Raw genomic sequence first — 144,179 nt, forward strand, 5'->3', positions numbered from 1 at the left:
CCTCATGATACAAATTAGTTGTGATCCTAATCTTGCTAAACCACAATCATATTCAAACCTGAGTTTTTGGCTCACATAGATGTCTTTAAATCTCATTTTCAATTGTTTTTTCCGTAAATTGCAAAGGTTTGCCTAGCATATCAATATTATAATTGAACTTATGAGAGGGGGGAGGTGGGGGGACTACTTAATTTCCTTCAGTTTACTTAGATGGTGTGAGATGACTTTGCCCCATCTGAATTAGAAAAAAACAAGACACCTTCTATCTTTAAAAACAAGAAACTGTCACTAAAAAAAAGGAGGAGGAGGAGGAGGAGGACAAAAGCTCCTTCCCACGTTTAAAGCATATCATTATTTTTGAGCTTTGATCCATCTTTACACCCTTCTCACTGGTCACGACACCTTTCTTGCTTATTCTCCCAATTTATTTTCCTTCTCACGGCACTAAAATTAATGGCTCCTTCCCATAAAAAAAAAAATAATAAATAATAATAATAATAATAATAATGGCTCCTATAATTTACACAAAATGGAAAAAACTACTTGTAAAAAACTATTTATTATCCTATTGCAGCACAAAATACCTTAAAGCCATTACTATCTTTTTCGCTGCAAACAACTTAATATTCTTGTGCGCTAATAATGAAATAATTTGGGTTTTTGCTATAAATTCTAATTTTAAATACTTCTAAAAATAGATAAAGATATATTTTTTTAATAGAAATGTGTGTATACAATTTTGTAGTTATATTGTCATACTCTTAACACTTTTAAATTAATTTATTTGAAGGAATCAATTAAAAGTGTTAAACCTTATGTATTTAGATTAATGTCTTACTCTTTTTTTATGGGGATTATAATGTTTCAATTACTTGGCCTATAAGCGTGAAACAATATATAAAAACTTGGTGTTTGTTTATTTAGACTCTAAACACGCAAATTGTTTAACCTAATTCATTAATCAAGTTGTTATTTAGATTTATTTTGAAATATAGGTTAAACACAAACAATCATATTAATGAGTATGAGTTAAAGAGATTTAAAGCATGTGCTGTGTAACCAAGAGTTAGGCTGTTTTGGATATCCACCATTGTCAGTTTCTTTAAGACCTTTTCCCTTTTCCCCGTGTGTGTGTATTAAAAATACTTAGTATTCTCAAAAGAAAAAACAATGGGTTAATCTCACATTGAAAAATGAATGTGAGTTAAAGAGGTTTAAAGTCTGTACTGTGTATCTAAGAGTTAGGCCCTTTTGAATATCCACCACTATTAGTTTCTTTAAGACCTTCTCTCATCTCCTCATGTGTGTGTTAAAAATATTTAGTACTTTTAAAAGAAAAACAATGGGTTAATCCCACATTAGAAAATAAGCCTGAATTAAAGAGGTTTAAATCTTGTATTGTGTATTCACGAGTTATGCCATTTTAGATATCCAAAAATATGATAACCTAGGCAAACTAATAAAACCGTCCAGTTTCAAGGTAAAAAAATATAAGGAGATTTGACTTAAACAATCCACAAGGCAATAAATTTACTATATAGAATGAAAGTTTTACAATAGATTTTTCCCTAAATCTAAAGCTACTTCTTATAGTACTTACTCACGTGACAATCATAGCTAGAGATAGAGCTAGAACTTTGGGTTAGGGGGGGCAATTTTACTGTTGACTGTGTGCAGTGATTTCAACCTCTAATTCTGTTACTTAGCTGCTGAGATTTTTTTTTTTTTTTTTGTAGGTAAGAACAAAATTTTTTTTGTTTAGAATATTTTTTAAAGGGCAAGATTATTTATTTTGGATAAAATTAATTAATTGAGCTTAATTTTGTTTTTAGTTTTACTTGTAATTTTTGTTGTTGAGCTTTTTTTTTTTTTTTTTTTTGGGCTTGTATATTTTGTTTTAGATTTTAGATCTATAAATTTTTTTATGGTCACTAAAAATGAGGAAAATTCTAGAAGATTTTCTTATAAATTACTTACATAATAAGTGGTTATTGGTAAGTAAAAAAATGATGTGAGTAGTGTGCCCATATGCGAACCAATAAGAATTTTTTGCCAAAAAGGTTTGTAAAAATGTTATAAAAAAGTTTGTGAGTATAACATTAGTCTTAAAAGAATAAATGATATTGTTAAAGGGAAATAAAATGTAATTTTATAGAACAAAATTGCTAAAATTAATACACATATATATAATAATATATTTTTTAAATTAAGGGGGGGGGGGGGGGCATTGCCCCCACTGGTCCAAGGGTAGTTCTGCCCTTGATAGCAACTCCAAATCTATGAACTTTTCTATTTGAATTTGTTGCACGCAAACACCCCTGTTTGTGACTTTGAGATCTCACTCAAACCTTTAAATCATCAGCAGTAATTGATCTTGTATGCAGCAACTTGTCTCCACCAGTTCTTGTAATTGCATCTTCTTTTTGGTAGATGCTTGTTGAGTTAGAAGGTTACAAAACCTTACAAATCTCACAAGTAACTCACAAAACTTCACAAGACTCTTGAAATGTGAAGTAGGATTTTCCTTTAATACCTAACAGTGTTGGACTCAAACCCTAAATGTTTCATGGGCTTTTGTCTGTCTGCCCCCACTTGCTAGTTGCTAGCTCATTGACAGTCTCACTGACCTCGAATGGAGATGGTATTCCAACGATATCATTGTCCCAAAGGATACTTTTTCCATCAAGTGGTGCTACAACAAGGACTACTATGTTTGGACGTTCTTTATTTTGACGAAATTTACTTATTTATATTTTAAAAAAATACATGGACATATAATTAGTCAATGAATATGAATTTTGTTTGATTTATAGATGGTGGAAAACCAACTACATTATTTGGATTTTTTAAACAAAAAATAATAGGTAAAAATATATTTTTAATTCCTATATTTGGGTTAGTTTTCATTTTGGTCTTCACATTTTTTTTTGTTCCTATTTTAGTCTCTCAAATTTTGAAATCATTTTCAATATCGTACTTACCATCATCTTACGAATAAAAATAGCTTATGTGACACACGGAGTGCGCAATTGGGAGAAGAAGTGACCATGTCATTGAAATAATAATAAAAATGCCATGTCAGTTGTAAGTGGGCAACTTGTACCCGGTCTAATCACTAGATGGACTCAGGCCCAAAGAGTCTTATACAATAAAATTTGTAGAGCGTGGGCTTGAAACCTAGGTTTTAGGAGTATTGGACAACAGATAAGCGGGCTAGATTGTCACTATCTACACAATCAATAGATAAGAATAACAGATATTCTCCTCGAACATAAGCCGAGGATAGCTTGTATTACATTTCTTTCTTTGAACAATAATTTTCAATTAAAGAAGATCCTTCCTTTTTCCTTCTCTTTTTTCTTTTATATTACTCTCCCTCTTCCCTTCACCTTCCACGTGTAACACAAATCAATGATCCAGATCTTTTTCTCTCTCCACCGCCCTCTGGAAGCCCTCAAATAATAGTTGAAGGCTGAATATTACTGTTCAGATGTCATTTCCCCATTAATGCGGCCAGAGAGGTAGGTACAGGGTTTTTAATGCGGTGGTAGCAACCTTTTCCCTTGATATTTCTCATACGCTCTTCCTCTCCACAATTATGTGAAACACATCTTTACCCACCAAGTCTTCTAGAATGCTCTCTCGAAACATCACGACATGTCATATGATCTTCACTTGATTTAGCCGAGGAGACGCCTCTCCTCGGACAATCCCACCAATCTTTCTAGCAAGAGTTGGCTGGTGGGTCTCACAGGCTCTGCTCGGATAGGCTCACACCACCAAATCAGGCCCAAGGCCTAAATGCGTGTTCTGACCATTTTTACCCACACAATAGCCCCTCAAAACTTCGTTTTTCTCCCCATTTGGGAAGGAAAGTGAAGTTTTGACAATCACCACAACCTTCATACGCTTTTCAAATCAGCACATGTGAAAACATCATCTCGCCTCTTTTAAACCGCCATTGATGCTTCGAAATCCGCCAGACGCGCATTAATTGCTGTAGGTAACGCACTATCCCCCACATCCAATGGTGCGATGCACATCCAACGGTTCGGGTCTTCCACTCAGATTTGGGCGAGATAACTCCCATTCAATGCCGCTTCCTATACGCCAAAACATCTAGGAAACCGAAATTCAACCTCTCACTTCAGAAATCAATCAAATCTCAAAAGCTCCTATTCTCTCTCCTCTCAAGAAGCTCGCGAAGAATCGTCTACCTATTTCCCGTAAGTTCTCAATCCTTTAAGTTCATTTCTCGTCGGCTGTTGTTCTCGGCCAATAGTTATACCCTTCCACTCTCTAAAATTTCACCCTTACCCCAATCGAATGGGTAGATTCAAGTGTCTAGTGGATACCGATGCCGGTATGAAGGGTTTTTGGGCTAAATATCGTATTCCTCAAAACGTAGGTTTAAGATATTGCCCCCTTGAATCCATAGCTGACAATAGGGAGGAAGGAGAAGTTGTCATTCCTATCATCGCATTTTTAGAGGGTGGGATGACACTTCCTATGAAAAACGTAACCAGTGAATACCTCCGCAACCATAGGCTATGCCCAGACCAATGCACACCTAACGTGTTTAGAGTTTTAGGCTATGTCGATGCTCTAAATGAGCAAATGGGTCTGAACCTTACATGGCACGACATTTTTTATATGTACGAGTGCCATAAACTTAAAGACGTAGGATACTACCTCAAATCTAGATCTAGTATTGTTAGGCTCATATCCTGTCTTCCCAAATCCAAAAAAGGTATGAAGCACGATTACCTGATTACTTCTAGAATGTGGTACGACAGTCCTCATTGCCAGTCGAATGGGGAACTCCAGGTGTGACTCTATAGGAATTAGATTCCCTAACCTGTAACACACTTGTTCTAACTTTACCGTCCCTGATTACATTGTATGTTATTACTTCTTTATTTAGTATTCATTGCTGATCTAACCATGCTTACATCCTCGAATGTTTTGGCAGACAAACAACACGTACGGCCTCGTCTGAGCCTTTGTAGTGTCACGGACCTCAATCGCGTTTTACGATCCGAGGTGTTCGTAAGTGAAGACTTGCAAGTGAGAGCAGCCCATCTCATATTGGGATATATCCCTCTGTCAAAGGATTTCCAATATATCGACAATGCAATCACTGCGGGTGACCAGAGACGCAGAAGGATAGACGTTTCGAGACCTGGCTTTCTCTCTGCCTACGAGCTACTAGACGACCCCTCGGTCATCCTCTATGTACGCCCAATCACAGCTATCCCTCTTTCAGCACACTCTTAGGCAACAACCATCCGAGAAGAGTTAACATCTTCGCAACAGTCACTCGAAGAAGAAATAGATCAATTTTGACTAGAGGAAGCAGAGAGGCCCATAGGAAGCCACATCGTCACCATCTTGGACGAAGAAAACGAACCTTCCGAGAGTTCTGGTGTGCAAGGCTTAGTAATTGCGCAAGTTGATACCAGTGCCGAGGGAGAAGAGATGTCCAACTTAAGAGCACTGATGACCAGGAGGGCACACAAGCTCCCAAAAGGGATATAGTTGAATCTTAACAACCCCTCTCAAGTTGCCACCACCTCCTCCTCCTTTCGACCCCAAGCTTTATGCCCCTGACCCCAAAAAGAAAAGGAAAAACGAGGCCGAGGAGGTAGAAATGGTGAAACAGAAGAAACTCAAGCAACAACAACAACAAAAAGTTGCCAAGGGTGGAACATGTGCCCACTCTGTAGAGAGAGGGGAAAGCCATGATCTGGTCGAAGTGCACCGCACGCAGGCCAATTGGTCCCCTACACTGGAACTAGATGGGGCTCCAATTCCCAACCATTCCAGCATCAGGGCGTTCCAGCAAGGACATGCTCACCACCTCGCCGATGTTCTAGAACAGCCCCTTCTTTTACCAAAGGATATGGAGGCTTTGGAGAAGATAACCTAACCCCACCTTTTCCTCTCCTTAAAAAGAGACTTGGGTCTGGTATGTATCCTCCAATTACTTTTATCTCACGGTTTCATCATTTTTCTATATAAAGTCTTTCATATGTGTTTCTATGTTGTTTCTGTCATAACGTACTTGTTCAATATTTTAACGCAAGCCATCCAAGAAGTTTTTGTTGCTGAGAAATGGGTAGGGGACTCTCGGAAACAGGCTGCGGCTGAACTCCAAATTAGGGTCGAGACCGAAAAGGCCTTAGGCCGTGCCGTGGCAAACAACGAGGTTCTGGCCAAAAAATTGGCAGACGAGAAGAGAGAGAGAAACATTGCCGAGGCCGGCCTCAAAACTACCAAAGCTTAGGTGGAGGGGCAAGGCAAACTCCTGCGCCAAAAAGATGACGACCTATCCAAAGCTCAGCAAGAAAACTCAGACCTAAAAAAGGAGCTTGCTCAAGCCAAGGAAGAGGCTCGTACTCTCAAGGAAACCATGGAGGCTACCAAGAAGGCTTCTTACAATGAAAGGGTTGAGGCAACAAAAACCCGTTTGACTGAGGAGCTAGCAGAATTGTGTAGGGAGTATTGTCAACAAGTTTGGGCAGAAGCCCTAAACATGGTAGGAGTCCCAACCACCTCTGAGTTGAAGAAGTCCGAGAACATTTGGATTCCACAGGATATCCGAGTGATTGGAGACCTTCCTCTTACTTCAACTACCTCCGAGGCAGTGCCTTCGACACAGCCATCTCCAATTCAAGATCTTATTCCACCTCCTACAAAATTGGCTGGTTCTGATAAAGAGAAGGAAGAAGGTGATGAGGCTAAGAAGTACCTAGGCAAGCATGCTGAGCCAAATGATCCTCCACCAGAGATGAAGGACAAAGGAAAACAAGTCCAAGCCTTGTCCAATGGTAAGTCTAAGCAGACAAGGGAAGAGGACCAAACAAAAGAAGCTATCAAGAAGTCCAAACAAGACCCTCCATCGAAACCCAAGGCATAGGCCTTTTAGGACTTTTTTCTTTATGTAGCCCCTTTTTTTTTTTCTTTTTTTTTTTTTTTGTCTCGAGACTCTTATTTTAATCCTTTCATTTTAGAATTTCATGTTCAATGTACCCACTGATAGTATCAATGACAAAATTCAAAGGATTGTTCTTTAATCCATTGCTAATTTCCTTCACTGAAATATTTATCTCTTTTACCTTAATGTAAATTACATGTATAGCATCATCGACTTAACATCGTAATGTATAGAGAAGTCTTTATAATACTCCAGCCAACACTGGTAATCCGACATGAAACAACACTCAATTTAACAACTCAAATTATCAAAAGATAGCCTATGCATTGAAACCATAATATCTGAAATAAAACAGCATATAATTAAATATGTATGAATATATCCGAACTTAAAACAAGAGAATTACAGTTTAACATTTGACTTAATGTTTAATTTGGGCACAAAGCATACCTTAAAACTTACCATGGTAGGTGGCCCAAGGATCCAATCATATCCAAATTTCCCAAAGTAGATGGCCCAAGGACAAGGCATAATTAAGGTTCTATCTAACACTTAGTGAAATATCAATTTCCACGAGGTATAGGGTTCGAGGATCCATGCATGACCAAGTTTCTGTTTGATATTTACAAAAATGAACTGTAATGTTAATTTTCCCAAAGTAGATGGCCCGAGGACCAGACGTAACTAAGGTTCTGTTTAACACTTAATAACATATCAATTTCCACAAGGTATGTGGTCTGAGGAGCCATGCATGACCAAGTTTCTGTTTGATATTTATAAAAATGAATTATAATGTTAATTTCTCCAAAGTAGATGGCCCAAGGACTAGACGTAACTAAGGTTCTGTTTAACACTTAATAACATATCAATTTCCACGAAGTATGTGGTCCGAGGAACCATGCATGACCAAGTTTCTGTTTGATATTTATAAAAATGAACTGTAATGTTAATTTCCCCAAAGTAGATGGCCCGAGGACCAGACGTAACTAAGGTTTTATTTAACACTTAATAACATATCAATTTCCATGAGGTATGTGGTCCGAGGAGCCATGAATGACCAAGTTTTTGTTTGGTATTTATAAAAATGAACCGTAATGTTAATTTCCCCAAAGTAGATGGCCCGAGGACCAGACGTAACTAAGGTTCTGTTTAACACTTAATAACATATCAATTTCTGCGAGGTATGTGGTCCGAGGAGTCATGCATGACCAAGTTTCCGTTTGATATTTATAAAAATGAACCGTAATGTTAATTTCCCTAAAGTAGATGGCCCGAGGACCAGACGTAACTAAGGTTTCGTTTAACACTTAATAATATATCAATTTCCACAAGGTATGTGGTTCGAGGAGCCATGCATGACCAAGTTTCGGTTTGATATTTATAAAAATGAACCGTAATCACAACATAATAATAATAGAACAAAGGATGACAAAAGAGTCTTTCATTAATAATAGTACCTTCGCAGGTTATTTACATTCCACGGACGTTGTACAACTTTTTCATCTAAGTCTGCTAGACGATATGCCCATATGCCTGCGACAGAAATGATTTGATATGGTCCCTCCCAGGTAGGTCCTAGATTTCCCCATGCTGGGTTCTTGGCATTACCTAAGACCTTCCTCAATACTAAGTCTCCAGGTACAAGCGGCCTTAACTTCACATGAGCATCATACCCCTGTTTGAGCTTATGCTGATAATAAGCTAGCTGAACCATTGCATTCTCCTTTCGTTCCTCAACTAGGTCCAAGCTTTTCTCCAGCAAGCTATTGTTATTATCTGGGCTGAAAGAGCTTGTCCTTAACGTTGGAAACCCGGCTTCCAAAGGGATCACGGCCTCGGCCCCATAAGTCATGGAGAAGGGTGTTTCTCCTGTGGATCTTCGTGGGCTAGTCCGATATGTCCAATAACATGTGGCAATTCTTCCACCCATCTTTCCTTTGCATCATCTAGCCTCTTCTTGAGTCCACTTACTATAACTTTATTAACAGCCTCGGCCTGCCCATTTTCCTGAGGATAAGCTGGAGTGGGGTATCTATTCGTGATACCCAGGTCACCACAGTATTTTCTAAAGGCTTTTCTATCAAACTGTAAGCCATTATCTATAAGTGTGTGAGGTATCCCAAATCTAGTGATAATGTTCTTCCAAACAAACTTTTTTGCATCCACGTCCCTAATATTTGACAAAGGCTCAGCTTCAACCCACTTGGTAAAATAATCAGTTCCTATGAGCAACCACCTTTTATTTCCCACAGCCTTTGGGAAAGGCCCTACAATATCCAATCCCCATTGAGCAAATGGCCAAGGACTAGATAAAGGATTGAGTACACCACCGGGCTGATGAATGTTAGGAGCAAATCTCTGGCATTGGTCACACTTTTTTGCATAATCCTGAACCTCTCTCTGCATGTTTGGCCACCAATACCCTTGGGCCAGAGCTCTATGAGTTAAAGACCTTCCTCCTGTATGACTCCCATAAATCCCTTCATGCAATTCCTCCAACAGTGACTCCGTTGCTTCAGGGTGTACGCACAGCAAGTATGGCCCGGAAAATGAGCATTTATATAACTTCTGATCCTCGGAAAACTAGAATCGGGGCACCTTTCTACGAACTTTATCTGCCTCAGATCTCTTTGCGGGCAAGACATCGCTCCTAAGAAAGGATATTATAGGGTCCATCCAACTAGGTCCAAACCTAACTTGATAAATATGGATGGCATCAACAGACGTCCGAGCAGGTTTCAATAAGTCTTCCACGAGGATGACCCTAGGCAGACCTTGAGCCGAGGATGTTGCAAGCGTGGCTAATGAATCTGCATGCGTGTTTCCACTCCTAGAAACATGCGTCAAGGAAAAAGAATCAAATTTGGATCGTAAGTATCTAACCTTGGTCAGATATTCTTGCATTCTTGGATCTCTAGCCTCTAATGTCCCTATCACTTGGCCCACGACTAACTGAGAGTCCGAGAACATTTGGACTGATTTTCCCCCCATTTTCTGAACCATATCCATCGCAACCAATACAACTTCATACTCAGCCTCATTATTAGTGGCCGAGAACCCCAATCTCAATGATTTCTCAAAAATAATTCCTTTAGGGGATACCAAAACTAGCTCCACACCAAATCCTCTCTGATTTGCTGCTCCGTCAACATATGCCTTCCATCTCAGAAGTTCCTTGCACGAGATCATGCCAACTGATTTTCCATCCATGTGCAACCCCTTTGTACTTTTTTCTAATGAGGGTTCAGCGAACTCTGCCACTAAGTCAGCAAGGACTTGGCCCTTGACAGAGGTGCGAGGCATATATCTGATGTCAAAAGTCCCCAAGATGGTCCCCTATTTTGCTATCCTCCCTGAGTAATTAGCACTTCGCAATACCGACTTGAGTGGAAACTAAGTTAAAACAACAACTGTGTGGGATTGGAAATAGTGAGGAAGCTTTCGCATAACATGTACTACGGCCAAAATCGCTTTCTCCAACGGCAAATAACGCATCTCGGCTTCGTGGAGGGATTTACTCACATAATAAACTGGTCTCTGAATACCACCATCGTCCTGTATTAGAACCAAACTGACGGCGTGAATGACCACAGCTATATACGCAAATAGGATTTCATCTACCTCTGGCCGAGACATGATTGGTGGCCGAGAAAGGTACTCTTTAAGTTGTTGAAAAGCCAAAGCACACTCTTCGGTCCATTTGAATCCCTTCCACTTATTAAGCAACTAGAAGAAAGGTCTACACCTATCAGCGGAGCGAGAGATAAACCTGTTGAGAGCAGCAGTCATCCCAATCAACCTTTGAACTTCCTTTGGATTCCGAGGTGGTTGCAAGTTTTTGATTGCCTTAACTTGTTCCGAATTTACTTCTATTCCTCTATGAGTCACCATGTAGCCTAGGAATTTACCAGAGCTTACACCAAAATAGCATTTAAAGGCGTTAAGGCGCAATTTGTACTTCCTAAGCGTTTGGAAGGTGTCATCCAAATCTTTCACATGCATGGACATGACCTTGCTTTTCACCACCATGTCATCCACATACACTTTAATAGTCTTTCCCAGCTGCGAGTCAAACATCCTGGTCATCATCCTTTGATAGGTAGCCCCTGCATTTTTCAAACCAAAAGGCATCACCTTATAATGGTAATTCTCTGTAGGAGTAATGAAGGCTGTTTTCTCTTGATCATCTAGTGCGGTGATAGCCTTGGAAAGTATCCAGAAAACTCATCCGAGGATGTCCAACCGTAGCATCCACCAACTGATCTGTGCGAGGCATGGGAAAGGAATCCTTAGGACAAGCCTTGTTTAGGTCTGTGAAATCTACGCATACTCTCCACTTTCTGTTCTTCTTCTTCACCACCACAGTGTGAGCCAACCATTCCGGATAAAAAACTTCTTTAATTGCCCCAGCCCTTTTAAGCTTGAGCACCTCTTCCTTGACAGCCTCGGCATGTTCTTTAGAAGAACGCCGAGGTGATTGCCTCCTCAGGACGATGGCAGGATTGACGTTCAAATGATGGCAAATGAACTTTGGGTCAACCCTAGGTGCCTCATAGGGATCCCAAGCAAATACGTCGATATTTTTTTTTTCAAAAACATGACCAATTCCATCTTCTCCTAATGTGGTAGCCGAACACCAACCTGAAAGAACCTTTCAGGATCGTCACCTATAAGAAATCTTTATAACTCTTCACATGTTGCCTCCTCTGCTGTCACCGCATTGGGCGCATCTAGAGACATTAGTTGTTATAAATCCTTTGTAGCCGAGATTGAGGACTCTGGTTCATCCTGATGTAGTATTGCGGCCGATATGCATTGTCTTGCTACTGATTGGCTCCCAAGAATTCCTTCAATCAATTCCCCCATGGGAACTTCACTTTGACATGTAGAGTTGAAGAAACAGCCCCCAGAGCATGCAGTCAAGGCCTTGCGACGATGGCTATGTACGGGGAATAAGCATCAACCATAATGAAATCCACATTAACCGTTTCCGGAGCTGACTGCACAAGTAAGCAAATTTGTCCCTTTGGTATGACAGCTTTTTCTTCAAAACTTATTAGTGGTGAATCATAAGCGGTAAGATCTTTGAGCTTTAAATTAAGCCCCTAGAACAAATCAGGGTACATAATGTCCGCACCACTACCTTGATCAACAATCGCTCTTCTTACATCATAGCCCCATATCCTCAGCGTAACCACCAGAGCATCGTCATGGGGTTGAATGGTCCCCACCTTGTCTTCATCCGAAAAGCCCAAAATAGGCGAAACACTTCCTTTAATTCTCTTCGGCTTCGAGCTAGACTCCTCGGCAAGAACATGGGACACAGACATCGCCCTAGTAGGACAGGAGCCAGTCCTTCCAGGGGCAACGAAAATGACATTAATCGTCCCCAGGGGTGGCCGGGATGAGTTATTCCTTTGATTGATCGAACCTGAATGGCTTCCTTGTCCATTGGGCTGATACAAATATTGCTTCAATTTTCCTTCACTAACCAACTGCTCCAAATGGTTCCAAAGTGTTCTGCAATTCTTGGTGGTGTGACCTACGTCCTGATGATAGTGGCAAATGAGATTCTGGTTCCGCTTCGTAGGATCTCTAGCCATCTTATTGGGCCATTTGAAGTATGGTTCCTTCCAGATTTTCTCCAGTAACTGATGTACCGGTTCTCAGAACACGTTGCTGACTACCTGAGGAGTGGTTGAACCAGATTGCCCAACAAAATCTCTCCTCGGCCTATTGTTATTATACTAATCCGACCTGAAATCCCTTCTCTCCTGAGGGATAACCTTCACCTTCCCCTTCCCTTGCTGTTGATCTTCCTCGACTCTTTTGTACTCGTCAATACGATCCATGAGCCGACGTACACTCCGTACAGGCTTTTTGGTCAGAGATTTCCTCAAGTCATGATCAGTTGGAAGGCCCACCTTAAAAGTGTTAATCGCCACCTCATCAAAATCGCTATCGATTTCATTAAACATCTCCCAGTATCTATCAGAATACGTCTTTAAGGTCTCACCCTCCCTCATAGCCATGGACAACAATGAGTCCAAGGGCCGAGGAACCCTACTGTAGGTAATAAATCGAGAGCCAAATGCCCTAGTGAACTCCATGAAAGAATCGATAGAACCCGCCTTCAGGCCATTAAACCATCTCATCGCCATAAGTCCTAAGCTTGAAGGGAAGACTTTGCACATTAAAGTTTCATTCTTAGAGTGCACCGCCATCCTCTAATTGAAGAAACTGACGTGCTCCACTGAGTCTGTTCTGCCATTATAGATGGTGAACGTGGGCTGAGCGAACCGTCGAGGAAGCTCTCCCCTTTCGATCCTACACGTGAAAGGTGACTTGGAAATCTGGTGCAGCGCCCTACTCATAGCATCGTTTTCCAAGCCCCTGGAGAAAGACTTCTTATCCTTACGACCATGAAAATCGTCCTTCTCATACGAGAAGGTTTCACTAGGAGGAGTTCTGGACCTAGGCTTGTAACTACTGCCTTGGGAGCCCTCAGAAGAAGGATCAGAAAGAGATGGTGTCCTCCTCCATCTCGCACGGCGTAACTTCTTCTTAAGGTGATCAATCTCTTTCTGCATGGCCTTCGCATCATCCTCATGGGGGACTCTGCTTCCACCGCGCGAATGACTTTCGCCGGTGCGCACCATATGTACACTATCCTCTCGATCCCTTTCACGTTCAAGATGTTGGAAATGATCCTCATGCTGGGACCCCAGAAACTCTGCTTGACGCGGATCTGAGCTTGCCATAGTGTTTAAATTTCTTAAACACAAGATTTTCCACAGATTGCGCCAATTGTAAGTGGGCAATTTGTACTCGGTTTAATCACTAGATGGACTCAGGCCCAAAGAGCTTTATACAATAAAATTTGTAGAGCGTGGGCTTGAAACCTAGGTTTTAGGGGTATTGGACAACAGATAAGCGGGCTAGATTGTCACTATCTACACAATTAATAGATAAGAATAACAGATATTCTCCTCGGACATAAGCCGAGGATAGCTTGTATTGCCTTTCTTTCTTTGAACAATAATTTTCAATTAAAGAAGATCCCTCCTTTTTCCTTCTCTTTTTTCTTTTATATCACTCTTCCTCTTGCCTTCACCTTCCACGTGTAACACAAATCAATGATCCAGATCTTTTTCTCTCTCCACCGCCCTTTGGAAGCCCTCAAATAACAGCTGGAAGGCTGAATATTACTGTTCAGATGTCATTTCTCCATTAATACGATCAGAGAGGTAGGTGCAGGGTCTTTAATACAGTGGTAGCAGCCTTTTCCCTTGATATTTCTCATACGCTCTTCCTCTCCACAATTATGTGGAACACATCTTTCCCACCAGGCCTTTCAAAATTCTCTCCCGAAACATCACGAGATGTCATATGATCTTCACTTGATTTAGCCGAGGAGACGCCTCTCCTCGGACAATCCCACCAATCATTCTAGCAAGAGTTGGCTGGTGGGTCTCATAGGCTCTGCTCAAACAGGTTCACACCACCAAATCAGGCCCAAGGCCCAAATGCGTGTCTGACCATTTTTACCCACACATCAACATTCACATTATTTGATTTTAAAAAAAAATTAATGTATTGATTTTTAAAAAATAAAAATAGAATTAAAAACCAAAAACACATGAATTTAGATCTAGGTTTATCTTGAACAAGAACACAGACCCAGAAAATTCAAAAGAAAAAAACCCAAAAAATCAAAAACAAGAAAACAAACCCAAATTTTATATATATATATATATGGTATTTTCCTTTATTTGGCATTTCCATTTTTTTCTTCAAAAATTAATAAACACACGCTAACCTAGAAAATCAAACCCACACACAACACCAAAACAACACTCTCTTTTTGTCTTTCATCTCAAACTCTCTCTCTCATGAGTCTCATCCACCATGATCAGACAAGTCAAGAATTAAAGATAACACCACCTCTCTCTCTCTTTGTCTCACAATGTTGAATCTATTGGAGTTTTGGGATCTATGATAGCTGATTTGAGTTTAGATCTGTTATGGATTGATTGGGCTTGCGGTTGTTGTGAGTCGAATTGGCTGGGTTTTTCTGGGTTTGTCTATTTGTTTGAAATAAACTAGGTTTTGTTTAAGTGTTTGAGATTTCTAGGTTTTCTTTGATTTTATGATTTTGGCTATGAATCTTTGGGGAAGAAGGAGAAAAACTTATGGGTTTTCAGCATGGGTCTTTGGGGAAGAAGGATTTTTGGCCATGGGCATTTGTTCCAACATTCATCTAATCACTGTTCAGTCATTACATCCAATCATTTCCACTATGATTCTCTCTAATTTTCTTCAAATTTCAATGGGTAATCTCTCAAAGATTTTGAAGCTGGTTTGAGTTTCAATAGGTTTTTTTGTAATAAAATCTCAACTAATTTCAGTTTCAATGGGTTTGAAGGAAGTTGATTTGAGTGTGAATCTAAAACTTCAAGTCCTTTAGTTGATTCAATGGGTATATGTTGATTTTTTCCCTTTTGGAATGTGATTTTTTTTTTTGTGTTTTGGATTTTTTTTTCTTTTATTGGCAACAGGTTTGAATTTAGTTTGAATGAATTTTGATTTGCTCTTTGTTCTCTTCTCAAATTTTATTGCATTATTGATTTGATTTTAAGTGTGAAAGGAAGTTGATTCAATGTGTTTAATTTTGAATTCGTTTTCTTGTGTTTGATTTTCTAGGTTTGTGGTCTTGTGTTTGAATTTTCCGAATTTGTGTTCATATATGCTCTTTTTTTATTTTTTATACAAGTGTTCATATGTGTTCTTGTTGAAGATGAACTAAGTATGAATTCATGTGTTTTTGGTTTTCAATTCTTTATTTTTTTTATTTTAGTAAAATAGATAGATTAATTTTTTAAAAAAAAAATGCTGATGTGAATGCCAATTTGACATTTCTTATTATTATTTTAATGGCTGTGTAGGCTATTTCCACTAATGAGAGGATGGTAGGGATGACATTGAAAACATATTTCAAAAATTTAGGTACCAAAATAGGAGTATGAAAATAAAATATGGGAGCAAAATGGAAAATGAGCCCAAAATGTAAAGACGAAATATATATATATATATTTTGCCAAATTAAAAATTATTCAAAAGTCAATATTGGTGATGTAGTATTGTTTATCTTTAATATCGATGTCCCAATATTTGAAAATCCTTATACAAAAGTTTGACAAATTAAAATCAATAAAATTGACATTAATTTGCTAGAGTGTGATCCTAGAGTAAATAAGAAAATATGAGATTATCATGTTAATCAACATGATAAAATATATATATATATATAAATTATGTTGTCTTTTTATTATTTTATATTTTTTAAATACTAAATAAATGTTAGATTTAATGTTATTTATTAATTTAATTTTGAATCTTAATATACATTAATCATGAATGTCGAAATTTTCCCTATTACTAGCAATACGAATGTCTTGATGCACTAGTTAGAAAAAAAAAATCATATGTAAATAAAAGAAATAATTTTAATAATAAAAATTGAAGTTAAACAATAAAAAAAAATGTAAAAAATAAGAGAATAAAAACTACTTTAAATTATGTGGTGAAAGCATATTGTGTAAGACTGGGTTTTTATCAAATCTAATTATAATAGAATATTTTTTGAAACATTGGGTAATTAAGTTTTAATGTTGGTAAAAGCTAGTCAACAGTGATCAAGGTTAGTCAAAATACTAAAGTAAATTTTTTATCAATGAACCTATAAAATTAATCAATTTTATGTTTAATTGGGGTTGATTAATCCTCGATGAAATCCTACCAAACTTGGCCAATGAACTCAAAAAGTATATTGTTCAAAGAAAAGAAAAGAAAAGAAATATATAAAAAAGCTCTCGCCCTTTTATTACCCATAAGCATTTCACATAGAGTAAAAGGAATAAAAATAATTTGTCTCACTTTATACTTCACCAACTATAGTATATCATGTATTTATCTGACAAATTCTTTTTCATATTTTAAACTTTAATTTCTTACAAATAAAAAAAGAGATATGTGGCTAGTTGTAATTAGTGGAATATAACATGATACATTCAAGGTGAGAAAAAGGATTTTTTTTTTTTTTTTTAATGTGGACAAATAATTTTTATTCCACTAAAATGTGTTGATGTTAAAAAAAATTAGGCAAGATTAAAACTTGATATCACTACATTTTTGTTACTAAATTGTAAGTTTACAACCTTGGTATGAAAAAAAAATTATAAGTTTACGACGTTGTTGTGTGTGTGTGTGTGTGTGTGTGTGTGTGAGTGAGAGAGAGAGAGAGAGAGAGAGAGAGAGAGAGAAAACCTACTTAGTTCTACAGTTCCTTAATTCTTGTATATTACAATTAAATTCAAATACAATTACATTGACTAATGACTTACAAAATTCGTCATATTTGCTAAAAGTAATACTAAGGATATTATGAATTTGTCGCATAACATTTATAAATTGATATGTTATCAATAAAATAAAATAAAATAAAAATTCTAAAATTCATTTAATATGTTTTTGAAATCCACAAATCATATTCGTGATAATGTGAGTTTGTAAATATTATAATTTGTAGAAACTTCTACATTTTCCATTTTCTAAAAACAATTAAAATCAATTCGGTAATGTCGTTGAATTTATTTGGACACTCTATATAGTGCACCTAATGAATATCCTTTCACATGGATGTGGATCTAAGAATTCTGTCACACACTCTAACATGATTTGCATATTTGTCAATGTATTTTATTACTTATATATAAGAACATCACTAATACTTGTAAAAATATCTTTACTGATTATGTCAAAGGGTGACTTCTTTTTAAAGTTAATTAATAATAAAATTAAAAAGAGAGAACAAGAAAGTCCTTAGTTTCCTCAAAATAATCATATTACAGTTTGCCTTATTAGGTCAACCTACCTGGCTAAATAACCATCACAACCTGAAAATAATTGCAGCCTCCCAAATTAGGAGTTTGACTAGTTAAAAAATAGTAAATAACAAACTTCCATCTCTTTCGGAGTTTTGACACTCTCATTTTCCCTAACACGCAAACTACAACCTTTCTGCATCTGACCTTTTTCTTCGCTGCCTTTTCTTTCACATTCAGGCGCTGTCCCTCTCTCGTCAGCCTCCTCTTTTGGTCGGCGACGAGAGGGATCAAGTTTCACACAAACCCCATTTAACCAACTCTACCCCCATAACCCGTTCTTCTTTCTTTCTTTCTTTCTTTTATCATATAATCATTACCATATCTAAATAGCTATTTCTACTTCGTTCATATTATTTTACTTTTGTGTAATGTCAAACATTTTAGCCCCGTTCCAGCTCTTGGAACTGAATATAATATCAGCACAAGATCTCGCAAATGTGTCTCGTTCCATGCGGACCTATGCGGTTGCATGGGTTCACCCAGATCGTAAACTTTCAACACGAGTGGACACTCATGGTGACAACAATCCAACATGGAATGACAAGTTTGTGTTCCGTGTGGACGAGGAATTTCTACACTCAGACACGTCAGCCGTGATGATTGAGATCTATGGACTCCATTGGTTCCGAGACGTCCACGTGGGCACAGTTCGTGTTCTTGTTGGCAATCTGATCCCGACCCCGCCTAGGCCCCACCAACCTAACCACCATCCCAAGATTGGAATGAGGTTCGTGGCACTTCAGGTACGTAGGCCGTCAGGTCGGCCACAAGGAATCCTTAACATTGGGGTTGCGGTCCTTGATAGTTCCATGAGGAGCATGCCATTGTATACCCAACTCAATCTCTCTGGAGCCGTTGGATATCGGCATTTGATGGGTGAAGATGAGTCTTTTTTGCAAGGGAGTCATACCACGCTAACAAGCAAGCCTGAATTTCGTCGTACGAAGAGTGATACAAGTTCCATGATTGGTTCAGAGCTTCGAACTTCTCAATTCCGTGGGACAACAACACGTAAAGGAAAAGCCAGTTCCATGGTGAACGAGTCTTCCTCCGAAATTGATCACAAGAAGAAAGGTCAATCCAAAGCCAGCTCTTTGCTCAGTGGCTCCATTGTGTTGAGAAGAGTGAAAAGCAAAAAGGCCAAAAAGTCTCGCTCAGTTGTTAGTGCATCGGATGCTGGAGACCGAGACCGTGACCGTGACAGGGACTCACATAATAAGAAGGGTAAAAATGGAAAAGCCAGTTCGTTGGTGAGCGGGTCGGAAATATCCGTGGATCCTCCAGGGAAGAGTAAAGCTGGAAGAGCAAGTTCAGTGTTGAGCACATCTGAGGTTAGTACGGACGTGGAGGCTCAGCCACCCATTAAGGTTATTAATGGAAAAAAGAATGGTAAGCCAAGTTCGTTGGTTAACGGTAACGGCTCAGATGTTGGGGACCCTCCACCAAAAAAGGTTGTGTTAAATGAGAATCCTGTCATTGAAGAATCCGATGTTAATTGGTCAGAATCTGAGGTTGAAAGGATACCAACTCCACCACCACCAAAATCAAAGGGAACGAAATTAGAAAAAACCACAAGTTTCCAACTTGATCCTGTGATTCAAAACCCACCTCCCAGAAAATCTACAGGAACGACCCCGTTGCACCCACGTGCCACCAATGTCAATTCCAGTTCCACACCCAAGCATGCACGTGCCAATGCCACACCCATCCATCCTCGTACTAGTGCAACCCCCATGCATTCTAAATCTTTTGGTAAATTCACCGGCTTGACTGAGTACGGAACCCCAAGAAAGTTCTCCGAGTATGGCACTCCCAAAAAGTTCATACCCCCGGCTATACTGACGGAGTCCGAGCTGGGTCCATCAGCGTCGGAGGTGGCAGCGGAGGTGGCGAGAGCGCCAAGAGTGGAAGAGGAAGGAAGCTCTATTGTGGGTGGGTGGAGCTTGGCTGAAGAGAGCGTGGAAGGCCTACAATCAAAGCTCGAACGTTGGAGGACGGAGCTTCCACCCGTCTATGACCGTGGCGAGTTTTCGAGCATAAGGGGATCGACCGAGCCTCGGGGCCATGCGCGGCGCCACACTGATGGTGGCAATGGGTTGTTTTCTTGCTTCAGCAATATTTGTGGGTGTCAATGCCATATTGTTTGCGGTGGTAACTCTGCCCGTGTGGACAAGAAAGGCGGTACAAGTGCTCGGATCCCCCGGAGCTCTTCCACTGATAATGTGGGCTATACTTGAATTGCCTGACTGACTTAGTTGTCATCATTCGTGGTCGTTTTTTTGACAATATGAAGCAGTCCGGTGTGGAATGAGGGAGCTAACTCATCACTTTGGATTTTATTGCTTTATAGTTTTTTTTTTTTTTCTTTTCTTTTTAATATATATATATTTCATTTTTGAAGGACTGAAAATTGTGTGGTATTGGAAGTTTAGGCCATGCATCATGCCAAGGATGAATGTTAGGGAATCCATATGTCGATGGGTTAGAACACCCTAACTTCTTCATCTTCCTTTATAATATATATTTTTTTTCTTTCTCACAAAATTCTGTCTCTTTCATTCTTTGGGAGCCATAGAAAACAAATGTACAAGAAAGGGGAAAAAGGAAATTTATTATATTTCTGCCTGTAGATTATTAATCTTCATGAACAATACATTTTCGTTATTCAAATGTTCAATAATATATATGTGGTGCCGTAGTGTTTATTTCAAATGTTCAATAATGATATCTGCTCTTTGATGGCCATGAACAGTATATAAGTTAATGCAATGCTTTTAAATTTGAGCCCCAAAATAATCTGGAATGTTTTTAATTCTATTCTCATAGCTTGAAGTTCTGGGTATTTGTCACTGATCCTGTTATGGTACCCAAACGTTGCTCCCACTGATCCTTTTCCATTTTCCTTTACAAACTAAATGAAATTTAGTATTTGCAGTTCTATTCCAGTGATGCCAATTACTGATATGCTAGCTCTCGTCAATAGTCCTCCAAAATATCTAACAATTTACAGATTGTATTCCTTTTTGTTAAAATTTTCTGGATATGCCTTTTTAGGTTTATTCGAGAATGTAACATGTAGGCATCTTTGTTCTATTTAAAAAATCAAATACATGAGATATATATCATGATTGTTGAAATATAAAATGAGACAAAAAATAAAAGTGAGACAAATGATTATCTGACTTCAAGTAATTAATTCCCTTCCCTAAATACGAATTCCTCTAAATGTGTGTCTCTCTTCTATTTGGTTGGAACATTTCCTCTCAATTTTATCTTTGCATAGTTAATATTTAATTTTTGAATATTTTTTTTGAGAGAGAGTTTAATCTATGGTGTTTGTCCTTGATGAAAGTTCTTTATTATCAAACGAAGATACCAATTGGTTTTTGGTGTAGACAAGAATCGAATCTCAAATATTTTATTCGACAATAAGAGACTTTACCATATATTTTTTATATATAATATAAAGAATTTTTTAAAGATTGGCCATTTGAACATACCTTTAGCCAATAAAATATATGAATAACTTACCCCACCCACCATAACTAGTTGTCGAATAGATCTGATCGTACCCTAACAAGTTAAGCATATGTGATTTCCATACATTCATATATATATATATAGTATGACTTGGGGTTGGTCTATTATAAGAGGACTCAAAAAATGAAGAGAGAGAGAGAGATGCTTAGCTAGGTCTAACTCATGGCATACCAAACAAGGTTTCTTGCTTTCAAGATTACCTGATATAAGTGGATTTTAGTGAATTTTTCTCTGATCTTGATCTTGTGTAGGGATTTGTGAACAATTTTACTTGGTCGATCATGGCAAAGCATAGACAATGGGAAAGGGAGAGTTAAAAAATATTCAGAGTAGGCTGAGGTTGTGACTGAGAAAATTGTAGTGGGTTCTCCAAAGAAATCCTGGGAGCATGAAGTTGAAGAGTGCTTTAATGGAGCATTGTATTAAAGAACCAGAGGAACCAAACATTGAAATAAACGAGAGGCTTGCATGGGTCTTGATATGTATAATTGATTTGGATAATGCTATTGTTGTGGATCATCAGCCTAATGCCAAAGGACCTTCGGTGAGACCCAATAGTGTGCCTCACTCGAACACAAAGGACATTCTCAAGACAAAGTCTAAGAATGTTGGGCGTGAGTTTAGGGAATCACTAGTTAGGCTGGATTTATCCCTTCTTTTCATGATCTTTGTTCAAGAGTTGGCTTGTAAGGAACATAGGCGCTTGAATTGCCCCTTAAAGTAGAAGGACGTGACAAGGATGGTGAAAATGTTTGGACTTAGCATTGTGTATATGGTAGAAAAAATTGGCTTTCATTAATTATTATATTTAATTACTCTTTTGTCTCTGTAAATTAAGAGAATACCCAAGAATTGTTATCACTTTTCAGAATTGTCAAAATACCCCAATTTATCTTTGTATATTAGTAGGATACCCAGAGTTAGTAATCATTTTCCCGAATTATCAAAATACCCCAATTTAATTAGATAATCTTACTCTTAAAAAATAAAAAATGAGGATAAAACTATATTTCAACAAAATTTAAAAACAAAAACTTACGTGATTAGAAAAACTCTCATTCACCACCGCTACCCCTTGGTGCGGTGGTCACTCTACAAGTATATACTTGTCGAGTGTAGGGCAAGAGCCGGGGTTCAAGTCTCCAGAAGAGAGCTTCACATACATATACACTTAGATTAGATTATAGTAAAAATTTTATCTTGTAAAAAAAAAAAAAAAAAAAAACTCTCATTCCACGTACACAGCCAAAAGCACCCTGCTCACACAATCAATTTCAATTTCAATTTCCTCGCAATAACTTCCCACTAAATGAATACTTTACTAATAGGCATAGCCCTGTGACAGTGGTTACCAACCACAACAAACTTCTCCTAATCTCAAGCACCGTTTTTGCTCTAAAAAATTTAATATATATATATATATATATATATATATATATATATATATATATTCATGCACTATTTTTTTTTTCGTTTGAAAATCGACTTCTCACCAACTTTTACCCACTTTTAAAACATTTTAGTTCTAGTCAGAGTTCTTTTTATTAATAAAAAATAATAATAATAAAGAAAAAGTTCAAAAATTATCCTTATCCCATTGCAATTATCTCTCTCCTCATTATTTTTTTTCTCTATGTCTACGATTCTACATCTCTATACTACTATTTATCAGGTTGTTTCACATAGTTTCGAACTGCTTTTTGTTCCTCTCTGTCACATTAATCTCTCTCTCTCTCTCTCTCTCTCTCTCTCTCAAAGATAGCCCCTTATCCATATCCCCTAAAATTAGGCAATTCTACTTCTCCTTATTCCTTTTGGATGGCAAGTCATTTGCCAAAATCAAAAATAAATAATTGTCTCTGAAAAGGTTAAAATTAAAGTGGACAGCCAAAATTTACGAGACCTACCATGAGTAGCTTCACTAGGTTGACGGACAAGGAGATGAGGCGGCAATGACGTATTGAAGGTGGAAGGATGACCTATGGGGAATGGATCACCTGTAGTGGACGGATAACGGTTCGGACGAATACTGAGGTTGATAGCCACGTGGCAATGACATGGCTTATTTGGCCTCCAAGGAACTTCAAACGACAATAACTTGTGATCCATGATTAACCCCAGTCAGTAGAGCCTCTATATGGAAAGGGTTCCTTAAAATGCGCACATTTATAAAGATCTTCTCTACAAGGAAATATTCCTCTTCACCAAGGAACCAAGGTCGGTTCCCCACTACTATAAATAGCCAAAACCTTCAGAAAACAAGGTACGCATAATTGACCCCAGCTCTAGCATTCTAGAGTTGTGACAATTCTTCTAACTTGACCTTCAGAGGGTATTTAGCAGATACCACACCGGTACTCTCTTGAGGTTTTCTTTCTTGTTGTGCAGGTGTTGTTTGGAACGTGAGGACCGTGCAGCTTACTGACAATTTTCAACATCATCAGTTGGTGGTGGGAAAGTAAACGTAGGTGAGCCATGTTGTTGTTTCCCAGACAAAGAGTTGCATGGTGCTTACTCGCTCAATGGCAACCACCACCAACAACCAAGGAGACAAACCATGTGCCGCGGCCCTTGAGAGACAGATTTAGACACTCACTGTGGCGGTTGAACGCCTTATCAAGTAAAACCATGACTTGGAAGAACAGCTGTGCCAAATGAACGCCGAGCCCCGAGACCAAGAGGGCGAGCAGGAAGGCAACAACCTTTAGCATAATGACAACAGGCAAAATTGTGAAGGGCCGAAAGGCAGTAATGTTATGAGTAGGCCAACGGCCACGGATATCGCCCTACTAAACCTAGTTGGAGATATGCATATGATGAGGGAACTGATGGATCTGATGATGGACGCCCTTAAAGGACGGGTATCAAGTGATCTCGATGAACTGGTGCACCGGATGGATTCACCCTTCATTGCACCCGTAACTTCGTTCCCTCTCCCGTCGAAGTTCCACCTGCCGCAAATAGAGGCCTACGATGGGTCAAAGGACCTATTAGACCACTTGGAGACGTTCAAGATCCTCAGGCACTTGCAAGGTGTAGCGGACAAAATCATGTGTCGGGCCTTTCCCACAACATTGAGAGGTCCCGCAAGAGTATGGTTTAGTAGGCTAACGCCATACTCCATCAGTACCTTCAAGGAGTTGAGCACCCAATTTGCCTCACACTTCATTGGGGGGCACATGTACAAGAAGTTGACGGCGTGCCTAATGAATATCAAGCAACGGGAGGATGAGACGCTAAGGTTTTATATCACCCGCTTTAACAAGGAGGCCCTCTCGATCGATAAAGCAGATGACAAGATACTCGTAGCAATGTTCACCAATGGACTACGGAGGTAAGTTTTTGTTTTCCCAATACAAGAACAACCAGAAGACTATGTCAGAGTGCTCTACAGGGCTACCAAATACATGAACGCATAAGACGCGCTACTCGCACGAGAGGAAAAGCCTAGGAAGAGAGAAAGACAGGAAGAAGTAAGATAGGAAAAAGGATGGAATGCCATAAGGATGGGAGAAGGACGAGAGGATAGATGCTCTAAGGCCCCCACGCCAAGGTTTGCAAACTTCACCCCACTAAATGTTCCCATCGATCAGGTACTTATGTATATCAAGGACAAAGGATCATTGACGTTTCCTGGCAAGCTGAAAGATGACTCCAACAAGAGGTTCAGGGACAAGTACTATGCTTCCACCGAGACCATGGCCACGATACATCCCAATGCTATAATTTGAAGCAGCAAACAAAAGCCTTAATCAGGCAAGGAAAATTGCAAAGGTTCGTTAGCAGAAAGAAGACAGACCAGCCACAAGAGCAGGGCTCCCGGAGGGAAAGTGAGTGCCCTAAACCTCCCATAGGGGACATAAGGATGATTGTAGGGGGCACGACAACTTCCTGTTCAACTAAGAAGGCTCACAAGACCTACCTTCAGGTGGTTCAGAACGTCCAGCCAACAGGTATGGTCCCAAAGATGGCGCACATCGACAACCCGATGATCGGGTTCTCGGAGGAAGACGCTCAATGTCTCCATCATCTACATGACGACGCGCTTGTTGTGAGCATACAGATTAGGGACTACAACACTCACAAGGTCTTGGTGGATAATGACAACTCCGTCGATATACTCTACTACCCAGCACTCCAGCAGATGAGGATTGGGAGAGAACGGTTGATTCCAACTGGCGCACCACTCGTTGGGTTCAGAGGAACGAGAGCGTACCCAATAGGCGCAATCACCTTGCTCGTCACAGTTGGCGATTACACCCAGCAGATCACCAAGGATGTTACGTTCCTGGTAGTAGACTATTCATCTGCTTACAATGCCATTTTGGGCCACCCTACCCTCAATTCATGGAAGGCTGTAACTTCCACTTACCACTTGATGATCAAGTTCCCCACTAAGTACGGGGTAGGAGAAGTACGAGGAGATCAAGTAGCGGCGTGCGAATGTTAAACGGGTGTTTTCACTCAAGAACTAGACTAGGCCATAGTGGAGGAGGTCCGCAAGCTGAAGGAGGCAAACTTTATACGAGAAGTGTACTACTGCGACTGGCTGGCCAACGCGGTAATGGTCAAGAAAGCCAACGAAAGGTGGAGGATATGTGTGGATTTCACAGACCTAAACAGGGCGTGCCCCAAGGATAGCTACCCACTCCCAAGGATTGATATCTTGGTGGATTCAACAGCAAGACACCAACTGTTGAGTTTCATGGAAGCATTTTCTGGGTACGACCAAATCAAGCTGAATGAAGCTGACCAAGAGAAGACTTCTTTCGTTACAAGCCAAGGTCTCTTCTGCAATAAGGTGATGTCATTCGGCCTCAAGAACGCAGGCGCGACGTATCAAAGGCTTATAAGAAAGATGTTTACACACCAAATTGGGAGGAACGTCGAAGTGTACGTAGACGGCATGCTGATAAAAAGCGTATGGGAGGACAAGCACCTAAACGATCTAAATGAGACTTTTGAGACCCTTAGGCACTACAACATGAAGTTGAATCCAAACAAATGTACGTTCGGAGTGACGACAAGGAAGTTCCTGGTATTCATGGTATCCCAAAGGGTATTAAAGTCAACCTGGACAAGGTATAGGCTATCATGGAGTTAGCTCCACCAAAAACTACTAAGGAGGTGCAGAGTTTGAACAATAAGATTACTGCATTGAACAGATTCGTTTCAAGAGCGACGGATAAGTGCTTTCCCTTCTTTCACACGTTAAAAAGGGCCTTTGAATGGACGACTGAGTGTCAGCAAGCGTTCGAGGATCTAAAGGCATACCTTTCTTCCCCACCTTTGCTAAACCCACCCAGACCAGGAGAGGAGCTCTTCCTCTACTTAGTCGTCTCCTCAACTGCTATCAATACAGCTCTAGTCAGGGAAGATGACAAGGCCCAAAAACTCGTATACTTCACAAGCCAAGCACTTCGAGGGGCAGAAGGGAGGTACCCACCTATGGAGAAGCTCGCCTTCGCATTGGTAACTGCAACGCGTAAGCTCAAACCATCCTTCCAAGCCCACATTGTAGTTGTCTTGACAGAAAAACCCTTGTGGAGAGCAATAAACAGTCTAGAGGCAACTGGACGGATGACGCTATGGGCGATCGAGCTAAGTGAGTTTGACATACAGTATCGTCCACGTACGACCATAAAAAGGTAGGTTATGGCCAACTTCGTTGCTAAATTCACCCACATGGATGAACAGGGTGCAGAAGGGAACCCTTAGTGGATGATCCACACGAACGGGTCGGCAAATAAACACGCAAAAGGAGCCGGTATAGTACTTCGCATCCCAGAAGGGGACGAAGTCGAATGCATGGTCCGACTTGAATTCCTCATAACAAACAATGAGGCCGAGTACGAAGCTTTAATAGCAGGACTAGATCTCGCGCATGTAGCAGGTACCACAAGTGCGATAGTGCATTGCGACTCCCAAGTGGTTACCAGTCAGATTAATGGCGGTTACGAGTGTAGAGGAAAACGGATGAAGGAGTACCTCGAACAGGTGAAGAATCGGATGCACAACCTCAAGACCGAATTCGTTCAAATCCTAAGGGAGGAGAATGAGCGAGCCGACCGTCTTGCCAAGGCTGCATCAGCGGATGATATGTCTTTAACCAGTCAGGTACTCTTTTTTGTTCAAAATTCACCAATGATAAACACAGCCAGTGTGCAGGAGATAGGTATCGAAAGCAACTGGACGACACCAATTATCTCCTACCTAAAGGACGGCTTGTTGCCTGATGATAAGGGAGCCGTGAGGAAGTTGAGAGTCTACGCTGCACGATTCGTACTGATCAAAGATATTTTATACAAGAGAGGTTTCTCTCGCCCCTACCTGAGGTGCCTTATCCCCGAGAAAACAGACTATGTAATGAGAGAAGTCCACAAAGGAGTATGCGGGAACCACTTGGGATCGCGATCCTTATTTCATAAGGTGATTAGGGCTAGATACTATTGGCCCACTATGCAGAAGAATGCCCAAGCGTACATCAAAAAATGTGACAAATGTTAGAGGTTTGGCAACCTCATAAGGCAACCGACGGAGGAACTCACCCCAATGACAGCCCCATGGCCCTTTGCTCAATGGGGGCTTGATACCATGGGATCGTTTCCTACAGCAGTTAGGCAGCTGAAATTCCTACTAGTCGACATAGACTACTTCATCAAATGGCTACCATCACGGAAAAGAATGTACGCAGTTTTGTATGAAGGAACATCATTCGCAGGTACAATATACCTAGGGTCATGGTCTCAGAAAATGGGAAACAGTTCGATAACAACGCATTCAGGGACTTCTGCTCACAGCTTGGGATCAAAACCACTATTTGTCGCCCGCACACCCTCAGGCCAATGGACCAGTTAAAGACACGAACTGATCCTTGTTGAAAATCATCAAGACTCAACTCGAGGGGGCAAAGGGTACCTGGCTGAAAGAGTTACCAAGCGTACTATGGGCGTACAGGACAGTGGCAAGGACACCTACATGAGAGACACCATTTCGACTTGCATATGGCAGTGAGGCGGTCATCCAAACTAAGGTAGGTCTCACAAGCTACAGAGTAGCAAACCACGACGAGGAGAAGAATGATGAGGCGATGCGTCTACAGCTCGATATGATAGATGAGGTTAGAGCGACGGACGAACAAAGGCCAGCACAATACCAAAATCTCATAGCCAGGCACTATAACTCCCGGGTGAAACACAAGGACTTCCAGAATGGAGACCTCGTCTTGAGGAAAGTAACGGGTGCCACCAAAGACCCCTCTCATGGGAAATTAAGACCCAATTGGGAAGGACCGTACAGGATCGCATCATCTCATAGGAAGGGCACATACTATCTCGAGACATGAAAAGGAAAAAAGCTGCAGCATCCCTGGAACGTGGAACACCTGAAGAGATACTACCAGTAGATAAGGGCGCAAGCGATGACACTCCTCATTCCCAGTTTATTTTTCCAATTTATAACTTTAGTTTTAGAGCCCAAAGGGCAATTTTCTTATTTTTCATGAATAAAATTCTACATGCATATCTATCATAATAAGAGGAGTTTACTTATAACACGTTAAATGTTTTTCCACAGAATTTTATTCACCAAGTCCATAAACTGGACGAATCATCCTAAGAAGGGTGAAATCTATTCAGTAAGTCCATAAACCGGACGTATCATCCTAAGAAAGGTGAAATCTATTCAGTAAGTCCACAAACCGGACGGATCATCCTAAGAAGGATGAAATTTATCCAGCAAGTCCATAAACTGGACGGATCATCCTAAGAATGGTGAAATTTATTCACTAAGCCCATAAACTGGACGAATCATCCTAAGAAGGATAAAATATATTCCGTAAGTCCATAAACTGGATGGATCATCTTAAGAATGATGAAATTTATTCAATAAGTCCATAAACTGGACGTAACATCCTAAGAGGGGTGAAATTTATTCAATAAGTCCACAAACCGGACGAATCATCCTAAGAATGATTAAATCTATTCAGCAAGTCCACAAACCAAATAGATTATCCTAAGAAGGATGAAATTTATTCAGCAAGTCCGTAACCTGAATGGATCATCTTGAGAATGATGAAATTTATTTAGAAAGACCACAGACTGGATGGATCATCCTAAGAATGATGAAATGTATTCAGCAAGTCCATAAACTGGATGGATCATCCTAAGAAGGATGAAATTAATTCAAAAAGACCACAAACTGGATGGGTCATCCCAAGAAGGTGAAAGTTATTCAACAAATCCGTTGACTGGATGGATCGCCCCAAAAGGACAATTCATTCACAAAATCCATAAGGTGGACGAACCCATTACATAAATAGATTGGCTTAGTTCACATAAGGACGAGCGCAAACTTGACGGGTGTATATTATAAAACAGATAACCAAAATATTATAAAATAATGTCTACATAAAAGCCTACAAAACGATAGGCAACGGATAAAATTTACAAAGATATTGTTCTCCCAAGCATTTTCAAGTCTGAACATAAATAAAAATAAAAATAACTACTGTGGAGCGACAGAGATTTCCTCCTCCTTCTCATCAAGCACCTGAACCACGGTTTGATGGGTGCAATCCTCGACAGACTTTTTTGTACCAGCTTTTGAGCATCGCCGTCACTAGGGTCGTCACCAAAGAGATCGTTCGTCCCTTCAGAGTCAACGAGGTGAGCAGGAGTCTGGCTTTTAGGATCTATGGTAATGTGCAAAAGGTTCAAGTTTGGGAAGGAAGCCTTGACTTGACGGAGGCAATCGTCGAAACCGTCAACAAAGGATGTGCCCAGTTCACTTAAAAAGGCATCGGAATCTCGATAATCTTGTATAGCGTCAAACTTTGCCTGACGGAGACTATCCTTCTTGTCTTCCAGGACTTTTCCCAACTCCTCTATTTATCTAACTCACCCCGGAGTTGCTCCAACGCCTTGAGCTTTTCCTCCTGACAGACCTTCCAGGCCTTCAGCTCCGTCCTCCATTGCTTTTGTCATTGCACGGACACTCTCCGACCCCTTTGTCATTAGGACTCCCTGCACCAACCATAAAAATGAGATAGGGAAAGTAATAAACAAACACGATGGAAAGGTATTGGGATAGAGACAAACTTGTGCAAGGTTGAACAGATTCGTCTCCCCCATAGCTTCAATGACGTGGTTGCCCAAGTCCTCGTAGTCTTCGTCCTTGATAATGGATGTGATTTGCTTAAGGGCATACTGAGAATCCTCGTAAAGAAGGACGGGTGGTTTCTCCTTGACGGGGCCCAAGCTAACCATCAAGCCCTTACCCTTCCCCAGGCCGAGCTTGGGGGACAACTTGAGTGAGCCAAAAGTTTTCCCAGCACCTAGCCTTGTCACCACTTTAGGCTTTTTTGCATGACGATCCAATTTTTTAAACGGTTGCTTTTTGGTGGACAAGTGAGCTGAGCCCGTCTTATAAGGAAGGCCCCCCTCCTATTTTTTCTTAGCAATAGCCTACTACTTAATGTAAGCTCTTCTCCTGCTATCTTCCATTTCTGCATAAAAGTGGACGGATAAGAATCAAGGGAGCTACTAAAGAACACACACACACACACACACACACATATATATATATATATTAGGCAATGGACTTACGTTTGCAAATTTGTGCATCGTATCGACGGGTAGCATAGTGGATTCAGGGCCATTGCAGTACCAATGTAGAGTATCCAAAGTAACCAGCTTAACCCACGTTCTATCCAACAGCTTGGTGGTCCTAAAGGTTCTTTCTAAGAAACCAAACTGCTCAGTGGTAACCTGTGGACAGTCCTGAGCTGCAAAAATAGACGGTTAGAACGATTAAACAAATTGAAAAATTAAACCTAAGGAGGACGGACACCTACCAGACAAGGGTATTATACTCCGGGTTGTCGGGGTGACACATCCAGTCGTCCCCTTTGAGGAAAAAATATCGACTCTTCCAGTTCCTGTTGGAGTCTAGGGTCTCACATATTAACCTAAGCAACGAACTCCTCAGCAGGAAACTGTACATACCCTTGGATTGGGCAATCTCGGACGAACGGTAACAATGGAAGAACTCCTCCACTGTCAACCGGCACACCCCGTTAGACATCACCCTGTACAAAATTTCCACACCCAGGAAGACCCTCGAGGCATTTGGAGAGATCTGGGTGATAGCCAGTCCTAGGTATTGGAGAAGACAACGGTGAAGAGTGCTCAATGGGAAACGAAGTCCTGCTTTCAGCATCTGCTTATACACTCTGACATCTTAAAGACCCCTATAGTAACATTTTTCAGTCTTAAAGAGCATATGGATGGGTATGTGGTCGGGTATCTGGTATTTCTCCCTAAGTGTATTGAAGTGTGTTTGTTTGATGGTGGAAACAAAGTCATTAATCGTCCACAAGGGAAGTAGGATAAATTCCCTAAATCCATCAGGACCTATGGCGGATTGAATTGAGGGGTCTACACCATCTAGATCGTCATTTGAATCATACTCTGACCCATCCTCACCTCGTACCTCATCCTCCATTGTGGAAGGTGAGTTGGCTGACGAAACCCTTTCCTCGCTGAAGGTGTCGGTGTCTGCCTAACCTGACGGAAACACCTCATCGTAACCTGCTCCTTTGCGGACAAACGATTGACCACTTGACGTCTCACTCGGCATCTGACACCTACAAGTGATGAGTAAAAACCCTAAGACTCTAGGTCTACACAGATGACGAGCGAGCGAATAGAATGATAAAAAGAAAAAACTTGAGATAAAAGAAAGAACACTTACAACTTGACAGCGTAAGAAGGGTAACGGGAAGACTATAGAGAACGATGACACCAAGTCGACGGAGCAACGGCTTAAAAAGAGTGGATGGTAGCACTTTGCTTAGCGAAAAAAAGTTTGAAATGAAAAAATGAAAGGGAAAAGTAACCTATATATAGAGGGAATGACGCGAAAGACGAAGGGACGCTTCAATTCAACCAATCGACCACTAAAAGCTTGCCACATGTCCCTACCATATTAATGACCCTAGGCTAGCCTGTCAATCAACACACGCTTCTCAAGGATAGGGCAAACTGTCACTCCACGGATCCGTTCAAAAATAGGCGACGGGTCCATGGAGTGAGGGGGCAACTGAAGAGGGTAAAATTAAAGTGGAAGGCCAAAATTTACGAGAGCTACCATGAGTAGCTTCACTAGGTCGATGGACAAGGAGATGAGGTGGCAACGACGCATCGAAGGTGGACGGATGACCTATGGGGAACGGATCACCTGCAGTGGACGAATATCAATTCGGACGGATAACGATTCGGACGGATACTAAGGTTGAAAACCACGTGACAATGACATGGCTTATTTGGCCCCCAAGGAACTTCAAATGACAATAACTTGTGCTCCATGATTAACCCTAGTCAGTAAAGCCTTTATATGGAAATGGTCCCTTAAATTGCAAACATTTATGAAGATTTTCTCTACAAGGAAATATTTCTCTTCGCCAAGGAACCAGGGTCGGTTCCTCACTACTATAAAAAGCCAAAACCTTCAGAAAACGAGGTACGAATTATTGACCCCAACTCTGACACTCTAGAGTTGTGACAGTTCTTCTAACTTGACATTTGAAGGGTATTTGACCAATACTCTCTTGAGGTTTTTTTTCTTGTTGTGCATGTGTTATTTGGAATGTAAGGACTGTGTAGCTTACTGACGATTTTTGACATCATCAACATTTCTCCTGTATAATCTTTTCTATATGGGTCATGCTAATGAATGCCCCTAGGGCAATAATTAACAATCTATTTTATGAAAGTTTTGACACTACTTTTATGGGAAATGAAAATAGATGTCAAAACATTAATTGTTTTTTATTCTTTTCCAATAAAAACTTTCTTTAAATGGATTGTTAGTCAATATCCTAAGGGCATCTGTTAGCATTTCCCTTTATATATATACTACACTCATCACACGCATTTTGCGAGTATAATAATGCTTTTTTTTGTTTAGTTTTATAATGTTTAAAAGTGATATATTGTATTTTTTTTTTTAAAGGTAACGTAACATAAAATAATGTCTAAAAATGAGATAAAGACAATATTCTAAGTTTTAGGCAAAATGAAGAAGTTAAAGGAAAAAGCCAAAAACATAATTGAAGTATTTGAACTCAAATAGATAACAAATACAAATAGGAATCAAACATTAAATACGGGATAATAATAGATAGTTTTTACGTGAGGTAGTGGGTTTGTTTTGGAAGAAGTAATTTTTTTTATAAACGTATTTGAATTCAAATAGATAACAAACTACAGATAGGTATCAAACATTTGAATACAAATGATAACAGTTTTTCCCCCCTTTTGTACATGAGATAGTATTACTCTTTTAACCTTTTTTGTTTTTTGTAGGAAAAAAAAATTAAACTAAAGAGTATGTTATTTTAGAAATTGTATGAGGATATTTTGGTACGTTAAAAATTGAAAACGAAATTGGGGAATGTTCTTTTTAGTAGTCTAGATAATTTTCTCTCTCAGAGGAAGGAGTATTCATTTCCTATAAGGTAATTCTCTTAGTGCTGTTTCTTTTTTTATTGTTTAATTTGCCCATATGATTTTGATTGTAGTATATTATTATGATTTTTTTTCTCTATATCTACACTTATATCTATAGATTCTATACTACTCCATCCATCCCAAATTGTTTTGCCTAGTTAGGAAAACCCAATTATTTAGGGAAACATCATTAACTGCCTTATCTCTTTTAAAAAAAAGTTAGCAATTTTCTAAATTATCCTTAAACAAATTTATCAAAAAATTATTTTAGAAAAAAAAAAACATTTCTAGTATTGGTGCCAGCTACCAAGCAATTTTCAAAGTTATTGCAAACCTATATTCAAATCCAAATTCCATAGCCACCAAGCCTAATCCAAATTCAATCTTTATCTTTAAATCAAATTTTAATATGGTAGATTAGAAACTCTACTGGTGACAAAACATTGGTTTTAGTGGATTTCAAAATTTAGGTTTTTAATTTTTTTTTAATTAAAAAATGTTCCAACAAATAAATTAAGGGAATAAAGGGAATGTTTATAAATTAATGGTGTTTGACTTTTCAAACATGACATAATTTTGGGACATCTCAAAATGGAATACAAGCCAAACAATTTGGGATGGAGGGAGTACTTTTTCTTTTTGATGAGGGAGGGAGTACTATTTATCAAGTTGTTTTACATAGTTTCAAACTGTTTTTTCCTCTCTCTCTCTCTCTCTCTCTCTCTCTCTCTCTCTCTCTCTCTCTCTCTCTCTCTCTCTCTCTCTCTCTCTCTCTCTCTCTCTCTCTCTCAGATAACCCCTTATCCATATCCCTTAAAATTAGTCTCATCTAATTCCTTTTGAACGACAAGTCATTTGCCAAAATCAAACATAAATTAATGTCTCTTCTTCCTGTTTAACCTTTACTTTTTTTTTTAAAGAAAAATCTCTCTTTTCCTCTCTCAGAGGAAGGAGTAGCCATTTCCTACAAGGTAATTCTCTTAGTGCTGTTTCTTTTTATTGTGTTATTTGCCCATATGATTTTGATTGTTGTGTAACATTATGATTTATTTGGAAATTGTAAGAAAAAAAATTGAAATAATAAACAGTATATAATAACTATTTCTAGGGTTATTGGAGCAATTGTAGTTAAAGAAGTCAATACCGTACCGGTATCGGTCATACTTGGGAAATATATTGTACTGGTCTTAAACTGGTACCAATACTCTTCCTAAACATACTAGAACAAATATCACCGGCCTATTTCAGTTATACTAGCCTATATCAGCCCATACAAGCTGGTATTGGCGCTTCAGCTGGTACAGTAAAAGAAAATTGAAAAACATTATTAAAAAACATTTTATTTTAAATAATATATTGGTTAACGTACTTAAGCTAATATATAAACTTATAAAATATTTTTAAATTTCATTTTGATAAACGTAAAAATTAATAAAGTCATACTTACATAAATAATACAAATATATATATTTATGTATAGAAATATATAAATAGTGGTAATCTTAAAACGGTACACCAGTATTAACCGATACCGAAATATTTTGTTCCCCTAGCCAAACTGAAACAGCCTCCGGTACAAAATTGGCTCACTTGATTACAGTTATTGTATATATGTTTTTATAGGAACAAAACTGAGGAATTAAGAACTAAATGAAATCGAAGTCAAACAATGAAAAAAGTTCAAGAGATAGCCCCGCTTTCTTACCCTATTTGTTTTATTTTATTTTTCCCATTTTTTCCCTTTCAATTCTTCTTAGAAGTTATTGTTTGTTGTATATGAGTGAGTTACATGTGTGAATAAATTCTTTTTTCATATTTTTTTGCATTGTTTTTGTAATTTATAATTGTGAACTATAGAATTTCAAGTAATGAAGTGGAATTATTTACTTTATTTTATTGCAATCGGTTTGTCCATGATGATGAACCCTATAATGGAAGGACATGGAAATAGGAGAGATAAAGTAGGATAAAATTCATGTGAAAATTGGATTGGGTTGGATTGATTTTTTTTTTTTTGGTGGGGGGGGGGGAGGAGGGTTGGTGAGTTGAATCCTCACCTCTACTTTTAAGCGTCTGTTGATGCCCACTTTGGTAAAAAGGCCCAATAACAAGAAGAACCCCAACAATATAAAAAGGGCAAGGGAAGAAGAGTTAGCAAGGTAAGAAAAACCATTAAGCCCGAATGGTAGGAATAATGGTCTACAGGCCTAGAAAATAGTAAAAAGATCACAAAGCAAGCAAACGGGCCCAAGGAAGCCCAGAGGAAGCAGTAGGAAGCCCATGAGTATCATAAGAAATAGAAAGCAAGCAAAAATGGGCTGAATGAGCCCAAAGGAAGGAATTAGTAAATGGTATTGTAATTGGGTCAGGGAAGCCCGAAATATTTAGCAAAAGTCCATGGGAATGTAGTAATGGAATGGGCCATGAATGCTCAAAAAAAGCAGGCCGAGAATGCCCCAAAGGGATAAAATGGGCCAAGGAAGCCCAAGATAGTATAAGAATAAGCCTAGCAGAAATATTGGGCAACGTGAACTGAGTCAAGGAAAAGTATACGACAGGCCCAAAGGAGGCCCAGTAAGCACAAGTTAAATGATAACATAGTAGAAGCAATGAAGTGGCATGACAGAAGTGTCAGCCAACCCACAAAGAAGGCAGGGACCGAATTAAAGACGAAAGGACTCATACTCGAGCAAAGCCCAACCCAGGGAAGAAACAAGATGCAGAGAATGAAGACTTAGTGACTCCTTCACACCATAAAAGGTTAAAAATAAGCAACAAGACACATAGAAGGATCAAATCAATTCACAGGCCACGGCAAATGCATGAATGACAGACAAGCCCTAGACTCACATAGGAGTGGAGCACGCACAAGGCTCAGGCACCACCCACTTGTACCCAGACATTTTAGGCGCGGTGGGTCATGGGTCAGAGGTAAGAAAGGGTATGGTTTGGCAGTGGGGAGAATGGGAAAGTCTATTTTGGGATTCTTGGTCAAAATTCTTTTGGGAAAATGTCCTGCTGGGATGACATGTCACCCAATAGGGGGAAAGATGAGTTGGAAGCCTGGAATCACTAGGTGCATGCCATAGGAATTAGTAAGAGAGAATGCCCAATTCTTATTCGGAGGGGAACACCACGGATGGCAAGAAAGTAAAACAAAAACTCATTTTGTCTAGAATTAAGACACGGTGCAACCAATCCAGTGTAGTGGTGTTGGTTGAGCAGCCGGCAAACCAATAGATCGTCCGAGAAGGACGCCCACACCAGGCCAAAAGTAATTAAGGGATAAAACAGTAAAATCCATTACAGCAAGCAATATAAAAAGGCCTTAGCTGTGCACAGCAAAAACAAGGAGGAAAAACAAGAACGAAAAAGTAGGGAGTAAAGAAAACGAGGGAGAAAATAGCAAGAAGAAAAACAACAGAAAAATAGAGAAGGTAAAGAAAAAGAAAGAAAAGGGAGAATACAATAAAGTGTGAGAATGCATTCACCAATAAGCTATTCCCTTCTCTCCCTCTCAATAGCCTACTCTCTAGCAAGTTAGAAGACTCGGGATCAAGCCATTTAAGTCCATTTCTTCAAAGTAAGCAATTTCTAAGGCAGGATTTTCATGCGAGATTGCTTACATTGAAGGCTGGTTCCCTTCTTGAATTCAATCTGTTTATAAACTAAATACAACAGACTAACTCCCCTTTGCCTCCCTTTGTTGTAAATAATTAAGCAGTAACCGTACTTTCGTCATATTCACATAATCGTGTTTTCTCGTTAGGAAAATGGTTTAAATTTTATCTTTTACCGTCAGTAGACATATCCTTATTATATTATATGCCTCCTGCCAAAACATTTTTGTAATAGTATCCTCTGCTGTAAGTGAGTGATCAAGATCTTGGTGAAGGGATCCTAGCTTGCGCACAAGCTAGCTTGAGGTGGGTTTCAATCAAGCCAATCCTGACTCTCTTACCCCAGAATCATTGGGCCATGGTGCGGTAGGAAACAGTCCAGCCCAAAAAAGAAAAACACAAAAAGGCCCACCACAGTGTCAAACAATGCTAAGAAAAGTGGCATTATATCAATTGATTAAGGATGAGCATGGACCTAGTCAACCCGACCAGACAATAAGGGTCTCAGGTAGGTTGGTGGATGCTCGGGTGGGACTCAAGCCAAATAATTTAGTCAAATTCGGGTCTCGAGTTGGTATCAAGTCCAATCTGACTTGCCTGATTATTTATTTTTTAATGAAAAAAACAAAACAAAAAACACAACCATAGTATAATCAAAGAAACAAGAAACTCTAAGTGAAACTAAATCTTTGCCTTCTTGTTTCAATGGAAAATGTCGTGTGAATGTAGTTTTCTGTGTTTTCTAGTGTTTGATAATATCATAAAAAATGAGTCAAATAAAAACTATTTTTGGTCAACAGAAAAAGTATAGCTTATTTTTAGAAATTATTTTCCACTAAAAGTTTTTGGAAAACAACTCTATCTCACAGCAAGCTAAATAAAGGAAGTTAAGAGATTTTTTTTCAACTAATTTAATGTTGCTACAAAATATAGGAAAATGAGATAGTTTTTTGGAAAAATGACAAAATTTAGCTACAAAATTGGTTGTTGTCTAAAGTTACACAACCTTGCTCAATAAAACAAATATTACTATATATTTTAACAATCTAACCATTGAATTGCATGTTCTTTACGCTCTTAATACACATGTCAAATTTTGTATTAATCGGATATTATTTACTATATGATCTATTAGCTTATATTTTATGCATAATTTTAAACTACAAAAACTTGCAATTTAAACAGTTTATTAATGACATACCTATCGATCTTTAATTTTCTAAAATTTTTGCAAGCATGAAGGATATAAGAATAAGATATAATCCAATCAAAATTTACCTCTAATAAAAAAATATTGAGTAAGGTTGCAGCCTAAGGCTACAACTAATTTTGTAGCTAAACTTTATTCTTTGAAAAATACGTTTTAGAAAATGACTCATTTATTTTCTTGAAAACATTATCATTGAAACAAATAAAGTGTAAATATAAAATGTATACTTGAGGTATTTATGAGATGAGAAAACGTTTTGTCCGGAGCTGGCAGAAAAGTGAGGTTTTACGCCACCAATGAGGAGCTGCCACATCAGATATTCAATGAGGCCTCAGTATACTCTATCACATAGGATTGTAGCTCAAATAAAACCAAAATCACCAAACAGAACGTGTTCAAAAGCCATTACTTGGAGAAAACAGCACCAGCACCAACGCCTCTTCTCCTCTAACCAACAGAGCTCCTCCCCATCGCTGGAACCACTGCGGCATCGTTCTGAGCTAACACCCACCCACCCAAATACTGCGGTTTGTTCCGATTAACCATTTATTGTTTGATTAGTTATCTCCCCAATATTTAGGTTTCAAAATTTTGATGGGTTTGGTTTTTTGGACATTAATCACTTGCTTTGGTATGGGTTTTGCTGTATTTTGGTACCTTGGTGCGTTTTGATTGGATTCCAAAGTGGTTAAGTTCAACCCTAAACAAATCTGATTTGTCTATTATGAGAATCTTGTTTTCTTGTTCCAGCTAATTTTGTTTGGGTTTCAAATCATGATTTTTTTTAGGATGAAACTTTTTGGGGTTTTTCTTTGTATTTTATCCCCGGTCTTGCGCTGCTATGTTTGTTCTTTTGATAGGGTTTATTTAGTTAGTATTTCAAGTTCTTACATGAATAAATTATATATTATGTGTACATTAAGATCTTTGGTGATATTAACCATCAGAGTGACATACTTATTTTCTACATGTCCCTTAAAGCTTTTGGATTGTCAAACTTCTATAGCTTCAGAATGTGTAACCAAAAAAATAGAATGTGTAAGCGTAATACTCTCTCCCAAAATCAGCAATATCTATAATTGTTTCTCATTTTGCAGCCCATAGAAAGAAGGATCAGGAACAACTTTGTTCTCTACCAAGGTTGCCAAAACACTGTCAATCAAATCACCACTAGCCCTTACTGACTGAAAAATACAACTTTCATTTTTCTTTTTCAGCCCCAAAATTCCCACTAGCCATCACATAGAAGAATAGCAATGACATTTTCTTCTGAAGCTATAGAAACTTGACAATCCAAAAGCTTTAAGGGACATGTAGAAAATAAGTATGCCACTCTGATGGTTAATATCACCAAAGATCTTAATACACACATAATATATAATTTATTCATGTAAGAACTTGAAATACTATCTAAATAAATCCTATCAAAAGAACAAACACAACAGCGCAAGACCAGGGATAAAATACAAAGAAAAACCCCAAAAAGTTTCATCCTAAAAAAACCATGATTTGAAACCCAAACAATACTGGCTGGAACAAGAAAATAAGATTCTCATAATAGACAAATCAGATTTGTATAGGGTTGAACTTAACCACTTTGGAATCCAATCAAAATGCACCAAGGTACCATAATATAGCAAAACCCATACCAAAGCAAGTGATTAACATCCAAAAAACCGAACCCGTCAAAATTTTGAAACCTAAATATTGGGGAGATAAGTAATCAAACAATAAATGGTTAATCAGAACAAACTGCAGTATTTGGGTGCGTGGGCACCGACGCCGCGGCGGGGAGGATAAGTAATCAAACAATCCGTAATAGACACGTTCGACACACCAATTTATTTTTGTTAACCCGAAATGACCTACTTAACACAACCCGTTTAACTCGAATAACAAATAAATATTTGTTTTATTTTAGATTTTTCAAATACCTTTTATATTCAACATATATTTTAAATTTAAAAAAAAAGTAAGTAATTACAAAAACTTACAAAGGATATAATTGGAAATTGAAACTTTACAAACCCTAGATCTCTAAACCCTACAAACCCTAAATCTCTAAACCTTCTTATAAATATCTTCTTCTTTTTTTAAATTTCAGCCGTACTACTCACTCTACTATCTTATAGCTTCATGCCCAATTCTCAAACTCAAAGTCTCAAGCCAGTTATTACTCTCTCTCTCTCTCTCTCTCTCATGTGTTTATTTTTTTTGCATAATGCTTTTGTTTTATAAACTTTGAACCCACGTGTTGTTATTAATATATGAGATATATTAATTGTTGATTAAGGCCACGGTTGTTGCTTTTGTCTTGTGCCGTGTGTTTTTTTTTGTGTTTGTATTAGTGTTGGACACCGTCTGCATATCTTGCAAATGGGTTTATTGAGATAGTTTATAAACTAGATCTGATGGGTAATGCTTTTAAAGATTACAACAATGTGAGTTGAAGACTTGAAGTGTATGCATTGCTTTTGGGATATAAAAAAATTTATTTCTAAATGGATGTTATATCTAATATTATGCAGGTTGAAATGGGTTGTGTTACATTCGTGTTAACCCAACACGACTCATTTATTAAGCATGTCAAATGGGATGGGTTAGGTCAGGTCAACCCGCGTTATTAACAGGTCGGGTTAGGGTTGAACGATCATGACACGATTATTAAATGGGTCGGGTTAGAGTTGAGCCATTTAGTCGAATACCCCTACCTCGACACGACACGACACGAACCCGGCACGCTAACCCAAATTGACACCCCTACTATTTGGTGATTTTGGTTTTATTTGAGCTACAATCTTGTCTGATAGAGTGTACTGAGGCCTCATTGAATATCTAACGTGGCAGCTCCTCATTGGTGGCGTAAAACCTCACTTTTCTGCCAGCTTCGGACAGAACGTTTTCTCATATGAGATAATTCCTTATTAGTCTACCATTATTCTTGCAATTAAAATAAAATGAATTTGTTAAAATGGAAAGAAATTAAAGCATTTAAGGATATAAGATATTTGTTTTAATGTTAAAGCATTGTAATCGGTCAAAGAATGGTAAAAGTGGGAGGAGCAAGTTAAGGAGTACATTCTCAACAAAAAAAAAAAAGGTTAAAGAGTAATATTGCTCATTTATGAACATATGGACATATCATTAGTAAATAATATATAACGAATATAGTGTTCTAAACAAAAAATAGTCTTAATATAGAATTCATTTTCATCATCATTTGCCAGATATAACCATTTCTTGGAATTTCCTAAAGCAAAATTTTTGAAAATTAAAATTTCTTTTTAAGTCATGCATGTATCCCTCCATTAAACCTTGATTCCAAATTAGAATTTTATTTTAAATTTGGTCATCCATGACAGATTAGAAAAGTTGGCTAAACTAGTTAATTCCCAAAATTATAAAATAAAAAAAAATAAAAAAAAAAGGATAAATAAATGAAAAAAAAAACCGTTTAAACTTATGAGTGAATGCCATCGTAATTTGGTTTTAACCAAAAATAAATAAAACTAATAACATTCAGGGAAATTATTGTGTACTTCCGGAGTACCATAAATGCATATTCCCTTCTCTCACATGAATAGTGAGTCCCACTAATTAAACTCATGGTGGAACCTGCCATTTATGTGAGAGATGAGAGTGCGCATTTATGGTACTCCTAATAATTTTCCTAAGATTCATCAGTATAGAAATTTTACTGTTTATGGCTGAGACTTTTAACCTTCAAGAGGAATGTTATTTTCCAATATTGAACATTGACTAGGTTCTAGGAAGCTTGGGCGTAAAAGACAATTTCGTTAACTAGGGTGTTAGTAAATGACTTAATTAGTGGTACAATATATAGCTTGACTTCTATATAAGTAACGTAACTATATTTATTTAGTACTATTATTTATTTATTACTATTATTTATTTATTCTTTTTGTGCATGTTTTTTACTCCATATATATAGTCAAACAACATAACCTTAGGACATTAACTCTAAAACTTACACCACCGCACACCCTTAGTGAAGTGGTCACTCCTCAACTATAAGTGCTTAAGGTGTAGGGAGCAAGGCCTAGGTTCAAATATAAGTGTTTATGAGTGACTTTCGGTGCAAGTTAGCGCAATTTAGAAGAAAATTAAACACCAAAAATAGACTTTTATCTTGAAACTTAATTTCTATATTTAATTTTTATAAAAAAAAAAGATAATTTTATAGTTGCTCAATTGGTCAAACATTCCCAAGAAATAATTATTAAAAGAAGTCAAATATGTATGCTTGCAATTCTAGGAGATTCTGGCCTTTTGCCCCTATTGAGCAACATATTTGGCAATATGCTCCTGTTTTGAAACTATTTAGGTTCGTGCCCCTGTTTTGAAACTCGATTTTAATAAAATCGAGTTTCAATCAAAAAACTCGATTGCATGGAATTCGAGTTATGCCAAATGAAACTTTTTTTTAAAAAAATTTCATGGAACTCAAGTTCCATAAAAAAACGCTACTATAGACTCCCTAAACGCAGCTATATGTATGGGGATCAAACTTTAAAAATAAAAATAAAATAAAATAAAAAACTTGCATGGAACTCGAGTTCCATAAAAAACGCCGCTATAAACTCCCTGAACGCAGCTATATGTATGAGGCGATCAAACTTTAAATAAAAAAAAAATGCATGGAACTCGAGTTCAAGGAGCGCGAGTTCCATAAAAAAACACCGTTATAGCACTAAAAAACGCCACTATAGGTATGGAACTCGAGCTCTATGAACTCAAGTTCCATGCAAGTTTTTTTTTTTTTTTTTTTAAGTTTCATTTGGCATAACTCGATTTTAAGCCAATCGAGTTTCAAAACAGGGGTACGAACCTAAATAGTTTCAAAACAGGGGCATATTGCTATTTTTTTTTAAATGAGGGTAAAATGCTAGAATCCCCCATAATTCTATATTTAGTGTGTGAATAAAATTTATTTCATTAAAGGAAGAATAAAAAATCCAAAACCCAAACATTATTCCTTTTGCTGAATGTGGTATAAAGTTTTTAGACTTTTTTTTAGTAATGGATTCCCATATAAGTTGGAAGGATTTTTTTTATTATTTAGAGAAGTCAATATATACATCTTATTTCTCCTTTTCCTGAATGTGATTATAAAGTATTTAGATTTTACTTGTTTATGTTCTCAAAAAAAAAAAAAAAATTTTACTTGTTTAATATTATTGCAGGTTGTATATTATTGGTAGTACATTACATAAATTGAGTTGTCAACATTTGGCATTGGCGTGACATGATCAATATTAGATTTAGCTATAATTTTTTTTTTTTTTTTTGAGAAAGAGATTTAGCTATAATTAGTGGACTTTATAAATATTTTTGTAGTTTGTATATTAGTAGTACGTTACATAGATAGAAATATCACATTTGGAGATTGAGTTTTCTATCGTATGAATACAATAGTGGAATATTAGTTGTCAAGCAACAATCATGATCAACCTTCTTTATTATTTGTGGTTTGTTCATCTAAGAAAATTAATGGCTTGTTTGGATGTTTAAAAAAAGAGGGGGAGTAGAGTAGAGGGAAGGGGAGTAATTCAATTACCTTGTTTGGGAGTTTTTTAAGGAAGGAGGGGGAGGGGTTTGGAGGGGTTTGAAGGGGTTTCAACTACTTCCAACCCCCTCATTTTTAATTCCCCCAAATTGGAGAGATTTGGAGGGAGAGTAAAGCACATAAAATTATTGATAAAGTAAATTACCTAATTTACCCTTATTATATTTATAAAATTACAATGTTAAAAACAAGGGGAAGGGCTAATTACTCCCTTCCCCCTTACTAATTATAAAACATCCAAACAAGGTGGAGGGTAATCATTCTCCTCTACTCCCCTCCCCTCTACTCCCCTCCCCTCTACTCTCCTCCTTCTCTAAACTCCCAAACAGGCCATAAAGTAGAATGATTTGGATTTCAATCTTAATATAATTGACTTGAATAAAGATTAAATCAGATAAATTTTTTTGAGTAATACTAAAGTAAAAACTATTTTACAACATTTTTACAAACCTTTGATGTAGTCAGATTATTGTTAATTTTCATTTAGACTCACCATTAACATTACTTATTTATTTACCAATAAATACTTATCACATTAACAGTTTGTAAATTTTTTTATAAAAAAGTTTATATCCCTAGCATTATTCAATTTTTTTATTGATCAAAATATCAAAAATGGAAGATGTATAAATTTATTCGAAAAAAAAATAGTTTTTCAAAACCACTCATTAAAACCCTAAAAATATCCAGTCTTAAATTGGTTTTTAAGATTCAAATTTTCAAAATAGATGTCTAAGGAAAGAAACATGCTATGTGAACTATGAGAAATTATAAGGTATTCCCGGAGCACGGAGAATTGTGCTCCCTCCTCTCACATTCATGGTGGAGTCCGTTCATTAAATTTATGGTGGGGTCTACCATGAATGTGAGAGGAGGGAGCACCATTTCACTATACTCCGGGACTACCTAAGAATTTTTCGTGAACTATATTCAAGAAAGAAATAAAATATAAGGATTCATTTGACTTCATAGGACCGGATTTTCATTAAATTTTATATATATGTGTGTATACACACAACGTATATGTATGTGTATATATATATATATATATATAAAAAGACCCGACCCGAGACCTTATTTACTAGCCCAAAACCCTACCCGAGATGTGCCGGGCCAATTCTATCTGGTTGGGTTGCGGGTCAAGTCTGAACCTGACCCGTGCTCAGTCTTATAAGATTTAGATTATACACCACTTGCTGAACAAAATTTTGGAAATTCTAGATTTATCTTTATATATCTCTTATTCCTCAAAGTAGTACCATTAATAGTTCTTATTATTTTTTATTTATTCCTCATCGCATGCCACAATGAATTTTCCATATCAGGACACACAGGACAATTGAAAATTTATTTTTCCTATAATTATTAAGTACATAGAGGAGAATAATTTAAAGTTGAGATTATCTGATATGCAACAGCACTTGTGACCGAAAGGGAATCTTATCTTCGTATTCTTTAAGGGAAAATATCTAGCTTCCAATATTTTCTTTTTCCTGGCCCAATAACCTGTAATGCTTGAGTGAGGCTTTCTTTTTATCACATCTCTTTTTTCTTTTCTTTTTTTTTCTTTTTTTGATAAACACACGTAGGGAAAGATAGAAAAGACAAAGGAATACACTAATATATTAACACCAAAACTGTATACGGCAGTTAGTGTCGTGGAATAAGTGATAAACTTTTTCTCAATATCGCACCTTATCAATGTGAAATGACTCAACAACACGAAGAGGATGAGATAAGGAAATACACTCATACGGCAACACCAAAACTATATGCGGCAATCAGTGTCGCGGAGCAAATGATAAACTCATTTTCAATATCACACCTTACCAATGTAGGATGACTTGACAAATTATACAATTTTTTTTAGAAGAGAGTTCAAATTATACATGTATTAGCTTACACTTTTTTTAAACCATACATTTTTTAAATATGTAATAATTTAGTCGAATTTAGAGTCTTCAATTTTTGTACCCAATAATTCACCTGTCACATAAATTAAAAAATTAGATAAACACGTGGTGCAAAATTGAACTCCGATTGAAATATAATTTAGAGTTTAATTGGATTTAGACTTTTAGATTTTTACACTCGATTATTTACTTGGCATAAAAATTTAGATAGAACACGACACAAAATTGAGAATTTAATTGAAATCTAAATGGATTTTCTTTGAGTTTTAGTTTTTAAAATATATATATATATATATATATATAAATGAGAAATGTTATATTTACAAAATTTTCACAATAAATCTTAGCCAATAGGTTGTTATTTACTGTTACTAGTGGGAAAAAAAAAGGTAATTTTAGTGAAGGATTCAAATTAAAACCGGTAATAATCTACTACTTAAGATTTGTTGTGAAAGTATAAACTTTTTTTTGAATGTTTGCTGAGCTTTTACAAAGCATTTTTTTTATGAACGAAAAGGAGGGTAGGGGTGACCGTATGTGGCTTAACCCCCAAGACGTGACCTAATAGGGGCACTCCCGCTAGGGAATGTTGAATTAAGTCATAGCTGCTGTGACCGGGGCGCCACAGACCTCACCCTAGCACCCCAAGAGAGCCAGCAGATGGGCACAATGCATGCTAGGAACCCACCCTCACATAGTACCCGCCACGACTCGAACGAGGGATCTCATGCATGCACGCGGGATCCCACACCAATTGGACCACCCCTAATGGGGCTACAAAGCATTATTTTAATTCTACTTTTGTCGAGGGGGAAATTGATGCCTCTATCTAAAATGTTGGGAAGCCAAGCCAAAACTTGACTATGGGCTCTTGAGATGACACCCAAAGGCTTTCAGTGTGATGACAAAGCCTATCTAAACAAGAAACAAGAGCTGCACTTGACAAAACAGCAACAAAAGCCCAATGAAAAACACGTTGCAATAATTAATTAGTTCATTAGTGGTTCTGGTCTGATAGTTCAAGTGAAATAAAATCTCCAGCGGTAAGGGTAAAATTACACTTAGTCCGAAAAAAACAGATTTAAACAGTCCAATGGTCAATGATTAAATAAGTTTAGGAATGTGTTAACTCCTGGGGGTCCTTGCATGTCTTGGTTAGGGGAGTTCATTATACTTTCAGCCATCATTACATCAATGTGAGGGAAGAGTTCGATTGTAACATATACATTATATCCTTCAATGGTAAAATAAAAAGTAAAAATTAAAGGTTCCATGGGAAGAGGGAAGGGATTAATTGGCATGGTATGAAGGGAGAAAGGGATCCCAGCTCAGTGCAGCAAGTTTCAAACTAGGATTTTGGTGAATGTGTGTTCATAAGGCATGGGTGAGACAATATGGGCTGTTTTGAGTGAATGGGATGGGATTAACTCTAAGATTAACGCTTTTGTGAGTAGTAGGCTGTTGTGACTAGTTAGGAGACATTTTTGAGCTATGATTATGTAAAGGGGAGGAAAGAATATTTGAGGTTAGATGAGTATGGGCTGAAGGAGATGAGTAGTGAACTTAAAGGGAGCTAAACCACTAGTAAAAATAACAAAATAGATCAAGAGTTTCAGAGTGAGTAGTTGTGTTTGGGGGTTGAGATTCTTGGGTTTTTATAATGGAGTTTTAGGGAAGCATTAATTAACAAGAATCCAAAAAACGTAGGATTAACCAGAGGTGGGAAACCAAGGTTAATCTTCCTGGGATTTTTGGTCAGAAGTAGATGGTTTATTTTATGGGCTGCTTTTCTTCTTTGGGTAATGATAGGATTTTTTTTTTTCAAGATTTCTAGGGCTGAGCTTAATCAATGTGATTGGGGCGTGTATCATGAGCAAATCTTAAAGCTGCAACTGAGATTTAGACCCCTAATAAGTAAGATTCAACACCCCAAGCTAAGTGTCAAATTCTAAGCCTACTTTAGGCGGTTCCGCTGGAGGTCCCTTTATGCCCTCCAAACCACATGTTCCCAATTTTTCCCCTTTAGGATTCATGGGCTTGGGACATGAATCATGTCTTGAACTTTTTAGCATTTATAGCATCAATTTGCTGGTGTTTGGAAAATTTGGTTTCAACTCCCCTTCCGCTGGAGCTGTAGTCTTGAGGAAGATGATGGAACTCCATCATCCTTTAGGTTTCAGTTGATGTCACAAGCCTCGGGTGCTGTTCACGTCAGGTTGAGAGTGACAAAAACTGATGGGACAACCCCCTAGTTCATCCTTAAGGACTTGGTTCTTGTTGTACTTTTGGTCAGGTATGAACAAAGGCTGTTTGCTCACTTCCAGCCCTCTACCTCTTGCTGGGATCTCTTGGATTGGGCTTGTTCACCTGGGTTGGTTCCTTTGTGTGCATCCTACAAAATCAACAATACATGTTACCATGGGATTTTCTTACTCATGGACTTTTATTAGTAGATATTCTTTGGGTTCTTATAGATACTTGCAATGGGTCTTTGGGCAATTAATTTGTAATGTTTGCAACAATATGACAAGTCTCAAAGTACCTTTGAAAATAACTTCTACTATGACGGATTCCATATCATAAATAATGTTCATGGCTTCTAATAGTCGCATCATAATTTAAATAATAGGCTTGTGGGATCGAGTACTTTCCATGAGTGTTGATGTTGTGACACAAATAGCGATCATGTACTTCATGGGTTTAAAGATATCCCCCAATGAGTTTTTTAATATAAGACGATCGCAATATTTAGGCAACGATTATACCATGATATATGTTCTTTTTCTTTTGCCAAGCATTTAATAATCTTAGATTTTTTTTTATCAAAAAATGAGCTTTGGATATTGCCAATGGGGACTTGGGCTTTTGATATTGCCAATGAAGATTGAGCTTTTGATAATACTAGTGGGAATTGGGCTTATGATATTGCCAATGAGAATTGGGCTTTCATATTGCCAGTGGAAACTGAGCTTATAATATTGCCAATGAGAATTGGGCTTTGATGTTGTCAATGGAAATTGGGTTTTAAATATTGCCAATGAGAATTGGGCTTTTGGATAAATAAATTACCATGGGTTTAAACGATGGGCTTTGATTATGGACTTAAATTCCATTGATAAAGTTGCTTTGCCGTGAATTTGAATCGTGGGCTTTTTAAACTTCGCCAAGCATAAGCATTTTCGGTTTTTAGAAAAATTAGATTTTATCTCGCTTTACTAAATAATTCGGGCTTTTATGAGAAAGTATTGGGCTCTGTAACGCAGTTTTGTGGTAGAAGGAAAAAGGTTATGGGCTAGCATAGTGATAGTTTGGAAAAAATATTTAAGCATGTCCAATAATACATTTGAAAGAAAAATAAATAGGTTTTATTTAAATAACATTAGGTGTAAAGAAAAATTGTAAGTGCACAATTGCACCTGGACCCAAAGAAGATTATGGGCTCAGGCCCAATGAGCCTTAAACAATAAAATTTGTAGAGTGTGGGCTTGAAATCTAGGTTAAAGGTACTGAGAACTTGACAACAGCCTGAGAGTTACAAACACTTGTGAATAACAATTGTTAATTGCAAATAGGCCTCCTCGGATGTAAGCCGAGGACCAATTCTGTATTATTTCTCTTTCTTTCTTACGGGTTACAATCCTTAATTTCTTTTCTTTTTCTTTAGAGAGAGAGAGTAAGCGAGAGAGAGCAAGAGAGATCCCCCATTCTTTTGCCTTCCTCCCCCTTAAATACCCCTTTTTTAGATGCCTTCTGGGACCCTGACTAGAAGTTTCTACCCTACTGTTCAAGGGTCACTTCCCCATCAATGCGGCCAGGGAGGTAGGTGCAGAGCCTTTAATGCGGAGGTGGCAGCCTTTGCTCTAGATATTTTCCTTAATACTGGTGTATCGAGAAGGTTCAGAGTTTCCCCCTTTAACCATTAGTCTTTCTAGAGTTGTGCTTTGACCTTCATAATGAAGCTTTAAATTCTCTTGGGCTTGTCCGAGGAGAAGGTCGTCCTCGGCTGCACCCTTGGACCCTCGGCGTATTGGCCAATTCGTAGAGTTCAATTCTGGGGTAGGTCGGCCCTCCATACTACAGTCAAAAGGCCCATATGCCCATTTGGGTCCTTTTACTCCCCACAAATACCCCAACAACTTTCAAGCTCTATATTTTGCTTTAAAAAAATTATATTAGATGCTCTCTTTTTCTGGAACTACTATACATCTAGTAGTTTTTTTTTTTTTTTTTTTTATTATGGTGAATATATAAAGGGAGGAAAGAAATTAACCTTATTGAATAAAACACTAAAATGTGTTATTTTATTTAAGTTACAAGACACTTGACATAAATATTCAATAGTTAACTTTATACTTTTACATACCTTTTTATTGTAATGTTTTTTTTTTCTTTTTAATCATATTAAATAGTAGTAACAAAGACATAAATAACGTCACATGAGTAACAAGTCATCTTTTTAATCTTTTTTTTTTTTTGTGTTAGTCCGTCACAGAGTCTTATAATTTTTGTATTAAACAGGACAGTGAAGTCCACCATGTCGTCGTCTTCTAATCACTATTTTTTTTTTCCTTTTTTCAATTTGAATTTTGTTGTAGCTTTCGGAAAACAGTAATGAGGTCACAAATGATGTTAACTTTGTCAATGGTAAGTGGTAACGTCTCATTGAGCGACAATTTTACAGTTTTGTGTATATGTATATATTATTTTATGTCATAGTAGAATCTAGAATGGGATAGGATCGCAAAAGATTAACCTATTTCTTTTTTACTTTTTTTAATTTCAAAATTTTAAGTTCACTTTAGGCAGATAATAACAATGTCACTGTGTTAACCAAAAAAAAAAAACAATGTCACTGTCGACACATTATTTTATACTGACCATTATTACGAGTTCCCTATATTAAGAGAAACAACCCTAGTCAGTAGTCAGTAGTCACCATCAACAAAAGATGGCTACAGCTTTCGTTAAAAAACTCAAGGGTCTCCACTTGAAGTGACTTACAGCCCTCCCATGCAAGCATACCTATATGCTGCTGTATCTAAACAAGTAAACATCTATATATAGAGCACTCAAAAACTAGGCAAACTTTTGGCTTATGATATAGCGGGGTGTTGAAAGACTCGTATACTTGAGCAGGTTATCAGGGAACCAAAAGCCTCTTGGGAGAAACATTGTTTGGTGCTAGTCTACATCACACAAAGGCTATGGCATTACTTTCTGGTATATATATATATATATATATATATATATATATGCTCAATTCTTTTATTCTTGTAATCAAAACTAACCCCTATTAAGTTCCTGCAGATGAAGATGGCGATAATACTAGCCGTAGGATGAATGCCTCTTAGTACTAAGCGAGTTAGATATCTCAATTAAGTACTACGTGAGTTAGACATCTCAATTAAGTATCCTCATCATGCTATTAAGAGCCTAGCAAAGCACTCTTTTCCCTCAGGAGAATATGAGTCTGCCAATGAAGATCTACTGGATGAATGCCAAGATATAAGAAATTTAAATTATACAAAAAGAAAACTTAAATAAATTAACATTATAAGGAAAAAAATACAAATACATAAAATTTTACAATTTTCTTCTACTAATAAAATGAAAATGCAAAATAAGAATGATAAGAGATAAAATGAAAACTAAGAATGTTGAGATAAGAGTAATAAAATGAATGAAAGTCTAAAATGATGATAGAAAAGAGAAAAATGGAGAGAGAGAGAGAGAGAGAGAGAGAGAGAGAGAGAGAGAGAGAGAGAGAGAGAGAGAGAGAGCAACGGGTGATACCTATCACGATTATGAGCCGAATGCCACTATATCTCTCTTGGTTTTGTTTAGGAAAAATGAAATTAAAAATATTTTATGGAATAATTTGAATGAATTGCAAATTTAAATGAATAGAATTTTTTTTTAATGGACTTTTTTGTTGAATATTTTTTTTTTCATTTGTAGTTGTTTGGACTATGTTTTGTTATTATTTGAGCTAATTTTTATTGTTGTTTTTTGGCTTTTATTTTTTTATTTTTGTTTAGAGGGTTAAGAATTACATCTGAGGACCAAGATTTTTTTGGAGTAATGTTATGTATTGTAATTTCACAATAAATCATAAGTAACAAACTGTTATTGGTGGGAAAAAAATGTAATGTTAATAGTGGGTTTAGAATACAATCAATAACAACTTATCACATAGTATTTGTTGTGAAAATATTGTGAATACAGCATTTCATCTTTTTTTGTTGATCCCTAATTTTTATGATTCTCAAGTCAGCCTATTCATTATTTTTTTTAGGGTAGACAAAACATGTTAGCTTAGTATATAATCTTTTTTTTTTTTTTTGGCAAGTAAAAATTTTGTTTTTTCTAAGTCAGTCTAAGTGTTAAGTTTTAGACCCCTTAACACAATATGTTTAACCTAATATTAAGCCAAGCTGATTAACAAGTTTGTTAATTAAAAACTAGGTTAAACAAATATATGTAAAATAGATATAATGCGGAAAGTAAAGAACACAAAGATCTAATGATCTAGGAAAACTTAACCGATAAAAAACTTAAGAAGGATTTAACCTAGCTATCTTCAATGTAAAAATAGATCCACTATGAAAGAATTGAAGTTTGTACAATAAGACTTAGACCACTAACATCCTATTGCTACCTCATGTAGAAAACTTGCTACCACAATCATGGGACAGCTCCGAGTCCACGAACTACTTCTTTCCTTGATTTGTAGCAACCACAAGTTCTCCTTATTGTGACTTTGAGACACCTCTCAAAAGTTTCAGATCTTCTTGAAAGTTTTTTATGCAGCAACTGAAACAACCATCAAGTTCTTGGTGTGAATCTTGATCTTGATAGCTCTATTATGTGTATAAAGGTAAAGACTTCTAAAACGTAGTTAGGGCTTTTCCTTTTACACTTGGAGTGAAACACTTAGCCCTACACGTCATATGGGCTTAAGGTAGTTTGAAACTACCGCAGAAAGTTCTTGTTTTGCGAGATTCGATCAATCGAGTCTAATTTTCGATCAATCGAGCCTTGCAGAATTTGACCAATAAATTCTTGCAATTACTCGATTGCAAACTTACACTTATCCAAACTTTGAACAAGTTTAAACCTAGACTCATTGTTTTGATCATGGTTTGCCAACATATACAAAGTGAAGTTCTAATATATTAGTTCCTAAAATCTTAGAACCTAATAGTGAGTATAATGTGGAACCACCACCGAAGATATTGTGATATGTAAAGACGGGACTTGAGTTCTGATTTTTGATAGCTCATCATCGCAACCCAAAGGTGGCACTGGCATCTTGTTAGTAAGTTGAAAATTGAAGAAGATTTCTACCGCTTTCAAGCTCATGATCTTTTCGTGCACAAATGATAAGGTAGAATATGAAATTTTAACCCTTGGATTATGGCTCTATCTCAGCCTTGGGGTCTCTATTCTCTAAGGTACAAGTTAGGGGTGACTTAGAAAAATAGAAGAAACTTTGATATCAATTTTTTGCAAGTACAGTTAAATTATTAGCAAGTTTATGTGAATAAATATTCACATATGAAATACTAAGATTATGTGGTTTGACCTTAAACCTAAGTTTATGAGCGGCATTAAAGAGAAAGTTTCACAATAAGAAAAATAGAAGAATACAAGCATGGAAAAAAGACAATATCTCACAAATTAACCCAACCCCAAATATCCTAAAGAGCTCTCTCTCACCACGAGCAACACAATATTGGCTTCAATGGGACAGGAATTCCATGTCCACCAACTTAATTCAAGTCAACAATCAACAATCAGAAATATGCAAAATTTGGTTAACAAATCTTTCTTTAAATTTAGTCATCAAAGTCTAAAGATTTGTTTATAAGTAGTCGCCTAAAATGACTTTCTTTTGATTCTCTTTTATCCAAAATTTGCTGCATCTACAAAAGTGTGCTTTAATAGATTATATTCCTGCAATAGAGACTTTGTTGACTTTTTGGCTACACAACTGTGAAAATAAAGCACAACCTTGGATACATAATTCACCACAATAGCCATGATATAAAAGAATCCTTTGGGTGATAATGCTTTTAATTTGGCTTTCATTTCCACATTGATTTTTCAACTTAGAAGTTCTTGCTTTTGTTTTGGCTGATTGAGAATATATAAAAAGACGTGGTCTTGATATTGATAGACATTCCCTTGTCTGTCAGTGGCTCTTCGCAATTTTGTTATGTTGTGGTCTTTGTGATCATCATATAAGTGTCATATATCATACTTAATGTGTGGAGCCATAAAACATATCTATCAATAAATACTTTTGAAGAAATTGAGGAAGAATTCGAAGGGAAGAAGATTGAGTTAGTTGAGAAGAATGGTAAATGTTAGACTTATGGTTAAGTGATTAAATGCATTATTTTCTAACAGCTTAAGTTTTTGAAAAAATATGTAATTTAATATAATATTAAAGCAGGGGATCAACAACTTAAGTTTTTGAGACAATTGGTAATTTAATAGTAAATATACATATAATAACATAAATTTTGTTGGAAATACTGTTAAAGATATACTTGAAGTTAAATATGATGTTTAGCCCAAAATCATTAAGTCACATAATTCCATTGACAATGCAGGGATTGAAGGATTAATTTTTCTAGGTTTAGGGAGTTTTAATTTTGTCTACAATCCTATATTGATTGATGCAATATAATAAGAAGAAATGTTACATAAACCCATCTTAAGGGACCAAGATTGGGATCAACTAGATGACCTGTAGGCTGCTTAATTACCACGTCCACAACCAGCCATATCCACAGAAATTACACTTAATCTCGCTAGCTCTTATACCAAATGATGTAGTCCGTGGTAACCAATGGTTGTTGGAACTAATTTAGAGCAAAGGAAAACAAGAATAGAAAAAGATTAGATGAAGAAACAAACCCAAAATAGGATTGTAGAGAATGGTTCTCTAAAATAGATATACTGTTAAATTACCAATTGTTTCAAAAGCACTTTCCCTTTATAAGTAGGGGTCCAACAAGTGGGAATTTAGCTTTTTTAAATGAGAGGTAGAGTAAAGACAGGGATCAAACTCAGGATCTCCTGCTCTGATACAATGTTAAATTACCAATTATCTCAAAAGTTTAAGCTGTTAGGAAATTGTGAATTTAATCACTTAACCATAAATCTAACATATACTAATTGGTAAAAGATATCTTACGTTAGCCCGTACTTGACATAAAAATAGCACTATATTCTCTAGTGACAACTTACATAATAATTATTTTCCCTAGTTCCAAGATCATGCCGTTAAAAGGTCATAAAAGACTATTGATTCAAATTAAGACTTATGTGATTGACTTGAATTCTACACAAAGTACAACATAAAAGACTAAATAATAAATTTAGCAGGCTTCAAGAAATATTAAAGAGATCTCTGAAAAATCATAACTAGTGCTTTATCAAGTTAGGGTTTTATTTCATTGAGTTTAGATTTTTTTAAGACTTTCATAGTTTAATTATTAGAGTTCTATTATATGGTTTAGTATCAATCAGGATTTGTTCAAGAGTATTTATACTTAAAAAAAGATAAGTTTCTTTGAGCATTTAAGGTTTTAAGTAGACTTGTAATCTATAAAATAGAAGTCTGTATCAATAAAATTTTAGTATTTTTTTTTCACCTCCAAAATTCTTTCTTGTAGATTTAGGGAACCACTTATAAATATAAGGGTTTATATTTAGTTAGAATGATATCTAACCTAATACACTTTCCGTTCTCCATTAATTGGAATCTAATTAAGAAGTGATACTGTGATACTAGGAACTAAAGCCCACTGGACATACCACCGCACACCCTTGGTGCGATGGTCACTCCACATGCATAAAATGCTTGTGGAGTATGGAGGGCAAGGGTCGGGGTTCAAGTCTCTAAAAGGGAGTTTCACACACATATACACTTAGATTATACTAGAGTAGAAGTTCTATCTTATCAAATAAAAAAATTAAAAAAAAAAAGCCCATTGGACATCAAGTCGATTCCTTAAATCAACTTTTTAGAAAGCTTCTTTCTCTTCTCTTCTCTTTGCTTTGTGGTTCATTATTTTTTCTAATATTCAAGTGCATTTTTTGAGATATACGTGTTCTACTTCTTGTTACTATTCGACTACATCATGATATCTACCTTGATAAACCAAAATTAAGTACAGAAAAATGTAAAACTACAACAATAACAATTTTTCTACTAATATTTTATTAGTCTCTTGAATTGTGTTAATCTTTTTCCCCCTTTCTCTTTAGCTAAAATTGAACTGTTTTAGTCATGAATTTCAAACCTAGCTAGCTAACCTTGCTTCCACATATAGCTCATGCCAAAGGATTCTCTTCATCGTGTGTTTCACTTAGTTTAATTGGTAAAATCTCTAAACTCTCAAACAAAAGACTTAATGTTAAAACTAGCCTACACCAAAAATTAATTAATATCTTAACTGATAATAAAGAGTAATCATTATGAAACAAATGTTATAGGTTGAAATTTTTCATTATGCCTTCGAATCAAAATTGCTGGTTGTTGTTAAATATAAAGTTGATTATGTACTCTTGATTAAAAGGCTAAAGATTTTTATGACTATTTTTCCATTGTCCATTTTCGGTTTTAGGTTTTTTTTTTTTGGCATGGGTATTAAAGGAGATTAACAAAGTACAACAAATCCAAATTAAAAAAGAAAGAAAGGATATTATGTATTTGTTGTGGATATTCAGCAAGGAAGTCAATACCGTACCGGAGGCTGTACCAGTTTGGCCACCGGTACGATATATTTCGGATACCGGTCAATACCAGTGTACCGTTTTGGGTTTACCGCTATTTTATATATTTAAAAGACACACACACACACACACACACACACACACAATCTCTATTTACCGCAAAACATTACCTCAAAAATCCCTGTTTACAATTAAACATTACTTCAATTGTTCATTGAATATAAAGAAAAAAAAAAAAACACAATATAAAAAACAAAAAACTTAATTGTTTATTACATACAAAGAATTAAGAATTTAAATTAGTAATTAGGGTTAGAATTAGGAATTTAAATTACCACCCACCCTTAAAAAACTGCCACAATTACCACAAAAAAAAAAAAAAAAAAAAAAAAACGCAGCAAATCATGTTTCGGTCCGGTATTCATTTACCGGCCAGAATTCGCCGGTACGGCCGGTATTTTTTCCGGTACGAAATACATGGTGTACCTGTACCAGTGCACTAGCCGGTACAATATGTACCGACTAGTACGGGCCGGTACGGTACAATATCGTCTTCCCTGATATTTAACCCTCACACTAATGGAATTCACATGTTGTAAGAGACCCACTACATATAATGGACACCAGATATACCTTCCAATAAAAAATAAGTAAGTAGTCTAGATCAACATTAAAACACAAAGAATGAAAACTTAACATGGGTAGTAGAAAAGAGCAGGCATCATAAAGAACATTTAATTCCTGCTGAGAAGGCGGTTTGCACAAAAACTAACTTCCCTCCAAAAATGCTTAATGCATTCCTTCCATGGCCGTTCCAACAGGGATCTGTAATCCAAAATCAGGTTAGTTAAAGCAGTTAGGAATCTAGAATCTAGATTCTCGTAACTAAACCAATTTACTGCTAGGAGAGAATGATCAGTTTGAAGAAAAATATAGCAAAATTCACTTTGCCATAATATTTGGAGACCTGCTCAAATTTCCCAGAATTTTTCTTATGTGCTAGTAGTAATTTTAAGATGACTTGTGTTAAAGATATATTAGTCCAATGTAATAGGTTCAAGCCCAACCCTCCTATCTGTGCAAGTCAAGTTTCATGCTTGTAGTCTTAGGTTGAACCATGTAAGCTTCGTGTTCTTGTGCTCTATACTTTATGGTCTGCTTCCACATCTATTCTAGTAAATTCAACATGATGTATCAATGCTAATATTTAACAACTCGAAAATCCTAGTATACATCTACCTAATATGTACCTAATGCATATCCCTTAAAATATTTAAAGTAACAGATCAAGGGATAGTAACTCTTAGCACTTCCATCATATACCATTTGTTGATGAACTTCCATCAATACCATTGGTGGACAGAGCAGGTATATGATCTAATCATTTGATTAGGTTTAGCTAAAGAAGTCCATATAAAAGCATTCTCATCAGATGTTTCAAAAAAAAATGTCATTTTCACACATCAAACACATATTTTATCATTTTACTATATCATTTTACAATATCTCATTTATCAGATGTTTTATCCTTCAATTCTATACATTAAAATAATATTTACTATACATTAAAATAATATATTAACTCCTCCTATCATCATCATCATCATCATCATCAACAATAACGGCGGCACAACCACCACTACCGCAACAACAACCACCAACAACCACGCCACAACAACGGCCATAGCCACCACCGACACAAACCCATATCCACCAAACCAAACAAACCCACATCCCAAACCCACCACCGGCACAAACCCACATCCACCATCGGCACAAACCCACTTCCACCAAATCAAACAAATCCACGTCCAAAATTCACCAAATCAATTATAAAATTAATTTCAATTTACACTAAAATCATAAATTTAATCATACATACACCAAGACATTTTGGGTGGGTTTAAGCTAGAGCTATGGAGGACGACGAGCAAAGATCGGTGACTGCCATTGGGTGAGCAGAGTTTTAGATCGGCGAGCTTCAATCGGCGAGTTGAGCTTCAGACCCTCGACAACCCCGCCGCCGGAGTCCCTCCAACGCATCCGCGAATATTGAATCACAATCACCTTCTTCTTCGTGACAGGAAAAAAAAATAGAGAAAGAAGCACAGAGAAAAAAAAAAAAAACTCGAAGCCAGTGAAGATGCTGGAGAAGAAAGAAAAAAAAGGGAAGATGGAGTGACTGGACATGAGGAACAGGTGGAGGAAGAAAGAATGAAAAAGTAAGAAACAGAAGAAATAAAAGTAATAAAAGAAGAGAGAAAAATGAATAAAAAATTAGTTTTTTTAACACTCCTGTCCGTACCGTTCCATCTTTGGAACGGTACTGTAGCATGTCTCAAAATTTTGAGACATTTGACACACCTAATAAAGTTTTGTTTTTGATGTTTGGTGTGTCAAATGTGTCATATTATAACATTTAACGCATTTAACACACCTGCTACTATTGCTCTAAGGCTTGACCCATGCAACTACAATCTCTAATATAAGTAATTAAATTAACTACAGCATCTAATTAAGGCAGGAGGGGTCCATGGAAGATGAGCAAAACACTGCCGACGAGTGTAATAGGATGCGGATTATGGACAGAGATTTCCCCTTTGTCAATTATTAGTACAGCTTGCCCATGATCTTTATCACGTACTACATAATAATATATAACTAATCATGATATATGTCTGCACAAATATTAAGCATAAATTAATTCCATTTCCACGGATATTTTATGTTATCCAATCCAATTCTTTTTTATAAAGGACCATTATATATATTGATTCATATAAAAAATTCTCAAACTCCATACACATTATCCATGTTTTACACATAATGTATAGAGAGTGTGTACATGTTATTAGCTAGTGTGAACTAATAGTTTTCCTTTTACACAACATAAAAAATTTCCTTTACACAACTTTCATGCGAAGAACGCCATTCATTGTAACAGACAAATGAGCTGAGCTTAACTTGTTGAAAGGGTCGTCTTGTGTGAGCTTGGATTGGTTTTTTTTTTTTTTATAATTATTTATAAGTTTTTAGTCTATTTTGAACTTTTAAGTAAAAAGCTTCTTTTTTTTTTTTTTTTTTTGAGGTAGTAGGATTTAAAGCTTCTTTTCTCCCCAAAAAAAAAAGTTTTGAAACTTGATATTCTTTTATTTAGACAAATTTTGATTTAATTTTTAAATATGATTGAAGGTTTGACTATATCTTTTTTAACTTACGTATTATGAAACTATCCACTTATATTATTTAAATGGATCATATAGTTAAAATTATATATAATTTATTTTTTTTGAGAATCAAATAATCTCTTTAAGTATCATATAATTTAAGAAGCTTTTTTCTGTTCTACATTCAAAACCGATTGGTAACAAAAAAAAATTATTATAAAAACTGAACATTAAGGTGCAGTTTGGATACGGATTATTATTGCTACGTTTTGCTTCTCTGCGTTTTGTCCTCTCTTTTTTTTCAACGTGCATGAACAGTAACAGATACTGTTTATGCACGTTATTTCACTATGTAGGAGACCAATTTTACTGTTCACGCACTGTTTATGGAACCCACAAGCACTTTATTCAAAAAAATATATTAAAAATGAATCTCACAACACATTTAAAAATTATTTTGCTATAATATTTTCAATTTTTAATTTTCAATAATAAGCTTCATTCAAACGGATCCTAAAATTCTCTCATAAAAAAACTTGCAACGAAAAACTAGAAACCCTAAATCTAAACGCACGTATAAAAGAGCGGTGGGAAAAAAAAAGGAAGGAAGAGAAATAGCGAAGCAGGCGCCGCGCGGCAGCTAAAGAGTAAAAGAGGCGTGGGGAGACACAAAATCATAGCAACCGTACGTAGCAAAAACATATCAACCTTTTGTTCGAAAATGTAATCTAATTATAGTAGTCATAGAAGAATGTGAATATATATATATATATATATATAAATGAATGAATGAATATCCTCCTCTCCATCCCTATTCCCCTACCTTTTGTGGGCTCCATTAATTGCAGGCACTTCCGTACCATCTCATTAGAATAGAGACAGAAGCAGCTAGGCACTAGGCAGCAAGCAATGCATGATGGACCCACCCCATATTTGCTACTAATTAATAAGTCCTGTTTTACTTTCGGATCCCAATCCCCACAAACCAAGATCAACCAAGACCTCCCACCTCCAAATCTTCTTCACTTCTGTGAATTGATCTTCTCGCAATTAAATATTTATATATATTTTTTGTAAATATTTATGTAGCTATATCTAAAACATACTACTTCTAAAATGTTGTAACTTTTTATTAAACAGCTAGCAGAGACGGATAATGTTTTTTTTTTCTTTTAAAAAGATTGGGTTTAAATTGGACCACTAATTCATATGAGACGAAATTTGGAGATAAAGAGAGTATATATAAATCTAGATCATATTGTAATTCGTCATAACTTAATAATAAGTATCAAACAAAAGGATATTTGGTTCCACTCTCGCTTATTACTTCAAGCAAGACACATGCTTTTGTTTACCAAATATCACTATCATATCCTTCTCAAAAAAAAAAATATCACTATCATATTATTTTCCATTGCTTAAATAAGTTCTCTTAGAGCAATTGCATCAGTTGATGTATAAGTGTGTATAATAAAAGAAATGCTCAAATTTACACATTTTTGATCAAAAACAGCCCACATCAGTAAGTGCAAAAGTGTGGATATTTTACATTTTCTTTCAAATTGCTACAGTACCGTGTAAATATACACGGTTACTGTAGCTGTGTAAAATCTTATTTTATATTTTTTTCTCTCACCTCTCTTCTTTCTCCATCTGACTTCTCTCTCTCTCTCTCTGCCTCTCTCTCTCTCTCTCTCTCTCTCCCTCTTCCTCTGAACGGGACAAAGTCACAAAACCCATCAACCACCGAGCATCGACCATTGTTCAACCACCACCACAACAACACCACCCACCACCGCAACAGCACCACCCACCTCCGCAACCTAGCAACACCCACCATCACCACCAAATTCAAAAACAGAAACCCAAAATAAAAAAAAAATCAACCCAAAATAAACAGAAAATTAAACTAAAATCAACAAAAAAATCAACCCAAAATAAACAAAAACAGAAACCAAATTCAAGGATCGGATCGGAGGATCGAGAAACAGAGACGGCGTTGGATCGGATCGAGAAATAGAGACGGAGCTCGGATCGGATCAGAGGATCGAGAAACAGAGACGGCGCTAGATCGGATCGGAGCTGGATTGGATCGGATCGAGAAACAAAGACGGAGCTCGAATCGGATCGGAGGATCGAGAAACAGAGACGGCGCTGGATCGGATCGGATCGGATCGGGAAACAGAGACGGAGGGTTGATCTGAAATGGGTAGATATAGAGAGAGAGAGAGAGAGAGAGAGAGAGAGAGAGAGAGAGATGAATCAAAAATAAACAGACGGAGAGAGAGATGAATCAGAAATTAACAGCAGAGAGAGAGTGCGCGCGTCAGGCAGTTGAGATAAATAATAAAAAATGGTGAAAAAATTGATTATTTAATTAATAGAGGTAGTAGAATAGATGAACTGATGTGGGTGTATTGTAAAAATGAATATGTAAAATTTTAAAAGTAAATTTTTTGTGTAAAATAAACAGAATCTTTTAAAGAAGCTAATGTGGTTGCTCTTACTGTGTTATTAGTATACTGACAAAATCCACAACTAGTTGCTCAGAAAAAACAGACCAGTTTTACGAAACTAATCATATCAATTGATATCAATAGTAGTGTATATAGTACACCTACACTACACGACATATTTAGAAAATATAAACCCTATTACCCTACTTTTTTGGTTTTTTGTTTTGGGAGAAAGGGGATTGATTGTCTAAAAACTACAAATCAGATGGTATGTACTTTAGGGTTTTTATTTTATTTTATTTTTTTTAGTTTAAACTTTCATTTTTCTTTCACTTTTAAGCCTGATTTTTTGGGCTTATAACCGTACTTTTATAGAATTTTTTTTATAAAATAATGCAATGAAAATAAATTAATCTTTGATGCCAATTCTTAGCATCTCTGTGTGTATTTCAATTAGTTTTTTTTTTAGCCAAAAAATAGTTCAAATTTTGAAAATTTGTATATAAACCATCTCTAACCATTTTTACCGACAAGAAAAATATTAATATTAGAGACACACCAAATATTAAACTTCTTTTCACAATATGTTAAACTGAAAATTTGTGATTAATGCAAATATTATTTTCACATGGAATTGTCTCTCATAAAACTTTGATTGTGCATCAATCACAAAACATTAAGTGTGAAATTATTTAGTTGTTTGTTTAGAATGATCAAGACACTAAGTAGAAATACACAAAAAATTTCATATTATTGAGATAACAATTTGTTATCAATAAGTAAAAACTAAATTGAGTAATGCTACATTTATAATATTTTCACAATAAATAAAGTAACAAATTGTTATTAGAGAGTAAAACTATTATGTTAATTATGAGATCAAATCATAACCGATAATAGCTTGTAACTTACCCTTTGTTAAGAAACTATATTATGAATATAATATTACTCAGACAAATTATCAAACTATGTCTGTGAGGACTCGAAGATCCGAAGACCCGAGGATCCAAAGAACTGAAGACCCAGAGACATACTGGAAGGTATAATGAGCAGAGGAGAATAAAGGAACCTGCCCGAGGACAAAGTGGGATGGTCGGGTAAGGAACGAAAAAGAGATTGATGATGTATGAGACATATTGCAAATATCCGAGTGGAGTTGGATAACTATGAGCATTGCATTGAATGTTCTGTACCAATAATTTTGGTCGCATTAAATAAAGGAATACCAGCTTTGTCCGCTGCATTAATGTAGACATGACCTGAACAGTACAAAACACAGAACTAAAGTTTTTCTCCATTACCGACTACAAAGGATCGGACAGGTGTCAGTATAAGTGATTGAGTAGATGGAAAGGTGTAGGGCTGAGATAATAAGGGCAAATGGTATAAATAAGAGAGGAGAGACACAGAAGGGGAGACTTTTTGTTGTTGTTACCCTCTCTACAAATTCATTGTATTCGGATCTTTAGTCATAAAACGTATTGTGGCAGTCAGTTTGTTATATGATTTTTGGTCCTTACAATGTCAATAATAAAAGATAAGAGATCCAATAAAAACAAACAACTTAAACTAACTGGGATTTTGCTAATATGTATTCTAAGGGCACACAATAATTAATCATTTTTTAAAATATTTTCTCAAAAATTGAAAAAATATTGACAGCTTTTTCAATTTTGAAAAAATATTTCAAAAAATAAATGCACACATTAATCAGACCCAACTAACTATTATGAAAAATTATGAAAACAACACCAATAAATATAATAACACAATTTTTATTATAAACCCATATAAACCCGTTATTTTTTTTCTTTGTTTCTTTTTTCACACTCAGAGACGGAAAATTTTGTATTGTTGTTGTGAAATAATTAAGAGTAAAAAATGAGTAGATGGAAGAAAGAAGGAGAGGAGAGGAGGGGGCGTGGAGGGAAGAGAAAGAATAGGGTTGTGATGAAAAGGAGCGAGCTGTCTCGGACTAAAATGGTAGAGATAATCATAAAACAAAACAGAACAAAAGAAAAAGAAAAAGAAAAGAAGGAAATGGTGGGAGCTAAAGGTTCCCCGGTCAGCCGCGTACCTTGTCGGGCTAGGTGTCGTTATATGAAAGGCTCAAACCACGTGACTTACTTCCCTTCTTGTCGGTTTGTCCTTTGCAAGCGACAACCTTTTCACCTTACCTTTGCTTTCGGATCCTACCTTTCAGATTTTTACCAGTATTTTAATTCATCTCCTTTAATTCACTTCTCGCGATATTTTGGAAATGCCAATTACACTATTTCTCAAAATCGGAAATTATAATAAAATTTCTCTTTTCTTGGCAAAATTTTACGACAACAGGTAGCATCTCATTCTCATGCTCATACATGGCCCATGGCAATGGCAGGTTTTTCCTTTTGGTTTCTTTTTAAACTATTCGCTTATTTGAAACAAATAGTAATAATAATAATAATAATAATACATATATTTTATAAATTAAAATAGATGTTTAAAGAAACTTAAAATCTATTTCAACTAAATTTTTGTTAAGACTCCATTTATTATAAAAATAATTAAAACTTCATTTTAGTCATTAATTTTTTAAAATTAATAAAAAATTTAAAACTTAATTACATTTTTACGTTGACTTTAATTTGTGAATCTATAGTTTTAAAGAGTTGTACTCACCTAAAAGTAAATTCGGTGCCTTATGAAAAGAAATTTCTTTTCAAAAAAATAATTTAATTACAATCTAAGTGCAGCAGACTTAATATTAAAGCAAATAAAATTAGACCCTCATGTAAATAAAGTTCAAAATTAGACCCTCATGGTGCATTCGGACCCAGCTGCTTAATACTATTGCTTTATCTGATTTTTTTTTTCATCTTGTTCGTTTGTTTGGATTAGTAGGTCCTGTAATGGTGTTGCACACTAAGTAGTTAGATTGTCTTTGCCTTATCGTTTAGCTTTTGCGTTTTCTTTGGATAACCTGCCCCCTGCCTTGTTGGCTCTCTGTAAGGCAGACTATCCCCCTCTGTTCTGTTCTTTTAATTCTTAATGCATTGCAGATTATCAAAAAAAAAAAAAATTATAATGGTAAGATTTTATGATATCTTTTACCTTTAACCCCTTTTCAATGTTGTTATTCTTTTGTCCATGATTTAAGAGGCAAAGAATTGAGAAAAAAAAATCAAGCAAGAAAACTGGTTTTGTAGATCTTTTTTCGTTTTTAAAAACGAAAAGGTTTGTAGATCTACTTGTTTTATGCTTTCTCAGTCGATATGCCCTCAAAAAGATGACAAATCTTATTATTTATATTGAAAAATTCCACTTGTTTTATACGCTAATAATTATAATATGTTTAAATAAATTCCTGCACAAAATTTTCTATAAACTTATACATAAGGGCAGCATTATCACATTGCCTGTATCTTGCAACAAATTGTACTGGCCTGAGTATAAAGTGTTGCATCATGGAAAATATATTCGAGTTGTTTAATTTATTAATTTTTTTTTGGAGAAATTAGTTGTTTAACTTTATAGCAATACAATTAACAAAATATAATTTCTCATCCGGTGGTTCTTATATTAATGTTGTTATTGTAATCAAGGAAGTTAATACCGAACCGGAGGCTGTACCGATTTGGCTACCAGTACGATATATTTCGGATACCGGTTAATACCGGTGTACCGTTTCGAGTTTACCGCTATTTTTATATATTTAATATACACATGCACAAAATCTCTATTTATACACACATACACACACAGACTCTCCAACTTTTAGTCTCATAAATACCTTTCATTTCAACTATTGTATACTGATTGATACAACAACCTAAAGATCAACTGGAGATTAGAATTAACACAGGTAAAACAGTTAAAAAAGAAAAGAAAATTGAACTCTTAATTTAAACACCAAATCCAAATTAAGTAAAAGAATTGGAGAGATCAAAGGTTAGGTGAAATAATGAAATTATTTACAAAATACTTTCATTATTGATTATTTTAGAGACAAAAACTGCCACAATTACAAAAAAAAATAAAAAATAAAACATTAAAATTGTGTTTCGGTCCGGTACGGCCGGTATTTTTTCGGTATGAAATAGAAATGTACCTGTACCAGTGCACTGACTGGTACAATATGTACGGGCCGGTACAGTACGATATCAGTAACACGGATTGTAATGCACAATTACACTAAAAAAGAACATTGAACCTTACATTAGTCCTTCCTAATATTGTCCTTACTAAGGCTACGTCATCATAACATATGGGCTTGAATATGAAATATGTCAAAATTTAAGTAGATATAGGCATAATAAAAATTTATGGATACGGTTTGTGTTCAATGTTTTTTTTTGCATTGGACACGCTAAGATGCAAACACTTGTTTAATTAAAATTGGACACATATTCAAATTGTATTATCCTCAATGCAAAAAGACATTGGCTATTTAGTTCTTATTACATGAACAAGATGTGCCAAATTAGTTAATCTTTGTATCAATTTGCACTATTACCATTATCTAATCACTGAGAGCACAACCGATTCTTTAATCCACACCCTATTATCTCTAGGTTGTATTATTAATGTTTCTGTTAGTAACAATTTAATCAATCCCCTTTGCTTCTATAGTATGAAAAAAATTACAAGATATATTTATTTTTTTCTAAAGAAGCTGGGGTTCAAAAGTTTTTTTTAATTAAGTGATTAACAGTAGAGTTTCGTTGTCTACCAGTTACAAGAGGAAGCAATATTGCTCTGCGAGCGAGTTTTGTTGTGTAAGCAATATTAATAGACAAACAATGGCATTTCAGGGAGAAAATAGAAGTAATGTAGCTAACTTAGTACTGCGATATCCTCCAATCTTGTGCACTTTTTTTATATTCTCAATGGGTAACATATTCCAATTCAATGCATGTAGCTTGTGGTCCGTTTAAAGAATTGGACCACGAATGATTTTATATCCTAGAGTAAAATAAAAATGTATAGAATCCACAGGTTACATGATGTAACGAAAATGTACAATAATTCAAATTTGGACCACGAATTTTTTTATACGAATGTTTTTATTATATGGCATATGAAAGCATCTATATAAAGATAAAGTGTTCATTTTTACTTCAATGTGGTATTCAAACAGTGCAAGAAATATCAGTCACCACTCACCAGTTCTCTTTTCAGCAACTCAAAGATTTAATCTTGAAATAGCTTCTTTAATTTTCTAATGAAACGGCTTTCCTTCTCCCAAAAAAAAAAAAAAATCTCGATCTTTTTATTGAACAACTAGTGCAAGGAGTGAGTTTCAATTAGTTTAATTGATAATCTGATAATTGAATAAGAAATCTGAAATTCTACTCCCGTCTATACCAAAAACTGATTGGTATCTTTATCTAATAATGAAGAGCTATCACTTATCATAAGAGCGGATTACATAAGTTGAAACTCTTTAAAAAAAAGAAAATACAAGAAAATACGAAGACAAACTCTAAAAATTGCAAGTATTCATGAGAGCAAAGTTTTTTTACTTTCTATTTTTTATTTTGTAAACTAAAGTGAAAACAAAGCCTAGCAAGCAAGCATTGACTATTTTTTCTCTTTTTTTTTTTTTTTTTTGTGCTGAATATTTTCTCTCTTTATTAGTCTTCCTTTCTTTCCTAAACATTCAATTGATTAGACCATCTCTACCAAACAAAATGTTTAGATGTGGTCCCCATGAAGAGGATTTGTAATGATAAGTATGGATTTATGAATAATTAATAATGAATATGTTTTCTTGCTCTTGAAAATATTTTCATCTTTTTTGGGCAGGCCCACCGTCCACTGGCAATGCATCTCTTTAGGTCTCAACTTTCTAAAACAAGTTTTGGTGCTGTTTGTCTTCTAAATAGTAGACAACACATAAGAAGAAAGATAGGGAGCATAGAGTAGTAAAGATTGGAATAATGCTTTTTCCTTGTAAAAAGACTAAACCTTTAGACTTTAACCTATGCTTTTATACTAAAGTTAAGAGAAACCTAACCCTCATATATATATATATATATATATTAAAGGTATTGCCATTGGTACTCTTTATTCGACCAATATAATTTTCATCTAGGTTGGGTTAGTGGTAGCAAATCTTAATTAACTCCTCAATGCTCCTAGTTCTACCTAGCTACCCTTTTGGCTCTTGTTACTTTTATTTATTAGCAGAGCTATAAACATAGGTTTTGATCGATGGTAAAGAGATGAGTAGGTATTTAATTATAAATCTGTATCTTGCTAAGTAAGATAAGATATAAATAAATAAATAAAATCTCACCTCTAATTGGTGTTAGGCTGTGAAGCAGATTTGTTGTTAAGCATATCAAAAACTATTTCTAGAGCTTGTTGTCTCCACCTTAGTTTTAAATTAAAGTTTACTTAGTTAAGTACATCTTTTTAAGAAATTTGCTCAAATTAAAATATATATATAAAAAAAAAATCTACAAAGAAACAGTACATGTGGACAGTGCACCTTATTCTTGTACCTTTTTTTCCTTTTTGTTTTTAGTAATTACTTAAATTTTAAGACAAATATAAATTGAAATCTCTAATTTTTTCTAAAATTTAATTCAATATTATAATTTCTAATTTATTCATTTCAATCGTATTATTTCCATTAGCTTTCAATGTAATTTAACCAAATTTTACATAAGCATCCAATGTCACCTATCAAGAACTGATTTTATACTATATACCTATTAGATGATAGCAAAAGAAAAGGAATATATATATATATATATATATATATATATATATATATATATATATATATATATATAAAATAAAATCCCCCAGTGACCAAGTTAAAAGACCAAACAAGTCCAAACAACTGACATCATTAACCATCATACTAAGGCTTAACTTAAAAAAACAAAAACCATCATAATTGAAAGAATTTTTTTATAATTTTTTTTATCTCATCTATAGAAAGTCTTTTGCATCACTTCCAAGTTCCAATATTTATCATATCAAATCAAGATTCAATGCCAAATCTTACACTGGTTTAATTTTCTTCTTTCATTCTCATTGAGAATTAGGCTACCTAAAGCCCTCACATTTATGAAAAAAACATGAGTTAATTTTGTAGGTTTAAACTAAAAAATCACTTATATTAGTTAATTTAAAAGTAAGTAAATTTATATTGTTATTACGGTAATCATGTAAATATACACAGTGGGGGTAAAGTAAATAATATATATATATATATATATATATATATATTTGGGTCTTGGGCCTGATTTGATGGTGCAAGTCTGTCCAAGCAGAGTCTTTGAGGCCCGCAGACCAATTTACACTACGAGGGGTGGAGGAGTTGTCCGAGGAGGAGTGTATCCTCGGACGGGTCCAGTAAAGGTCATGGGCCATGTCAAGGGGTTTGGGGACAGAATTCCGGGAGATCTGTTGGGTAAAGGCGTGATCCACGCAATGGTTAGAAGGAAGAACATGTGAGAAATATTAGAGGAGAAAAAGCTGCTATCACCGCATTAAAGACCATGCACCTACCTCCCTGACTGCATTAATGGGGAAATGAACTCTGAACAATGAGGTTTAGCCCTCCAGCTGGTATTTGAAGATTTCAAGAAAGTGCTGGATGAGACAAGTATCTGATGAAAAAGATTTGTGAGACACGTGGAAGGAGAAAGGAAGAAGGAGATTGATACGAGGGAACGAGAGAGATAAAAAGGAAGGGAGGAAAAAAGACGAAAAAAAAAAACGATAGCGGGAACACTGCTCAAAAAGAAAAAAAGGTAATATAAGTGGTCCTTGGGTTGCGTCCGATAAGAGTTTCTTTGCTCTTCCCATTTATGGAACACGCGGATAACGACAATCTAGCCTGCTTTTTCTCTTTATCCAACATCCATAGTCTAGGTTTTAAGCCCATACTCTACAAATTTTATTATATAAAACTCTTTGGGTCTGAGTCTGTCTAGTAATTGGACCGGGCACAAATTGTGCACCTACATACACCATTACTATTATTTATATACAAATCTATTTTAATACTTCTTTACTCATATATATATATATATATATAAAGAGATAAAAATGATTTGAAATCGTATTAAAAAATAATATTTTAATAAAACATTGTGTAAAATAAATAATTTTTAAAATAATTATATAAAATAAAATAAAAATTATACTAAATTAAACACAAATATTTGTATAGATGTCCAAAACCAGTTAAGATAATCTTCTTTATTAATGTTTTATTACTGTTCCTCTCTCTCTTTCACTGTCAAAAACTTTCTTTTCACGATATGAGATTAGAAAAGAGATGGGAAAGCATTTGAAGAAGAAAAAAAAAAAAAAAAAAGGAGAAGAAGTTAGAGGCTGGGGTGAGAGTGGAAGTGCAAGGCGCACTAGGAGACACATGGGGCCCATCATGATCACTCTCTCCACCATCTCCTCCCTGCAACCTGCATTTTCTCCTTCCTTGCTTTTTGCTGCCCCCTTAATCTCCTATACTATTATACTCTCCTCTCCTCTGCTTTCATTTCCCACATTCCATTCCTCTCTTTATTATACACCTTCTTTCAACTACTTCTCTTTACTCACACTCTCTCTTTTGCTCTCATCTCATGGATGCTACACTTGGTTTACTTGGTGGTGCTGGCAGTGTTGGTGGTTCTTCTGGGGCTTCTACAAATGAGTCCACTGTGTCAAAAGTGGAGCAAGACTTTGTTGCCATGTCTTCTGAGGCATCTTCATACCCAGCTGAGGCTGAGCTTGAGTTGGGTCTTGGTCTCAGCCTTGGTACTGGTGGTGCTGCTATGAAGGCTAACAAGGGTTGTGCATGGGGTGAGCGTGGTCGAATCTTGACTGCCAAAGACTTCCCATCTGTTGTCTCTCATGCTTCCTCTATTCCTTCCCGTTTCTCTGACAGAGCTAATCCTGTTGCTTCTGTTGGTGCTGTTTCTGGCACTAAGAGAGGTGCCGACTCTGTTTCTCAAGAGGGTACTGGATCTCCTCCTGGTGCCAGGTTAGATATTTCGTAGTCACTTTTTTTGTTTTCCTTTTAATCTTCTTGTGTTTGGTTGCTAAGAAAAAGCTAGGGAAGGAATTGGAATCTTTCTTCCTATCTTTTTTTTTTTTTTCCTAATATGTGTAAGGCTAGTTTGTCTAGTATTCCTGATAATGTGCAAACACTGCAACAAAATCAAAATTTTCACTTTTTTTTTTGACCTTCAGCAACTAAATTAAGTAATATACCTCCCTTTTTTGTAATTTCATCTTTTTGTTTAGCCATGTGTATTATGGCCTACTCTAAAAAGATTGTATAAATTTGTTGTGATTTTAATCTTTTATGTTTATAAGTGTTGAGAGAACTGGGGTTTTGGTTTCTCACGTGAAGTATTTCATTCTTTGGGTACACCGTACACTGACTGATCATTTTACTTCTTATTCTTTTTTTTTTAAAGAAGATATTTAGTCATTATGTCTTAGTTCGTGAATAGTTCTGTGTCTTACTTCAGTTTTATATTTTTCATCAATAAACTTGTAATCGGCTATATATGTGTTCTTTAGGAACAGGGGTCTCATATTTCTTATTTAGAATAAATTTCCTGTTTTTGGTTTTCCTTGTTTTATATACCCTTTTTACAATTATCTTCTTTTGCTTATTATTATCATTATTTATTTGGCTTATATTCGAATAATAGGCTCTTTTATAAAATTTAAAAATAAATTTAAAATAAAAGATTTCCTTGTGAGTGACACCTTTCATGCAAATTTCTGGTATTTTACATTGTTGAAGTAATTGCCAGGTTATGACTGATCTTTATTTATGTTCTTCAATCATTCTCTGATATTCATTTGTTGTGATTTTCTTCATGAAAGCAGTCAGGTTGTGGGATGGCCACCCATAAGGGCTTATAGAATGAACAGCTTAGTTAATCAAGCAAAGAGTCAAAGAGCTGAAGAAGAGAAGGAAATTGATGAGAAAGATAAGACCAAGGATCCTTCAAAGAAGAAAATTTATACCAAGACTGATACTGCTGCCAAAGAAAAAGGCCAACTTGGATTTGTGAAGGTGAATATGGATGGAGTTCCGATAGGAAGGAAGGTTGATTTGAATGCTCATTCTTGCTATGATACTTTAGCCCAAATGCTCGAAGACATGTTTTTTAGATCCACCGCAACTGTCAATTCAAGGGGTTAGTGACTTCTTTCTCTTTCTCGTGTGTTGGTCTTCAGAATGTTGAAATTGATCAAATAAAGAATTTTATTCATGGTTTTCGTAAACTAATTTTCGAAGCGTCGCTTGGGGTAAAAAGTCTAGTATGAGTTGTATGTAGTCATGCCAGATAATTATGCCTAAGTTGACTTCACCATTGCATGCCATGGATTGATTGTATTTTAACCAGTGACAAGCGAGTGTTTTCTCAATGCTTTTCTATGTGTATGGAAAATGTTATGATCATTATGGGGTTAATCATGGATGAGTAATTTATGTGTTCTTTGTTCTTGTATGTCATTGACATGGTTCTTGTGTAATTGGGCTCAGGTGGAGAGAAGGAACAAGCAACAACTCAGCCCTCTAAGCTTTTGGATAGTTCATCTGAATTTGTGCTTACCTACGAAGACAAAGAGGGAGACTGGATGCTTGTGGGAGATGTTCCATGGGGGTACGCAACAACCAGTTAACTCTTATTTTCAAATAAAAATAAAAATAAAATAAAAGGGGAGTAAGGGAAAGGGAAAAATGGGCACACATATGAAGTGTAAATGAGCCTAGCCACTCTTAAAGGTCCTAGCCACTGATGGACTGTATTACTAGGTGGTCTATTTGAGGCTTGGATGACCAAAAGAGGGGGGATAGGAAGAAAGAAATTGCTTGGTTTAATTCTTTTTATTGTTTATTTATTTATTTTGTAATGCTTACAGTATGTTTGCTATATTCTGTTGTATTTAGGATGTTCCTCACCTCTGTGAAACGGCTTCGAATCATGAGAACCTCTGAGGCTAATGGACTTGGTATGTAAACTTACAGTTATCATTCATGTATCCCACTTTCAAATTTTCAGTTATATCTGTTTTCCCTTCTTTCTAAGTTTATCTATATGTATTTCCAGGACCAAGATTTCAAGAAAGGAATGAGAGACAAAGAAGCAAGCCCATATAATATCAGGGCTGTCTGATAATTTTAAATTTGGTAAGATGAAGAAAGCCCACAGTTTGACTACAGAAGTTAAAGGAAAGTAGAAAAAAAAAAAAGTTGATGAGACAGAGTGTTTTGTTAAAGATTGTTCTTCCACTGGTTTTACCCTGCTTTTTTTGTATACTCAACCAGTCTCTGGTTCTTGCTGCCTTTTTGTTCTTTTAGGCCATTTGATTTTAGATCTTTTACAGCCCCTTATATAATGCTACCATACAGGCCTGCCTACTTGGCTGATTGCTGCTTCACCGTATTGTAAATATGGGAGTACTTGATATCTAGAGTGTTGAGTTTGCTGCAATCTAGCGGACTCAGTTTTTACTTGGTGATGATGAAAGAAAAACTTGTGTGGTTTTGATTTCAAAAAGTTTTATGGTTGTGTTGGTTGGCCATGTTTTCTTTGTGTTTACTACAACCTAGAATTTTTCAGTTTTTCAGTGGCCTTTTTGTTTGTGGCTTGGCATAATTTGATTATTTTGGGGTCTTTTTGGCTGAATCTCAAATTATGCTAACCTTCCATGTAGCATAGAAGGTTTTGCATTATATAAGCAAATCAATCCACTACGAAATTTCCATATTATCAGATTCTTTAATATAAAACATTGAATCGTGTACAGAAATTGACATATTATCAAAAGGTGAAAGGGTATTACATCATAAATGTTTACTAGTTACAACTCCACAAGAGGTCCATTGTTTACATTGCCACATGGTGATGCTAAGTTCTGTATTCCCTCTAAGATCATCCTTATTTCAAAGATATAGAGTTTATTCCATGTTCTATATTAAGTTGCAAAGATTTATACGATGCCAATTAAATGACATGAGATTATGCTAAGAGTATTATAACTCGGGATTATCTTATTATCTCGTAACGGAAAATATGGGTTTAAATCTTTTCACCTTAAAACAAAGTGTGACAATGTATATTATTAAATAAAAAGAAAATAAAATTTGATGGTTCATTTCACATAGGTTTTGTTCTCTTCATTTCAAGTTAAAAGGATTTTTAACTTGAAAAAATTTAGAATCACAATTTTTGCTATAACTTTAATACGAGAGAATGCCAATGATGGAGAAAAAATGTTGAATTTATGTGAAAGTGATAGATAGTTAGTTACTATTTATTACGTCAAAGTTGTGGTATTAAAATTATAGCCCCCAAGAACTATTTTAGTTAAAACTTTAAATTTATTAGCCTTTCGTGGTTCCTAGCTCAAAAAGATTGTTATGGAATTGTGGATGAGGAGTGAGTTGGTTAATGGCCTTGGCCTAGTATATTTAATCAAAACTTACTCAGGAATGGTTGGCATTGAAGTGTAGATAAATAAGATTAAAGAATCAATAAATAATCCGCAACTTTTGCTTCACCCGATTCATAACATTTTTCACTTTTGTTTTCGTCAACTGCATAGGATTCCCTATCTCTCTCTCTCTCTCCAAAGTTAATCCCCTCTGCTCTAATAGCCGACCAACCAACAAAAACTGCTTTCTTTCTTTTTTTACCCTCATCCCCTCTAAACTCATTGTGTGCGCGCGCGTAGATAGGGGAAGCTTTGAGAAAATTTTCATTTTAAAACCTTAAAATGAATCGATATTCTATCACATGGGTTGTTATGTTTTGCAAAATTACAGTATTTTGAGATTTAATTAGTTCTTAAAAATCAATTAATTGTTTTCTTTTTTTGCTTATATCAGTATGTTGAAGAGAAAAGTTGTTCCAATTATTATGTTTTAAACCAACTTAAAATGCTATTGTTATTTTAATCTCTCTCTCTCTAAACATGGTGTGCAAAAATACCAAGCTTTGACCACCGTCTCTTTCGTAAAAAAAGTTGGCACAATAACACTTGACAAAAAAATTTAAAAAAAAAAAAAATCAAACAAACAAACAAAACGGGGGGCGTGGGGAAGGACAGTGGTAAGATTGTGCAATCATGGCAATTTTGACTGCAGAAGACCGCCCATTGATGACTTAAGAGAAGTGCTTTTTCTTAGAATAATTACCTTCTTTTTAATTGATTAGGGGACAACTGTATTCTACTACTAGCACTAGGGACCAAATGCGAAATTTCCCCCCCACCCCCCAAGAATGTTCAGCTTTTTTCTCTTATTAACTAGTTTCTCATACTTTCTTGCTGGTTTCCATTTCACTTCTTGCAAAACAAAGGAAAACATTTCTTGTAGCATAAAAGTTTCACCTTAAATTGGCTTAATGTGTGCCTTTTTATGTTTTAACGTTTTTCTCAATTTGGCTATGGAAGTGCCAACTGGCCCACACGTTAAAGCACAATTATAACTTTAATCCAGCCATTATAAATGTACCCTCAACTGGAACAGTAATGATGGACATAGAACCCAGAACAGCTGGAAATTTTTTTTTTTTTTTTTTAAATGTTGTTTTTACATGGTTCCACACCAACCCTAATAACTCCTTAACTTGAGCTTGGAAATATATTTTCATGCTAAAAAAAAAAATATAGTAGGCCCGCCAGGAGAGAGAGAGAGAGAGAAATTGCAATGAGTTGAAAAGTGACTAAATCAATCTTACCATTGGTGCCGCTGAGTTCACCATGGTGGACAATCAGGCAGCAATGTGGAACTAGACAGGACCACTTAGTTCAAGGATATGATCATATGCTCCCAAAAATGAATGATGAGGTTCAGCTCGTTGATTGGTGAGGCCCCATGAGGCCTAGCTCAGGATTTTGTCACTTTCTATAATTGTGTTTCTGCAATTTTGTCCAGATATTATGGCCACTAGTGAAATGTGCTTATATATATTTTTTCTGCTGTAAGCCAAGACATTATTACCTTGAAAAGCCCAACAATCCCATGTAGGTGAATAATTTCCCATAAGGGCTGCATCCCTACAATACGAAACGATTCGAAAACAGGAGGTAGGCTGCTGATGACAATCGAGACTCCACCAGCCTAGTAGATATAGTAATTTCTTCTCAGAGCCAAAACTTTTTGTGAAAGACTGCCCCACCACCCCAAATGATTACTTTGTAGGAGGAACAAAATTAATACCCAATAGTCTTTGCACTTTCTAAATTGTGGTCCGTTCCCTTTGGGGAAGAATAAAAACGGAAACAAGCAACAGAGAGAAAGGAAGAGTAGGCCATCAACTCCTTCTCCCATTTGTTTGTGTAACATCACAACCCTGAGATAAGATGCTGACATCGATCACAGATTCACAGAACCACTGTTTTGCAGCTTGGGATGCCGGGTCTAAGGTTTTCCTATCATTGGGGCAGAAAACAAAAGTGAAAAAACCAAATTCGCATGGAAAAATCATATACAAAGATAAGTCTAGTCATCACCAGTTCTCATTCATCTTCCCTTGTCACTTGTTTCATTTCTTGCAATAAGTTTATTATTGCATGGTGGCTCTAACCAATCTTCTTTAGTACAAACCTCTTAGTAATCACAAAATACATAAACTAATATCCATACAGAAAAATCCATTTATGTATTTCAGCTCGGGCATTTTAACCTACAGTGGTAGGATACAAAGCAACCATGACATACAACATGAGCAGATTTATGGTATTTATAGCCTACTGCAAGAATTCCCTTGGATCGGTCACATAACCAGTCAAAGCAGATGCTGCTGCAGTATATGGGGATGCAAGATATATCTGGCCCTCTTTGTGTCCCATTCGGCCTGGGAAGTTCCTGTTTGTTGTTGACACACAGACCTGCAAAGACCATCACAAAAATAGTCATTGGCCTTAGGAATAAAGCATAATGGGGTAACAATAAATTCTATGCTTGAAATAATACAATTAGATTTCTATGTTCTGTTTCTCTATAATAGCTAAATATGTATTTATAGTTTCTTCATTTTCAGCCCTCATTAGATGGGTGTAGACAACCCCCAACAGCCATCTCACCCCAATGCCAATAGAAATCAGTGTTGGAAGTATAATCCCCTACATCTTTTACATTGAAGCCCCAACAACTCTGGCCCCAGACGAACCAGTGCAGCATTCACAAGTTACCATATCAATAAAGAAAATAGTTCATTATACACAATGATTCCACTGCTAACCAACAATAACAGCTTAAATCCCACCGACAAATTATTAAAATGAAGTGTTAAAGCTTGCTTTTGGTCCCTAAAAAAGTACTTTCCTCCAACAAATTTTTGTGTGCCAATTTTTAGACCCTGAATATTTTAGAAGGTGTCACTTTGGTTAATTTGTACCAAGGAACATAACATATTGGGGAAAAAAAAAACCTCATTTTTTTTTGATAAGTAAAAAATTTATTGATATCAAAAAAATGGGAACACCCTAGTACACAGGGAGTGTACAAAGGGTCAAACAATCAAGAACAAAAAATTACAAGAATCTAAGAAAATAAGAAAGGCTAAAAAAGATTGGTTCTGCAAAGCAGCCAACCGATCCATTAAAGTTCTAAAGAAAAATAGTTTCAAGTCTGATATGGATCTCTCCTTATCTTCAAAGCACCGACTATTTCTCTCTCTCCAAAGGCACCACAATAAGCAACATCAACCATATGAGGATAGATTAGTGACTGTGTTACTAGCCTTGTAAGACAAGATTTTGTCCTATGAGTTCCTAAATCACCCTAAAATGTTAAAGGGATCACTGCACAGGAGTTCAAACCCTACATCAAGATCAACTAGGTAGACCATGTACATTATGCATCAGCAAAGTAAAAAGTTTAAACATTATAACTTTGTAAACCTTTTTCCAGAACATCGCCAACTAGTATCCACCTTCCAAAGAACTGAACTATGATCAGAAAGTCGTACCAATTTGATCTTTTTGTTGATATATTAATGCACAATTATTTCTTAATGCAGTCATGGAGAATGCAGCTCGTAATAGGATAGAGGGAACAGAATCGATGAACTTTGAGTATATGAAAAGTATGAGGACTCAGTCAGTCAGTTGTTAGCAACTTTCACTAGTTCTTTATATGAGTGGTCTCGGCGTCTTGCATTTGGGGCTATACAACTAACCATTCTATTGTATAGTTTATATAGAGTCGTTGCCATGTTACTGTATATAATTTTTTCTTTAAGTAATTTTTTAGGTTGCTTTATGTTATTGTACATATAGTCTCTCTTTAATAAAAGTATTTGTACTTATCAACAAAAAAAAAGTTATGGGATATTAGTGGATAGCAAGGTATCAAGGATCCACACTTGAATTTTGCTTCAACATGAGTGGCTCTACAAGCCATTTTACATGATGCATAAGGCTCCTAAAATAAATATGATATGCTAAATAAGAAATACATTAGAGGTTGCTTTGGTGACAGTATTTAAGTGTAAATTACCAACAGTTACTCTTACGAAGGTTTGAAAATTAAGAATACAGATTAATCTCCTAATGAGACCCACCAAAGGTCAGGCATCAATCCCATCCATTTGATATCCTGATGAGAAATGGGATTCATCTATGAGCTCCAACATATTAGAGATTATGCCTAATTGTATCACAATATTGCTAGACTACACTGTAACAGGTCTAATAATTTAATCGTGATTATTATCCTATTGGAATAATGACAAGCAATATGTAAAATTCTCAGGAAAAATTATTGGACCTGACGTTATGACCTGGAGTACCTGAAATGAGCAACAAAGTTATTACAGTGCTCACAGAACATGTAATGCATTCAGAACCGTGTTGCTCATGGCACACCTGCTGCTAATGAGAGGCTGAAATCTAAAGGAATCAAAGACACTCACAGATACTGATGGAAGGCAATAAGGATAACAGACCAGCAGTGGCGCAAGACAAACCAGAACATTGCCAATAAAATTAAACAACAGGGAAATAAAGGATAGGATCTAGGAATCAGCACCTAGGCTTGCTTGGGGTCTGCACCAAGCGAAGAAGAAAAAAACCTACTAGGAGTCAGCAACTAGGGTTGGTTGGAGTCAACACTAGACCAAAGAAACCAAACGGGACTTTCATTCATTGAAACCATCTCAAAAATCCTCCCCCAAAAGGAGTAAAATAGTTTGCTTATACAGGAAAACTAAACCCTAATTATAATTGGCATAGGAAACCCTAGTTGCCTTATTACAAAGATAACCTTGCTTCCAAAAATTAAATACTAATAGCCTAATAAACTACTAGGACCTACAAAATAAATATACAACTGACTTGCAAAAGTAAATAATACAAAGTCAAAATAAAAACATCCTTGTGTCTCCCGCATCAAGAGGAACAAATGCACCTGTAGTGCTAATCTTACCGAGTTGCTCATTTCAGATAAGTCTAGAATTTTTTTGTACACTTGCAGAATCAATGGCTGACGATAGGGGTAGGCCACATTGCCACAAGCAAGTTTTTTTTTTTTAATCCAATTTAATAATTCTATTAATTTTCTCTATAGATTATAGCTGGAAATAAGGATCTTGTTTCAGAAAATAGAGAGCTATGTTATGTTGAACAATTGATAAAACTTATTGAAAAAGTTTAAAAGAAGAAGAAAAAAAAAAAAGAATAACTTGCCGTAGGCTCATTCATGCGTGCATAAGTGTCTTTAGGGCCACCCAGACAAGCACCACAATTAGGACTTGCAGGTGTATCACAACCAGCTTCTTCAAAAATCTGGGAGCAAGTCTTGCCACCAGATCCTGGTACTGGGAGACCATATACGTCCATCCAAACCTGCAAATTTTATTGTATAGATGCTTATAGTTTTATTTATCATTAATCTACCAATGATTATTTTCTATATATCAAAACTGTGATTTAGAATTCCACACCTTTTGGGTTGCGGGAACAAGGAATGTGGGGACTTTGACCTTTTTTCCCTGAGAAAAAGCAATTACATCTTTTCAGCTTAATCCCCAAAATATATGAGAGAAAATAATACCAGCAAACTACAACCACGGCTCACGAAAAACAAATGAACTAAAATAAAATAAGAAGCTCTAAAAGGTTACTATATAAACACAACCAGAAGGAAGTCTCAATAACTATTAAAAATGGGCAAAATGCAAATACCTAAATCTCAATTAAATTGTTCAATAATTAAATTATGTTGAAATGCAAATTAAAATGTATAAGAACAAAATATGCATATAAGGCATACTACTATAGAAAAGTGATTGAGATACATGTTTGGTCAGAAAAACACAACTCCAATGCTCGCTAAGAACACTATACTCTCATATAAGGCAGAGGATTGATCATTATATTCATGGATTTTAACAAATAAACAAAGATCAATAAGATGAGCTACCAGCAATCAAATTTTCCAAAAACTCAAGCCATGAATATTTAAAAAGAATTTTAAAAGAATATTACATTTAGATTTAAACCCATGCAAGCATATAAGTAACAAAAAATTCTCCAACGGCAATATAACAGGGATAATACAGCTTCTTACTGAAGCTAGGAAAACTTTGGCTGCAGCCATAAAATCCTCTGTTTTTCCTCCAGTACAAGATCCAATGTATACCCTGTCAATTTTCACATCTTTGCATTCTCTTGCTAAAGCCCGATTATCCGGAGAATGTGGCTGCAAAGATATATTGACATCATTACTCATTCAAGAAAAGAGGCAGATCCAGCAAAATTATCAATAAATACGACAGAGGCGAACTGTTTTTGGGAGATAAACATATGTGATCCACAGCATATAGGTTATCCCATTTTAAATTACATTCGTAAAAGATAAAGGGAAGTCTTCTCTTCAACACCTGTCAAAATCACCCACCTTTGCTACCAGGGGCTCCAGTTTTGAGACATCAAATCTGTACTCAGAAAGAAATCTAAAAGCCAAGAAAATTAAACTCATCAATAAAAATGAAATCCAAAAGAGGGAGGGGGGGTTATTGGAAAAGTCACCATTTTGCTAAGTAAAGAAATTAATTCAGTATGCCATTAAATAACATGTTCTCATCTTGATCACAGTCTGCCAGAAGATATGAATAATTCATTGAATTACTAAAGTCAATATTCAATAGCTAATAGAAATAAAATTTATCAAAAAAAAAATCTGATAAAAATTTCAAGATGAGAAAGTTAATAACTCTGTGAAAAACAAATATTATCTTAATGCTGCCAGCTTTCAGTCAATACATGTTCAATGTTATGACAGCAGCAAATCTTTAAGTCAAGGCATGAATCAAATTTGTACCAATTTAGTTTGTGTTGCATGACAGAATTATGAGAGCAAAGTAGATCTGAGATACTTCTAGTGCTTCAGAAAGTACTTCCAAAACACGCATAGGCATTAAATGAGAGAAATAGAAAATGAATATGAAAGCCTTGTATTTCATTCGTTAAGAAAAAGAAACATTTGGCCTGTATATAATTTTGCTATCTATGGAAAAGCAAGAATTGGTACACTAGTGCTATTGTTTTTCACATCTCATTTACAATCTGTAAAAATTCACTAAAATAGAAAACTATAATGAGAAGTATACATTACTAAATTTCCAAATTAAAAATGATGGCATTACTAAACTCACACAAACTCCTCCACCATCTACCACAAGAATTCTCCCAATCACTGGGAATGTATCTTTGATACAAAGCAACTATTCACTAATTAACATTATAATGAACAAAATAAGGCTTTCCAATTAGGAAACTTACTCGAAACCTTCCTTTGATGATTCAATATTTTACATATTGCCTTAGAATAATTATTTTTTAGCAATTAGATCAACCATAACTTAATAATTCGGGAAGTTTGGTTTTATGATGGGGAATTGACTGTTTTCTATGAACTCTGGCAGTTCTGGCAAGAAAGGGCATCTGTAAGTATTAAGATGCCAATTAATCCATAGCTAATTATTTGAATGCAGGTTGGAAGGTCCTCAAAATCCATTTCAAGTTTGGCATCAACTATGTGTTGAAAATCTTTTTTTTTTTTTTAACTACTATGTACTCAATGATATGATAACCCCTACCCTCCAATAAAAATAATAATAGAAGTCCAATGTATTTTCCATATAAATTGAGTATATATCCAAGTAAAGTTCAAATTATATACTCTAGATCAAATATTTAATACACAGAAGCAGTAACTTTATAACTAGGATTTAGGCATGGAATTCTTTTTACGGAAAAATAAAAATAAAAAAGGTATGGAACTCTTGAGCAATTATTTTACACATGTACTACCTTGCTTGTTCATCACTATAAACTGGTTCATAGGCCACAGAAGTCTTATCCTGTGCAGAACAAAAGATAAGATTATAAGCATATGTTCAGAACAAAAGATAAAATTATAAGAAAATGTTCATGTGTCGAACACATAAAGAAAAAAGAAAATTATGTTCCAAAACAGCACGTCTCGAAGCAATTAACTTTTCACCAGGTAACAACCCAACCCCACAAAGACAAGGATGGGTTTTCAGAAATAGACCCATGGTTTATTAATCTTGTGTTTGCATATACATGCATAGCCAACACATACATATGTGAGCATGTACACACACACGCAAAGAGTACCACCAAGACCAAATGCATTTGATTATCTATATCACTAACCTCAAGGTACTTAAATGTAGTGCTATCAGCAGGGACAACACCATTTTTCCCCCCAGCTTCAACAACCATGTTGCATAATGTCATCCTCTCTTCCATCTATCAAATACAGAGGATTAGAGAACTTAAATTTATGATGCACCAGAAAAAAATTTACTAATAGATAAGTGTAATTAACATTTGAAGTCATAAATTTGGAATGATATCATAGACTTCCAGCAAATATCTTTTTAGGTTTACTTACAGTTAGACTTTCAACAGTTGTACCAACAAACTCCATAGATTTATATGTAGCACCAGACACAGATATTTCACCAATTATCTGCGAAGTGAAGATTATTAAGGAAAAACATATTCATTTATATAAACCAATTAAAAACTTTTGGCTCACACTACAAAAGTGATATACTGTATAAGGCTACAGTATGAACATGCAGAGGAAATAAAAGGTTGCAGAACCAGTTCAACTTACTTGTAAAATCAAATCTTTTGCAAGCAAATAATTTGGCATTTCACCATCCATTACAAATCTCAAAGTTGGAGGCACCTGCAAATTAAAGCAAGAAATTAGGATACCAGAAATATAATTCTACATAAGACAAGAACTTTGTCAATTTATTAGATGGAACACCCATACAGGATGCAGAAATATGGACAACACATAGCCGAAGAAAATTAAAAGGCATAATTTTTCTCTCCTTTAGTTTCTAGTTCTCTTTATGTCTAGGAAGCACGAACACAGGAACTGGTACAACAGAGTGACACGAGCAATTTCTGAAAAATTATAAAATGAAATGGCTAGTATGACACCTGCATAACACAGATACAACATGGGTATGGCACCCTAAATGCAGTGTTTGTGCTTCCTAGCTTTATGTTTAACAATAGCAAGATTTGAGACTTGATGATCTAGTAGCTTTCCAGAATTTAAGGGGAAAAAAGAAGGAAAATGTGCGATCATAGTAATGCTTTTTCGTGGAAATGTTTTCTTTCCCCTTTCTTTTTTTATTTTTTCAATGAGTATAATTATATTAAGAAAACGCAAAGGGGTCCAAAGCTAGTACATGGGTAGTATACAAAGGGCCAAAAGAGAAATAAAACATACAATAAGAAAGTATCCAGGAACTCTATAAATTTTGAGGTATTTTGATCAGTCTCACTCAATAGTAATATATTTTTTCCTCCTATAAAGTTTGAGGTATTAATGTAGAAGAGGCCGAAGTCCATTCATATAACCTCTTCAAAAATAAGAACTTCACCTTCCTCAAATGTAACTTAGTGCGCTAAAAGCAGCATGCATTCCTCTCTTCAAATACACCACATTAAGCAAAATGGAATAGCTTTCCATGTTCCCCACGACTTATCTTGTAAAACTGTCCTTTCCAACAGGATAATAAGTCCATCACGGCATCACAAAATTACAGAATTGGGCATTACCCATGAAATACCAAACAAATTAGGGGTATTCATGGGTCAAGTCAATTCGGGTTGAGGCTCAACCCAACCACATCAGGGGGGAGGAGGAAATGTGCTGCCTACCAAAGAGAAATGGCTGCTCAATCAATTGAATGTCCACAAGTAACAGTCAGACACAGTCAAAACTGAAGACGGGCAAATATGTAAAAAGAGAGAATTGTGTGTTAAAAAAGAGAATAATATTTTGCAACTTTATTGGTTTTGCAATAATTAGCTGAAATTAGCAGGATATATCTATGCAAATATGTATAATGAACACACCAAAATATACACAATAGACAAAGAGATATCTTAATTCTTAACCACCTTAAATCCATTAAAAAATTCAAAAATTGTCTTGGACAAATATAATTGGAATCGTGTGTTTGTGTGTATGCATGCACGCGTGCTAAGGAATGTCCAAATTCCTATAGTTGCAGGAAGACCTCTTATTTGAGAAATCAAGCTTTTCTGGAAGACCTTAAATATTACAATTAAAATCATCAAGTAAGTTGTTAGCCAACAGAACAACAACATAGTTCCTGATGAGAGCACTGAAGGATACATAGAATAATAGCTTGAACCAAAAGGGCCTCGCATAGAGGGGGCGGGAAGGGGAGGGACAAAATAATAAACTTTAGGACACCAAAATAAAGCATCTACAGACCTTGAGCAGGAGCTTCCCAGCGCCCAACACAAAGCCTGCATCCGTGTTGCCAATTCCAGTGGCAAATTGGCCAAATGCTCCAGCTGTACAAGTGTGAGAATCTGTACCCAGCAGGACCTGAAGGCAGTGAAAAAGGTTTAACAACAGTTGTGGAACATAAAGGCATAAAATTTTTGCATATTACATATATTTGCATAAACTTGATAACATAACCATACCTCTCCAGGCCTGCAATGACCTTCTTGTGCAAGAGCAATATGGCATACTCCTTTGTAATCTGGGTTCGCCTGAAAAGTAATTAAGTAAACTTTACTATTAGTGTCAATAATCAGGGGATGAATAACCTATAAGCTCTTGAGGATAACAGATTAGGAAATGGAGAGTAAGTAAAAAGAGACTGTAGAGCCATACCTTAAAATCACTAAGATCCTTAATATCATAAAAGTACTTGATGTTCTGCTCCCTGCAGAAATCCCTCAATATATCCACATTACGGTTTGCCCGTTCATCACTTGTGAAGATGTAATGGTCAGGAATTATTACAATCTTTTCCCGGTCCCAAACCTTAATTCCAAAACAATAGTATCTCAGACGCAGCAAATACACAGTTCAACAGCACAGTGAACACCAAAAATTGAACTACAACAGCATTTAAGCTCAAAACTCAGCAACCAGGATATAATGACTAGTACTGGAGTAAAAACCAAAAATAAATGAATTTTTAGACAGAAATGGTACAGTTACACCTTTAACGAGCACAAACAAGACCCTAATTGCATTTGCATGAAACATCACAAAACTAGATTAAAGCTACTAGCACATTCAATTTAGCATATGAGCTTCACAAACATCATGGGTAATGGGTGAAGAGGATTCAATACCTTGGCGTTCTGGCCAAACTCTTTCTTGAAGATTCCGAAAGAACCAGGGCCACAAACATCATGGGTCATCAAAATGTCAATGTTAACCCAACTATTCTCACCAGGGCTCAACTGGGTTTTCTCAGAAGCCCTAGCCAATATCTTCTCAGTCATCGTCATTGCTGTCTTGACCTAAAATCAGCAAAAATCCCACCTTTAAAATCCACAAAACTATGAAACCCATTAACCAAAAACACAAAACCAATGAGAAAATTGAAAGAAACCCAACTGAGCCAGTGGTAGAAGGCCTGCGTTCCGATTGTTGCGGTGCCATGACTGAACAAATTTTCTTGGAAATCCTTCTGTTGCATTTGGGAATAGAAAATTGTGACGATGTCGAAAATGCAGTGAACCCCAAGTCTTTCTGCAAAAAAAAAAAAAAAAATCAGAAATGGGTTTTACTGAAATTTGACAAATTGGGGAAATGGGAACTGGGAAAATGTACTGACCTTGTTGGCGATGAAAGATGCGGGATTTGGAGCAATGGTAGAGGAAGCCATGCTGTTCATTGTTGTGAAAAATCTTCAGTATTTTTCTACGGAAAATATAACATACTAAAATAGAGTGCTTTTTTTACTTCTGAGGAAGTAGGAGGCGGCGCTCGATCACTTTTTTTTGCTAACAATGTCAATGTCCCTAGGAAGAATTTTTTCAACGGCTCTTTCGGTTTCGGATTAGAAGAGGGTCATTTACAAGGCTAGGATTTAACCAAAATATATATATGACTTAGATTGTGCCACCTCATTTGGCAAATATATTAGCTTAACTAAACCAGGAGTTAACCAAACCAAAATGATTGTTGATTGTTCAACCAAAAAGACAAATCAAAAGAAAGAAAGAAGGAAAGAGGATTCGTGGTATTGGGTGCTGAATCTGTCAAGTGGTGAAGGATATAAGAACCTTCTCACCGTGGTCAACTAAAACGTTTCATCTTCTCGGCACCTGTCCTATTTTGTTTTCTATTTTGCTTTTGTTTTTTTCAATAGTTAACTATGGTTCGTTTTTTACACCGTTAGGTTTGTGGTTAAGTTTCAGTATTTTAAGACTAATGATCTGCTTTTGCTTTTAATTTTTAGTTTTTATGTACAGTTTTTTAAAAACTTAATTTTTCTATCTTTTATTTTTTTTAAATTTTTTCAAGGTATAAGTATACTTTAACACACATTTGGTAAAAAAAATTTTAGTAAAAATCTAGATAAATTATTCAAAAACAGACACTAAATAAGCTAATTAGGTGTCACAATCCAAGCCAAGGATTTGTTTTATGTACATCCTAGCCTTGAAATAGAGGAGTCATGGTAAATCATGTTCCAAGTGTATAAACCCAACTCTCACAACAAGTGAGACCCACACTTTCAAGTGTATACATTCAGCTATCTTGCAACAATTGAAATCCATAGCAAAATGGAGGGGATCCAAATCCAACTCAAATCCTGTAGTGCGCATGTTTGTACTTTGTAATTGGATCCAAACAACTTTTAAGAAACATAATTTTTTTTTTTTTTTTTGGGTATGAGGGGATTGAACGGTGGGATGAATGCCACCTTGATAAAGATGATTTTTTTTTAAATTATAGAATTTCAATATATGACGTTCACTCCAAAATAATTGCTCTTTATGATAATTTATAATACAAATCTTTAATCTTTAAAGTCTACTAGTTTGTAACCCCATGCATATGTATGGAAACACTTAAAGATATACAATAAGATGAATAATATAATTTCTATTAATATAATTTAAATTCTATTAATAATCATTTTTATATTTTGTTAACTCTTTAAAAAATTTTGTAAGGATATTACTAGGTATAAAATGTAAATTGTCCACTTTTTTTAAAATTATTGTGAAACACTTTTTTTTAAAGATTCATTTATTCTAAACTATTTGGTTTTTGTACTTAATAATTCACTTGGATGAATATTTATGATGTGGTTCCACGTTTGATTTCAAAATTAAAAAATAAAACTCTTTAAGAACAAATAATTTAGGACACATGGCGTAAAATTAGAATTCTAATTTGAAATTTTAATTAAATTTCTCTTAGCTTCATCTATTATTATATACTAGTATGTAATCTCATACATATGCACGAATACATTTAAAAATAATCACAATATTTTATATATATATATATATATAAAATTTAGAATCTAATTAGATCTAAACTCTTCTGTTTTTGCATTCAATAATTGTTGAGGTCTAAAAAAGTTATAACACCAAGGCCCAAAATAGCACAATGAGTGCACTCCATGGAAAATAAAAATAAAAGGGTTGAGCTCACCACAAAAAGGGGATGATAGGTCCAAGTCCATTAAAAGGATTTAAAGTCCGAAACTCATGAAGGAATAGGCCTTAAGGCCCATGAAATGAATGGAAGAAAGGAAAAAGTCCAGCCTGCCAAGATCAGAAAATTAAAAGGGAGTCCAGTGGTAAGAACTGGGTTGAGATACCCGGAGACTGCCAGGGGCTCAGGATCCTCGGAACGTGCAGCACAGATAAGATTGAGACAGCTCAAAAAGAGTGCCAAGAAACACAAGGAACGAAGAACAAAAACGTCCTTCTCAACCACCCAATGATGCAGAAAGAAACCAGAAGGCTTGGAGAGTAACAATTCATGAACAAGGGGCTAGTACCTTGGGGAACCTAGGAAGAAGAATCATGAAGGGAAATAGCTAGGAAAAACTTTCAATCTGGTAGGGATGGAATCGGCCTATTTGGGAAAATGACAAAAGGAAAAAACAGCCCAAAAAGCTGAGTCTGAAAAGGTAAGGATTAGAAGCCTTGAAAAAAGAGAGATTGGAGGACATCCCAGAATGGAAAGTCAGCAAGAAACTTCTGGGGAAAAAGCACCAAAAGAAGAAAATAATGAGAAATGAGGAAGGGACCAGCCATCAAAGCTGCTGACACAACATGGGCTTTGGTACCCAGGGGAGCGAAGGAAGGAAACTAGTGGTACCCCGAAACCTTGGAATGACACTATAAAAGGGGGAAGCAGTCAACAGTGAAGGGGCATTCAGCAACAGTGAATCAAAATAGAACCATTAAGAAAACTCTCAAATAAAGTAGTGAAAGAAAGAGAAATACTGCCCGATATCCTGAAACAGCCACTATAAAACATACTTGGATTCAAAGGGGTTCAAGCTTTGCAAGTCTTAGAGGCTTAGAGAGCCATTTAAGTTTGTAATTTTTGAGTTCATTTGGACCTTGTAACACATCTTAGTGAGCACGTTGTAATTCACAATTAAGAAAAGACAATGAGATATCTTACATCATTTTTAAGGATCCCCATCATTTATTTTATGTCTTTGCTTTATTACATTGCCCCTTTATTGTTTTCTTGCTGTTCAATACATAAATGTTCCTTGTTTGCTAGTATGTGTGTATTGTACGATTCTTGCTCTGTGCACCACTTGGTTTGTAATTAGCCCATTTAGCTGCAGTGAGTCAAGCCCAGTCCCTTAACACCATAACTAAAAGGCCCAGGGTCCTTGCATCTATTTTGGGCTTGGACATTTGTCAAAAAAAAGGACCCTCACAATAATTTACTTGTCACGAAAATTAAAAAATTAGATGGAACACATGAGCAAAATTGAACTCCAATTAAAATTCAATTTAGAATCTAATTGAATTTAGACTCTAATTTTTGCACCTAATAATTCACTTGACACACAAATTTAAAAATTAGGTGAGACATGTGGAGCAAAATTAGTCTTCAGTTTAGAATTTAATTAGATTTTTTTTAGCTTTGGTTATTAATATATATATATATATATATATATATATGACTTATAAACTTAAGTTGTTTTTAGTTATACAAAAAAAGGCTCATAAATATAAAATCATTCAAAAATTATATTTTTTATGGTTTACTTATATTGGAATCCTCATTTTTTACATTAAATTAACTCATTTGACACAAAAATTTAAAAACTTAGATTAAATGGGACACATGACACAAAATTAAACTCCAATTGAAATCTAATTTTTATATTGAATTAACTCACTTGGCATAAAAATTTAAAAACTTAGATTAGATGGGACACATGATGTAAAATTAGACTCTAATTTAATTCCAATTTGAAATCGAATTGGATTTTCTCTCAGCTTTACCTATTATTATTATTATTATTATTATTTGCCAAAAACTTTTAGATTTTAGCTTTTCACTTTTTACATTGGTTTGTTTTAATTTAAAAAAAAAATAAAACTAGCTTTTTTAAAAGAGATTAAATTCTATAAGGATATGGTGTAAAACCAAGTTTTACACCCTCTAATTCCAACATATCTAATCATCATATTACATATTAAAGAATAAATACAATCACACCCAATCAATTCTAATAACCATTTGAAAATCTAACTCAACTATGAGTTTATTGAGATGTTATTATGTGTGGTTGTGTTGATGCCCATTTTTGACAAAAAGGCCCAACAGCAGAAGAAGCCCAACAATAAAGAAAGATGGAAGGAAAAAGAAATAAAAGAGGTAAAAGTAAAGTAAATAGGTCGGAGAAGCCCAAGGAAAGAGATAATAAACTCAATGGGCCAACATGGCAAGAATGTATCCAGCAAGCTCATAGACACAATAAGAGGTAAAAATAAATCAAATGGGTCGGGGAAGCCTAAGGAAAGAGGTAATAAGCCCAATGGGTCAACATGACAGGAATGACAGCCAGCAGCCCCATAAGCATAACAAGAGGTAAAAGTAGAGTAGATGGACCGAGGAAGCCCAAGGAAAGAGGTAATAAGCCCAATGGGTCAACGTGGTAGGAATGACAGCCAGCAAGCCATAGGCACAACGAGAGGTAAAAGTAAAGTAAGTGGGTCGGGGAAGCCTAAGGAAAGAGTTAATAAACCCAATGGGCTAGCATGACAATAATGACAATCAGTAGGCCTACAAATATGGCAAAAAAAGAAACAATAGGGGCAAAAGTCCAGTGGGTTGGGTGAGCAGGGACTCTGTCAACACACCATCCAAGCCTATAGGGAAATATGAAAAAATGATGCAAGCCTAAGAGCCCACGCCCTTCATACCGTGGAGAATAAGCATGAACATAAGACATGCAGTAGAAGAAGACATGGCAAAAAGGGCAAAAATGGCATGGGAGTGAAAGAAGACAAACACAGAGGGTAGTGAAACTCACACACAATGGCCGAAGCACCACCTACTTGTACCCAGCCAATGCAAGAAAGGTGGCCCCTTAGTCAAGGGATTCAGAGGGTGTGGTTTGGTGGTGGGGATAAAAGGGATCTATTTTGAGATTCATGTCGAGGCTTCTTTTAGGAAAATGTTTTGTTGAGATGGCATTTCCCCCAAAAGAGGCAAGCAAAGGGCTTAGACCATTTGATGCATGCCATCAGGATAGATAGAGTGAGCCTCCAATCCTTACCCATTCAGATAAGATAGAAAGGGGGGAGGGGAGAAACAAAACAAGGAGTTTTGTCCTATAACGAGGAGTGGTGCAGCAAGTACACTCTGGGTAGAGGTAGTGGCCGGGCAACCAATGAATTAGTGGGTAATCATAGAGGGATGCCCACAAGAAACCAAAAACGGTTAGTGAAGCCTTAGGGACAAAAGGAAGAAATCTCATGGAATCAAGCAGTATAAAAAGGGGAAAGGTAGCCCTAAATAGGGGGAAGAACCCACGAAGAGGATAGGAAGGAAAACTAAGAGTAACAAAACAAAAAAGAAATAAAATGGTAAAAAAGGAAGAGAGAAAACACAGCAGAAATAGAGGCGTGCATCAGTAGACCATCTTTTCTATCCTTTTTGACACTCCAACCCTCTAGGACTCTATAAATTGAATCCAAAACCATTTAGGCCCCTGCCCTAGCATGAATAAATTCAATGGCAAAAACCTATAATGAGGTTATCTGTGTTGGTGTTTGGTTTCCTTCTTAGACTTGTTTCTGCTAAATGACTTAACCCAAAATTGGTAGGGTGAACTAACACTATTAAGTTTGCCTGGAGTTATTGCTATTGCTCTGTTGTGGCTTCTTTTAGCTTTTTTGATAGTTTCTGTTGCTATTTGTTCTACTGCAGTGTTTCACGCTATTAGTTATTCTGCTGTATATTTGTTGTATCAGTTATTCTATTGTAATATCTTTTGTTATATTTGTTGTATCAGTTGTTCTGCTATAGATTCTTTTAATGTGTTAGTCGTCCTGCTATAGGATTGACTACTATCTTGCTGTAACCGTGGTAACGCATATTATTAAACCCTTTATACCATTTGTTTTGCTATGGCATTTCTCTGCTATGTCTGCTATAACAATTACTCTACCATAACATCACTTGCTATATTCACAAGTAGGGCTATCCATCAACTTGTCAGACCCGACCCACCCGTTTAACCCGGTCCAACCCAAAGACTTATGGGCGAATCCGATTGCCCAAATGGTTGGGTGCGGGTTAGTTAGAGATAAATTTTCGAGTTTCAGTTCTGTTTCGGGTTCCACAACTCATAACCTGTAGAAACCGACCCAACCCGTGTGAAGTTTGAAAATAAGACAAAAAATCCAACCCGTGAGAAGTTTCATTTTTTAGAACTTTATTTTCACGCTCTCTCTCCCTCTCTGTTCTCTCTCCCTCAAATACCTAACCCTAACCCTTCTTACAGCTGCTGCCATCATCAAGTTTGCCTATTGCCGTTGCCGCTGCCGTCGTCAAGCTACTCAAACTCAACTCTCAAAGCCGCCTCTAATTTGCTTGAAATATCGTTTGATCTTATGCATCTTATGGTGGGCAAGAGTCAGTAAAAAATGTAATTTTTTTTAGATTTCGCACTGATCTTGTAATTGATGTGGTGATAATGGGTGAGGGGAGTGGTGGTGGTGCCAGTTTAGTGTTATATCTCTCTTTCTTTCTTCGTTTCAGTCCATAGATCTGAGTTCTTGTGTGTGCTATGTGATTTCTGCAGTTTGTGTTTGGGTTTTTGTCCTTTGGGTTTTGATTTCTTTGTGGTCTTTGGGTTGATTTCTTTGTCCTTTTTGGGTTTTGATTTGTGTGTTCTTTTGGCTTGATTTCTCTATGTCCTTTTGGTGTTGATTCTGTGTTTTTGGCTTGATTTCTCCACCTGTGTTCTTTTGGGTTTTGATTTTTGTTTTGTTTGGGTTGTGATTTCTCAGTTTTCTTCTTTTGTTTCAAACCCGACATTACTCGACGGCTCTGACCCGCTCAACCGATGACCTGAGTCGTCGGTTTCAATCCAAATATATGGTCGGTTTCAGGTCCATTTTATGTTCACCCGAGCCAATTGGATCAGGTGCGGATCAACCCCAAACTCAACCCGACCCGACCCGTGAACAACCCTATTCACAAGGACACCTAGCCTGTTGCATCATTCTCTGTTCTGTCTAACATTGGGCATGCATGGCTTGCGCATAAGCTGGCCTACAGTATGACCTTATAAGGCTAGTCCCGACTCCCTTACCCATTAGTTCACAGGCCTTGGTGTAGCAGAACGAGTTTTGGCCCATTGATGCTAAAAAGCCGCCACAAGTTGTAATGACCTAAAGGAGGGTTTTGCATTCCACAGAATCTCACATCGCCTAGGGAAGCACATGAGGATATGCTTATAAGGAGTAACCTCCCTTTAATGTGTAGAGACATTTTCCCCCACTACTATGTGCTTTAGGGGAGAACAAAACCATGAGAGTATGAGCTTTAAAGCGGACAATATCTACACAGTTGGGATGAGGTCGTTACAGATGGTATCAGAGCCATGCCCTAGCTGGAAGTGTGGGCCCCACATCGCCTAGGGAAGCACATGAAGATGTGCTTATAAGGAGCGTCTTCCCTTTAATGTGTAAATGCATTTTCCGTCACTGCTGTGCTTTAGGAGAGAACAAAGCTGTGAGGGGTATTAGCTTTAAAGTGGACAATGTCTACACAATTGGGACGAAGTTGTTACAATGATAGGATGTATATGTGAGAATGATAGAAGAAAAGAATGGTGTAATTGAAAATAGAGAGAGCTCTAAATAACTTTGAGTAATTTGTATTGAAAGCACTTAGTTATAAATTTTTAAAAAAAAATCTGAATTTGGTAAAGATGAAGGGTAAAACCTATATTTTATACCATCCAATAAAAGATTGTCACATCAGCATTTTACTTAAAACTTAATACATAATACTACACCTAATAACATCTCAATGAACTCCCAATTTTATTGGATTTATACATGGGTTTTAGAATTGATTGGGTAAGTTTATACTTATTCTTAAATATGTGATAAGATGATGTAGCATGTCGGGATAGGATAGGTAAACATGAGTTTTACACCACTTCCTTACATAATTTTAATCTCTAAAAGAAAATATACAATCATGCTCTATTTATCTCTATAACATTAGCCTAAAAGTTTTGGATTCCAATCTAACAAACTAATAAATGTTTCACTAAAAGACTCTATATTTACGATCTAAACTACCATAATGAATACTAACGAGTTATATGGGAAAATATTTAGAAAATATCTGGAAAAATATCTGAAAGAAGAATCTTGGAGTTCCAGTCTATCGAGGAAGAAGAACAGGGGAGAATAAGACTTTCCCAGCTTGTGTATAAAATGACATCGTGTTTCTTTGAGTCTTGAAAAATTCTATGTTCACAACATTTTCACAATATTTTCATAACAAATCCTATGTGTCAAGTTGTTACGGGTTGTTATTGGTGGAGTAGAAAAATAATTTAAGTGGTAGGTTTATATTTGAACCAATAACAACTAACCACTTATGATTTGTTTGTGAAAATATTGTGAATGTAGCACCTCTCTTTTATTTAATGTAATGTTGAAACACTATCCAAGACTTATAACATTTAGGTGCCTAACAAGGGTGGCGATATGTTATAGTCAGGGAGTTCAAATGAACCCCTGACCCGAAAATTTATATATATATATATATATATATATATATATATATATATATATATATATATATATATATATATATAGATGGGTTTAAGTTACACCTGGTGTAACTCTTTAGAGTTACACCTTTTTTTAAACCATTAGATCTAATGGTTAAAAAAAGATCCACTTTAATTCTAATATCTTTAATAGATCTTATTAAATATTCCTTATTTATTGTATCTTTAGACCCAAAAAAAAAAAAATACACGTATGACTCACTCTCTCTCTCTCTCTCTCTCTACGTTTGTCTCTCCGCTAGTCTCTCTATTTTCTAACCTGTGTTCTCTCTCTCTCTCTCTCTCTCTCTCTCTCTATCTCCTCCTCCATTGCTCCTCCACTTCCACCTCTATATGTTGCTGGCAGAAAAAAAACCCAAGCTGAACTGTTTCTCTTTGTGAGTCCTCTGTTTTTATTTTTCCTTTCTTTTCAGTTGTGAGTGCTCTGTTTTTTTTTTGTTGGTCTAACTCTATGTGCCAAACTAGATGTTTTTCTGCCGAAGTTGGGTCATCACCGACTTCCCACTTGGCAACAATGGAGACTTGGGCACTACCCACTCATCGTCGCACGAGGTGAGTCCACTTTCCCTTTCTTTTTGGCCAGATGAAATTCTAGGATTTTCTTGCCCCATAAAATAAAATGTTCTGCCATAGGTGTTCTTAATTTTTTAATTATTTTCTTTTCTTTGATTCCCTTTGATAATCATGTTGATCTATTTGATAAGTATAGTTAAGTCCTTGATAAAATGGTGTATCTTGAGTGATTTTTGTACTAGGTAATTAGGAATTCATGGCCAATTGATTTCACAACTTGGGCTCATTCCTTTTGTGCTCCATCTATTTGATAAAATTCCCCAATGAATTTTTTTTTTCCAATTTAAAAAATTTGGGTATGGTCTTTTCATGAAACTTAAATTAATGAAAAACATAAATTTGTAATTTTTGAAGTCCAATCCAAATGTTGAGTTAGTGGGGAAACACAGACAATAGATTTACATATCATATACCTTGTTGTCAGCATTCTCCAAAGCTAGTCTTCTTACGCTCTGTTTGTTTCAACAATGATATTTTCTAGAAAATGAGTTATTTTCTAAATATCATTTTCTATAAAACTATCTAATTTTCCAATGTTTGGTAGCAACTTTAAATAAGTTGAAAAACAATCTTCTAACTTCCCTTATTTAGCTTGCTGTGAGATAGAGTCGTTTTCCAAAAAAATTTAATGGAAAACAATCTCAAAAAATAAGCCATATTTTTTATGTTGACCAAAGATAATTTTCCTTTGACTCATCTTTTTTTATGCTACCAAACATTGAAAAACAAGGAAAACTATCTTTATACAAGGTTTTCCATTGAAACAAACGGAGCGTTAGTATATGAATTATATTCAACCTATTCTCCGGCTTGCTTGAACCTAAACGATTAAATAGAATTGGAATAATCCCTTCTTCATCAATCCATTCATTACTAACTTTTTCACTTCCAATTAACTCATTCAATCCCAAAAGTGCATATTTGAATTCTTCATCATTGCCATACTTGAGTTGCAACACAACATCACCAATATCAAGAGATTCAAGACTAATACTCTCCTCCTCTATTTCATTCACCACTTTCAACTCACTAACAAACTCCGATACCCAACTTGAACTAGGACTTGAATCCAAACAAAACCTTGCACTCATCAATTCTTTATGTAAGTCCCCAATCTTTTCTTTTAAATCTGTGGACACTTCAAGACTAGCTAAGAGCAATAGGCCTAGCGACCGGCCAAGATCATGAGTCACTTCCTCCACATGCTTAACAAATGTATCTGAATTGGGACTATGTACCAAAACCTTTAATTCTAATATCTTTAATAGTATCTCATTAAATTTGGATATGGTCTTTCTGGCATAAAAGAATTATATGGTTCTGGAACTAATCTTCCAATGACAATAATAGTCAATTCTGTGTAATGCTTCGATTGAATTCCTTATACTTTTCCAGACAGTATTTCATGGAGTATTTTTTATATGTATTATGAAAATGATGGAGCTCCTTTGCCTCTTTTACAGGTGCGAATTGCGCAAGGTCTTGTACATACGGGGAAAGGCTTTCTACTCTTGGTATTGGAGTGTATCAAGACAAAGACTCAGGCAGAGTGGCAGAATGCCGTAACAGTGCATTGGAAGAGTTCAAGCCAAGACTACCTAAACGACAGTGCAGTAAAAAGTGTAGTAAACAGAGCAGATAGTGCAGTAACTTAAAGCAGCTATACTACCTGTGATTTATATACATGTGTAATGATCTGATTGTTTGTAGAGACTAGTTCCACATTAATTCACTTTTGAACTAGTCTACAGTCGTTCAAATGTGGGGTTACAACACTTCTTGAACTGTTTGTAATTATATGTCTAAAGTTTTGTATAAGCACACTTGTTTATAGTTAAATGCATCAAATTTACTGGTTTGGTTTGGTTTTATAGTCATCCCAATTGAATTCCCATGATTGATGGAGACTAAATGACAGTCACAGTGCCATTGATATAGGTACAACTTCTCATGATTAACATAGTTATGGTGAAGGGACCCTTCAATTATTGGAAGTTGTGTCAAATTTGGCTAAGGAAAGCAAATTGAACTTGTGCATTTTACGTGAATCAATTCTTTTAACTCTTTAGGCCTATTTGAAAAGATATGGATTTGTCAACTTTTTCATAGGGGTGGCACTCCCATGTTGCAATGATGAAGAATGGGAAGGATCAAGGTATATACCACAGGTTGTTATCAAAGATATGTAAACTAACTAAGATTCATAGGTATGATAGGACCAAGTTAACCAAGTTACACATTATGCAACTCTTTATGAATATCACACTAATCAATAACTTAAATTAAAATATTAAATAATTATACAATGGGATTGTATTGTTTTCATTATGCGTAACACATCAAATATTCAGTGCCTTAAATATTCAGTGCCTTAAAGTGCAGTAAAGTGCCTTAAATAAAATCACAATGCAGTAAATAAAACCACTAATGCAGTAACTTATGCAGTGCAAAAACAAACAGTGCAATAAACAAACAGTTATACTAATGCAGTGCAGTAAACAAAGAGCTATACTAATGCAGTGCAGTAAGTGGTAAACTGTGAACAGTGCAGTAAACTGTGCACAATTACTAATGCAGTAACTTAAAACAGCTGTACTACCTGTTATGTAGAATCACAAACAATGATAGACCATCCCTAAGAAACTGTTTTTAAAAAAGCAAATACAAAGCTACAGGTACCCCCTCAAAACAAGAGGTGGGCAGTAGAAAATCTTGAAAAAAAAAAAAGAGGCATATGTCCGTAAATAACAATATTCCAACATAGGTCCTTACAAACACATTGTTAATGACATTAAATTGAAGCAAAAACATATTCCAACATAGGTCCTTAAAAAACAAAACAAAAAACCAAATAACACTATTTCATCATGATTAACAACATAGGTCCTTAAACATAGTTCCACCAAGAAATGATCATTTTGTGATTCTCTTCAGCCACATGTACCTACACTAGAACAAAAAAAGGTGTAAGTAAATTTGAAACATGAGATATATATTATTACAATAAAAAATTCTTAAAAAAAAAAAACTCGAAAAATGTAATGAAAGAACTCACTTTATGCTAAATCATCAATATCATTATCATCAACCTCTGTAATGTTTTCTTCATCTTGGTAATCACTTCATTCGCCATTATATTGTTTACAAGTACGACGATTATGACCATAACCCCCACAAAGTTGACAAGATCGTCTTTTTGTCATAGCACGAGCTAAGGATATTTCAAGCTCACCTTTAATTCTCCCACCAGGACCTTGTTTCTCAGTACTCTTCTTTTGACCTTTGGTTTGTGATACATGTGGATCTTTTATATTCAAAGGAACAATGACAGAGCAGTCTTCTACTTCAACAATGTCAGCTGATTCACCACTCTTGTGATGCATATCCATTTCATCATCTTCCTTATCTTCCAGCAGTTCATTTTCCATTCCAAAAGCTTTCTTAAGGGTGTGGTCTAATTCTGAGATTATCATTTTATATATATCTTCAGATTTTTCAGTAAGGTAAGACAATTGACTTACACGTTGACAAACATGGATGCTTCGTAAGGCTCTTGACATATGATGCTCATCCTCAAAGCTTGATCTATATTCTACACTTTTGAGTTCTTTATTTGCTTCTTTTGTCCAACGTTGTAGGATGTAGTGGCTAGGAATCTGAAAAATATTTTTAACCTGGAAGATTAATAACATGTGCCTACAAACAATTCTCATAAACTCAAAAAGTTGACAATCACATTCACAAACTTTTGATTCCAAGTTCAGCTTCATAATAAATGCATCATCTGGATCTAAGGAACTTGTTACTTTGTACCTATAAAAAGTTCCATTTTTATCAACCTTTTCCTTTGTAAAGTGATTACTACTCACCGATTCTTTTTGGAACTTGCTAAATATGGTTCTCGTGTATATAGAAGCAGCTTGATGCTCTATTTTTGAGCCAATCACCAAAGAAGGTGTTTTATGTCTTGAATCAAAGTATTCCTTCCTTTCTTTCTTATAACGAATGTCCACTGCCTTTGCAAATTTGACCACAAAATCCTTTAATGTAGTTCTTGAATTAACAAAGGAGTCAAAGAACGCATTGATACTTTCACTTCTCTGGGTAGTGTTCATTCCTGCAAAGAAAGTATTTCTATTGTAAACCGGTACCCATGACTCTCGAATATTATATAATCCTTCAAGCCAATCATTTCTCTCTAAGCCATAAGTCAATATTAGGCTCTTCCAAGCCTCCTCAAATTTTTCCACACTAGGTGACTCATGTATGCATCTCTTCAAATCACGTTTGAATATTGACTTCTTATGATTTATATGAGAAAGTTTCTCTGGAAATTTCTTCTTAATATGCCAAAGACAAAGACGATGATGAGTTCTTGGGAATACCCTTGCAATAGCTGCACCCATGGCTAAATCTTGATCCGTAATAATAGATTTTGGTTCCTTCCCCCACATTGCTTGAAGCCAAGTTTCAAACAGCCACACAAAAGTTTGTTCTGTCTCATCTTGCAACAATGCACAACCAAATAAAATTGATTGACAATGATGGTTTAACCCCGTAAAAGGAGCAAATGGCATATCATACTTGTTTGTTTTGTAAGTTGTGTCAAATGTCACTACATCCCCAAAGTATTGATAAGCCATTCTTAATCGTGCATCCACCCAAAAAAAATTAACCATATGGCCAACACCATCACATTGAATTGCATAAAAGAAATTGGAGTTTTAAGCTTGTTGTTTTTGGCAATAATCAAGGACAGCTGAGGCATCTCCAGCATCTAGATTTTTTCCCCTAACATCTCTCAAGTGATTCCAACAATCTCTACTTGTAAATGTCTGGTCACCTACATTGAACATCATGGCAACTTTGCCTGTTGGAAGACCTTCTTCACCAAATTTTTCAACTAGACTCTTAGCAGCAGTAGACATTTTTTTGTGGCATCGGAGGTATGACACACTTTTTGGACTAATAATACCATGATTGTGGTTGTTGTCAAATCCCTTCACAACCCATTTCTGCAACTTATTATTCTTCATGACTTTAAGCATTGCTTCCCATTTGGTTCTAAGACTTGAGCAACTTCTACGGGCCTTGTTTTCATCATCTCTGCTCAAACCACTGTCTAATGCATTTTTTGTTTTACGCCGCCCTTCACTACAACATACATGAATACGACTTGTTACATTATCACTTCTGGCTGCTTTTTTACTCGTACGGATACGGATTCCAAAACCTTATTTTTTGGCAAATTCTTTGTAAAAAGTTTCAACATCATCAAGGGAGTCAAATTGCATTCCGACATATGGCTTGGATTTCAACTCACAATCACCAAAATCTTCAAGCGGTAACTCTTGCTCTGATGGTCTCGAATTGTTTAGGACATCATATAACTCTTCACGTTCCATTTGTGATTTAGTAACTATAAGAACCAATACAAATAATGAACACAAATAAAAAATATGCAAACATTTTAAATAAAAAATTTTAAAATGACAAAGATATAAAAATGTACATAATCATAATCAAACACTCAAATTGACTTGAAGTTGTAAATATGACAAAGATATAAAAATGTACATAATCATAACCAAACACTCAAATTGACACTCAAATTCAATTTTGACTTTGAAAACATGAGAACTACCAATGATGTAAGTCACAGTGTAAGTTTCTCTAAATTTGCTACACAGGGAACTACCAATGATGTAAGTCATAGTGTAATTTTCTCTAAATTTCCTACACATGCAATGGTTTTATATTGAATATGTAATTTGAGTTCTAACAAATCTGTATTGCCACATGATTCTTTGTGAACCATTTACCTTGTTCCAGAAAAGAAAAGAAAAATAGAGCACTCATAATGGTGGAGGAGCAATGGTGGAGGTGGAACAATGGTGAAGCTTTAATGCAATTTGTACCAAGGAAGTCAATACCGTACCGGAGGCTGTACCGGTTTTGTCACCGGTACGATATATTTCGGATACCGGTCAATACCGGGGTACCGTTTCGGGTTTACCGCTATTTTATATATACACACACACACACACACACACACACCAAAATATCTAGAACCATGTTTATAAACATATAATATTTCATTTATATTATAGTAAATATAAAAGTTTATTATAAAAAATTACCTCAATTCAGAACAAATTATTCATAATTTTAGACTTTAGTATCAAATAAAAGAAAAAAAAAAACACAATATAAAAAATAGAAAGCTTAGTTGTTCATTGCATACTAAGAAAACAAATAATACTAAGAAGTTAATGTAAATAAGTTACCATTATACTTTTACAAAAATTCAAAAATTACAAAACTAAAAAAAAAAAAAAAAAAAAACTTTTTTCTGTACCGGCCGATACGCCCGGTATCGGCCGGTATTGTCCGAAATTGGCCGGTATGACCGGTACGCGACCGGTGCGGCCGGTATTTTTTCCGGTACAATATAAAAGTGTACCGGTACCGATGCACTGGCCGGTACGGTATGTATCGGCCGGTACGGCCGGTACCGGTACGGTATTGGCCACACTGATTTGTACTCCCAATAGAAACAGAGCACTCACAACACGTTAACGCGATTGGGTTTTTTTTTTTTTTTTTTTCCTGGCAGCAACCTGGAACAATGGTGGAGGAGCAATGTAGACAGTCAACAGAAAAGAAAGGAAAAATAGAAACAAAGTACCAAACAGATTAATAGAAACAGTTTGGCTTGATTTCTTTTGATACCAAATAGAATACTCACAAAAAGAAAGGATTCTACTTTCTTAGCAAACAAATTAATCGATAAAGCAAAACCTAGATAAAGAATTACATTAAAATTAAATAAAGAAAGAGAACAATTGACCTTGAGAGAAGAGAACCAACCTGCAATTGCTATGAGCTAAAATAACGGTGACCCAAGAAACAGAGTAATCACACACACCCATAGTTCGACTTTTTTTTTTTATTTTTTTTTTCTGGCAGCAACCAATGGTGATTTTCTCTCAACAGGATTAAGCTTGGCTTCACATAGAACACATAGAGTCAGAACTTCAATACGCATTCACATAGAGCACATAGAGTCAGACCAGCAAAAAAAAAAAAAAACAGAGCACTCACAACTGAAAAGAAAGGAAAAATAAAAACAGAGGACTCACAAAGAGAAACAGTTCAGCTTGGGTTTTTTTTCTGCCAGCAACATATAGAGGTGGAAGTGGAGGAGCAATAGAGGAAGAGATAGAGAGAGAGAGAGAGAACACAGGTTAGAAAATAGAGAGACAAACGAGAGAGACAAAGAGAGAGAGAGAGAGAGAGAGAGAGAGAGTGAGTCATACGTGTATTTTTTTTTTTGGGTCTAAAGATACAATAAATAAGGAATATTTAATAAGATCTATTAAAGATATTAGAATTAAAGTGGATCTTTTTTTAACCATTGGATCTATTTAGATCTAATGGGTTAAAAAAGGTGTAACTTGAACCCATCTCTATATGAGATTTTGTGTATTAGTATATAAAATAATTTTTTTAATTCAATAAAAGGGAGAACGCATACAAGAATTTCAACTTTCCAGGCAACATTTTCTTTCGCATTTTCTTTGTTTCACACCAACCAAACAGAAACTATAAAAAAAAAATATATCATATATATTTCACTCACTTTCCATAAAGCCAAACAGATGCAAACCACCAAAAGAAACCAAATTTTCTTTTACTTTCTATCACTTTCTCATCAACTAAACATATACAACTCGCCAAAAGAAAATCAAGTTTTTTCACTCTCTTGCACTTTCTCACCAACCATACAAAAACAAATCACCATATCCATAGCCCAAAAACTCAAACCCTAGTGCTAATTACCACAACTACAACTCAAAAAGTTGAAGAAGAAGAAGAAATCATTTCAATACAAATATGAACCACAAATCCATGGATCGACAACTTGTGGCTTATCTTCCCAGTGAATCACGAATTTCAACAAATCAATGTCTTTTTGGCCAAACAATCTAAAATCAGTGACTTGTACCTCGAGTTTTCAACTCAATTATGACACAGTATTCATTATGGTTATTTTTTGGGTTTGAACAGAGAAAAATGGAGAGAGAGAGAGAGAGGGAGAGAGAGTGTGTGTCTGTTAAGGCTATTGGGTAAATTATATTTGGGTCTAATTAGGTACCTACTTAAGACCAAAGTCTCCAAACTAATACTTATGTATGACTGAGTCTATACACATTGAACTTAATTAGTTATTGGGTGGATTTGGGCCTTATTTCACCAGATGGGTTTGGGAGGCTTTTATCACTCTACCCAATGCCAATGTGCCCTGGCCTCCAACAAGTCCCTAGACTAGCACATTACCCAATGGATGTTTGGTCCAAAACTACTCCCATATGTTAATTCATCATCCTAAGCAAGAATGCTTTGAAAAAGGATTGGCTAAAAATCTTGGAGGATAATTCCTATTTTTGGTCAATAACGCTTAGAGCTTGATAGCTGAGCTCCCTAATATAATAGGAGTGCGTAGGAACATTCGGTGGATCCATCCTTTCGCTTTTACCCATTTTGCATTAAAATTGGACATACAGTAAAATTGGGATGAACTCCCTAGGAGCCCATCCCTTCATCCAAACCTGAGAGTATGACATGTTAGGTTCCCACACTTTATAAGGAACTGATCACTAATTCCTACTAAAAAGTAAAAACTAAACCTATAAATACCTTCCAGAATCTCAATACTCTGCAGTCCATCTTGAAAGTTCTTTCTACTGAATAAACCTTTTAGGTGCCTCCGATTAACCCATATATTGTTCTAAAACCTAGATAGTAGACCGTTCTATTCTTGTAGGTTCAAATTCAGGTGCTCGTACGAACACAAATCGATTCTGGAGTATGTATAATAACCGTAGTAACTTCTAAATCATTTTCAAGCAAAATTAATGGTTAACTACAATGTAAATTTTCAAATATTCAATATACTTAAGATAATTACAAAGAGATCTGCACTTGATTTCCTAATGAAATTGTTCCATATATTGTTTGACTACGTACAGTTTTGGTGGACGGGGTGGACGTCGACAGCACTTGAAATATTGGATAAGGCGCTAAGCATAGAGACTTCGATAGTTTCACAAGGTTGTCCCATAATGTGATTTGATTAATTACGAGGAAATTTAAGGTCGACGAGAATTATCAATAGTTGCGATACACAGAAAGGCATGGCCAGCAGGAGTATTAAATTAATATTTATCTTATAAACCCAATAATCTCTCCAGTCTCCAGCACAAGGGTAAATGTACCTGTATAAGTATTTCTTAGTTTTTGTTTCACTTGTTTTGCTCTTTTTAAACAGCTTTCCATGTGTTTCTTTATGATATATCTCTTGTGGGGAGTAAAAGGACCTGAGCAAGTATTTGGGCCTTGGGCTTTATTGACAGGTGCAGGTCCATTTTTGACTAAAGGTTTTTAAGACTACAAGTCGGCCCACAGGGCGAAGGTCCGAGGATTCGTCCGAGGACGAATCTCCCCTCGGACAGACTTGCGATGACCTTGGGATTCGCCAGGAAGATTAGAGGCAGAGTTCCGAAAAAACTGTTGGTTAAGAGGAGGATCCAAGTACCCTCTAGACGCAACGGTGTGAGTAAAATATCTCAGAAAAATGCTGTTACCTCCACATTTAAGACCCTTTACCTACCTCCCTGGTTGCATTAATGGAGAAATGACTCCTGAATAGTAGAATAGACCTTCTGGCCGTTGTTTTAAGACTTCAGGATGGTGGTGGAAAGTAGAGGAGAGGATTGAAGGATAAGATTTGTATGACACGTGGACAAAAAGGGAAGAAGAAGAAGTATTTAAGAAGAGAAGAGAGTGAAGAATAGGAGGTCGGTCAGCTAGCTAGACAAGGACTAAGAATTATAATCTTTGAAAGAGAAAGAGAGATAATACATAAATCGTCATCGGCTTACGTCCGAGGAGCTTCCTTTGTCATATTTGTTTACTGTTTGCAAATACTGTAACATTCTAGTCTGTTTATCAAGCTTCCAACATCACTAAACTAGATTTCGAATCCACACTCTACAAATTTTATTGTTTAAGGCTCATTGGGCCTGAGCCCATGTTTATTTTTTGGTCCAGGCGCAATTGTGCACTTACAATTGGCGTCCACCATGGGGCCTCTAGTGGTGGAGGAGCTGGAACACCATGGCAGGCTTAGGCTCACACCATGCAGAGTCTCAGGGATCGCAACCTGAGGATCTTTTCGAGCGTCTTGAGCGCCGGAGGGATCGAGAGGGAAACGTTCACACCGAATATCCTAGAGTGAGTCATAGCCATGGTGGAGGCAGTACCACCTATAAAGATGGTGCCAAGGCCATGCAGAAGGAGATTGATCACCTTAAGAAGAAGCTGCACCGCGTTAAACGGAGACGTGCGCCATCCTCATCTAATCCTTCTTCGAGGGAATCCTGGGGAAGTAGTTATAGTTTAAGGTCATGGTCGCCCTCTAGCAAAACATCCTCTTGTGAAGAGGATGACCCGCCAGGTCGTAGGCACAGGAAGCTCCCCTCTAGGGGCTTAGGGAACGATGCTATGAGCCGGGCGTTGCACCAACTCTCTAAATCATCATTCTCGCACAGGATTAAGAATGTGAGACTCCGCAGGAGGTTCACCCAACCCACCTTCACCATTTATAACGGCCGGACTGATCCGATGGAACATGTGAGCCACTTTAACCAGAGAATGGCGGTGCACTCTCACAATGAGACCCTGATGTGCAAAATCTTTCCTTCTAGCTTGGGACCTGTTGCTATGAGGTGGTTCAACGGTCTTAAATCGGGGTTTGTAGGTTCGTTCGGGGAGCTGACTAGAGCATTCGCATCACAGTTTATTACATGCAGTAGAGTTCCTCGACCGTTGGATTCACTGTTATCTATGGCTATGAAGGAGGGCGAGACGTTGAAAGCATACTCCGACAAGTATTAGGAGATGTTTAATGAGATAGATGGTGATTTTTACAAGGTGGCGATCAATACCTTTAAAGTAGGCCTTCCTACTGATCATGACTTGAGGAAGTCCTTGACCAAAAAACCCGTACAGAGCGTACGTCGCCTCATGGACCGTATTGACGAATACAAAAGGGTCGAGGAAGACCAACAGCAGGAAAAGGGTAAGGCGAAGGTTATCCCGCAGGACAAAAGGGATTTTAGGTCAGACAGATATCACAACAACAAGCCGAGAAGAGATTACTCTGGGCAGTCTGGCTCGGTAGCACCTCAGACTGTTAATATTGTATTCCGAGAACCGGTGCACCAGCTACTGGAGAAGGTCCGTAAGGAACCCTACTTCAGATGGCCTAGTAAGATGGCGGGGGATCCTGCCAAGAGGAATCAGAATCTTTTTGTCAGTACCATCAAGATGTGGGTCATATTACCGAGAACTGTCGGACCCTCTGGAACCACTTGGAGCAGCTTGTCAGCGAAGGAAAATTAAAGCAGCACCTGTACCAACCTAACGGGCAGGGCAGTCAGTCCGGCTTGAATAATCAGAGGAATAATTCATCTCGGCTGCTCTTGGGAACGATCAACGTTATTTTCATTGCGCCTGGCAGGACCGGTTCATGTCCCACCAAGGTGATGGCAGTTTCGCACTCCCAACCCGATAAAGCGGGCTCCAAGCCGAAGAGGTTGAAGGTGAATGTCCCCGTCTTGGGATTTTCAGAGGAGGATAAGTTTGGGACCATCCAACCCCATGACGACGCCCTGGTGGTCACTTTGAGGATAGGGAATTACGATGTAAAAAGGGTGATGATTGATCAAGGCAGCGGCGCAGATATCATGTATCCTGATTTATTCAAGGGGCTAAGATTGAAACTGGAGGATCTCACTCCTTATGACTCGCCACTCATAAGGTTTGAAGGTAAAACTGTCATACCAAAGGGACATATTCGTTTGCCCGTACAATCTGGCTCGGAGACGATTGAGGTGGATTTTATTGTGGTCGATGCATATTCCCCATACACAGCCATCCTTGCTAGGCCATGGCTGCACGCTTTGGGTGCTGTCTCCTCCACCTTGCATGTTAAGGTCAAGTTCCCTTTGGGGGAATACATTGAAGAGATTCTCGGCAGCCAATCGGTGGCCAGGCAATGCAAATCGGCTGCAGTGCTGCATCAGGCCGAAACACAGTCCTCGATCTCAGCTGTGAAAGACTTATAGAAATTAACGACTCTGGATGCGCCCGACGTGGTGACAGCAGAGGAGGCCATATGCGAAGATTTGGAGAAGTTTCTGATAGCGGATGATCCTGAAAGGTTCTTTCAAGTTGGCATACGCTTACCATGTTAAGAAAAGATGGAGTTGCTGGAGTTTTTGAAGGATAACATCGATGTCTTTGCGTGGGATCCCTATGAGGCTCTGGGGGTAGACCCAAGCTTCATTTATCATCATTTGAACGTCAATCCTGCTATTCTTCCTAGAAGGTAGCCCCCTCGGCGTTCCTCCAAGGAGCACTCCGAAGCCGTTAAAGAAGAGGTGCTCAAGCTCAAGAGGGTTGGGGCTATTAAGGAAGTTTTCTACCCGGAGTGGTTGGCGCACACGGTTGTGGTCAAAAAGAAAAATGGAAGGTGGCGAGTATGTGTGGACTTCACAGATTCAAACAAAGTCTGCCCAAAGGACTCGTTCCTGATGCCACGCATCGACCAGCTTGTGGATGCCACGGTCAGACATCCTCAGATGAGTTTTTTGGATGTCTTCTAGGGTTATCACCAAATTCCACTGGCGGCAGAGGATCAGGAGAAAACTGCCTTTATTACTCCAACAGGGAACTATCATTATAAAGTGATGCCGTTTGGATTGAAGAATGCTAGGGCTACTTACCAAAGGATGATGACCAAAATGTTTGAATTGCAGCTTGGAAAGACTATTGAGATATACGTGGATGATATGGTAGTTAAGAGTAAGACGATATCTGCGCACGTGAAAGATTTGGACGACACTTTTTAGGTACTTAGAAAGTACAAGTTGCGTCTTAATGCCTCGAAGTGTTCTTTTGGCGTGTATCTGGGAAGTTCCTAGGTTATATGGTTACTCATAGAGGGATAGAGGTGAATCCGGCACAGGTCAGAGCTATTCAAACCTTACAGCCACCTCGGAATCCAATGGAAGTTCAGAAATTGACCGGAATGATCGCTGCTCTCAGCAGGTTCATCTCTCGGTCAGCTGACAGATGCAGACCTTTCTTCCAACTGTTGAATAAGTGGAGGGGGTTCCAATGGTCCGAGGATTGCGCTGTGGCATTCCAACAACTTAAGGAATATTTTTCCCGGCCACCCATTATGTCTCGGCCTGAAGTAGATGAGGTCCTGTTTACGTATCTGGTAATGGCCGTCCATGCGGTCAGCCTGGTCCTCATAAGGGACGACGGTGGGGTGCAAAAACCGATCTACTACGTCAGTAAATCCTTGAATGAAGCCGAGGTGCATTACCTACTTTTGGAGAAAGCGCTTTTAGCCGTAGTTCATGCCACGCGGAAGCTTCCTCACTATTTCCAGTCCCACACCGTTGGAGTTTTGACCCAACTGCCTCTCAAGTCAGTGTTGCACAGTGCTGACTACTTTGGAAGGGTGGCTAAATGGGGGACTATTTTGGGAGCTTTTAATATTAAATACATGTCGCGCACCTCGGTAAAGGGCCAGGTTCTTGCAGATTTGATGGCGAAGTTCGCGGAACCATTGTTGAAAGAAACTGTGAAGGAATCACACATGGATGAAAAATCAGTTGGTGTGATCACGAGCATAGGACCTCCCACGTGGAAGGTGTTCGTAGATGGGGCAGCTAACCAGAAAGGGTCAGGTATCGAACTTGTCTTGGTATCCCCCGAGGGAATTGTCTTCGAAAAATCTCTGAGGTTGGCGTTATCGGCTACTAATAATGAGGCTGAGTACGAAGCAGTCTTGGTCGGCATGAACATGGTACATAGGATGGGCGGAAAGGGAGTTCACATGCTCTCAAATTCTCAGTTAGTGGTCGGCCAAGTGACAGGGACCACGAAGGCTAGGGACCCAAGAATGCAAGAATACTTGACCCAGGTCAAACGTTTACAATCTAAATTTGATTCCTTTATCCTGTCTCACGTTTCTAGAAGTGGAAATACACATGCAGACTCTTTGGCTACCTTAGCGACATCCTCAACTCAGGGTTTACCTAGGATTATCCTTGTCGAAGATTTGCTAGAGCCGGCTCTTACCACTGTTAGTGCAGTCTGGATCCATTTAATAAGGCCTAGACCTAGTTAGATCGACCCTGTGATATCTTTTCTGAAAAATGACATTCTTCCCGAGGACAAGTCTGAAGCAGATAAGATTCGTCGAAAGGCACCGCTTTTCTGGTTGTCCGAGGATCAGAAATTGTATAAACGATCCTTCTCCGGACCATATTTGTTATACGTGCATCCCGAATCAACAGAGGCGCTTTTGGAAGAACTGCATGAGGGAATTTGTGGGAGCCATACTAAGGGAAGGTCCCTAGCTCATAGGACCCTGACTCAAGGATATTAGTGGCCCAATATGCAGAGGGAAGCTCAGGACTATGCAAGAAAGTGTGACCAATGCCAGAGGTTCGCTCCTAACATTCATCAGCCTGGAGGAGTCCTTAATCCTCTCTCCAGTCCTTGGCCTTTCGCTCAATGGGGATTGGACATAGTAGGGTCATTTCCGAGGGCTGTAGGAAACAAAAGGTGGCTGCTTGTAGGAACCGACTACTTCACTAAATGGGTCGAGGCTGAGCCCTTAGCAAATATTAGGGATGTCGATTCCAAGAAGTTTATCTGGAAGAACATCATCACTAGATTTGGGGTACCACACACACTCATTTCGGACAATAGCGTTCAATTTGATAGTAGAGCTTTTAGGAAATATTGTGGTGACATGGGCATCATAAATAGATACTCCACTCCAACTTATCCTCAGGGAAACGGGCAAGCCGAGGCCGTCAACAAGGTCATAGTTAGTGGATTCAAGGAAAGGCTGGACGATGCGAAGGGCAGATGGGTAGAAGAACTACCACATGTTTTATGGACGTATCGAACTACGCTGTGCAAATCCACTGGAGAAACGTCATTCTCTATGACTTATGGAGCCGAGGCAGTGATACCTTTAGAATCTGGTTTCCCCATGCTAAGGACGAGTTCCTTTAGTCTAGAAAATAACAACGGCCTCCTGGAGAAAGGCCTGGATTTAGTTGAGGAACGGCGAGAGGTAGCTATGGTCCAAATGGCTTATTATCAGCAGAAGCTTAAACGAGGGTATGATGCCCATGTAAAGCTAAGGCCCCTTGCGCCTAGGGATCTGGTGCTGAGAAAGGTTGTGAGTACTGCTAAAAACCCATCTTGAGGTAAGCTAGGACCAAACTGGGAAAGACCATATCAGATTACTTCTGTAGCAAGCATAGGGTCATATCGACTAGTTGATCTAGATGAAAAAGTTGTACAACGCCCGTGGAATGTAAACAACCTTCGAAGGTATTATTATTAATAAAGGGTACTTTTGTCGCTCGTGGTTTAAATTATGAATGTATATGAGCTTATAAATTACGACTCCCTAAATATCAAACAGAAACTCGGTAATGTATGGTCCTCGGACCACGTACCTTGTGAAAATTGATATGTTACCAAATATCAAACAAAAACTTGGTAATGTATGGTTCTCAAACCACATACCTTATGGAAATTGATATGTTACTAAATATCAAACAGAAACTTGGTAATGTATGGTCCTCAGACCACATACCTTGTGAAAATTGATATGTTACTAAATATCAAACAGAAACTTGGTAATGTGTGGTCCTTGGATCACGTACCTTGTGGAAATTGATATGTTACCAAATATCAAACAGAAACCTGGTAATGTATGGTTCTCGGACCACATACTTTGTGGAAATTGATATGTTATTAAATATCAAACAGAAACTTGGTAATGTATGGTCCTCGGACCACGTACCTTGTGGAAATTGATATGTTACTAAATATCAAATAGAAACTTGGTAATGTATGGTTCTCAAACCACGTACCTTGTGAAAATTGATATGTTACTAAATATCAAACAGAAACTCAGTAATGTATGTTCCTCGGACTACATACCTTGTGAAAATTGATATGTTCTAAAATATCAAACAAAAACTTGGTAATGCATGGTCCTCGAACCACATACCTTGTGGAAATTGATATCTTATCATTTGTTAAACAGAACCTTAGTTATGATGGGTCCACGGACCTTCTACGTTGGGGAAAATAACATTTTAAGTTACTGTTATTAACTGTCAAACAGAAACTTGGTTTTGCATGGTCCTTGAACCGCATACCTTGTGAAAATTGATATCTTATTGTTTGTTAAACGGAACCTTGTTTAAAACAGAATTTTAAGTTATACATTTTTAAGTATCAAGCAAAAACTTGGTAGTGTAGGGTCCTCGGACCCCATACTTGGTTAAAATCTACATTTCAGGTTATGAATTCTAAGTGTCACATTGGCTTGCAAATTGACACAATACTTACCATCTAGACAAAGTTCGTTTATGACAGGTTCTTGAACACTTTACTTTACAGATGTTAGCAAAAATTCAAGTCAGCTATACTCATAAGATGTAATTTGCAAAATACAAGGTAAGTATGCGTACTGTTGTTTAGAGTTATAATTGGCCAACCATTGAAAGTGGAGTTAGTTGTTCCATTCATTCTTTCGCTGTGCGCTAATGAGGGCTCTTATGGTAAAAACAAAAATAAAACAAACGCAGTTCAAATGAAGACCAAACAAGACAGATTTTTATTAATCATTTTTGATATACATTACAAGGAAAATTTTAGTTACAAAGAAAAAAGAAGTCCTAGGTTCGGCCCTAAGCTTTTAGAGGGGGGTCTTGATGGGGAAGTACTGGTGGCCTCAGTGTTTTTAACTCCATCTCGAAGGAAGACAGGACCTGTTTCCCTTTGTCTGCTGTAGTTGATGGAGGGACGATAGACTCAACACATTGGCTTAGGTCCTTCTCGGCACCTCCACCCTCTTCCTTCTCTTTATTGGAACCTGTCGGTTCTGTAGGATCCGGAATGGGCTCTAGGATCGCAGGAGGGAGGGCAGAAGGAGCTGTCTCAAGGGCAGGTGCAACAGCAGGAGTCTCTTCTATCTCCTGTATGTCTAGGGGAAGCCAAACGTTCTCGGGCTTCCTCAGCTCGGAAGCCGAAGGAACCCCTGCTACGTTTAAGGCTTTGCCCCAAACCTGCTAACAGTATTCTTGGCACAAGGCCGCAAACGCCTCTGTCAGCTGGTCTTCTGTCGCCGCCACCCCTTCCTTATAACCAGCCTTCTTCGCGGCCTCCAGCTAATCCTTGAAGGTGCGAGCTTCCTCCCTCATCTTCGTAAGCTCCTTCTCCAAGTCAGAGCATTCCTTCTGAGCTTTGGAGAGCTCTTCATCCTTTTGATGAAGAAGCTTGCGCTGCCCCTCCACTTAAGTTCTCATGGTTCTCAGGCTGGCCTCGGCGCCGTCTCTTTCTCTTTTTAGATTGGCCAGCTGAGAGGAGAGTTTCTCATTTTCTGCGAAGGCCTGGCCTAGGGACTTCTCTGTTTCCATTTGAATCTCCTGTTCCATTTCGGCCTTCTTCCGAGAATCCTCCACGAACTTCTTGGCAGCAAAGACCTCTTGAACGGCCTGTGACAGAGTATCAGAGGGTTAGACACAGGAAAGCGTTCACTAATCTCAGATATCATGAAAAACGAAATGTACTTAAGGAGTGAAACTTACCAGGGCCAAGTCCCTTTTCAAAGAAAGGAACAGCTGAGGTTGGCTCATTTTCTCCAAGGCCTCCATGTCCTTGGGCAGAAGCAGGGGACGTTCCAACGCATCGGCCCGGTGGAGGGCATGGCCTTGCTGGAATGACCTAATGTTGGATGGGCAGGAGATTGGTGCCCCGTCTAGCTTCAGCTCGGGAGACTAGGTAGCCAGCGCTCGGCGCACCTCGGCCAGGTCCCTTATCTCCCCACTTTCGACTGAAGGGGCACGTCCCTTGCCTTTGTCCAGCTTCTGCTGCTGAGTTGGCTGTTGCTGTTGTTGTTGCTTCAGCTTCTTCTGTTTTTCGCCACCAGCCTCCTCGGCCTCTCCCTTCCTCTTAGTCTTTGGCTCCTCAACGGGAGGCTTAAGACTGGCTGGGGGAGGGGGTGGTGGCAAGGATGGAGGAACTTAAGACCTTCCCGCTCCTTTTTTGGCGACTCTCTCGCCTCTCTTATTCAGAAGGCCTTTAAGCACGTCCATCTCTTCCTCCTAGAAACTGTCGTCTGGGCGTGCAACTATTAAACCTGCAACACTGGAGGCCTCGGCGGGCTCGTCCTCCTCATCAGAATGTACGACAAATGGGTTTACTCGGGGTCTTTCGATGTCCTCGAGCTAAAACTAGTCTATCTCCTCGTCCAACTAGTGCGACAAGGACACTTGCTCCTCCGGGGCGGCGGTTGTCTGAAAGTGCGTCGAGAGAGGGATCGCTGCGATGGGTCGTGTGTATAGGATGGTGTTGGGTTCGTCAGGAATGTCGTGGTCGGCGAGGAAATGCGGCCTTGCTACGTTTATTCTCCTGCGTCGTCTGTCCCCCGCGATAATCGCGTTTTCTATCTCTTGGAAGTCCGAGGATAGGGGGTCGTATCCAAGTATCAAATGAGCCGCCCTTACTTGTAGGTCTTCACTCACAAAGACTTCTGAGCGGAGAACGCGGTTTAGATTGGCGACGTTGCAATGGCTTAATCGCAGGCGTACGTGATGTTTGTCTGTGAAAAAAGACACCCAAGGAGACAAACATGGTCAGATCTGCGATGAATGTGAAAAAATGAAAACAGTAATGTACCATAAGAAATAAAGTATCAATTGGTACTGAGATTGAATCACGTGGTAGAAAAACTAACTCCTAAGGAGTCACACCTGGGTCTCCCCATATGACTGGGCAGTGAGGGCCGTCGTGCCAGTTGCCTGAGGCGATGAGGTAGTCATCCTTCATGCCTTTATTGGACTTGGGCAGACAAAAAATTAACCTAACTATACTAGACCGTGATTTAATGTAATAACCTACGCTCTTAAGTTTGTGGCATTCGTACATAAAGGCAACATCGTGCCATGTGAGGTTCAAGCTCATTTGCTCATTTAGAGCGTCGACACTTCCTAAGACCCTAAATACATTGGGTGCGCATTGGTCTGGGCATAACCTATGGTTGTGAAATTATTCCCTAGTTACACTTCTCATAGGGAGGGTCATCCCACCTTCTATGAAGGCAATCATAGGGATGATAACCTCTCCCGTCTTCTTAGAACCACCTACGGCTTCCGTCGGACAGTATTTCAAGCCTATGTCACTAGGAATCTGGTATTTGGCCCTAAAGCCTTTCATCTCAGCGGCGGTGTCTACCAAGCACTTAAACCTACCCATTTAGGAGGAAAGAAAAAGCAAGTCTCGAGAGGGAAAGCAGTTAAGAAGGGAGCCGAGGACAGAATCTGAGAAGAAATGAGCAAAGAAAGCAAGAACTTACAAAGTTTGGTTGTGCGAGTTTCCACGGGTTTCTGGAGAGAAAAGGCGATGACTGATGCTTTGATGTGATTAAATTCTGAAGAAATGAATGAAGGCGTGGATTTCTAAGCGTTATGACGTGTAGAAGGCGGCCTCGAAATTGGATTTGTCCTGTCCAAATTTTCAAGGAGCGACACGGACCGTTAAATGTTTATCTCACCGTTGAACGTGGGGAACAGGGTGTAACTTGCGGTCATAAATGCGCGCGTTTTGAAATTCGAAGCGCTAGATGGCATTTTCTAGGAAACGAAAGGACCCATACACGCGTGGAGATGTACGAAGCGTGTGGAAGGTATTTTGGTAGGATCAAAACTCTATTTTTCTCCTCGGATGGGGAAAAATAAAGTTTTGAGGGGCTATTGTGGGAAGTAAAATGACCTGAGCAAGTATTTGGGCTTAGAGCTTTATTGATAAGTGCCAATCTGTTTTTTACTAAAGGCCTTTAAGACTAGAGGTCGGCCCACAGGGTGAAGGTCCGAGGATTTGTCTGAGGACGAATCTCCCTTTTGACAAATCCGCGATGACCTTGGGATTCGCCAGGAAGATTAGAGGCAGAGTTCTGGAAAAACTGTTGGTTAAGAGGAGGATCCAAGTACCCTCTTGACGCAACGGTGTGAGAGAAATATCTCAGAAAAATGCTGTTACCTCCACATTTAAGACCCTTTACCTACCTCCCTGGCCGCATTAATGGGGAAGTGACCCCTGAACAGTAGAATTGACCTTCTTGCCATTGTTTAAAGACTGCAGGAAGGTGGTGGAAAGTAGAGGAGAGGATTGAAGGATAAGATTTGTATGACACGTGGACAAAGAGGGAAGAAGAAGAAGTATTTAAGAAGAGAAGAGAGTAAAGAATAGGAGGTCGGTGAGTTAGCTAGACAAGGACTAAGAACTGTAATCTTTGAAAGAAAAAGAGAAATAATACATAAATCGTCATCAGCTTACGTCCGAGGAGGTTCCTTTGTCATATTTGTTTATTGTTTGCAAATACTGTAACATTCTAGTCTGTTTATCAAGCTTCCAACACCACTGAACTAGATTTCGAATTCACACTCTACAAATTTTATTGTTTAAGGCTCATTGGGCCTGAGTCCACGTTTGTTTTTGAGTCCAGGCGCAATTGTGCACTTACATCTCTAATAAAAAAAAAATGTTTGTTTATGATTTGGATTTCATGAAAGAGTTAAGAAAAAGTTCAATAGGAAGGATTATTCAATTAAATGAAGGGTTTGTAATAGCCAAATCATGATCCATATGTAACTTAATTTGTCTAAAATTTCCAATTATTAACTCCGGCTCTTATATATATAGATATATATATATATATATATATATATATATATATATATATATATATATATATATATATATATATATAATATATGTTGTCGATATTGGATTTGCCAACAAATAAATGAGGAAACTATGACAAAAATTAGTATTTCAACATACAAAACTTAATAGAAATGGAAAGTAAATGATATCTGTCAAGAGACAAAGCCAGAATTTAGAGTTAAGAGGGACGGCTTTGTTGCTACCTGTATGCGGCGATTTTGGCTTTTGACTCTTCTGCGCAGTAGTAAAACATGCTTTACTACTAAAGATTTTTGTTTAAAATTTTTTAAGTTGCCAAGTTATTTGTTTTGAATAAAATAGATTGATTGGACTTAATTTTTTTTTAGCTTTATTATTGGTAATTTTTGTTATTGGGCTAATATTTTGGGGCTTGTATATTTTGTTTTAAATTTAATCATTTAATGGCTTTTAAAAGGTGAAAAATGCTAATACAACAAAATTTTTACAAATTGTTAGTGTGATGAATAGTTATTGACAAATAAAAAGTTATGCAAGTATGCAAACTAATAAGAATTTACTATTTCAATAGTTTGTAAAAACGTTTATGACTGTAACATTGTTCTTAAAAAAAATTAATGGCATTGTTAAGGAGGGTAAGGTATAATTTTATTGAACAAAATTACTAAAATTAGTACCTATTATACTAATATTTTTATTAAAAAAATGAGGGGGGCCATTGCCATCAATTAGCGAGACCATGAACTCTCAAAAAACCAAGTAAACACCATCAAACAAATGTCCAAAAGCAGCCATGTATCAGCATCTAATTTTATTGTCTTTTCCTCCGACCCGCCTCTCTTTTACAGGGTTTTGTTCGGGCCAGAAAAGAGAGGATAATTTAAAACTTTAATATAGGTAGTTGGTAATTAAAGAAAAAAAAAAAAAAAAAAAACTAATAGCAAAGCATTGTTGCAAGCCTGGTAGTTTATTCAGATGTTCCATTCCGGAACCAAAGCATTTAGGGAAATACAAGAGTATATATTATTGCCAAATCTTGATTCTTGACCATGTTTTATTGAAACACGAGCGTAGTTGCATGGCCGTCATGCCTTGCTCGTGATATGATTACATAACGATGCAAGTGTTCGCTTTCCCTGCAGCAACCCCCGTCTCCAATGCTTGAAATGATTGCAGCAAATCATCATCCTGAGCCAAACAATATATATATATATATATATATATATATATATATATATATATATATATATATATATAAAATTAGAAACTGCAAGGAAAAGTTTAATAAAATATGATTTTTTATATTAAAAAATAAAATGATATTCTTTTTTATTTTATTTTTTGAAAATATAAAATCGGCAGTTGTTTTTAGACATTTATCTATATAATATTATTATTATTATTATATAAAACTAAAACTTCTTAAACTCGCACAATTTTTCACGTCAACATAATATTTAAATAAAATTGTCATTTTATTTAAATAGAATTATCTTTATTTAGTCCAAACTATATATAAAACCGAAACCTCTGAAACTCTCACAATTTTCTACGTCGGCACAATATTTAAATAAAATTGTCATTTTATTTAGATAAAATTATTTTTATTTAGTCTAAACTTAATAAGAAGTGAAACTTTATTTCTCTAACAAGTCTAACTTAAACTCAAACTCATCATTTTTTTTAAACAAAATTATTTTTATTTAGTTCAAACTTAACAAGGAATAAAAGTCTATCTCTCTAACAAGACCAACTTAAACTCAAACTCATCATTTTTTTAAAACAAAATTATTTTTGTTTCTAAACTTAACAAGAAGTGAAACTCTATACAAGTCCAACTTAAACTTAAACTCATTATTTTTTTTAAAAAAAAATGTTTAGTCCAAATTTAACAAGGAGTGAAACTCTATCTCTCTGACAAGTCCAACTTAAACTCAAACTCATTATTTTTTTAAATAAAATTATTTTTGTTTAATCCAAACTTAACAAAAAGTGAAATTCTATATCTCTAGCAAGTCCAATTTAAACTTAAACTCAAACTCAAACGTTAATAATTTTTCTTTAATATATTTTGGTCTTTTAGAATTTTTAATATCTGAATTTTTGAGTTATTTTTTTGTAGTGTCTGAAATTGTTTGATAAATTTTTTGTAAGTCATTGCACATTCAAGTAATGGCTTCTTCATTAATTTACAACACAAATTAAACTTACAAGAGTAAATCATGCAATGGTGTAATTTTTTAATCAATTTAAGAATTTGTAAAATTATTTTAGTCTATAGGTAAGTTCCTGTGCATATCACGGGTTAGCGACTAATTATTCTTATTTTTGTTACTAGTTATTCTATTATTTAAATAAAATATAATGTAATAGGATTCTATTAAAATGTGTAAATATAGAATGTTTTGAGATTCAGGTGTTGTCATGCAGTATTTGGGTCCATCTAGGCAATCTGTTTAGTGTTTTTTTTTTTTTTTTTACTTCTTTTTTATAACTATTTAGCAACATGTTATAACAATATTTGACATATTTCTTATTTTTTTTGTAAAAAAATAAAAATATTTGACATATTTATATAGTAATATAAAATGATAGCCTTAGAGTTTTTGTTGACATTTAATGAACAAAAAATCTATCAACTTTCCCAAAGTGAGTCTTTCTGTTACTATTTACTAGTTCTTACAAGTCATTCAATCTATATATATATATATATATATATATATATATATATATATATATATATATATATATATATGATTTTATTTTATGGCCTTTACTTCATGTATCTTCAATTTATTCTAATAATTGTATTATGGATTGAATAGTAAATTTTTTAGACCATATCTATTGCATGTTAATGTCAATTAGCACTTATCATATACTAAAACACACGCACATTTGGAGAGAGATCGAGAGAGAGAACACAGACACACACACAGCCTATACACGTAAGTCTGAGAAGAGAGAAGACACTACCACAGCAGCTGGAGGATTAATCGCAGGTCGTGGAGCGAGTGCCTGCATTAAAGATATGTACAACTTCCTCCATGAGAAGCCTTCTCAAATAAAATAAAATAAAATAAAAAATTTCAAAAAATAAAAAGCCCTCATAGCGTCAAGTTAAATCTGCACAGTACGCCTCTCTAGCACAACATTACTCAACTAATTAAGCTCTAGATATATTAAAAATAAAACAGAAAAATTATGTTACCCAAGTAAACAATATTAGTGAGAGAAAAAGATGTATATGTGGTTTCACCATTTTATGCTAAATCTTTTGAGCTTGTTTCTCTCAATGTTTGGTGATTCTAGGTTTGCTAGTAACATCGATTATTATCGTTTTTGCTAAATGGCATAACCTATATATTGTCCTTACCAGATTGACGTTTACAGTACCAGCAGAAAGCCCTCTCTTGGACCGAAGCAAGAGATGGTTATCCATGAAGTTGGTGTGGTTGTGACTGAACTTCTTTTGCTTATAGCATGAAGGACAAAGATCATAAGTCCTGGAGCCACTGTCAAAGCATGAAACGCAAGTAAAATACAGCCCAACTAGGCATGTTTGACACCCTTGGCACCAAAGGCCCCTGGTTTTAATCACATAGTACAGAGTGAGGACTTCCCAGAAACCCAGGCAGCCATCTCGGTTGCGGTCCAGGTCCTTGAAGAAGTTGGAGCTGATCCAGCCATAGCCGCATTGCCGGAGGAAGTTGATGTACTCCATGTAGCTGATTTGGCCATCTCCATCCGAGTCCAATGCGAGGAAGAAACTCCATGCTAGTCGCTGAAGGTTTCTAGGGGCATTGTTGTAGTAAGCTATAGCAACCTCATGAAATTCTTCCATTGCTTTCTTTTGGAGAGGGGGGGGGGGCTGTGATCACCTGTGAGTCTGTGACTTTGAGCTAGCTACCAGTCCGCAGGTTTTATAGAGGAGTTTAATAATAGGGAGATCAATTTGCTCTATTGGGTTGTATTGAAATGGAATCTTTCCATGACAAAGCCACCGTTCATAAAACGGAATAAAAAAGAAAAAAGAATTTGGGTCTTATTCCTTATCACTTTCTTATCAGTAAAATCTTTATAAATTAGACCACAAAAAATAACACAATTTTTGCCATAATTCATCACGCAGTATAAGTGGTAAAGAAAAAAATAATAAATCCGTAATACTCATGCAACTCACTACATGGCGAATTGTAGCAAAAATTGTGTTATTTTTTGTGGTCTTAGAATTTTTTAATCTTTATAAATACAACAAATTTGATATTTGCTTTATGTAACATATTATTAATAGTAGGTAAAAAAAATTATGTTAATTATAAGCCTAAATGAGCACCAATAGAAGCTTGTCAACTAAACTAATGTAAAAAATGTTGTCACAATTTTTGTGTACATAGCATAGCCCTAATTTTATTGGATATGGAACATATTTAAGAAAAGGCACACTACTCTGAGTCATATAATTCTTATATTTATTTTTTTGATGAACATCACCTTTATTTCACACTTTATTCCTCAACATGCACTGATGATATATACAGTATCTGTTAAGAATATCACTGTCACCCACATCTTCTTGGTTCGTTACTTTTGGGTTCTGATCCAAAGGGATGATGATGACTGATGAGGAGAAGGATAATTTTAAGTTTCAATCGGCAATTTTTAATGGAAATGCATTGATTTCAATTAGGATCTAAGCTAGGTACTAGCAGAATAATTTGACACAATGAGTTTTTTTATTTATTTTAAGTCTAAGTTTCGATTCTGAAATCGGCTATAAAGCAAGATTCTGGATTAGCGTCTTATAAGTTTCTCTGCAGAATCTTTTGCTTCCTTCCAGCTTTACGTAATTGTTGAAGAATAGCCACGAGAAGAAAAAAGACAAGGCAGGGTTCGAGAGGGAGGGCAACAGCTGGCAATAGTTCCTAATAGTCCCACTAGTTCATCCATCTTAATTAATTAAGATGGAAATGCACGAGACCCATTTTTTGGTCGTTTGTGGTTTTGATGATTGATTCTATTTTGCTCAAACAAGTAATCGCAGAATCCAAATATTCTTATAATGCATAAAAAGTTGCCCCACTAGAAATCACAAATGCCAAAAGTCTGTCATGTTTCTATATATTCGCCTAGTGATCTAACACCCTCACAAAGAAAAATTCCTAACCGAAAATTTGAAATTTTAAAATATTATATATATATATATATATATATATATATATATTATACTAGAAAGTTTGGTTCCCTGAAAAGTTAAACTTTTGGAGGAAACGTTAAGCATTGTGAAATTCTTCTAATGTGATAAGCTTTCGGTCTTTTCAAAGGCATCTTCTAATGTGATAATGTCCGTATACTTGGTGGGTTCTTATATCATAGACATTGCCTCACCATGTATCCCATTCATCTTTTTTATTTTGAGAACGATGTATCTCATTAATCTGGTTTGCCAAATTAATTTCTTTCGAAGATAATCCAAAGGATTCGGATTAATTAAAAAACATGTTAACAATATTAAAACTGATATAACTCATGAAATCAATAATGAAAGAATTAAAGAAACTTACTTATATTGATTGTAGGTCTTGATCATAATTATCAGAACCATTTCGTACATTGAACTATCAAGTTAGTGCAATTTTGTGATGGAGTTCACAGGGATTGTGCCGTCAAAGCTAGTGGCGTTATAGAGGGCGAAATTGGGGAATAGAGATTGGAACTTCGTTTGTGAGTTCATAAAGGAAAGAAAATGAATGAAATGCATTTAAGTAATAAAATGAAATAGAAAAGAAATTAATGAAATGAAGTAGTTTTTTTTTTTAATACAAGATAGAATTTCTACTCTAATCTAATCTAAGTGTATATGTGTGTAAAATTCTCTCCTAAAGACTTGAATTCTGGCCCTTGCCCCTCACACCACACAAGCATTTATATTTGTGGAGTGACCACCGCATTAAAGGTATGCGGTGGTAAAATGAAATGAAGTAGTCTAGTTTGTACTAACCCAATTGAAATCTTTATATTTTTTGTGGAATACAATAAACTGGAAAAAAAAACAATTAGAGAATTTCTAAAGTGAGGGTGAAAGCGTGAAGAGGGAATCTTATGCTTGTGAGTTCAGATGTATTTCTCTAGGTGTGGAGAGGGAATCTCTTGCTCGTGAGTTCAGATGTATTTCTCTAGTCTTTGCTTGCTTCTCAGTAGGGCTAGCCCTAGGTCTAGGCCACTTAGGCCACCGCCTAGGGCCCCCTATTAAAGGAAGGCCCCAAATTTTGGGGCAAAAATTGATATATTTAAAAAAAAATTAGGGATATAGACAAAAAAAATTAGTTTTATAATTTTCCTCTACTTTCAAGAAGTCCCAAAGTATTGAGTAATGCTAGAGATAATACAACTTTAAATATATGAGTCTTACAAATAGAGTAATGCTATAGTTTTACAAACTATTTTACAACATTTTTACAAACTATTGTTGTAGCCAACTTCTTACTAGTTCTCATCTGGACCCACCGATAACATCACTTTTTATTTATCTATAATCATTCTTCACATCATCAATTTGTAAAAGTTTTTGTAAACGAATTTGTATATCTAGCATTTTCCCTTACAAATATATGTGTCACTAGTTGCAAGAAATAATTCAGATAGAAAATACTAGAAATATTATTAATTTTACTTGAAAATTTTACAAATTGATGTGACAATTAATATGATATGTGGACATCAATAACCTATTAAATGCATTTTTGAATTATTTTTTGTGGTTAATAATACATCTTTGTAAGCCTCATGTTGTAAAATTTATAATATCTCTAACATCATTCATTTAAATACTTGTTTATTATCTTTTTGAAGTGTCACTAATCGCATTAATTTCTACATCGTTTGAAAGTTTTTTTTTAGTAAAATTTGTTATATCTTTAGCATTTCCCAAAAAAAAAAAAAAAGCAAATTACAAAATAAAGGGAATAGATTTTTGTTATAAAAAATTATGATATTAAATACTAGTTAAATATTATTTAAGTGATAACAAAGAGACTCAATTTAAATATATCGCCTTAGGCCTCTAAATTTGTTGGACTGCCCCTGCTTCTTAGTATGGTGGCTCCCAAACTAGTGGCTCTTAATTGGGTGGAAGGTTGAGTTTGGGTTTTTGATTTTCTGGGTTTTAATTTTTCAGATTTTAGTGTACATAAATAGGCAGTAAGGTATCAATGAGATGTGTGTGTGTGTGTGAGAACCTATTCATTAAGTTGTAAAAATCTAAGGTGGCACACTAGAATTAAAGGGCGAAAATCGGCAAATGCCCATTTCGCACAAAAAAAAAAGGGCAAATGCCCCCTTTCCCAAACTAATTAGGAAAATGCTCCTCTTTTGAAACTCGATTTTCTCAAAATCAAGTTTCAAAAAAAAAATTATGGAACCCCTATAGCGGTATTTTAAGGAGCCTATAGTGACGTTCTAAGGACTTATAGCGGCGTTTTGTAAGTTTTTCTTCTTCTTCTTTACCTATAACTCGACTTAATGGAGCTCGAGTTACAAAACGCTGCTATAAGTCCTTAGAAATGTCACTATATGCTCCTTAAAACGTCGCTATAGAGCTTAACTCGATTTTGAGAAAATCGAATTTCAAAAGAAGGGTATTTTCCCTAATTAGTTTGAGAAAGGGGGCAACACGCTGATTTTTTTTCGCGAAAATGGCAAAAACCCATTTTGGCTAGTATTAGAGGGTACCGACCGGTGTAAAAAGTTGGGTTTACATCATATCCTTATTGATGGTCATCACTTTCGATTCTTTCTTCAGCAAATACTTCATTAGGTCTACTTCATTCCCTCTCATCAAAAGCTCCATAACTACTATTTTCAATCGATTAGTAAAAGTAGGTGTTTTGAGATTCCTAATTTTCCCTCTTTAATGAAAGCTTCCTCAAAGGTAGCATGGCGGAAGCAGTGCCACCCATGAGGGTGATGCCAAGGCCATGCAAAAGGAGATTGACCACCTCAAGAAAAAGCTATGCCGTGTCAGACGAAGGCGGGCTTCACCCCCATCCAATCCTTCTTCAGGGGAATCCCAGGGAAGCAGTTACAGCTCAAGGTCCAGGACTCCCCCCAGCGAAACCTTCTCTTGTGAAGGGGATGACCTACCAGGTCGTAAGCATAGGAAGCTTCCCTCCAGGGGCTTGGGGAACGATGCTATGAGCCGAGCGTTACACCAACTCTCTAAATCGCTATTCTCACGCAGGATTGAGAAGGGAAGGCTCCCTAGACGGTTCACCCAGCCCACCTTCACCATTTATAATGGCAGGACAGACCCAGTGGAACATGTGAGCCACTTTAATCAAAGGATGGCGGTGCATTCTCAGAATAAAACCTTGATGTGTAAAGTCTTTCCTTCTAGCCTAGGACCTGTTGCTATGAGGTGGTTTAATGGACTAAAGTCGGGGTCTGTCGATTCGTTCATGAAGCTTACTAGGGCATTCGCGTCTCGGTTCATTACATGCAGTAGAGTTCCTCGACCGTTGGACTCGCTATTATCTATGGCCATGAGGGAGGGTGAGACATTGAAAGCATACTCCGACAGGTATTGGGAGATGTTCAATGAGATAGATGGAGATTTTGACGAAGTAGCGATTAATACTTTTAAAGTGGGCCTTCCCACTGATCATGATTTAAGGAAATCCTTGACCAAAAAGCCCGTACGGAGTGTACGTCGCCTCATGGACCGCATTAACGAGTACAAAAGAGTCGAGGAAGATCAACAGCAGGGTAAGGGTAAGGCGAAGGTTATCCCGCAGGAGAAAAGGGATTTCAGGTCGGACAGGTACCATAACAATAAGCCGAGGAGAGATTACTCTGGGCAGTCTAGTCCAGCCACTCCTCAAGCTGTTAACACTGTATTCCGAGAACCAGTGCACCAACTGCTGGAGAAAGTCCATAAGGAACCCTACTTCAAATGGCCTAGTAAGATAGCAGGGGACCCTACGAAACGGAATCAGAACCTTTTTTGCTAGTATCATCAGGATGTGGGTCATACCACTGAGAATTGTAGGACCCTCTGGAACCATCTAGAGCAGCTTGTTAGCGAGGGAAAATTGAAGCAGCACCTGTACCAACCAAACGGGCAAGGCAGTCAGTCAGGTTCAAATAATCAGAAGAACAACTCATCTCGGCCGCCCTTGGGAACAATTAATGTCATCTTCGCTGCACCTAGCAGGACCGGTTCCTATCCTACCAGGGTGATGTCAATGTCACACTCCCAGGCCGAGGAGTTAGGCTCGAAGCCAAAAAGGATCAGAGGGAGTACGCCTGTCTTGGGATTCTCTGATGAGGATAAGGTTGGGACTATTCAATCCCATGATGACGCCCTGGTGGTCACGTTGAGAATAGGGAATTACGACGTCAAAAGGGTGATGATCGATCAAGGCAGCGGCGCGGATATTATATACCCCGACTTATTCAAGGGGCTTAGGTTGAAATTGGAGGATCTCACTCCTTATGACTCACCATTAATAAGTTTTGAAGGGAAAGCTGTTATACCAAAGGGACAGATTCGATTGCCTATACAGTCTGGCTCGAAAACTGTCAAGGTGGATTTTATTGTGGTTGATGCATATTCCCCATACACGGCCATCCTTGCCAGGCCTTGGTTGCACGCTTTAGGTGCTGTCTCCTCGACTTTGCATGTTAAAATAAAATTCCCTTCGGGGGGGATTCGTCGAAGAAATTCTTGGCAGCCAGTCAGTGGCTAGGCAATGCATATCGGCTGCAGTACTGCATCAAGCCAAATTAGAGTCCTCGGCCTTGGTTGGGAAGGACTTATTGCAGTTAACAACTCTGGATGCGCCCGATGCAGTGACAGCAGAGGAGGCCATGTGTGAAGATTTGGAGAGGTTTCTCATAGCCGATGACCCTGAAAGGTTCTTTCAAGTCGGGATACAGTTACCACACCAAGAGAAGATGGAATTTGTGAAGTTTTTGAAAAATAACATCGATGTCTTTGCCTGGGATCCCTATGAAGCCCCAGGGGTTGACCCAAGTTTCATTTGCCATCATTTGAACGTCAACCCTGCTGTTGTTCCTAGGAGGCAACCACCTCGACGTTCCTCCAAAGAGCATTCCGAGGCTGTCAAAGAAGAGGTGCTTAAGCTCAAAAGGGCTGGTGCTATTAAAGAAGTTTTCTACCCGGAGTGGTTGGCGCACACAGTTTGGTGAAAAAGAAGAATGGAAAGTGGAGAGTATGCGTGGACTTTACAGACCTAAACAAAGCCTGCCCAAAGGACTCGTTCCTGATGCCACGCATCGATCAACTTGTGGATGCTACGGTCGGACATCCTCGGATGAGCTTTTTAGATGATTTCCAGGGTTATCACTAAATACCATTAGCGTTGGATGACCAGGAGAAAACTGCTTTCATAACTCCAACAGGGAATTACCACTATAAAGTGATGCCGTTGGGATTGAAAAATGCCGGGGCTACTTACTAAAGGATGATGACCAGAATGTTTGAATCGCAACTTGGAAAGACCATTGAGGTATATGTGGATGATATGGTAGTAAAGAGTAAGGCAATACCTATACATGTAAAAGATCTGGATGACACCTTTCAAATATTTAGGAAGTACAAGCTGCGCCTCAATGCCTCAAAGTGTTCTTTTGGGGTGGGTTCCGAAAAATTCTTAGGCTACATGGTGACTCATAAAAGAATAGAGGTGAATCCGGCACAGGTCAGAGCCATTCAGGGCTTGCAACCACCTTGGAATCCAAAGGAAGTTCAAAAGTTGACCGGGATGACCGCTGCCCTCAGCAGATTTATCTCTCGGTCAGCTGACAGGTGCAGACCTTTTTTCCAACTGTTAAATAAATGGAAAGGATTCCAATGGTCCGAGGAGTGTGCTTTAGCTTTCCAACAACTTAAGGAATATCTTTCTTGGCCACCCATTATGTCTCGGCCGGAGGTCGATGAAATCCTGTTTGCATACCTAGCCGTAGCCATCCATACAGTCAGCCTGGTTCTTACAAGGGACGACAGCGGGGTACAAAGACCGATTTATTATGTTAGCAAATCCTTGAATGAAGCTGATGTGCGTTATTTGCCTTTAGAGAAGGCAATCCTGGCTGTAGTCCATGCCACGCGAAAGCTTCCTCACTATTTTCAGTCCCACACCGTAGTGGTTTTGACTCAACTGCCCCTCAAGTCAGTGTTGCGAAGTGCTGACTATTCAGGGAGGGTAGCTAAGTGGGGAACTATTTTGGGAGCTTTTGATATCAAGTACATACCACGCACCTCGGTGAAGGGCAGGTACTCGCGGATTTAGTGGCAGAGTTCGCTAAACCATCGTTAGAAGAAACCGCGAAGGAATTACGTATGGATGAAAAATCAGTTGGCATGATCACGGACAAGGGACCTCCGATTTGGCAAGTGTCCGTTGATGAGGCAGCCAACTAGAGGGGGTCTGGTGTTGGACTTGTTTTGGTATCCCCTGAGGGGATTGTCTTTGAAAAATCATTGAGATTAGCGTTCTCGGCCACTAATAATGAGGCCGAGTACGAAGCGGTTTTGGTTGGTATGAATATGGTACGAAGAATGGGGGGAAAGGAAGTTCATATGTTCTCGGATTCTCAGTTAGTTGTGGGCCAGGTGACGGGGACCATGGAGGCTAGGGATTCAAGAATGCAAGAGTACCTAACCCAGGTTAAGTGTTTACAATTTGAGTTTGATTCCTTCATCCTTTCTCACGTTTCTAGAAGTGGAAACACACATGTAGACTTGTTGGCCACTTTGGCGACATCCTCGGCTCAATGTTTGCCTAGGATTATCCTCGTCGAAGACTTATTAAAACCAACTTTGATCCCTGCAAGTGCTGTCCGTATCCATTTGATAAGGTCTGGACCAAGCTGGATTGACCCTGTGGTCTATTTTCTAAAAAGCGATATTCTTCCCGAGGGCAAGTCTGAAGCAGATAAGATCCATAGAAAGGCGCCCTGTTTCTGGTTGTCCGAGGACCAGAAGTTATGTAAACGCTCCTTTTCCGGACCATACTTGCTATGTGTACATCCTGAGGCAACGAAGGCACTTTTGGAAGAATTGCATGAGGGAATTTGCGGAAGTCATACTGGGGGAAAGTCCTTAGCCCATAGGGCTCTGACTCAAGGATATTGGTGGCCCAATATGCAGAGGGAAGCTCAAGACTATGCAAGAAAGTGTGACCAATGCCAAAGGTTCACTCTCAACATTCATCAGCTTGGGGGAGTCCTTAATCCTTTGTCTAGTCCTTGGTCATTCGCTTAATGGGGACTAGATATAGTTGGGCCTTTTCCAAGGGTTGTGGAAAACAAAAGGTGGCTACTCGTGGGAACCAATTACTTCACCAAATAGGTCGAAGCTGAGCCCTTAGCAAGTATTAGGGATATCGACTCCAAGAAGTTTATCTGGAAGAATATTATCACTAGATTTGGGGTACCTCACATACTCATTTCAGATAATGGCGTCCAATTTGATAGTAGAGCTTTCAGGAAATATTGTAGTGACATGGGCATCACAAACAGATACTCCACCCCAACTTATCCTCAAGGAAATGGGCAGGTCGAGGCCATTAACAAGGCTATAGTCAGTGGACTTAAGAAGAGGCTAGATGACGCGAAGGGTAGATGGGTAGAGGAGTTACCACAAGTTTTATGGACGTATCCGACTACGCCACGGAGATCCACTGGAGAAACGCCCTTCTCCATGACCTATGGGGCCGAGGCGGTGATACCTTTAGAATCTGGTTTTCCCACGTTGAGGATGAGTTCTTTTAGCCCGAAAAATAACGATGACCTCCTTGAAAGAAGTCTGGATTTGGTTGAGGAGCGGCGAGAGGCCGCTATGGTCCAAATGGCTTACTATCAGCAGAAGCTTAAACGAGGATATAATGCTCATGTGAAGCTAAGACCACTAGCGCTTGGGGATTTGGTGTTGAGGAAAGTCGTGGGTACTACCAAAAACCCAGCATGGGGAAAGCTAGTACCAAATTGGGAAGGACCCTATCGGATCATCTCTGTAGCGGGCATATGATCATATCGATTAGCTGATCTAGATGAAAAAATTGTACAACATTCTTGGAATGTAAACAACCTACGAAGGTATTATTATTGATAAAAAGTACTTTTATCGTTCGTTGTTCAAATTATCAATATGTACTTGGGTTTATTTCTCACAATTTCTAAGTGTCAAACAGAAACTTGGTCATGCATGGTCCTCGGACCACATGCCTTGTGGAAATTGATATCTTATTAAGTGTCAAACAGAAACTTGGTCATGCATGGTCCTCGGACCACATACCTTGTGGAAATTGATATCTTATTATTTGTTAAACAGAACCTTAGTTATGTCGAATCCACAAACCTTCTACTTTGGGAAAATTAACATTTTAAGTTACTATTTCTAAGTGTCAAACAGAAACTTGGTCATGCATGGTCCTCGGACCACATGCCTTATGAAAATTGATATCTTATTAAGTGTCAAACAGAAACTTGGTCATGCATGGTACTCGGACCACATACCTTGTGAAAATTAATATCTTATCATTTGTTAAACAGAACCTTAGGTATGTCGGTCCACAGACCTTCTACTTTGGAGACATTAACATTTCAAGTTACTATTTCTAAGTGTCAAACAGAAACTTGGTCATGCATGGTCCTCGGACCACATGCCTTGTGGAAATTGATATCTTATCAAGTGTCAAACAGAAACTTGGACATGCATGGTCCTTGGACCACATGCCTTGTGAAAATTGAAATCTTATCAAGTGTCAAACAGGAACTTGGTCATGCATGGTCCTCAGACCACATGCCTTGTGGAAATTGATATCTTATTAAGTGTCAAACAGAAACTTGGTCATGCATGGCCCTCGGACCACATGCCTTGTGAAAATTGATATCTTATTAAGTGTCAAACAGAAACTTGGTCATACATGGTCCTCGGACCACATACCTTGTGAAAATTTATATCTTATTAAGTGTCAAACAGAAACTTGGTCATGTATGATCCTCGGGCCACACGCCTTGTGGAAATTGATATCTTATCAAGTGTTAAACAGAAACTTGGTTGTGCATGGTCCTCGGACCACATACCTTGTGGAAACCGATATCTTATCATTTGTTAAACAAAACCTTAGTTATGTCGGGTCCACAGACCTTCTACTTTGGGGAAATTAACATTTCAAGTTACAATTTCTAAGTACTAACTAGAAAATTGGACATAAATGGTTCTCGGACCACGTGCCTTGTAAAAATTGACATCCTACTTTTTGTAGAAAGGAAGTTTGGTTATGTCAGGTCCTTGAACCCTTTACCTTGAGAACATTAGCAAAAACCATATCACATTAGTGTTGAGGTGTTGATGAAACACTTGGATTACTTTATGCCCCAAGTTAAATTCTAAGTTAAGTTTTTGATTGTATATTGCTGTGTCACATATGTTATGTTCTTGAGGCATGGTTTGCAAAGTATAAACTAAGTATGTGTGCTTCTATTTAAAGTCATGACGAATTGAAATATTGCAAGTGGTGCTAATTGTTCCATTCATTCATTTTTGTGCTGATGAGCATTGTTGTACTAACAAATTGGAAGGCAAATGAAAATCAAATCAAACAGTTTGTCATTAGTTTCTATCAATGTACATTCAAAGAAAAAAATTGAAAATTGGTTACATGACAAAAAAAGAAGTCCTAACTAGCCTAAACCCTAAGCCTTAGAAGGGGGGTTCTGCTTGGAAGTGCTGGCAGCTTCTGTGCATTTCAGCTCTATTTCGAATGAGGACTGGGCTTGTTTCCCCTTATCTGTTGTCACGGGTGGAGGGACATTGGGCTCAGCGCTTTGGTTCGTAGTCTGCTCGGCACCATCACCCTGTTCCTTCTCTTTATTGGAACTCTTAGGTTCTTTAGGAGCTGGAATGGGCTCTGGGATCATAAGAGGGAGCATGGAAGATGTTGTCTCAAGGGCATGGGCGACAGGAGGAAGTTCTTTTATCACCTGGATGTCTTGGGGAAGCCAGATGTTTTCGGGCTTCCTCAACTCGGAGGTTGAGGGAATCCCTACCACATTTAAGGCTTCCTCCCACACTTGTTGGCAATACTCTCGGCACAGCTCAGCGAACTCCTCAGTGAGTTGGTTTTCTATCGCCACTACCCCTTCCCTGTAAGCAACCTTCTTCGCGGCCTCCATGGAGTCCTTGAAGATACGAGCCTCGTCCTTCATCCTAGCAAGCTCCTTCTTCAGGTCGGAGTTTTCCTGTTGAGTTTTGGATAAGTCTTCGTCCTTTTGACGAAGAAGCTTGCGTTGCCCCTCCACTTGGGTCCTCATTGTCTTCAGGCTGGCCTCGGCGCCGTCCTTTTCCCTCTTTAGCTCTGCCAACTGTGTGGTTAGCTTCTCGTTCTACGCAAGAGCTTGGCCTAAGGACTTCTCGGTCTCCTGCCTAAGCTCCAGTTCAAGTCCAGCCTTCTTCTAAGAATCTTCCACCCACTTCTTGGCAGCAAAGACTTCCTGGATGGCCTGTAGTGAAATATCAAAATGGATGCACTATTAGTAATGCAAGTCTCAAGTACATAAGAATCTTTCTTACGATAAGGTGTAATGAAAGAATAAGGTGAGAATAAGACTTAGATACTCACCAGGGCCAAGTCCCTTTTTAGCGAAAGGAACAGATGCGGCTGGTTCATCTTGTCCAGGGCGTCCATGTCCTTGGGTAGAAGAAGGGGACGTTCCAAGGTGTCGGCCAGGTGGAGAGCATGGCCTTATTGGAATGCCCTAATACTAGACTGGCAAGAGATTGGTGCCCCATCCAGCTTAAGCTCGGGAGACCAGTTAGCCGGTGCACGGTATACCTCGGCGAGGTCCCTGTTCTCCCCACTTTCTACTGAAGAGGCATGTCTTTTGCCTTTGCTAGGTTTTTGTTGTTGTGGTTGTTGTTGTTGTTGTTGTTGTTATTGCTTCAGCTTCTTCTGCCTCTCCGCATCTACCTCCTTGGCCTCACTCTTCCTCTTCTTCTTAGGCTCCGGAACGGGAAGCTTAGGATCGGAGGGAGGAGGGGGTGGTGGCAAGGACGGAGGGACTTGCGACCCACCCGTTCCCTTTTTAGAGACTCTCACGCCCCTCTTATGCATCAGCTGCCGTAAAGCGTCCATATCTTCTTCTTCAGAGCTGGAATCGGGATGTGCAATCACTAGACCTTGTATGCCCGAAGTTTCGGCGGGCGTGCGTTCCTCGTCTGAGAGGATGACAAGCTACTCCTCTCAAGGGTATCTTGGTTTCCACGAGTTGAAATTGGTCTATCTCCTCATCCAACGATTGTTGCGAGGACGCTTACTCTTCTCGGACGGTGGTTGTTTGGGAGTGTGCCGAGAGAGGAATCGCAGCGATAGGGCGAGTGTAAAGGATGATGGAGGGATCGTTTGGGAGTTCGTGGTTGGAAAGGAAGCTGGGTCATGCCACGTCTAATCTTCTACGTCGTTTGTCTCCCGCAATGATTGCGTTATCAATTTCTTGGAAGTCCACTGATATTGGGTTGTATCCTAGTATCAGGTGGGCAGCTCTCACTTGTAGGTCTTCACTAACGAAGACTTCAGAGCGCAGGACACGGTTCAAGTCAGCGACGTTGCAAAGGCTGAGACGTGGGCGCACGTGTTGTTTATCTGTGAGAAGAAACATCCGAGAAGACGAGCATGGTCAGACTAGTGATAAAGATCAAGACAAGAAGTAATAATGTGCAATAAAAATTAAAAACGGTAAAGGCAACGGGATTGAATCATGGGTTAGGAAATCTAATTCCTAAGGAATCACACCTGGCTCTCCCCATTCAACTGGGCAGTGAGGACCGTCAGACCAGTTTCCTGAGACGATGAGGTTGTCGTCTTTCATGCCTTTATTGGACTTGGGGAGACAGGAAATCAGCCTAACGATGCTAGACCTGGATTTGATGTAATATCCTACATTTTTAAATTTATGGCACTCGTACATATAGACAACGTCGTGCCATGTGAGGTTCAAACTCATTTGCTCGTTTAGAGCATCGACACAACCTAAGACTCTAAATATGTTTGGTGTGCATTGGTCTGGGCATAACCTATGGTTGCGAAGGTATTCACTGGTCACGTTTTTCATGGGAAGGGTCATCCCACCTTCTATGAAGGCGATCATGGGAATGAGGACTTCTCCCTCTCTCCTAGCATTACCTACGGCTTCTACTAGGCAGTATCTTAAGCCTACGTCATCAGGAATTTGGTATTTAGCTCTAAAACCTTCCATACCAGCGTCGGTATCTACTAAACACTTAAATCTACCCATTTGGTGGGAGCGAAAATGAAAGTTAAAAGAAGGAAAAGGGTTTAAATGGTGGCCGAGGACAGAAGCCGAAAAGGAATGAATAAAGAAAAGTGAAAACTTACGGGAGTTGATTATGCGATTCTTCACGAGCTTCTGGAGAGAAAAAGGTAATAATTGACACTTAGATGCGATTGATTTCTGAAAGAATAAATGAAGGTGCGGGTTCCCAGACGTTTTGACGTGCGGAAGGCGACCTCAAAATTAAAATTATTCCGCTCAAATTTTCAGAGCCAATCTGGGCCATTGGATGTGTATCCCACCGTTGAACGTGGGGAACAAGATATAACTTGCGGTCATAGATGCACGTGTTCCAGGTTTCGAAGCGTCAGAGGCATTTTCAGGGAACGAAAGGACCCCTACACGTGTAGCAGATTACAAAGTGTGTGGAAGGTGTGCTGTTCGGTTCAAAACTCTATTTCTCTCCTCGGATGGGAGGGGAAAAATAAAGTTTTGAAGGGCTATTGTGGGGGGTAAAAGCTCCTGAATAAACGTTTGGGTTTTGGGCTTGATTGGCTGGTACCAATTTGTTTTGATCAAGGCTTCTAGGCCCACAAGTCAGTCCACACTGTAGAGGTCCGAGGAGTTGTTCGAGGAGGAGTGTCTCCTCGGATAGGCTCGGCAATGACCCTGAGACTTGCTAAAAGGGTTAGAGGCAGGATTCTGGAAAAACTGATGGGTAAGAGGGTGATCCAAGCACCCTTTAGAAGCAAGGATGTGTGAGAAATATCTGAGGAAAAGGCTGCTACCACCACATTAAAGGCCCTGTATCTACCTCCCTGACCGCATTAATGGGCAAATGGCCTCTGAACAGTAAAATTCAACCTCCCTGCTATTATTTGAAGGCTTCAAGAAAGTGGTGGATGGGTCAAGTATCTAAGGGAGAAAATTTGTATGACACGTGGATGAACCAGTGAAGAAGAAGAAGTATATAAGGAGACGAGAGAGGAACGAGAAGGGGACCGGCTCCTTAGCTAAAAAAGAACTAAGATTTGTAAGCTTTGGCATAGAAAGAGAATATAATACAAATCGTTCTCGGCTTACGTCCAAGGAGGTCTCTTTGTCATACTTGTTTATTATTTGCGCAGATTGTGGCACTCTAACCTGTTAATTGAACTTCCAACATCCCAAACCTAGGTTTTAAATCTATTCTCTACAAATTTAATTGTATAAGGCTCGTTGGGCTTGAGCCCATCACCTGCTTTTTGGTCCGGGTACAATTGTGCACTTACATGAATATTTCCCCTTCTCAAAGAAAAATCATAAATGTTTTTTTTTAAGTTGAGAAAAATGAAATTTGATTAACAAAAATCAGATCTGTTTTGTAAGGGATAAAAAAATAGAATTTCGTTAATGAATATCATATTTGTTTTGTAAGGGATAAAAAATGGGATTTGGTTAATAAAAATTAGATTTGTTTTGTAAGGGATAAAAAAAAAAAATGAGATTTGGTTAGTAAAAATCAGATTTGTTTTGTAAGGGATAAAAAAAAGGATTTTTAAAAGATAATTCATATTCATAATTCAAATCTATTATTCATGCATCACATATTTATGGAATGCCATTAAAAAAAAAAAGCTTTAACCTAACTATTAATTCATTCTTTGAAAATTCAAAATCTGCAGTTTTTTTATTTAAGAAGAAAACTATTTCAAAAAAAATTTCAGACTTGTATTTAATGAAAAGTTAGATCTGCATTTTATGAAAATACAGATCTATTTTTGTGTAGAAAAATTTCCAGAAAAATTTTCAGATCTGTATTTAGTGAAAATACAAATCTATTTTTGTTTTAGAAAAATTTTCAGATCTGTATTTAATGTAAATACAGAACTGTTTTTTTTTTTAAAAAGAATTTTGGTGATTAATAGCAGATTTTGAAATTAAAGAATAATTAAAACATATTAAAGAAAATTCCAACTAAACATATAAACATGCCATATATGAATGTGAACAAAATCATAATTAATCAAACACATATTGACAAAAACCATGCAATGAACAACACGACATATCAATTAAGAGAAAAGAAAAATAAATACAAGAATGAAATTAAATACCTACTTGTATGAGCGTACCCTTCAATGGAAGAATATTTTAGAAATCAAATAAATTTTCACTTCTTTGAAGTCTAAAATAGTTTACTTACAAAAAAGAAATTCTTAAAGCCAAGGCTTTTAGAATGTCTTTAATGTAAGGAGAGTAGAGAAGTCAGAAAAAGAAGGGCCTTGAAAAATAAGCTTGAGATGCTTGAAAAATATGCTGAATAAGATCAAATACGAATTAAAACACGTCCTTGTCTCTAAAAATTTGAAAAAGATAGGTTTTATCGTAATTAGGAGGTTCCCAGGCTAGGCCACGCATTTGGGCCAATTAGCACTTGCCATGTGCCGATCGACAAGGGTGCCAAGCCTCATTTTCAATTTTGGTTCAATTTGGACTCTTTTTTGAGCATTTTTTAGCCGAAAATTGCACATAGACGCTTTTTTAATTCATATTCTAAAAATTAATCACTTTTTCTTGATATTCAGGTCTATAAAGTAATAATTATCTGATAGATAAATATTCTAAAAAGACTTAATTATCAACAATTTCTTTGTTATTTGATTATCCACTTTACCCCCATGCAAGCAGACTTATTTTTTACAATAACCAACAACTAATCACATAATTATTTAATTAATTTTAATTGTTTAACCAATCAGAATTAATTTAAATTAATCACGCGTGAATGGTTCCACACAAACAAAATGCATGCAGACCGTGAAAACTTAATCATGTGATATCTTTCAATCTGACTGTCCAAATTGGAAATTGGGCATACAGTTGCAACCTTTAGAATCTCAAGATCATTTTTATGATATGCAATGAAGAAATTAATGTATGTAATGCAACTCTAAATTCTGGGTATATGAATGGTCATTCTAACCATCTTCTAAGATTAAATTATGGGTGCAAAATCGAGTGTATACAACATCAAATATAACAAATGAAGAAATTATATCAAGAAAATCATATGAATCATATTAAGCAAGGTGGTAAATCATGGAATAGAGACTCATCTTGCTTTAGAATCACAGATTCGATGTTATTTAACCGGCCCCTCAATGCCTACAATCACAAAGGTTAGATGGAGAAGACAAAGATAAGCAAAGAACACAATATTTGTTAGTAATCACAACTCAAAAACAAAAGATTTTGAAAAGGTTTTTAGAAAAAAAAAATTGGAAAAATTTTTTTATGATATTTATGGAATGCCATTAAAAAAAAAAAGCTTTAACCTAACTATTAATTCATTCTTTGAAAATTCAAAATCTGCAGTTTTTTTATTTAAGAAGAAAACTATTTCAAAAAAAATTTCAGACTTGTATTTAATGAAAATTTAGATCTGCATTTTATGAAAATACAGATCTATTTTTGTGTAGAAAAATTTCCAGAAAAATTTTCAGATCTGTATTTAGTGAAAATACAAATCTATTTTTGTTTTAGAAAAATTTTCAGATCTGTATTTAATGTAAATACAGAACTGTTTTTGTTTTTTTAAAAAGTTTTGGTGATTAATAGCAGATTTTGAAATTAAAGAATAATTAAAACATATTAAAGAAAATTCCAACTAAACATATAAACATGCCATATATGAATGTGAACAAGATCATAATTAATCAAACACATATTGACAAAAACCATGCAATGAACAACACGACATATCAATTAAGAGAAAAGAAAAATAAATACAAGAATGAAATTAAATACCTACTTGTATGAGCGTACCCTTCAATGGAAGAATATTTTAGAAATCAAATAAATTTTCACTTCTTTGAAGTCTAAAATAGTTTACTTACAAAAAAGAAATTCTTAAAGCCAAGGCTTTTAGAATGTCTTTAATGTAAGGAGAGTAGAGAAGTCAGAAAAAGAAGGGCCTTGAAAAATAAGCTTGAGATGCTTGAAAAATAAGCTGAATAAGATCAAATACGAATTGAAACACGTCCTTATCTCTAAAAATTTGAAAAAGATAGGTTTTATCGTAATTAGGAGGTTCCTAGGCTAGGCCACGCATTTGGGCCAATTAGCACTTGCCATGTGCCGATCGACAAGGGTGCTAAGCCTCCTTTTCAATTTTGGTTCAATTTGGACTCTTTTTTGAGCATTTTTTAGCCGAAAATTGCACATAGACGCTTTTTTAATTCATATTCTAAAAATTAATCACTTTTTCTTGATATTCAGGTCTATAAAGTAATAATTATCTGATAGATAAATATTCTAAAAAGACTTAATTATCAACAATTTCTTTGTTATTTGATTATCCACTTTACCCCCATGCAAGCAGACTTATTTTTTACAATAACCAACAACTAATCACATAATTATTTAATTAATTTTAATTGTTTAACCAATCAGAATTAATTTAAATTAATCACGCGTGAACGGTTCCACACAAACAAAATGCATGCGGACCGTGAAAACTTAATCATGTGATATCTTTCAATCTGACTGTCCAAATTGGAAATTGGGCATACCGTTGCGACCTTTAGAATCTCAAGATCATTTTTATGATATGCAATGAATAAATTAACGTATGTAATGCAACTCTAAATTCTGGGTATATGAATGGCCATTCTAACCATCTTCTAAGATTAAATTATGGGTGCAAAATCGAGTGTATACAACATCAAATATAACAAATGAAGAAATTATATCAAGAAAATCATATGAATCATATTAAGCAAGGTGGTAAATCATGGAATAGAGACTCATCTTGCTTTAGAATCACAGATTCGATGTTATTTAACCGGCCCCTCAATGCCTACAATCACAAAGGTTAGATGGAGAAGACAAAGATAAGCAAAGAACACAATATTTGTTAGTAATCACAACTCAAAAACAAAAGATTTTGAAAAGGTTTTTAGAAAAAAAAATTTGGAAAAAAAATTTCTCCCTTAGAACTAACTAAAGAGAGCTTTTTTGATGATTAAAAAACGTGCTAGGAGGCTGCCCTCCAGCTTTGAAAAAAGAAAAAAAAAGTTTTAGAGAATATGGAGGCCAAAAAATCACTCTTTCTAGCTAGGATTTTGATTGAAGACATAAGACGATTATTTATAAGTTAAAATTAGGGTTTTGGGGGCTTTTAGTTGTCTTTGGATGTTACAAGGGTCTATGGGTCAGGCCACATCAAAACATGATGTTTTGGGCTTTAAAATGAAGTTTTAAAACCCAGAAAATCGGACTGCCTAATTGACCCAACTTAAAATGGTCATAACTTACTCAATATAAGTCCAAATTAGGCAAAATTTATGTTCAATTAAAGTCCAAGATGTCTACTTTCCAATGAAATGAAAATCACTCAAAAATTCTTTGTGGATCAAAAGTTACGATCAAAATAGTGAGCAAATATCATTTTTCAGTATCAATTTCAAAGCGATTTAAGCATTTTTGATTTATGATTACTTCTAAATTATTGTGAACTTTTTAATCACCCTTGGTTGACATATGACAAGCTTATCTTTGGGGTTAGGGACTAAAATTTATTAACGGGTATAAAATGTGTCTACAAATATACATCAAAATTTGATTGTTTATTTGTTTATACATGATCTCTTCTATGAATATCATGTCATCGTTAAGCAAAATGCTCCACAGGATATCATGTCATTGTTAAGCAACACACACTCCATAAAAAATCATCTTTTATTTTGAAAAATCGTTTATTTTGGCCATGGATTCAAAAAAAAAAAAGATTTAAGCATCCATTATTTATGCCAATTTCATTGATATATTTCGATTTCACTTTTTTTTCACAATTATAAATGCTTCTCATAGATGTCTATAATTTTAAATATATATTTTGAGAGAGAGAGAGAGAGAGAGAGAGAGAGAGATCGGTTAATGGGTGACTTGGTAGTGGTGGCGGTACTGGCGACATGGCCATGGTGGGTTGATCTAAAGGTTATGGCTCGATTTAGGCGTGGGTCGCCCACGGTGGTTCATACGGTGGTCAAATTGACTCAAGGGTGGGTTGCTCATGGTGATTCGATTGGCTTCGGGGTGGGTTGTTCACTGGGTCGACATAGTGGTTCGATCCATTTTGTTGTGGCTCCTGCTCTTCGTGCTCCATTGTAAGTGTTCTCCTCTCTTCTCTCTCTCTCTCTTGGTTTGAGTAGAAGAGGAAAATGGGAGTAAATGGTTTGAAGGTAAATTAGAAGTGTAATTTATTTTACATCTCATGGGCTGATATTTTACAGTCAGTGGAATTGAGTGAGTTTTTCGACCAACCCAAACACTCATCATGGTGTAAAATATTTTCCATGTTCTTTTTACACCTGAAACAAACACAGCCTTAGACTTCAACTTCCTCTAAGAAGTTGATATGTGTGCAATGCACATAATAAGTGTTGGTTAGGTTAAATGAATTGTGAAAGAAAAATGCTATCATCTTAGCTATTTATACGACTTTTGTCACAATTTGTTACTTGGTGAGTTGTAAGTGGTAAAAATATGAACTCTCATGTACCCACTACTTTTTTTCTACTACTCATAACTCAACATGTAACAAGTTGTAGTCCTAGACTCCTAGCATTTTCTTAGAGAAAGTTAAACCACCAAAGTTTGTTTATAAACTTTGTTCATTTTAGAGACTTGAATCCCTAACCTTCCCTCGCGTTCGCATGAACTTTGCAGACCAACTTTTTTACATTTTTATTGACAAGTCGAGAATAGTAGATAGACGACAACATTATTTCTGGACGATGTCGTGTCCTTTCACTTTCCCAAAATAATCTTCAACACACAATTCCTAAAATCTTTCCTTGTACCCTTTTGTGGCGGGAAGCAAAAACCCAGGGTTTAATAAAATATTTTAAAAAAGAAAAAGACAAAACCCTAATTAAACTCCCCAATTTCTGACACAGTTGAGAAGCAACAACAAAAAGCCAAGTAAATTGGATAAGGAATTGTTGTGCTCAGAGACACAACTCCTCCACTCCCCACTATCACTATGTACTGGCTTGCCACTAGAAACGCCGTCGTTTCGTTCCCCCGGTGGCGTTCCCTCTCTCTATTGCTCCGTTCCCCTGCTCGTACATACACCTCATTTCGCCCTTCACCAACGCTTCTGTAATCTCTCTCTCTCTCTCTCTCTCTCTATATATATATATGTGTGTGTGTGTGTGTGTTTTATTGCAAGCTAACTATTAATCTATAGGGGATTTTTTTGGGTGTGGGTGTGGGTGTGGATAAAAAATATTACTTCTATTAGGAAATTATGGAAATGGTGTGGAATTAATGATCTTTGTTTTTTTTATTTTATGCAATAGATGAAGTTGAGAAATGGGTATTGAGTGATTTCTATACCTGCATTTTGTGTTTGTTTCAACGAGGCATGTTGGTTCAAAATTTGCATTTTGTGTTTGTTTCAAGGTGTGGGTATTGAGAATGTGCCATTAATGATATAATCATTAGTTGATCATTAATGATATAAAACCAATTTAGAAAAGGTAAAATGTTTTTTTCGCCCCTAAAATTTGCACGAAGTTTTTTTTCGTCCCTAAACTTTAAGAGTTCTTTTTTGGTTAATAAACTATTGAAAATGTTACACCTTTTGTCCTTAAACTTTAAAAAAGCCTTCTTCTTTTTTTGGTCCCTAAACTAATGAAAGGCTCCGTTTTTGTCCTAAACTTTTAAAAAATCTTTCATAATGTGCATGTGAGCAATAGTTTCATGCCACCTATTCACCTCATGTGTGTAATTTTTTTTTTAATAAAAAAATGTAATTGCTATGGCTCCATGCCAGGCATGTCAAATTCTCTAAAGCTAAAAATAGTGTCACCTAGTTAGACACATGGGATAAAAGTTAACAAGAGTGCACAGAAGGACAAAAAGTGTAACATTTTCAATAGTTTAGGGACAAATAAAAGAACTTTTTAAAGTTTAGGCTCACTTTAGGAACGGAAACAATGTTTTTTGCCTAGAAAAAACTTAAGTGATATAGCTGATAACTGTATTTAATATTTAATTCCTGATTTTTCTTTTCTGTTTTGATTTTAAAATCTAAATCATGAGATTTTGTTGTAATAGGTACAGCTGCAGACAATTGGAGCAAATCTATTGTTTCAAAGGTCAGAAAGTTTTGAAGGGAAGCTCAAAACCCACCAAGAAGCTTAAAGCATCAAGTGATACCCTAAATGATAAGGATCTTTCTCACTTACTATGGTGGAAGGAGGTTTGCTAGTTCATACATTTTTGTTATGTTGCTTGATTAGTCCTGCTGCTTTAATACGTTTAAAATATGAAATTTCTTGAGAGTTTTAAGTAAGGCTTTCATGCTTGTGGTTTCATTATTGTAGAGGTTGAAGATATGCAGGAAGCCTTCAACTGTCCAGCTGATTAAAAGGCTGACATATTCCAATTTGCTAGGCTTGGATGTTAACTTGAAAAATGGGAGGTGAGCTCTTATAATGCTGCTGTTAGCCTTGTAGCTTAACTAGATCCTCCTAATGTTTCGAAAGGAGACATCCAGGAATCAAATCTCCTGTCCCCCCGACTATCCAATTATTAAAAAAAGAAGGAAAAAAAAACCTAATTGATCATTATCACTTTTTATTCCAAAAACAAAAAAAAAAATGTTGCCATTGGCATACTTATGATTTAGGAAAACCAAAAAGAAAAACAGAGACTTGATTGGGTCTTTTCTATTTCCTGATTTTATATATATATATATATATATATATATATATATATATATATTCAATGTCATGCATTCAATTTGCGTATTTAGATTATATGAGGTCCAGAATTGAAGTAGCCTGTTTAGGAACATTGTTCTTTTAAAATTTTAATTAATGAAATGATCAGCTGAACTAGAGCTGTGTAGCAGGTTGGTGATAAGCTATTAAATGTGAAATTGAATCTTGAAAATGGGGTAGGTTTTGGATTTATGTTAAAAAAAAGGGCCGGTTTGAAGTAATCTTGATCTGCAGTTTGATTATTTAATCCTTATCCAATGCCTAAGCCAAGTGGGTAGGACTTTCATGCATTAAATTATCTCTCTCTCTCTCTCTCTCTCTCTCTCTCTCTCTCTTCCCTGGAGATTTCAATGTAATCTAAACACAGAGCATTGGAGAATCTTAGGATGTACATCTTGATCATCACTTGCAAGATTGTAGGTATGCCCAAATAACTCACATTCACGTTCAATCGATTGAGCTGATGGGTTTAGATGCGAGAGAGGAGTTGGTGGGTCTTTCAATTGAAGAACAGACTCATCGCCTTCAACTCAAAGGACACATAGATCAGTTAGCTTCCCTTGAGGAGATTTCTTGGAGGCAAAAGTCTCGGGCTTTGTTTGTGAAGGAGGGTGACAATAATACTAAGTTCTTTCATAGATTGCAAACTCTCATAGAAATGCTAATCAAATTAAACGGATTAAGGTGGATGGTGTACTTTATGAGGATGAGTCTGATGTTCACTCTTAGCTAGTTCTATTTTATCAAGGGCTGTATAAGGAAACTGAGGTGGGGCGTCCTACCATGGATGGGTTAGATTTTGCTTGCATTGAAGAGGATGAGCGGTTATCTTTAGAGAAGGAGTTCACAAAGGACAAAGTCTTCCATGTGTTAAGGGAGATGGAAGGTGATAAAGCCCCGGGCCCTGATGGGTTCACCATGGTTTTCTTCCACAAATGCTAGAGTGTGGTGAAAAAGGATGTCATGGATTTTTTTGTTTACTTTCATCGACACTCTGTGTTTGAGCGGTCTATGAACGCTTCGTTTCTCACTTTAATTCCTAAGAAGTGTAATGCCGTTAACATTAAGGACTTTCGTCCCATTAATTTGGTCGGTAGTATGTACAAGCTGTTCTCCAAGGTGTTGGCTAATAGGTTGAGGGCGATTTTGGACAATCTCATCTCTGAGTCTCAAAATTCGTTTGTTGGGGAAAGGCAGATTCTGGATTCAATGCTTATTACAAATAAATTCTTGGACAGCAGATTGAAGAGCAAAATTTTGAGTGTGGTTTGCAAGCTTGATATTGAAAAAGCTTATGATCATGTGAATTAGGAGGCCTTGTTTTATTTGCTAGGTCGTATGGGTTTTGGGCTGAAATGGAGGG

The 144,179-nt window shown here is 36.8% G+C and overlaps 8 protein-coding genes across 9 annotated transcripts in view; 4 read left to right on the plus strand and 4 right to left on the minus strand.

Moving 5' to 3' along the window:
- Positions 1 to 12,042: 12,042 nt before the first annotated feature.
- LOC142625071 (uncharacterized) lies at positions 12,043 to 12,540 on the minus strand. Its single transcript, XM_075798780.1, has one exon. It carries the CDS (start codon positions 12,538 to 12,540, stop codon positions 12,043 to 12,045), a length of 498 nt encoding a protein of 165 aa, XP_075654895.1.
- Positions 12,541 to 18,251: 5,711 nt separating this feature from the next.
- On the plus strand, positions 18,252 to 20,120 carry LOC142625073 (uncharacterized). Its single transcript, XM_075798781.1, has one exon. It carries the CDS (start codon positions 18,252 to 18,254, stop codon positions 20,118 to 20,120), a length of 1,869 nt encoding a protein of 622 aa, XP_075654896.1.
- Positions 20,121 to 24,251: 4,131 nt separating this feature from the next.
- On the plus strand, positions 24,252 to 25,873 carry LOC142625074 (uncharacterized). Its single transcript, XM_075798782.1, has 2 exons — positions 24,252 to 24,757; positions 25,180 to 25,873. The coding sequence occupies exons 1-2, from the start codon at positions 24,252 to 24,254 to the stop codon at positions 25,871 to 25,873; spliced, it is 1,200 nt and encodes a 399-aa protein (XP_075654897.1).
- Positions 25,874 to 71,079: 45,206 nt separating this feature from the next.
- On the plus strand, positions 71,080 to 74,165 carry LOC142625650 (auxin-responsive protein IAA13-like). The gene is made up of 5 exons (XM_075799320.1): positions 71,080 to 71,623; positions 72,484 to 72,797; positions 73,148 to 73,268; positions 73,556 to 73,617; positions 73,716 to 74,165. Exons 1-5 carry the CDS (start codon positions 71,223 to 71,225, stop codon positions 73,763 to 73,765), a joined length of 948 nt encoding a protein of 315 aa, XP_075655435.1. The 5' UTR covers positions 71,080 to 71,222; the 3' UTR covers positions 73,766 to 74,165.
- Positions 74,166 to 77,100: 2,935 nt separating this feature from the next.
- On the minus strand, positions 77,101 to 87,298 carry LOC142623332 (3-isopropylmalate dehydratase large subunit, chloroplastic). The gene is made up of 15 exons (XM_075796730.1): positions 86,787 to 87,298; positions 86,567 to 86,701; positions 86,299 to 86,469; positions 85,829 to 85,981; positions 85,636 to 85,704; positions 85,418 to 85,534; positions 83,768 to 83,842; positions 83,540 to 83,617; positions 83,299 to 83,394; positions 82,930 to 82,979; positions 81,515 to 81,569; positions 81,185 to 81,316; positions 80,559 to 80,606; positions 80,302 to 80,460; positions 77,101 to 77,502 (listed from the first exon to the last, which is right to left on the minus strand). Exons 1-15 carry the CDS (start codon positions 86,844 to 86,846, stop codon positions 77,362 to 77,364), a joined length of 1,539 nt encoding a protein of 512 aa, XP_075652845.1. The 5' UTR covers positions 86,847 to 87,298; the 3' UTR covers positions 77,101 to 77,361.
- A 13,272-nt stretch (positions 87,299 to 100,570) lies between these two features.
- On the minus strand, positions 100,571 to 101,251 carry LOC142625075 (protein FAR1-RELATED SEQUENCE 5-like). The gene is made up of 2 exons (XM_075798783.1): positions 101,170 to 101,251; positions 100,571 to 101,079 (listed from the first exon to the last, which is right to left on the minus strand). Exons 1-2 carry the CDS (start codon positions 101,249 to 101,251, stop codon positions 100,571 to 100,573), a joined length of 591 nt encoding a protein of 196 aa, XP_075654898.1.
- Positions 101,252 to 117,674: 16,423 nt separating this feature from the next.
- Positions 117,675 to 120,624, minus strand: LOC142625736 (uncharacterized). The gene is made up of 3 exons (XM_075799444.1): positions 120,103 to 120,624; positions 119,703 to 119,744; positions 117,675 to 117,914 (listed from the first exon to the last, which is right to left on the minus strand). The coding sequence occupies exons 1-3, from the start codon at positions 120,568 to 120,570 to the stop codon at positions 117,834 to 117,836; spliced, it is 591 nt and encodes a 196-aa protein (XP_075655559.1). The 5' UTR covers positions 120,571 to 120,624; the 3' UTR covers positions 117,675 to 117,833.
- A 20,177-nt stretch (positions 120,625 to 140,801) lies between these two features.
- LOC142625696 (DNA mismatch repair protein MSH1, mitochondrial) overlaps positions 140,802 to 144,179 on the plus strand; it is a 30,864-nt gene continuing 27,486 nt past the window's right edge. The window contains exons 1-3 of one of the 2 annotated variants that reach the window (XM_075799381.1): positions 140,802 to 141,188; positions 142,149 to 142,293; positions 142,418 to 142,515. In XM_075799381.1, coding sequence (XP_075655496.1) covers positions 141,070 to 141,188; positions 142,149 to 142,293; positions 142,418 to 142,515 — 362 coding nt within the window. In that variant the 5' untranslated portion in view covers positions 140,802 to 141,069. The remainder of the gene's footprint in view (positions 141,189 to 142,148; positions 142,294 to 142,417; positions 142,516 to 144,179) is intronic. The other variant, XM_075799382.1, reaches the window with a different exon arrangement.

This window comes from Castanea sativa, chromosome 2 (genome assembly GCF_040712315.1).
Source record: "Castanea sativa cultivar Marrone di Chiusa Pesio chromosome 2, ASM4071231v1".
NCBI classification, from domain to species: domain Eukaryota; kingdom Viridiplantae; phylum Streptophyta; class Magnoliopsida; order Fagales; family Fagaceae; genus Castanea; species Castanea sativa.

Bases quoted from the DNA above. Each gene is read 5' to 3' on its own strand.
- LOC142625074 (XM_075798782.1), top strand. From the start codon at position 24,252: ATGGATCTGATGATGGACGCCCTTAAAGGACGGGTATCAAGTGATCTC. The intron at 24,758-25,179 runs GTAAGTTTTTGT...AGCCTTAATCAG, and splicing joins TTCACCAATGGACTACGGAG to GCAAGGAAAATTGCAAAGGT.
- LOC142625071 (XM_075798780.1), bottom strand. From the start codon at position 12,540: ATGGCTAGAGATCCTACGAAGCGGAACCAGAATCTCATTTGCCACTAT.
- LOC142625736 (XM_075799444.1), bottom strand. From the start codon at position 120,570: ATGGAAGAATTTCATGAGGTTGCTATAGCTTACTACAACAATGCCCCT. The intron at 119,745-120,102 runs GTAAGGACAATA...TCTTTAATGCAG, and splicing joins GTACTGTAAACGTCAATCTG to GCACTCGCTCCACGACCTGC. The intron at 117,915-119,702 runs GTAGTGTCTTCT...TGTTTGGCTCAG, and splicing joins TTAATCCTCCAGCTGCTGTG to GATGATGATTTGCTGCAATC.
- LOC142625650 (XM_075799320.1), top strand. From the start codon at position 71,223: ATGGATGCTACACTTGGTTTACTTGGTGGTGCTGGCAGTGTTGGTGGT. The intron at 73,269-73,555 runs GTACGCAACAAC...TGTTGTATTTAG, and splicing joins GTGGGAGATGTTCCATGGGG to GATGTTCCTCACCTCTGTGA. The intron at 73,618-73,715 runs GTATGTAAACTT...ATGTATTTCCAG, and splicing joins CTCTGAGGCTAATGGACTTG to GACCAAGATTTCAAGAAAGG.
- LOC142623332 (XM_075796730.1), bottom strand. From the start codon at position 86,846: ATGAACAGCATGGCTTCCTCTACCATTGCTCCAAATCCCGCATCTTTC. The intron at 86,702-86,786 runs GTCAGTACATTT...TTTTTTTTGCAG, and splicing joins CATCTTTCATCGCCAACAAG to AAAGACTTGGGGTTCACTGC. The intron at 83,395-83,539 runs GTAAGTAAACCT...TGTATTTGATAG, and splicing joins CAACTGTTGAAAGTCTAACT to ATGGAAGAGAGGATGACATT.
- LOC142625075 (XM_075798783.1), bottom strand. From the start codon at position 101,251: ATGGAACGTGAAGAGTTATATGATGTCCTAAACAATTCGAGACCATCA. The intron at 101,080-101,169 runs GTGAGTTGAAAT...CCAAAAAATAAG, and splicing joins GCTTGAAGATTTTGGTGATT to GTTTTGGAATCCGTATCCGT.
- LOC142625073 (XM_075798781.1), top strand. From the start codon at position 18,252: ATGTCAAACATTTTAGCCCCGTTCCAGCTCTTGGAACTGAATATAATA.